Raw genomic sequence first — 144,179 nt, forward strand, 5'->3', positions numbered from 1 at the left:
GCACATATTAGGTAGGGAGCATTATATTACGTCCAGTATTGCCTTAGGACTGAATCCGGTATAACACATCTGTTGGATTGTTCTGGGACAGTCACAGAGGGGTGTTTTTAACCTGTTATTGTGATGTTTAATGTTAATATGTATTTTCCTAATTAAGCCCTTATCTTTTTAGCACCTTAGTGTGTCTGTTTTCATATATGACATGTCTTTTCTTTTTGGATGGTATATCCACTTCTGAGCCTGTCTCTGGAGTGAAAGGCTGCTTTAGCCAAATACTGGCAGCTACATTTTTCTTTTCGCTCAGTGATAGGCTTATAGGCTCATCCCTGCAGAGACGGGTTCAGAAGTGTCAGTGACGGCTGTGGTTAGCAGGGAACACATGGAAAAGCTAGGAGGACCATGGCAAGATGTGGAGAGGTAAATATAAAACATCTTTATTATTTTACCTTATTAGAGTAAGCGCTGCATGGACATCGCTTAAGATGTACGTGTAGCACAGCCCACAATATCATGGAGCTTATAAGAGAGAGTCAGGCCATCTGATACAGCCTTAAGGCTCATATAAGGCATAGCTAAAAGACCACAGTAAAACTGGTGTTTAACAACAAACAAAAGTAAAACAACTTAAAAAAACAAACAGGATAACAGCAGTTGAAGAAGTCTTTGCACGTCAAATCTCATCACCACAGAGTAAACTACGGCATTCATCTTCCATCACTCCTCGATATACTTTGAAACTGTGGTTGAGCCCAGGGCTGCAGTGGAGGCGGTAGTACGTTCCTAAAGCACCACCAGTGGAACTGCATCCATAGTAAACACAAGATACACGGGAGTGGAGAAGAGACATGGAACACATAATGCAAGGCTCGTGAGTAACATACACCTCATACCCTGTGCATAAATATGAGATCTCATCCTTTTCCTTTAAACGTTTTCGGTTTTCCCTTTTATCTTCTTTTGGTTCCACCCATTTTTTAGCTTCTACTTGTAGTTTTTTGCTATCTACTTCTTCCATACTAGAAAGTTTACTATATGACCCTCCACCTTGTTGCTGAGCAACTAAATCTATCACTACCATGCAAGCATGAAGCAATGGACCGCTCTTCACTCCAGTTTGATCAGTTCCTATTGCCAAAACGTTCCCATTTTCTTGGTCCACCACAACGGCTCCAACACCTTTTCCCCCTCTAGACTGATTCTGCTGAGCTGCTTCTATTGCCATATACATGTTTCTGCCAATTTTTAACCTTTCTTGCTCGGATACACTTTCATCACTAATACCTTTTTCCATATTTGGAGTCTTGGGCTTAGCATGGTAGGTGCAGGGCCATATTTTTGCCCAGATTTGCTGTTCCTTTTGGTTCCTTGCTGCCCGTGATGGAACGGATACAATAAATGGTTCCCCTAAGCCATTTAAATCAATGCAACCACCTTGAAGAATGTCCATAATATGTAAATCAATTTCTGGTTTGGAATCCGCAGCCTTTTCAGAAACATCATTACTCTGTTTAAAAACACCTACATTGTTTTTTAGCAAGTTCACCCGATCCTCAGCTGTTACAGGACGAAGCAAAATCTCTACACGAGACTGAGAGGCACGCACCCTCTTTAAATGCCGCAAGACAACAGGAAGTGGGTACTGCAAGCACAGAGCCTGAGACAATCTGGAAATTTGTTTTTTGTCAGTGATTGTAGCAGCAAAGAAGGTAGACAACGGTGCAATGATGTGTCCTGACTTGTACTCATTGAGCTCTTGTTCATCCTTGAAGGACAATACAGGGATGAGTGACCAAGTAGAGAAGAACTTCTGGTCATCTGAAGATGGAGCCATTGTAAAAGCTAATAAGTGAAAGAAAAAAAAAAAAGGTATAAGTGTAAAAACAATATTCACGATTCCATTCTACTAAAAATAAAGGGCTCTATTACACTAACAGATATCTGACAGATTTTTTTTTGAGCCATGACCAGGAATGGACTATAAACAAAGAACCAGTCATAAAGGAAAGACTAGGACAGGGGTCCTCAACTGGCAGCGTTGTCTGGACCCCAGGGCTCGGGCAAGTGTCGAGGGCCCCCTCGGCACTTGTCCGCCCCAGCACAGAACACAGGTGCAGCGTTCAGGCACCCGGCCACTAATATCGGGCTGCCGTTAGCATCCCGCCCCCTCGGAGACTCACATCCACTACACCCACCCCCCAGGAGACTCACTCTAGGCTCCAGATCCTCTCCCCTGGCTGGTCGCGTAGGTGACGCCGCGCTCCTGCGTGGCATCACTGGCTCCCTCCACAGCGGCGCACAGTTGTCACTCAAGCCTCCAGCTGGTGAGTATTCTTGAGGGGGGAGAGGAGGGGGGGTATGTAATTGTCTGCTGTTAGTATTAGGAGGCCTCAGTACAGGCTGGGAAGGGCAAGAGCCTCTGCTGAGACCCCTTAATACTAACAGTAAGTGAAAGTGTCATTATTTATTTATCTACTTTACATGGTTACAGAAGAAGACGGGACTGCTTCGGAAAGAAGATTATTGCTTTTTATATATAATAAAAAGGTTAACAAGGGTTCTCTGGGGAGTTTTATTTCAATAAAGAGCTTTTTAAAGTTGTGTTTTTTTTCTTACTTATTTTTGGCTTAGTAGTGAAAGCTATCTAATAGATGGCGTCCATTACTAAGCTGGGGCTTAGCGTTAGCCAGTAGAATGGCTAATATTAACCCCCCACTTATTACCCTGGTACCCGCCGCCACCAGGGGTATCAGGAAGAACCAGATACAATCAGGCCTGGAGTGTCAGGAACTGACAATCCAGGACTGTGCGGCAGCAGGCTGGTATTATTAGGCTGGCAACAGCCAAAATAAATGGCCCTTGCTACCCTGATAGTGTCAGGCTGCTGCTGCCGCCCCCACATATTTTAAATTATTTATTAAACTAATGCATGGGGTCCCCCTTTTTTCCATAACCAGCCACATACAAAACCAAGCAGCAGCCGCTTTTGTTTTGTATCTGGCTGGTTATAGAAAATAGGGGGTACCCCATAAATTTTTTTAAAATTATTATTTATTTATTAAACTAATGCATGAGGTCCCCCCTTTTTCCATAACCAGCCAGATACAAAACCAAGCAGCAGCAGTCTGACATTATCAGGGTGGCAAGGGCCATTTATTTTGATCATTGCCAGCCTAACAATACCAGCCTGCTGACGTCTATTCCTGGATCGTCAGTTTCTGACACTCCAGGGTTGACGGTATCTGGTTCTTCCCAGTACCCCTTGTGGCAGTGCGTACCAGGGTAATAAGTGGGGGTTAGTGTTAGCCATTCTACTGGCTAACGCTAAGCCCAATCTTAGTAATGAATCACTACTAATCCAAAAATAAGTAAGAAAAAATAACACAACAACTTTTAAAAGCTTTTTATTGAAATAAAACTTCCCAGAGAACCCTTGTTAACCTTATTATATTTAAAAAAAAAAGCAAAAACCTTCTCTCCATAGTAGTCCCATCTTCTTTATTTCAAACTGTAAAGTCAAATGAATTAAATAACTAAATAAAGACACTTTCACTAAGTAACAAGCAGGTGTCTACTGTCATTATTAGGAGATCTTAGGGTCCATATACACAGAAAGATTATGACAGATTATCTGCCAAAGATTTGAAGCCAAAGCCATAAACAGACTATAAACAGAGATCCGGTTACAAAGGAAAGCCTGAGATTTCTCCTCTTTTCAAATCCATTCCTGGCTTTGGCTTAAATCTTTGTCAGATAATCTTTCTGTGTAAATGGACCCTTATAGTGCATTTACACAGACAGATTTATCCGACAGATCTTTGAAGCCAAAACCAGGAACAGACTATAAACAGAGATCAGGTCATAAAGGAAAGACTGGGATTTCTCCTCTTTTCAAATCCATTCCTGGCTGTGGTCCAAACTCTGTCAGATAAATCTTTGCGTAAACGCACCCTCAGAAGAGGCTCTTGCCCTCCCCAGTCTGTACTGAGTCCCCCTAATAATGACAGTAGACTTAAAGGGGTACTCCGGGCCAGGGTTATTTTTCGTGTATGGCAAGCAGAGGAGGATATAGAGGCCACCGGCCCTAACCTCCCCGATTCCAGCGCCGGGTCCAGGATTGCACCGCCCCATTCCCCTGTCCCGCTGCCTGGTCTGAGCTGGAGTGGTGTTAGCATTTGTTAGATACTAAAAATGTATACTGATGTCATAGGTAACATTGGTCTCAGTATACAGTTATTTGAACAATAACAGGGGTGGACTGGTAATATGCATGGTGATGATATTCCCTCTTGTTCACTGGTATTATTGGCAATATATAGGTTTTGGTATGCTGGATTTGGTCAGTTTCAGTTGATGGCGATTTGTATAGAAATATTACTCTTTTCATACTTTTATAACTAATATTGGTCATAGTATCTGGCATTTCGTCACTAATGGTATGATGGGAATAATATTTGCATGAGGAGCTAAATAAAATATTGGGGTCTCTGTGGTACCTGCTGTTTTACTGTCGCCACATGATTTGCTCCACAAGGGGGCCCACTGAGGCTCTGTTGCCCGAGGGCCCATAAAAACCTGGTGCCAGCCCTGGCTACAGCCATTGGAGCTAATGCAGCAGAGGAGGAGGAGGAGGGATGTTGTACTTTCTTGCCTCCTGCACCAATCAGACAGGAGAAAGGGGCGGGGCTCAGTACAGGAGAAGGCAATGGCTGGGAGAGCTACACAGGCATGACGGGAAGGCGCCATTTTATACTGGGATTGATGAGTATGAAGTGTCAGTGAAGCAAGCCGGGGATGAGATTGGTTGTGTGAGAGAAACTAAAGTTAGAAATAATAAATAATCATTTTTTTTTAGGCCATATCTATCAGCAGCGCAGCAGAATAGCACAGTGTGGTCAGAAGAAACTGCAGCATAGCACAGTGTGGTCAGAAGAAACTGCAGCATAGCACAGTGTGGTCAGAAGAAACTGTAGCATAGCACAGTGTGGTCAGACAGACAATTTTGCTCAGTCACCCCTAGTTGTGGCTTGCTTGGCTAGAGGTCCATAATAGGCTAGCATAGTCAAGCCCCTGCAACGTGTAATAAGCCATGGCTAGTGCTATAAAAAAAGAAAAGAAAAGTAGATTCAGAAAATTGAGATTTTAAATCTGAATGGACAGATAAATACTGTTTTATTCTCACGCATGCAGCTCAGCCAAAGCCACTGTGTTTAATATGCAATGAAACAGTGGCCCTGATAAAGAGTAGTAATGTAAAAAGACATTATGAAACAAAACATAAAAGTTTTGAACAGAATTACCCTCTGAATTCGGAGATACGGGCAAAAAAAAAATAGTTCCTTGACTGCTTCATATGAAGCATCTACAAAGCGGCTTGTAAGCTCTCTATCCCAACAGGAAAAAACAACAGAAGCATCACTGAGGGTTGCTTGGATTTTAGGTAAACACAAGAAACCATCTTCGGATGCAGAGGTAGTTAAGGAAAGTATGGTCGAAGTTGTAGGTACCATGTTTGAAGGCAGAGAGAAGAATTTCAGGGGAAAATAAAGCAAATCCCCTTATTTGATTCTACGGCAGCACGCCGAACTGAAATAATTTCGGAAGATCTGCTCTCGCAGCTTCAGCTTAAAGTTAAAATGGCAGATTGTATTTCCTTAGCTGTGGATGAATCCTGTGATGCCACTGATAATGCCCAGCTCATGGTGTTTGTAAGGTTTTATGATAAGACACAAAATGTTTTTTTTTTTGTGAGGATCTGCTTGGCATGACTGCACTTCATACCCATACAAAAGGGCAAGATATCTTTCAAGCAATAACAAAAATCCTGAAGGACAGGGACATCAACTTGGATTCTGTGATTTCAGTTGCAACAGATGGAGCTCCTGCTATGATAAAAAAAGAGAAAGGGCTGGTGGCCCGCCTCAAAGTACTCAATCCTAGCTTGATCTCCTATCACTGTATTATACACCAGTCTATCTTGTGTGCCAATTTGGGGGAAACATATGCAAATATTATGGAAAATGTTATGAAGTTGAAAAGTTTTAGAACACTTCTGGAGCATTCGGAATGAGCTGGGAGGCATTTTTAGCTAAACAGAAGACGAAAAAAGCAAGAGAATATTTGACATTTCTCCGTAACAAAGACAGCATGGAAATTGTTGCTTTTCTAGCTGATATTACAGGCCATTTAAATGATTTAAATGTAAAACTGCAGGCCAAAAATCAAACTATATTCGACCTGATGGAAGCAGTGAGGGCTTTTCAGAGGAAATTACAGCTTTTCTATTATGATATGCAAGAGACCCTGCTTAATTTTCCAAAGCTTAAGGAACATATCCAAGAAGCAAACACCATTTCACAATTGGACAGGAAATTTTGCTGTGCATTAAAAATCTTTATCTGGTTAAAAATGTTAGCCAGTTTGCTGCTGAGGCCCATAATTCTTTTACATTGGCAAGTTTAGCTACTCTACAGATTGAAATAATTGATCTGCAAGAAGATGCAGCTCTGAAAGCTCAGTTTAATGACTGTGACTCAATTACATTCTGGACAAAACTTGTTATCCCAGCTAAATATCCCCTGCTACAAAAAATTGCAGTCAGTGTTCTTACTATGTTTGGTTCTACATATACATGCGAATCTGCATTCTCCACAATGAATCTGGTGAACAACAAGTACCGCACTCGGATCACAGATGAGCATTTGCATCAGTCTGTTCGAATGGCAGTCACCCCATTTGTGCCTAATTTCAAAGGGCTGGTGAGAAAAAAAAATGCCAGTTCTCCCACTAAGAAGCATCAACTCTGTTTGTAAATAGTTCAACAACGTTTGTGAAAATAGTATTAGTCTTACCGGTAAGACGTTTTCTACGAAACCTTCACGACGGCACCACAGGAGTTAACTCATGCCCTAGGGACAGGAAAAGCACAAACACGAGAGGTTAAAAGCCCCTCCCCTTCCTGCTAGCACCAGTGCATTATAACAATTTCTGAGCACCACGTGAGGTATTGTTGAATATAATACTCACGTGGTGCTCAGAAATTGTTATAATGCACTGGTGCTAGCAGGAAGGGGAGGGGCTTTTAACCTCTCGGGTTTGTGTTTTTCCTGTCCCTAGGGCATGAGTTAACTCCTGTGGTGCCGTCGTGAAGGTTTCATAGAAAACGTCTTACCGGTAAGACTAATACTATTTTCTCTCCTCACCTTCACGACGGCACCACAGGAGAAATACCAACAATTTCCCCTAGGGCGGGGCCACAGCCTGGAGACCTTTCTTACCAACCAGGTCTTCACTGAGCTGAAACTGCCAACCACAATGCATGGCAATAGTAGTAGACCAGGTGATAGCTCTGCAATCTGATCTAAAGATGTGTAAGCCTTCTCCGCCCAAGAAGTGAACGCAGCCCTGAATGAAAGGGCCTTGATCAATAAAGGTAAAGGTAAGTCCTATACCTACGCTTCCATACAGCATTCCGGATTCCACCAGCTACAAATTGCTGGAAATCTCTTCAGTATATTCTTCCTCTGGAATTGAATGAAGATCAATCCAGGTGTTACAGGATTCCAGGAACTATATTACAGTTTCTCTACGGTCCAGGAATAAAACTTCCATCCTTAATCATCTTTGGAGTTGATACAGAATGATCATAAGACCAAGAAAGATGAAACTACCACGGAAACAAATCGGGATCAGTGTGACACTATTCTGTCCCTCTGGAAAAGACAGTAAGAGTCACGGATAATCAGTGTGCGGGTCTCTGATTCGTCTTATCTAAGATTATGGTCACAGGATGGCTGTCTTGTAGAACAGGAACTTGAGACTGTACTCCAAATAGGTTTGGAAGGAAGACGACTAAGGTCTTCAAGTACAAAGTTAAAATCCCAAGGGAAATGTCGATTAAAAGTAGGATTCCTGTTTAAAAGCGTTCCTCATAAGTTCTAAAGACATCTATGATTCATGATAAATATAATGATAAATAGCAGATATATGGATACAATGATTAATTGCAAATGATATATGATAATGATACATAGCAGATGATGTATCATATAATGATTAATAGCAGATATATGATATAATGATAAATAACAGATGATATATGATATAATGAGTAATAGCAGAAGATATATGATAAATAGCAGATGATATATCATATAACAATAAATAGCGGATAAGGTTGCAACATGCACCTAAGTGGCCGACTTGAGACCTTCTGATATATCCTAGAAGAGAATGGCCTTATTTTCCTAGACTGTAGGAATTACAGCCTCAGAGAGGCCTCTGCTCCTAAACATAGACTCAGGATTCAGGTCGACATCTTGAGTCTTGACAGATCCGGACGGAACTGGTCCCTGAAGAAGTAGAAGGCGAAGGCTCAAATCCAAAAGTTGAAGAGCCCAGAGGCTCCAGGACCAGTCTTCGTACAAGGCCTGACTACCTTCTTACAGCCATTTCCACTGTTAGGATTTCCTGTAGTGTCCCAGGAAAGAGCCAAAAGATAAAGGATTGTATACAAGACTGAAAATCAAGGCTGTTCAAGTACATCCACCACCACTGGAACATCGCTTGGAAAGAACTTCTATACCTCCTTGTTCTGATAAATCTGCGAACAAATCAGAGGCAGACCCAATTGAGGGATAAAATCTGGACCTTCCTCCTTGAGACACCCTTCACTCATGAAAATGGATTGACTGCTAAGATAAACCATGTGAATTGTAAGATATGTGGCTGTTGGGGATAAATATGTCGCTCCCCTAGGTGAAGATCCAATCTGAATGGATTGAAGTGGATTCTGCTTTGCACTATCCTGGTGTCTCAGATGTGCCACAGTGGTACTGTTGTCCAATAAGATGTGAATTGTTAGATTCCAGATATTATTCGCCTGCTGTAAGGCACCCGACTGCCTGCAGCTCTTTAAGGCCTGAAGACCTTGCTGCTGTCCTTGGAGATAGCAGAAACTGGCCAACGTCTGTGACTAATCTTATCTTAGGAAGAGGGATACAAAGATAACCCCATCTTCAAGTAAGCCATGTAGGCCAACATATAGAAACCACAAGACCTGTGGAGAAAAGGATACCTGTGCCTGAATGACAGAATGACAAGTCTATTGGTTTATTACAGTAAGAATCTAGAATGAGTCTGATTCTAAGGTGTTACTGGAGAATAAGTAGTCATGGATTCCAAATGGACATAGTCCTCAAGTGTAACCAGGCCTCCTACATTGGGAACAGTCTAGTCTTCTCCACCAGAGATACCCAATCTGAGGGGAGAGAGGACATTATTACCTAGGAATCCGGAGGATCCCCAAATATATTTTGGGTGTCTGGGTTGAGATCCGATTACTGATTGTTTATCGGACACCCCCAGGAATAAAGATCACCACTGGCTGTCGTTATTTTCTGAACAGCTTCTATGTGGAATCTGTCAAAGAAGAAAACTCAACCAGACAGGCGGAATATTTATCCCAAACCGATGAAGGTAGGGAATCAACTTCCCCATAAACTAAAGAAGATGCAAAAGGGCTGATGAATCCCGAAGGAGAGAGCACTGCATTGATAATGCTGGACACAACTGCCCATGCAAACTTCTACTAAAGACAAGAGTTGAAACATAGTAGAAACATCTTCAGGCTGGGTTCACACTACGTATATTTGAGGCTGTATGTTTGAGGCTGTATAGCAACCAAAACCAGGAGTGGATTAAAAACACAGAAAGGCTATGTTCACATAATGTTGTAATTGAGTAGATGGCAGTCATTTAATTGCAAATATTTGCTGTTATTTTAAAACAACGGCTGTTATATTGAAATAATGGAAGTTATTTACCGTTATATGGCGGCCATCCACTCAATTTCAACATTGTGTGAACATATCCTTTCTGGGTTTTCAATCCACTCCTGGTTTTGGTTGCTATGAGGACCTGACATGAGGACCAAATACAGCCTGAAATATACATAGTGTGAACCCAGCTTTAAGTCGATTAACGCCCTCATAGCATCCTATAGATTAAGTTGAGTAGTAGACTACATGGATTCCATCTTGAATCCTCTGTATCAGATAAATTATGATGGGTTCCAGGTTTATACTAAGCCTGTATGTTCCGTTCAGTTACTAAATAAGGAATAGCTGAAAAGTGCCCCTTCTCTAACTCTGGCACTAGGACAGAGGTCACAACACAGGGCTTTATCAGCTTCTAGACACTGTAGAAGAGTCCTGATTAAAGGAGCTGAGAAGGTAGGTGGACTAGGAAACATTTGGGGGGAGAAGATGACTATATTGAAGTCCTGGAGAATAACGTCCAGGATCCAGATGACTTGGGTGACACACATCCAAGCCTCCTGAACTCCAGAATCTCCCCCCACCTCCAGGATAGTGACCTGGTGTAGTCCTGGGAGGCCTTGGGAGAGGTCAATAGACATCCCTCCTATAATGCTCCTGAATTCTATGGTCTATTAGAACAGAAGAATTTCCCAGATACTATAAAGGGCAAACTGAAGACCTTGCATAGAATGGGATTGTCAGATTTTTATTTTTTTTTTTGGTGTGACTAATGGCAGAAAAGGTAGAACCCAATTCCTGGCAACCATATGGACCATCACTGCTGAGGAATCAGCCAAGAAGGCTAAGGAATTGCTACAAAGAAAAGACACATCAATAATGTGTTCCCGAGGGAACCTTTATAAATATTTATTTATTTTGATGGTCGTCTCTGATTGATTCCCATATGTACTGCACAAGAACACATGTAGCAGCAACATCTCTCACAAGAGAAAAGTAACAGTCTATAAGACTTGTACAAATCCTCCTGGCCTCAGTTGAAGAGTCTACAAATGGCAAGGTGATTGCTAGTAACTCTAACCACCTGGGTGTCTAAATCCCATTCTTCCCAGGTTTTGTTAATCATCAGTGATGAGGCCTGAAAGGTCTGCTGAATAGGAACTAGCTTCCACATGCTAACCCCAGCAAACAACTCATCCCCAATAGATCACACCTCTTGTGTATCCTCCATCCCAGTGGAAGTCTGACAGAGAGAAGGTAAGATCAAATGGCAAAATATGTTCCCTAGACTCTGTGTATCAATGTGATAGAGCAGAGAAGCCTAGAGATAAATTACTGGATTCAGATAGTTGAATCAGATAATGTACAAGACTCAAGCCTAGAAGCAAAAGGACAGGCCCTGTGACTCCTAGATTTTAACAGGTACCTCTGGTACGCTGAAAGCTGCTAAAGCCATAAGAAGGTATAGCAATAGGTGTAGCAGCTGCCATATCATCCTTCATCATCTGACCGAACAGATAGGAAGGAAGATGAGGAGAGAAAACAGTGCAGAGGATGACAGTTACATTAGGTTATGCCAGTGTTTAACAGGTGAAATGCAACATCTGATTGGCCAGATCTTCCATCCATTTAACCCCTTAAGGACAGAGCCTGAAATGGCCTTAATGACAGAGACAAATTTTATGAATATGACCAGTGTCACTTTAGTCATTAATACCTTCGGGATGCTTTTACCTATCCGGCTGATTCTGAGATTGTTTTCTCGTGACATATTGTACTTTACATTTCTGGTAAATTGGAGTCGATACTCATAACAAATCTTTATGAAAAAAACCCAAATAATGTGAAAAAATGTGAAAAAATGCATTTTTCCAACTTTGAAACTTTTTTGCGTATACAGAAAGTGGTTATACCACATAAATTATATATTAAATAGCATTAGCAACATGTCTACTTTATGTTGGCGGCATTTATTAAACTATTTTTCATTTTTTTTACACAATAGGGAGCTTAAAACATTAGCAGCAAATTTCCAAATTTTCAGTAAAATTTCAAAATCAGATATTTTTAGGGACCTGTTCAGGTTTAAAGTGTATTTGAGGGGCCTGTATGTTAGAAAGCCCCACAAAGCACCCCATTTCAGAAACTGCACCCCCCAAACTCTGCAAAAGCACATCCAGAAAGTGTTTTAACCCTTTAGGGGAGTCACAGAAATAAAAGCTAAGTGTGTAAGGAATTTGAAAATTTTAATTTTCTGTGCAGAGATTTTATTGTAATCCAATATTTTTCATAATTATAAACCTATTACCAGAGAAATGCACCCCAATAATTATTGCCCCGTTTCTGCAGTTTATAGAAATACCCCATATGTGACCCTATTGCGCTATTTGACGCAACCACAAGCCTCAGATATAAGGGAGCGCCTAGTGAATTTCAACGCCTCCGTTATTTGGTCATTTTTGACTGTACCACTTCAGGTTGGCAGAGGCTCTGGGGTGTCAAAACCTAAAAAACACCCCTAAAAGGGACACCATTTAGAAAACTACACCCCTCAAGGAATGTAACAAGGGGTGCGGTGAGCATCTGGACCCCACAGGTGCTTCACAGATTTTCCGAACAATATGGCGTGAAAAAAGAAAAATTTATTTTTTACACTAAAACGTTGTTCTAGCCTTCAATTTTTCATTTTCTTAAAGGGATAAGAGGCAAAAAAAGACAAAAAATGTGTAGCGCAGTTTCTCCCGAGTACAGAAATACCCCACATGTGGCGATAAAGTGCCAAGAGGGCGCAGGACGAGCCTCCAAAGGGAAGGAGCGCCAATTGGCTTTTGGAAGCTGAATTTCACTGAAAAGGATTTCAAGGGCCATGTCGCATTTACAGAGCCCTCGTGCTGCCAAGACACTGGAAACCCCCCACAAGTGATTCCATTCTGGAAACTACACCCCTCAAGGAATCTAACAAGGGGGGCAGTGAGCATATGGACCCCACTGGTGACGGGCACAAATGTGGAACAATGTGACGTGAAAGGGAAAAATTTCATTTTTTCACTTTCATGGCACAAATGTGCCCGTCATCAAGGGGTCCATATCCTCTTTTCCCCCCCTGTTAGATTCCTTGAGGGGTGCAGTTTCCAGAATGGGGTCACTTGTGGGGGGTTTCCAGTGTTTTGGCAGCACGAGGGCTCTGTAAATGCGACATGGCGTTCATCATCCATTCTAGCCAAATCCAACCTCCAAAATCCAAATGGCGCTCCTTCCCTTCGGAGGCTTGCCCTGTGCCCACATGGCGCTTTATGTCCACATGTGGGGTATTTACGGACTCGGGGGAAATTGCTCTACACATATTGCGTGTTTTTTTCTCTTTTAACCCCTTGTGAAAATGATAAATTCAAGGCTAAACCAACATTATAGTGTAAAAAATGTAATATTTCATTTTCACGCCACATTGTTCCACATTTGTGCCCGTCACCAGTGGAGTCCATATGCTCACTACACCCCTTGTTACATTCCTTGAGGGGTGTAGTTTCCATAATGGGGTCACTTGTGGGGGGTTTCAACTGTCTTGGCAACACAGAGGCCTTTTGAATGCAACATGGCCCCACAAAATCCATTCCATCCAAATCCAGCCTTCAAAAACGAAATGGTGCTCCTTCCCTTCGGAGGCTTACCCTGCACCCGCATGGCGCTTTATGTCCACATGTGGGGTATTTACGGACTCGGGGGAAATTGCGCTACACATTTTGTTTTTTTTCTCCTCTTTTAACCCCTTGTGAAAATGATATATTCAAGGCTAAACCAACATTATAGTGTAAAAAATGTAATATTTCATTTTCACGCCACATTGTTCCACATTTGTGTCCGTCACCAGTGGGGTCCATATGCTCACTACACCCCTTGTTACATTCCTTGAGGGGTGCAGTTTCCATAATGGGGTCACTTGTGGGGGGTTTCAACTGTCTTGGCAACACAGGGGCCTTTTGAATGCAACATGGCCCCTCGAAATCCATTCCATCCAAATCCAGCCTTCAAAAACCAAATGGCGCTTCTTCCCTTCGGAGGCTTACCCTGCACCCGCATGGCGCTTTATGTCCACATGTGGGGTATTTCCGTACTCAGGGGAAATTGCTCTACACATTAAATGTTTTTTTTTATCTTTTAACCCCTTGTGAAAATGAAAAAACATGACAAGATTAATAATTTAGAGTAAAAATTTTACAAAAATTACACTAAATGTTGGTCTAGCCTTGATTTTTTTCCATTTCCACAATGGGTTAAAAAAGAAAATGAACACAAAACGTGTAGGGTAGTGTCCCCTGAGTACGAAAATACCCCACATGTGGGCATAATGTGCCATATGGGCACAGGGCAAGTCACCAAAAGGGACAGAGCGCCATTTAGAGGCTGGAATGGAGGATGGAGGCCATGTCGCAATTACAAAGCTCCTGTGCTGCCAGGACAGTAGAAACCCCCGACAAGTGACCCCATTCTGGAAACTACACCCCATAAGGAATCTAACAAGGGGTGCAGTGAGCATATGGACCCCACTGGTGACGGGCACTTACGTAGAACATGTGCCGAGAAAATAAAAAATACAATTTTTTTCATTTTCACGTCCCAAATGTGGCCGTCACCAGGGGGCCATATCCCAGCTGCCCCCCTTCTTAGATTCCTTATGGGGTGTAGTTTCCAGAATGGGGTCACTTGTGGGGGGTTTCTACTGTCCTGGCCGCACAGAGGCTTTGTAATTGCATCATGGCATCCTCTAATGGGAATGGCGGCCATACCTACTTAGCTGGGGAAAAGGGACAATTCTAATTTATTTGGGGGTATTAGGCCAATTATTAGTTTATAAGGTTGGAAATGACAGGTGTCCATCAAATTCAACCTGTGTTGATCCAGAGGAAGGCAAAAACCCCTCGTGAGGCAGACGACAGTAGCCTCATCACAGGGGAAAAATTCCTTTCTGACTCCATAATGGCAATCAGAATAATCCCTGGACCAAGGTGACCCCTGAAATAGGAATAAGGGACAGAATTTAGATAATGTAGAACCCCAGTGACGTGTGGTGCGCCTTGGAGCGATCCAGTATGCAGAGGCCGGGGCGATCAGGACAGGTGTCACACTGGTAAATGGTGTCCTTCCTGATCCCCCTGTTACCCCACACTCTGCACTTCTTCTGGGGTCTCCCGTTCTCCTGTGTGGGGGACGTCACCTGGAAAATGTTGCCCTGGTGCGATACGGGGTCCTTCATATCCAGAAGCGCTGGGTCCGCTCCATGGCTGCTAAATATTAGGGCGCTATTACTACTTCTGATATTTACGGATCGTGCCACAAGCTACAGGGCAACGAGGGACCGGAAGAGGGGGTGCTGGTATAAAAGTTATCCCCGTACAGGTGGTGGTAACCTTTATCCAGCAGTGGGAAGATCAGTTCCCGGACGACCTTCCCACTAACTCCAAGGATGGGGGGGGGGGGGAGGGGGCATCTGGGGGCTGGATTCGGGTGTCCCTTTCTACATACACTCTAAGGGTACATGCACACTGCGGAATCGCGACATAACCCTTCGTGCATTCCACAGCTGGCACCCGCCGGCGGACTGATGCAGGCGCACGTCTCCACACGTGTCATAGACTCCATTCTATGCACGGGCGGATTCCGCTCTCCGTCCAACGTGTTCATTCTTTGGATGGACGACGGATTCCGCCCGTGCATAGAATGGAGTCTATGACACGGGTAGAGAAATGCGCCCGCATCAGTCCTCCGGTGGGTGCCAGCTGCGGAATGCACAAAGGGTTATCCTTCGCCATTCCGCAGTGTGCACGTACCCTAAATCTGTAAGAGTACCCTGAGGTACTCACAGTGTTTGTAGAATTTCACTCCATACCGTCATCTCTTATTGGGACGGTACTGGCGGAAAAGACGTGTCTGGGGGGCAGCGTACGCTACGCTACCCCCAGACACGTCACTGGATGATGAGGATGAATGGAGGAAAGAAGGATCCCCCCATTCATCCTCACTGGCTGTTTCGGTGTCGAAGGCAATAATAACGTATACCTCTGACGCCGAAAACACCCTGGGGGCCATCTTTATACGGGGATTGGTATATGGGGTATGTAGTGGTGTAGTGTCAAACTTTATTCAGTGTAGTGTGGTGTAATGTAGTGTTTTTTACGTGTTTTTTTTACAGTAAGTATAAAAAAAAAACCTACGCCAACAAAGGAGTTGCTGATAAATGCCGCACTTATAAGCAGACCGTGGCAGTAGGATATAGAAAAAAAAACACCCTACGCCAAAAAGGAGGAGTTGCTGATTAGCAGCGCACTTTCGTGCGATGCTGATCAACACTCAGTGGCGATAGGGTGCGGAAAATAGAAAAAAAAAAAATTTGGAAAAAAAAAAAAACCTTTTTCTACATTCTGAATATCCCTGTAGCTGCTGATAAGTGTATTACACATATCAGCCGCTAGGGGGCAGCAGAGCGCAAAATCCGGAAAATGACGAGGCTGGAGCCGAAAATAGCCGAAAGAAGACGACGGGGACCGCCGGAAAGACCCGAAGACCGAACGGAATGACGGAGGACGCCGCGAACCCGGAAGACGCCGATCAGGAGCCCGGGACAGGTGAGTAATGTACAAATACCCGCTCTGGACCCCTCGGCTACCTAGCTGAGGGGTCCAGGGCAGGTATTTACTATATTGTGGGACTCTGATCGCCGTGCCACCGGCCTGATCGCCGTGAACGGCCGGCCGGCCGTTCACGGCGATCGGGCCGGTGGCACGGCGATCACCATTACTTTTTACAGTAATGGCGGTCGGTGCCGTCCTCGGACAGCACCGACCGCCATTTTTTTCCAGGTCATCGGGTCACCGATGACCCGGAAAGGTTCCGATCGCCACTATTGGCTGATCTGAATTGATTAGCCTATAGCGGCGATCGTAAGCACGGGGGGTGTTAACCACCCCCCGTGCCGTGAAGCTAAGATGGCCTGCTATGATTTATAGCAGGCCATCTTCCCCGATCGCTGTGTGTGAACACGCAGCGATCGGGGAAACATCGGGCGTACCCATACGCCCGTTTGCGTTAAAGCCCAGGCAACGGGGGCGTATGGGTACGCCCGATGTCGTTAAGGGGTTAAAAATCCTCTATAATGATGACATTAAACACAGGATGTTTTATGTTCTTGTTAATAAAGGAGAGAGGCCCGCATAGTAACAGGTAAATCTCCTAAGAGGAAAAGCTCCTTCTCGCAAAATAAAGCTAGGAGCAAAACCTTATCCATACATACATAAGTATATATATCACAGTCCTAAGCACCAAGGTGAATACAGCACGCTGGTGCCCACACAGAGTAATTATATATCACCCTGAAAGGTATAGGGAAGAAGAGAGGGAGATAGAAAACTGAGAGTCAGAACTATACAAGCTGACCGCTAGCACTCTCCCCCAAGTGTAGCAGACTTTAGTTGGCACACTTACCACCGGCAGCGGCAGAGGAGGCTAGTCTGCAGCAGGATTCCTCATAGGTGATGCAGTGGATCAGACCTCAGAAGACTGATGACACACAACTCTGCAGATTTTCCAAACTTGCCGCCCGGCGTCCTCGGAAGACCAGGAGTTCTGACTCTTCCGGCACATGGCGTCAGCGTGCTCCCCCCACTGAAGGCACTGCTGAAAGACTAGGCCTCAGGCCTGACCTCCGCCGAACGCCCGTACATTGCGGCCGGAAGTAGGCCGCAAACGCGGACCACTAGGCCACAGCACGACCAGTCCCGGGACGCGCGTATACAAAGGAGAGGTCCGGAGGTTGCAGCAACGGAAACTCTCTGCGCGCCCCCGCCACGTCAGGGATGGCGCGAGGAGAACCAGCGGGCCATCCCTTACCCCAGATCCGAAGATCAGCCAGCCGCCTCCATGGGAAGGAAGGAGGTTAAACCCCGATCGATCCCTGCTGGTAAGGGGAAATAAAATCTTCAAACAGGGGGATCTTCTCATCTTCACCATGGATCCCCCACCTCTCGTGCCTGCCCTACAGGGACAGGAAAAGCACTGGTGCTAGCAGGAAGGGGAGGGGCTTTTAACCTCTCGTGTTTGTGCTTTTCCTGTCCCTAGGGCATGAGTTAACTCCTGTGGTGCCGTCGTGAAGGTGAGGAGAGAAAAGTTATTAAAACACGTTTCCTACTGATGTTCAGCTCGGACCTTCACCTGACAATAGACTCCAGTAAGTGGACCTTCACTAAAAGTTGTTGAGTACCCCTGGACTAGGATCTTTCCTCTTTGCAAATGCATTCCTGGCTTTGGCTGAAAAAATCTGTCAGATAAACTGCTAGTTTAATAGGGCCCTTCGCAATTTCTGTGCATCAGATTAGAAATGTGTTAAAGGAAATCTATCGGATGTTTTACAGTAGCAGCCCTAATCAGACTTATAAAAGGTTAGTGCAAACATACCTATGTTCTAATCTAAGAATATTGCATGACTGAGAAAATTCTGTTCTAATGTTATGTCCAGTCAGAAAACCGCTAAAGCTGTTAATAATTTATGAGGGCCAGGGTCAAGGACACTGCCAATACGGGGAGCTTGGAGGAATAAAGATCCTGCCTCATCTGACTCAAGCAGCTGTGGCTGGGACATTAAAACAACCTTTTCTTTTGGTCATTTAAAGTGCATTACCGAGAAAACAGGTATGTATGCACTATCCTTCCCTGTAGCTATTTAGGGTTGCAGCCATAGCAAACAAATACACACAGCCTGCTGCAGCCAAAGGGCACACACACACACACACACAGCCTGCTGCAGCCATAGCACATTGAAGAAAAACACAATCTTCTCCCAGAGATAAAACACCACACTAGGACAGAGGTTACCGCTACACTACTTATAGCTTCTCCATTTTCTCTATTTTACACAGGATCAGTGATGAGCGAACAGTGAAATATTCAAATATTCGATATTCGTACGAATATCTCCCGAATATTCGATTCCCATTAAAGTCAATGAGAACAAGTATTCGATTATTGAAAAAAATCTATTCGACCACTTGGAGGTAAAAACTGGAAGCTAGGGGATTTGAACGCTTATCAAATATTTATCGAATACTCTGCAAACTATTCGATAGATCAAATACCTTACTATTCGATCAAATATCTATTCGATCGAACAGTATTCGCTTTCACTACACAGGATATCTTCATATTACACTGCTGCTCATATACAATCATCCAGCATCCAGGAAGAGAACAGCACAGATCTCCCCACACACAATGGACTCTTCCAGCTCAGAAACAAACTGCCAAAAAGAGACCAACTTCTCCCTGACCACCCTTATCTAATAGGGCCAGTGCTTTATTACTGATATATGGAGGAAACTAAATGTATCCAAGTTTTTAAAAAAATATAAATAAGAGGCTTAGACTGATAGAACAGAAAACATATTGATGAGGAACGTTTATAAAATTCAAATTAAAACTCAATTCTAAAATTTTGAAAGATTTTTTTAAAACTGGAGTCGGAGTTGGTACCTTTTTTCTGGCTTCAACCAAAACTAGCTCCGACTCCACAACTCCGACTCTACAGCACTGGTAATGACACAGCCACACAGCATGTACAGTACCTGAAATAAGATAATACATTCTCAATAATAGAAGATATAAAAGATTAAGATAAAGTTTATTAAACATTAAACATGTAAACAGACCAAACATTTAACCCCCTAGACAACCAAGGACGTACCTGTATGTCCTCGAAGTCTGTCCCCAGACGACCTAGGGCGTACAGGTACGTCCTGAGCTATGAAGCACGCTCTGGAGCGGAGCGCGCTTAATAGCAGGTGGAGCCGGCTGCAGTGAGCAGCTGGGCCCTCCCCCGTTACTGACACACTGCAGCCTGTGTGACAGGAGCAGTCCCCTCTCACTTACCGATCGGGACCCTGCAGTGTGACTGCGGGAGTCCTGATCTTTGTAACGGACCGCCGGAGGTCTCTCCCCTTCCTCCATGTGGTCCGATCGTCGATCTGCTCACCGAGTCTGCCACAGGCCGGCTCAACTAGCAGAACGCCTATCACACAGATCAATGCTATGCGTATAACAATGGTCATCACTAACAGCAAACGACGTAGACGAAAAAAGAGGAAAAAAAAGCCAGGATTACAGATTTCTGTACATTATAAATATAAATTTTTTTTATAAAATATAAAAATCTCCACAAATATGGTAAGGTAAACATTAGAAAATGTGTAAACCTGCATGTAATTGTGTTCAGACTGACCTATAGAATAATGGTATCATGTCGATTTTACCGCTTAGTGTATTTTTACGATTACACCAATTTATATTTTCATAAATAATATTTTTGGGGTTCTGTCATAAATGTTATGGTAGAATGAAAGACGCCATTACAAAGTCCAACTATTCCTGAAAAAAACAAGCCATTACATGGCTCTGTAGATAAAAAAAAATGAAAGTGCTAGAGCTCTTAGAAGGGGAGGAGGAAAAAACAAAAATGCAAAAATGAAAATTTGCGCAGTCCACTGGGTCATTTTGCGGTTGGTGCTTAAAGGGTTAAAACCAATTGAAAAGCATAGAAACCACTAGGGATGAGCGAATATACAGTAGGGACGAAGCAAAGTGCTTAGTTTTTATCTGTATTCAGCTTATCGGGCTGCGGCGCTTTGAAGTGTGCTCCGCTCCATGCTGCTCCTTACCAGGTGCTGGGAAAAGATGGCTGCCGTCCTGGGAATCCTTTTCTAGTTTCCCAGGACTGGATCCACCTTTTTTCCAGCACCCACAGAGGAGCGGCACATAGCGAAGCACACTTCAAAGCACCGCAGCCAGATGAGCTTCGCTTCGTCCCTACTGTATATTCACTCATCCCTAGAAACCACCAATGGGAGGGGATGACCCCCTACACAGAGACATCAGCAAGTACTGCAGCACATAAAGAAAATACACCTACTGTGTATAAAGTGCAACTCCGAATGTAACAACAAATGGTAATGATACAGATAAAAAAAAAAATGCAGATATTGCAATGTTGCAATGTGCAACGTGACATCACCATTTTATCCAGGAAGTGAAGCCTTGATGCAGTAGTAAGTGCAGGGAAAAAAAGCACTTTATGTGAATTTCCCGTAATACTGTACGTGTATATTGGTGTTTGTATAACTTTTGGGGGGCGATACAATACTTTATTAAAAATTCGCCGGACTTCTTCTTTAACAAACGGGAGGCTGACTTGGGAGTTTCCATTGATCAGAAGTCAATTCAGAAAACATGCAAACTGACTCATGGTTTCTCTGCCTTCTAAGGGCCCAATCACTTTAGTAAACGAGTGTCGATCTGCTAGAGTAGCGCTTGTTTACTGAGCCTATTACATAGCTCAATTATGCAAGGTCTGCACGTATATCATTAGCGATGTCTGTGCAGCCCCTGCCCCAGCACTACCTTCCATGCTTGGTGAGGACAAAAAAAAAAAAAAAAAAAAGTTTAAAAGTTTCCAATTCCACCAGAGCGTAAACAATTCTTCAAAAGGTAGTGATCGCTTGGAGTGTAGTGATGTCTGAAGCACATAACGTAACCTGCAAAGTGTTTGCAGTCCTAACTTTCTTGCATTCTACGTCTGTGTGCAGCTATCGTTTGCAGGTCATGGGGTCAATGCAGTCAGTGGTGTAAGGGCCCTATTACACCAACAGATTATCTGACAGATTTTTTGAGCCAAAGCCAGGAACAGACTATAAACAGAGAACATGTAATAAAGGAAAGACTGAGATTTCTCCTATTTTCAAATTCATTCCTGGCTTTGGCTTAAAAAAAATCTGTCAGATAATCTGTTGGTGTAATAGGACCCTAAAGCAGACAATATAATTTATGGCCACTCCATAAAATTTGCTGCCCTTGCAAACGACTACAAAGCTGTCTCCCTGAGCAATAAACTCATCTTGCCTCATGGCAGAAGCAGCCGTGTATATAGTAAATAACTGTATACATTACCTTTCCACGGTCCCAGGTGTCTTCCTTGCTTCTACACACTCCCCACAGCAGTCAGTACAGAGACAGTTTCTGAAGTAACAGACTGCTCAGCCAATCACTAGCTGTGGCGCTCCTGTCCTGACTCTGAAGTTGTGCTGATGATTTTAAGTCCAGACCAAAAGACACCATCAGCTGACGACCATTGTCAACAGCTGATCATTGTCTTTATTACACTCAGCAATAATATGCAGAAACGGCCTGATTCGGCAGATTATCGCTCTGTGTAATAGAGCCCTAAGGCCAAGGAAAAGAACTAAGATCATCTCTTGGTGGTACTATTACCTTACAAGACATGATTCTCCAGTCCTCTGTTGATGCAGGAGATGCATGTCTGGACTAAGCGACAATGCAACACATATGGTGGTCCTGTCTGAACCCAAACACCGATCGATCTTTGCTGGAGGGTAAGAAAATTCTTCTTGCAGGGGATCTCCTCACCTTCAGTGCGGATCCCCCACCTCTCGTGCCTGCCCTTACAGGGACAGGAAAAGCACTGGTGTTGGAGGAAAGGCTTTTAACCTCTCGTGTTGTGCTTTTCCTGTGCCTAGGGCATGAGTTAACTCCTGTGGTGCAGTCGTAAAGGTGAGCAGGGGGAAAAAAAAAAAAAGGAGGAATTTTACACCACCTCCTGATAGCAACATGTGCCGTAATATATATGCTACTGGAAAAGTCATGCCCCACCTTCCCTTAGTTAAAGGGGTAGTGCGGTGGTAAAGAATTATTCACAGAATAACACATTTCTTGTCATATTTTGTTTGTGTTTGTTTTTCCTTCCCAATATCATATCATGTCTGTCCTTTTTGTCCACTCTCACCTTGGCCCTGCGTAGCATCCATTCAGGATAGCCCCGTTGACGAAGCCTATCCCGACTGATGCTGCATTCCCTGTCATATGCCTCATATGTGCTGCAATTACGTCTCATGCGTATCATTTCACCCACTGGGATGGATTTGATCGTATGAGGCGGATGACTGCTGTGAGCATGTAAAGTAATATTACCCGATATGGGCTTCCTATGAGTTCTGGTAATTACAATCTCATGCGGAATTGCTTCCAGAATGAGATCAAGAAATACAATTTGTTTGTCATGGTATACATGAGTGAATTGAAGGGACCAGGGATTGGAGTTGGCATACTCCAGAAATTGTGGTATGGCAGGTACAGGACCACTTCAGACCAGCAGCAAGTCATCTATGTACCTGCCATACCACATTATGAACTCTGCAAACGGATCATCATGAGTGTATATGTACCTTTCTTCCCAGTAAGCCATGGCTAGGTTTGCCATGGAGGGTGAATGTCTGGCCCCCATGGAAACTCCAGCCAGCTGCAAATAGTACACATCATAACACTGGAAATAATTATGTGTCATCAGATACCATGCCACCGATTTAATGAATATTTGTAAAATTTCTTCATAGGGACTATGTCTCTTAAGGTGGTGGTCTAGTGCCTCCATTGCAAGGTCATGTGGGATGCTGGTGTACAATGGCACCACATCCATGCCCAGCCAATGGAGGTCACTATCCCACTTGAAATGTACAAAGGCCTGCAATACAGCCCCCGTGTCCTTAAGATAGCCAGGGATACGCATGAAACGTAATTGCAGCACATATGAGGCATATGACAGGGAATGCAGCATCAGTCGGGATAGGCTTCGTCAACGGGGCTATCCTGAATGGATGCTACGCAGGGCCAAGGTGAGAGTGGACAAAAAGGACAGACATGATATGATATTGGGAAGGAAAAACGAACACAAACAAAATATGACAAGAAACATACCAACATTAGTAACAAGATACAGCCCGCAATTCAGGAGTGTAAAAAGCATCATTCAGAGAAATTTACATATCTTACAGGGAGATCCGGTGCTAGATGAAATTCTAAAAGATGGGTGTAACAGTCTCTAGACGTGCAAGAACACTGGGTGATGTTTTGTCCCCTTCAGTTCCAAGGACCAACATTCCCCCACAAACATGGCTCTCATGTAAAGGGTTCTACAGGTGTGGGAGATGCAGTGTATGCCGCCATGCCACACAAACCAAATATTACAGTGACAGTGAAAATAAGCAAAGGTTTGCTATTAAACATTTTTTGAACTGTGATAGTGATTTTGTGGTTTATGCTATACACTGCACAGATTGCAGTCTCATGTATATAGGATTCACAACTAGGCGTCTCCGCACACGTATATTGGAGCATTTGTATGACGTAAACCATAGCACCACTAGGAACCTATCAGGGGCATCCAGACATTTCGTGGAGAAACATGCGGTTCCATGCTATAGAAAAGGTCATACCACTACAGAGAGGAGGTGATAGGAGGAGTAAGTTACAACAGAGGGAAGCCTTTAGGATTTTCCAGCTTGGAACTTGCTCCCCGAAGGGGTTAAATCTCAGACGTGAGTTGCTACTACATTACTAGATTTATGAATGGATGGCCTCATACTACTCCTTTATCAAAAGCATTGTATAATGTCTGTGACTTGCAGCTCAACCATATGTATATAGTGTAAATAATGGCATATGAATACTGTTATATCCCAGTAGTATTGTTTTTAAACTGTTTGTGTTGGTCTTAATTCACTTTACCCATATAACATGTGCAGTTAATCAAGTGCTGACATCAGCAAGGGGTGGAGCATAGGGTTTAAAAACCAGCTCCATAGAGGGATACAACTGTCACGATTAAGGATGCGATAGCATCAGAAACGCGTTGACATCTGTGTGTGAATACTAACTGATGTATCTGTGGTCTTATGGGTCCGAATAAAAATCGCACTGATTGGCCGGGCGGAACGTGCCGGGAGCCGCTGAAGCAAGCAGGAGCCAGGATCAGGTAATGTATATCCTGCCCGCCCCCTGCAGCCCCGATCGCCCCCAGCCCCGCAGCCCCCAAGCGCACGATCGCCCGCAGCCCCGCAGCCCCCGGCCGCACGATCGCCCCCAGCCCCCGGCCGCACGATCGCCCCCAGCCCCGCAGCCCACGGCCGCATGATCGCCCCCAGCCCCCAGCCCTGCAGCACGATCACCCGCTGGGGGCGATCGTGCGGTCGGGGGCTGCAGGCGATCGTGCGGCCGGGGGCGATCGTGCGGCCGGGGGCTGCGGGCGATCGTGCGGCCAGGGGCTGGGGGCGATCGTGCGGCCGGGGGCGATCGTGCGGCCGGGGGCTGCGGGCGATCGTGCGGCCGGGGGCTGCGGGCGATCGTGCGGCCGGGGGCTGCGGGCGATCGTGAGGCCGGGGGCTGCGGGCGATCGTGCGGCCGGGGGCTGCGGGCGATCGTGCGGCCGGGGGCTGCGGGGCTGGGGGCGATCATGCGGCCGGGGGCTGCGGGCGATCATGCGGTCGGGGGCTGCAGGGCTGGGGGCGATCGTGCGGCCGGGGGCTGGGGGCGATATACATTACCTGATCCCGGCTCCTGCTTGCTTCAGCGGCTCCCGGCACGTTCCGCCTGGCCAATCAGTGTGCTGCCCCGCCGCAGCGCACTGATTGGCCGTGCGGGCCGTGAAGACACCGGGAGCCCCGAAGCAAGCAGGAACGGGGACCGTATAATGTCCGGCGGCCGGGGGGGTTAATGGGGCGGGCTGCAGACAAAATCGCAGCAGGGATGTACATCCCTGCTGCGAGTTTCTCTGCTATTGAAAGTATAGGGGCCGGGATCTGCAGCGAGTCTCCCTGCAAAAACGCAGCAAGGAGACTCGCTGCAGATCCGGCAAGTGGGTTTGTAACCTCAAACTCCGTTTCATTGAAGTAAATTGAGCTTAATTGCAAACTGCACCTGAACTGGAGACAACAGTAGGGGGAGAAGTGGCCATGTTTTTGTAGCGCTGGATAACCCCTTTAAGCTCCATTCACTACAATGAAACTGAGTGTCAAAAACCCATCCAAACTGGAGACAAGAAATGGGCTGTCTCTAGAAGAAAGTGGCCATGTTTTTGTAGCGTTTGATATCCCCTTTAACCCTTTGAGAACCAGGCCCAAAATGACCCAGTGGACTGCGCAAATTTTGATCTTAGTGTTTTCGTTTTTCCCTCCTCCCCTTCTAAGAGCTCTAGCACTTTCAGTTTTCTATCTACAACCCATGTAAGTGCTTGTTTTTTACATGAATAGTTGTATTTTGTAATGGCGTCTTTCATTTTACCATAACATGTATGACGGAATTCCAAAATTAATATTTATGAAGATATAAATGGGTAAAATCGTAAAAAAGAATGCAATATGGTAACGTTTGGGGGGTTCCTATATGGTAAAAGCGACATTATACAATTATTCTATAGGTCAGTCCGAACACAACCATATGCAGGTTTACACAGATTCTCTAATGTTATTTCATTTAAAAAAAATATATCCTTTTTTCTGGCAATTAATTATAAATAAAATAGCCCTATTGTGACGCTTATAAGTTTTATTTTTTCGCCTATGAGGCCGTATGGGGTGTCATTTTTTTCCGCCATGATCTCTAGTTTTAATTAATACCATATTTGTGAAGATCGGACGTTTTGATCACTTTTTATTAATTTTTTTTTATATATAATGTAACAAAATCGGTAATCCGCGCACGTTTTTCCCCTCTTTTCGTCTACGCCGTTTACCGTTCGCAATGATGCTTGTTATATTTTAATAGATCGGACAATTACGCACGCTATGGTATATTATATGTTTATTTATATAATGGTAAAGGGGGGTGAATTTTACTTTTATTGGGGGAGGGGTTTTGGGGTAGTGTAATAGTGTTTTTAACTTTTTTTTTTTTTTTTTACACATTTGAAGTCCCTTTGGGGGACTTTTACATACAGTACCTTGATTTTTACACTGATCATTGCTATGCCATAGGCATAGCATTGATCAGTGTTATCGGCGCTCTGCTCATTGAGCCTGCCTGTGCAGGCTCAGTGTAGCAGATCGCCGATCGGACCGCACGGAGCCAGGTGAGAGACCTCCGGCTCCGTTTTACTTATCGGGACCCCTGCAGTCGCATTGCGGGGGTCCCGATCGGTAAGTGACAGGGGACTCCTCCTGTCACTTACACTTAAACGCCGCGGTCGCGCCGCGGCATTTAAGGAGTTAATGGCACGCGGCAGCGTGATTGCAGCTGGCCCCCAGCTGCTATGAAGCGCGCTCCGCTCCGGAGTGCGCTTCATAGCCGGAGAAACACCTAGGACGTATAGTTACGCCCTAGGTCGTCTGGGGACAGACTTCTATGGCGTAACTATACGCCCTGGGTCGTCTAAGGGTTAAAGGGGTTATCCAGTGCTACAAAAACATGGCCACTTTTCCCCCCTACTGTTATCTCCAGTTCAGGTGCGGTTTGCAATTAAGCTCCATTTACTTCAATGGAACCGAGTTTCAAAACCCCACCCAAACTGGAGACAATGGTAGAGGGAAAGTGGCCATGTTTTAGAAGCGCTGGATACCCCTTTAATGAACCACAGAGGTTAGGGAAATTGGCAGAATGGAGAAGATTGTAGCAGAGGAACATGGCCGGTCTGAAAAACGTGATGCCGTTTTGCCCCCATGGCATCAGTTTGTGGATTCACTTATGGCTGATCAACTGAACTCCTTAGGGCTCTATATCTTTTGGCCCTAACCCTGCTAGCCACAAGATCTTTATGGTGAAATGCTGAAAACTTTATATTATTATTTTAATCATAGATGATTAAGCAATCACCCCGGGTTTCTGAGGCACAGCCCCCTTCCTTCGGTTCCTGTATAGAGTACATGGTGCCATTTGGGGGATAGAACTGGGTATCCACATGCCCTCTGTGGCCATACATCTGTTTTCTTGCTGGTAGTGAACATTACCCTGTTGCTGCAGTATTTCTTTTTGTCTATTACTAGAGAGCTCTGCTGTATTACAATCTCCATACAAAAGAACTTTAGTGGTTTTCTTTTCGTTAAACTTGCATTTTGCCTGTCTTACCAATGGAGATTGCTAGCACCTAACTTAGTTGTACCCAATCATGTAAATGTATTAAAGTAACTGCCACTATATCTTGCTCCATAACCCAATTGCAATCGTAACTCTCGCCACTTTATATATAAAAAGCAGTTGTTTTTTTTTGTCACACTTGCTTTAACCTAACACTGCCTTTCTATCAGAGATTGCAGTTGTACTGTACTGACCTATGCTATGCCATAGCATAGATCAGTGTTATCAGTGATCTGTGCATAGAGCCTGCCTGCGAGCAGACTCTATTCACAGATCACCCATTCGACAGGACAGTGGTAAGTGGCTTAACCCTGCCCATTGGTACCAGTAGCATGGCTGTGGGGGTCCCAATCAGTTAGTGACAGGTGCTTAGCCTGTCACTTACTTCCTTAAAGGACAACTCTGCTGGCCGTGTCCCGGGCAGAGCGTCACACATGGCTGCTTCCAGCACTGACAAAAGATAACTGGGCGCCGCAGATTCCTGTGCAGGACAGAGTGCGGTGGCCAGTGGAGCGAGGAGGTGCCGACCCATACCTGACCCCCTGCAGCCACTGTATGTGCGGTAGAGGGGGGGCCAGGGCACACCGTGCAGCTTCCAGAGAAGTTAGAAGTGAGCCGCCCGGTAGCAGCGCCGAGCACCCAGCACACCCGTGTGCAGCCTGTCAGTTCTCCAGCCCCCCGCAGCAGGATCTTCTATACCTTGCACCAGTATATGTGCGTCCTGGCTGGGATCGGAATAGTTTTACACAGGCCAGTCAGGGTAGGAACAGGGACGCGAGGGAGATTAACTGAAGGCAGCAGTACATGCGGCCACCGGGTGAGGGGAGGAAAAATACCGCAGATACCGTCATGGCAGAGTTGATGTCAGTTAACCGACGCCAGTGACGGTATCGGTGTTTTTACGGTATACCTCCCAGCCCTACCACAGACCCATGGATGGCAGGGACCATTGAAGTGCATATATTTATGTTCTGTCTCTCCTCATTATAGACACCTCTTTATACCTATGACCCTCTCCCCTTTTCACACTGGACACTGTGGTGTATATAACCCTGCCTCTTCTTATTACACACACCTCTATGTGTCTAGGACAGATATTTTGTCCCTAAAAGGTAAATCACATTGTACATGCCGTGCACCCCCTGAATGTGAAGTCAGGCCTCACAACCACGTTCCAAAAACATAGATGATGTACTACAAAAGTTCCAAGTATCATATATGTTGATCTTCTGATCAGCAGCCTATGCAGTACTGTGTCATGCGTCACCCTGACTGGTGTGATGGGATGACGTCATCACGTTAGCCAGCTTGGCCAGGAAGTAGAGGAAGCCCTGAAGTCTGCATCGGCATCACACAGAGAAAGCAACAATACTAGAAATGGATATGCACACAAAACACAAGCCCAAAGATGGGTTACAAACGATAAAAAAATAGATTTAACATAGCCTACACCTCTCTTGTGCATCCCCACAATACTTGGGAAGACTACATACACCAGACCACATGTAAAGGCAGCTCCAATACATTGTGTGCAGACAATAAATACTGCAATAGACATAATACTGCACAAAGACATATGAAAGTATGTCTCCATTGCTTCCTCAGGAGTAGGTAAGCATAACACTAAGAGTTGTCCTTCATATACCTTAAAGAACATGGATGTGAAGTACCAAGTCATATGTGTGGCGTCCGCATGGCCACGGTAGATACTAGAATGTGTGCTGCACGAAACAGGAAGTAAATGCAGTATTGAGAAGACCATGTGATCCCACACACTATGGTAAGCCAGAGGAATCAAAAAGGCCAGGACAACACGTTGCACTATTGCCATTTTGTTACAAATCTTACAGAGTGATTACTGTAACAACTAATATGTTCAAAAGTTGCTATAAACAGATGATCCAATGATGATCAATAATTTAAAACAATATGAAAGTTCCCGTTCGGGTGAATACATACACATTGGTGCCACCTAGTGGACATAACAAGTAACAACCTGTGATTATAACTATTTTTTTTTTTTTCAATCATAAAGTCAAGGCCACTGAATGTAATTACGTACATGTTTGCCACCTAGTGGACAATAGAAGTCACAGCAGTTGTAAGATATATGATAGCAGCTGACAATAAGAGGGATAGGTCTATTATTGTACCGATGTAATGTATATTATAATTAACAGCGCATTCATGCTAGTTGTAAATTTTCTACATTCTAAATACAAAACTAGTCGGCGTATATAGAAAAGGTCAGATGACTTGAAGTAAACAATGTATATAAATATATATGGGCATATATATTGCATAGCATAAAAGCAAACAAGTAAATAAACCCTTAAATTGTGAGTAGCAGGAAAAAGAAGGTTAAGTTTTGATTAAAAAAGAAAATAGTAGCGGCCGCACATTACATTGAAGCACACCCAACGGTCAATAGTAAAAAATACTAATCAATAGTTAAAAAAAAAAGAAGAAACGTCCTAAATGCAGCCGCACAGCCAGCAGTTTAACCCTTTGAGGACCAGGCCCAAAATGACCCAGTGGACCGCGCAAATTTTGATCTTTGCGCTTTCGTTTTTCCCTCCTCCCCTTCTAAGAGCACTAGCACTTTCAGTTTTCTATCTACAAGGCCATGTAAGGGCTTATTTGTTACAGGAATAGTTGTACTTTGTAATGGCGTCTTTCATTTTACCATAACATGTATGAGGGAATCACAAATATATTATTTATGAAGATATAAATAGGTAAAATCGTAAAAAAGAATGCAATATGGTAACGTTTGGGGGGTTCCTGTGTCTATGTAATGCACTATATGGTAAAAGCGACATTATACTATTATTCTATAGGTCAGTCTGAACACAACCATATGCAGGTTTACACAGATTTTCTAATGTTAGATTTTTTTTTTTATGAAATCCTTTTTTTTTGGCAATTAAATATTAATAAAATAGGCCTATTGTGACGCTTATAACGGTTTTAGTTTTTTACCTATGGGTCTGTTTGGGGTGTAATTTTTTCCGCCATGATCTCTAGTTTTTATTAATACCATATTTGTGAAGATCGGACGTTTTGATCACTTTTTATTATTTTTTTTATATATAATGTAACATAAAATCGGTAATCCGCGCAAATTTTTCCTTCTTTTCGCGTACACCGTTCACCGATCACAATGACGCTTGTTATATTTTAATAGATCGGACAATTACTCACGCTACGGTATATTATATGTTTATTTATTTATTTTTATATGTTTTATTTATATAATGGGAAATGGGGGGTGATTTAAACTTTTATTGGGGGAGGGGTTTTGTGGTTGTGTGTTGGTGTTTTTAACTTTTTTTTATACATTTTAAGTCCCTTTGGGGGACTTCTACATACACTACTTTTATTTTAGACACTGATGATTGCTATGCCATAGGCATAGCATTGATCAGTGTTATCGGCGATCTGCTCATTGAGCCTGCCTGTGCAGGCTTAGTGCAGCAGATCGCCGATCTGCTGCACGGAGGCAGGCGGTCCGTTTTACCGATCGGGACCCCCGCAGTCACACTGCGGGGGTCCCGATCGGTAAGTGACAGGGGACTCCCCCTGTCACTTACACTTAAACGCTGCAGCGTTTAAGGGGTTAATGACATGTGGCAGCGCGATCGCTGCAGCGTGTCATTACCGGTGAGGTCCCGGCTGCTATGAAGCGCGCTCCGCTCCGGAGCACGCTTCATAGCTCAGGACGTACCGGTGCTTCCAGGATTTCTTTCAAATCAACTGCTGCCATGAAGTGCCAGAGATTTGTAATTTACTTTTATTAAAAAATCTCAAGCCTTCCAGTACTTATCAGCTGCTGTATGCCCACTAGGAAGTTGTATTATTTCCAGTCTGGAGAGCAGGAGAGGTTTTCTATGGGGATTTGCTACTGCTCTGGACAGTTCCTGACATGGAAAGAGGAGGCAACAGAGAGCTCTTTGTCAGACAGGAAAGAAAACACCACTTCCTGCTGGACACACAGCAGCTGATAAGTACTGGAAGACTTAAGGTTTTTTAATAGAAGTAAATTACAAATCTCTGGCACTTCAAGGCACCAGTTGATTTGAAAGAAAATTTTTTTGGGTGGACTACCCCTTTAACTACTGCTATGCAACAGACACTGTTTAAGGTAGTGTGAACATAGCCTTAGGCTGTTCACACGGAGGGTGGTATACTGCGAGACAGTGTTCATCATGTTTCGGAAGCCGATACTGTCGTATCAGCTGCAGGAACATTATCTTTTTACAATTGAATTGTGGGCACTGTTGGGTGTGCTTACAATTCAATTAATCAGCCGACGGTCGTACTTTTCATTAAGTGAACAGTTATGGTTTCTGAACGCTGTTCGGCAGACAGCGTTTAGAAACAATAGGTATGTTCATTATTTTAGCAATTGTTCTAAAGAACAGATGTTAAAATAAAGAAGTCGGAACACAGCGGGTGGCATTGCATTGAATTCAATGCTATGCCACTGCTGCAGAAAATAATTAACGCTAATTTCATTGCAATCAATGTTCACTTTAAAAAAAAGAAAAAAAAAAGAAAACAACGATGTGGGAGCATAAATCTGGTGCACATACAATGTAATCCTGCACATGTATGGTGCATATACATGTAATCCTTTGTTCTCTGCTGCTGACTAATCTCTCTTCTCCCCCCTCCCCTGTCCATAGCACAGACAGGGTCCGACTGATGTAAAACAGTCGAGATTTCCTGATTCTGAGCAGTGGATGACAGAAAGGAGAGGAGGGGGGACCTGGGAAAAGTCTTTTTAAATGCAGATAATGGCATATTTGAATGCAATGGCAAGATACAGACCCACTACAGACATGAAAATAGTTAAAAGCAGCCCCCCCAACTGCTAAAAAAAACTTTTTTTTTAGCAGTTGGTGTGTGTGTGTGTGGGGGGGGGCTTCTGCTTTTAACTATTTTTTTATGTCTGTAGTGGGTCTGTATATTGCCATTGCATTTAAATATGCCATTATCTGCATTATCTGCATAGCAACGTGCTCCTGCCTAGTGTGAATTGGGTTCTAGAAGAGCTGACCAAATTTGTCTTTTTTTTTCTGTGTTCCAGATGGGGGGGGGGGGGGTGGCTGCCTCTACATGGTCGTGCACTCCACCTATCCCACCCTGGTGGTGTAATTACTTTTGCCAGTATAAGTAGCATCTTGAATGCCCAGAGCATAGGAGTATTTCATGCCATGGAGAGGCCATAGTACAGTGTAGGACTGCCCCGGTATGAGGCCACCGTAATGTGATGGGGTAGTTTACACCATGTTTTTGCGGAAATTTTTTTTAGCAGGTGGGGTGGGGGCTGCTTTTAACTATTTTCATGCCTGTAGTGGGTCTGTATCTTGCCATGGCGGTGAGCTGTTGCATTTTTCTGTGTTTTTGTGTGTTTGCAATTTCAGCCATAACAACAGTGACTCTTTAACTTATAATACTTACAGAATCAATATGCATTAAAAAAAAACACTTCATAAATTAGGCTAACTAAATATTAACCTAAATATGTGGGATCAGACATACAGGACTCAAATATGTATGTGTGACCCATCAATCAACCAAGAAAGCATGCAAGTATAGCTGTTTGTACAGCATGTATGTGTGCCCTGCTGTGTGAGGCACAGGCCGTATGTAGCAGGTATTTTAGAGGAATATATGGTATGTAGTGGGTATGTTAGATGCACATGTGGTATGTAGCAGGTATGTTAGTGGAACATGCAGTATGTAGCTGGTATGTAGTGAGTATGGTAGTGTCACATGTGGTACGGTATGTAGTGTGTATGTTAGTTGCACATGTGGTATGTAGCAGGTATGTTAGTGGAACATGCAGTATGTAGCTGGTATGTAGTGAGTATGGTAGTGTCACATGTGGTACGGTATGTAGTGTGTATGTTAGTTGCACATGTGGTATGTAGCAGGTATGTTAGTGGCACATGCAGGATATGTAGTTTAAGTGTAGAGGCACATATGGTATGTGTGGGTATGTTAGAGGCACACATGGTATGTAGTGGGTATTAGAGATGAGCGAACCGGGTTCGGGTTCGAGTCTATCCGAATCCGAACGATCGGCATTTGATTAGTGGTGGCTGCTGAACTTGGATAAAGCTCTAAGGTTGTCTGGAAAACATGGATACAGCCAATGACTATATCCATGTTTTCCATATAGCCTTAGGGCTTTTTCCAAGTTCAGCAGCCACCGCTAATCAAATGACGATCGTTCGGGTTCAGCCAAACCCAGTTCGCTCATCTCTAGTGGGTATGTTTGTGGTACATGTGGTATGTAGTGGGTATATTGGAGACATATGGTATGTAGTGGGTATGTTGGTGGCACAGGCGGTATGTAGCAGATATGTTAGAGGCATATATTGTATGTAGTGGGTATGTTAGTGGTTATGTTAGAGGCAGGGCCGGATTAAAGGGAGGGCACCCGGGGCACGTGCCCTAGGGCCCCCACCACATAGGGGCCCCCACCAGCCCGAACCCGGAAGCAGGGTTCCGGGTTCAGGCTGGTGCATCAATGGCAGGGTGATACTCCATCCCGCTCCGCTCTGCCTCACAGGAGCTGTCAGGCAACGCGCACAGCGCTCTCTTGTGTCTGTATGTGCCTGCTGGAGAAAACCTGCCCTGCAGGAGATGGCAAAGGACCTGGCTAGTGCTGGAGCGAGGAAACGTGAGTGGAGTGTTTTTTTTTTTTTTTCTTACCAGCATCACTGGGTCACCACTGGGGGGAAACTTGGAAAAAGGGGGGAGTGAGCTACAGCTACCAAGACACTACTGGGAGGGGAGGTGGGGGTGATGAACAACAGCTAGGACACCACCACCATTGAGGGGGGGGGACTACAGCTACCAAGACACCACTGGGAGGGGGGAACTACAGCTACCAGGACACCACATGGAGGGGGGTGGACTAAAGCTACCAGGACACCACGTGGAGGGGGGGGGGGGGTGTGTACTACAGCTACTAGGAAACCACTGGGATGGGGGAACTACAGCTACCAGGACACCACTGGGAGGGGGGTGGACTACAGCTACCAGGACACCACTGGGAGGGGGGACTACAGCTACCAGGACACCACTGGGGGGGACTACAGCTACCAGGACACCACTGGGGGGGGGGAACTACAGCTACCAGGACACCACTGGGAGGGGGGGAACTACAGCTACCAGGACACCAGTGGGAGGGGGGGGGGACTACAGCTACCAGGACACCACTGGGAGGGGGGTACTACAACTATCAGGACACCACTGGGGGGAGGAGCTGCAGCTACCAGGACACAACTGGGGATGGGGGGGGTTAACTACAGCTACCGGAATATCACTGGGGGTTAACTACAGCTACCAGGACTGAGGAGGGGGGGAGGGTACTTTCAGCTACCAGGACACCACTAGGGGTTGACTACAGCCACCAGGGGCATCACTAGGGGTTAATGCCAGCTACAAGAGCATCACTAAAGGGTTAGAGGGGTACTCCGGCCCGGGGGTATTTTTAAGCTATGGCTGGGGAGGGGGTGGATGGCGGAGGTCACTTACCTCCCCTGTTCCAGTGCTGGGTCCCAGATTGTGACGCCCGGTACACCTGTCCTGCGGCCGCTTCCTGGTGTGAGCTGCCACATGAGACGTGACATCTCAAGGCAGCTCAGCCATCAGCGGGCCGTAGTAAAGTCCTGCCTCGGCTGCTCAATGGCTGAGCTGCCTTGAGACGTCACGTTTCATGCAGCAGCTCACACCAGGAAGTGTACTGGGCGGTGCGATCCAGGACCTGGAACTGGAACAGGGTAGGTAAATGACCTCCACCATCCATAACCACCACCTCCCCGGCTATAGCTTAAAAATACCCCCTGGCCGGAGTACCCCCTTAACAATAATGCTAGGGTCATATGGAGGCACAGCAGGGACATTATTACTATATGGGGGCACAGCAGGAGACATTATTACTATATGGCGGTACAGCAGGGGGTATTATTACTATATGGAGGGGCACCTCAGGGGGCATTATTACTATATGGGGACATAAGGACTTTTTACCTACAGGGGGCAGCAGATCCTACATACAGGGGGCAACCCACATACCTACTCACTTGACGATCGTTCGGGTTCAGCCAACCCAGTTCGCTCATCTCTAGTGGGTATGTTTGTGGTACATGTGGTATGTAGTGGGTATATTGGAGACATATGGTATGTAGTGGGTATGTTGGTGGCACAGGCGGTATGTAGCAGATATGTTAGAGGCATATATTGTATGTAGTGGGTATGTTAGTGGTTATGTTAGAGGCAGGGCCGGATTAAAGGGAGGGCACCCGGGGCACGTGCCCTAGGGCCCCCACCACATAGGGGCCCCCCACCAGCCCGAAACCCGGAAGCAGGGTTCCGGGTTCAGGCTGGTGCATCAATGGCAGGGTGATACTCCATCCCGCTCCGCTCTGCCTCACAGGAGCTGTCAGGCAACGCGCACAGCGCTCTCTTGTGTCTGTATGTGCCTGCTGGAGAAAACCTGCCCTGCAGGAGATGGCAAAGGACCTGGCTAGTGCTGGAGCGAGGAAACGTGAGTGGAGTGTTTTTTTTTTTTTTCTTACCAGCATCACTGGGTCACCACTGGGGGGAAACTTGGAAAAAGGGGGGAGTGAGCTACAGCTACCAAGACACTACTGGGAGGGGAGGTGGGGGTGATGAACAACAGCTAGGACACCACCACCATTGAGGGGGGGGGACTACAGCTACCAAGACACCACTGGGAGGGGGGAACTACAGCTACCAGGACACCACATGGAGGGGGGTGGACTAAAGCTACCAGGACACCACGTGGAGGGGGGGGGGGTTGGTACTACAGCTACTAGGAAACCACTGGGATGGGGGAACTACAGCTACCAGGACACCACTGGGAGGGGGGTGGACTACAGCTACCAGGACACCACTGGGAGGGGGGACTACAGCTACCAGGACACCACTGGGGGGGGACTACAGCTACCAGGACACCACTGGGGGGGGGAACTACAGCTACCAGGACACCACTGGGAGGGGGGGAACTACAGCTACCAGGACACCAGTGGGAGGGGGGGGGGACTACAGCTACCAGGACACCACTGGGAGGGGGGTACTACAACTATCAGGACACCACTGGGGGGAGGAGCTGCAGCTACCAGGACACAACTGGGGATGGGGGGGGGTTAACTACAGCTACCGGAATATCACTGGGGGTTAACTACAGCTACCAGGACTGAGGAGGGGGGGAGGGTACTTTCAGCTACCAGGACACCACTAGGGGTTGACTACAGCCACCAGGGGCATCACTAGGGGTTAATGCCAGCTACAAGAGCATCACTAAAGGGTTAGAGGGGTACTCCGGCCCGGGGGTATTTTTAAGCTATGGCTGGGGAGGGGGTGGATGGCGGAGGTCACTTACCTCCCCTGTTCCAGTGCTGGGTCCCAGATTGTGACGCCCGGTACACCTGTCCTGCGGCCGCTTCCTGGTGTGAGCTGCCACATGAGACGTGACATCTCAAGGCAGCTCAGCCATTCAGCGGCCGTAGTAAAGTCCTGCCTCGGCTGCTCAATGGCTGAGCTGCCTTGAGACGTCACGTTTCATGCAGCAGCTCACACCAGGAAGTGTACTGGGCGGTGCGATCCAGGACCTGGAACTGGAACAGGGTAGGTAAATGACCTCCACCATCCATAACCACCACCTCCCCGGCTATAGCTTAAAAATACCCCCTGGCCGGAGTACCCCCTTAACAATAATGCTAGGGTCATATGGAGGCACAGCAGGGACATTATTACTATATGGGGGCACAGCAGGAGACATTATTACTATATGGCGGTACAGCAGGGGGTATTATTACTATATGGAGGGGCACCTCAGGGGGCATTATTACTATATGGGGACATAAGGACTTTTTACCTACAGGGGGCAGCAGATCCTACATACAGGGGGCAACCCACATACCTACTCACTTTACTGGAAATCACACCAAAAAGTGGAATTACTACTGTTTGGGACCTTATGGGTAGGATAAAGGGAAGGAAGTTGCTGAAAAAGTGCGGAGCCTTTTGTAGGTTAGGCTATATTGCTCTAAGCCATAATACCCACACTGCATCTCCGTAGCAAATTCCACCCCATTAACTGATCGATGTCTTTCCACATGTTCAAAAATGATTGGCCACCAGCCGTGCATCGCTACGTTTAATATTGATGTGCGACCGATGGCTGATCCAGCCTTATAATAGGCTCTGTAAGCGAGCGCCAATCTAGCAGAATGGCGCTACTTACCCAGGATATCAGACCGTGTAATACAGCCCTAACACAGTGGATAAGAGCACACAGAAAGTGCTGGGTTCTCACACAGCGTTATTAACACAAACACAATGTGAGAACACATTGTGAGTTGGGGATGTCACTGTCCATGAACACCTGGGTAATAGTGACTTTTAGCTTAAAGTGTAGAAAAGAAAAACATGTTGGGAGGGCAAAAACTCTTAATTTTAAAAGGGCCAATTTTCCTGGGTTAAGGGCTGAACTTTAGGGCATAGACTGGGAGCGGCTGCTGTCACATACTGATACAGCTAATAAATGGGAAATCTTCAAATCCACATTAAATAACTGTACTGCCAAATATATTCCTATGGGTAACAAATATAAACGGTTAAAATCCAATCCCACATGGCTTACAACCGAGGTTAGAAGGGCTATAAATGAGAAAAAAAGAGGGGTCAGCTTTAGCCTTTAAACATTACAAAGAAGTCAACAAAACCTGTAAAAAATTAATAAAAGCAGCAAAAATTCACAATGAAAGGCAGGTAGCTATAGATAGCAAAAGAAACCCCCAAAAATTCTTCAAATATATTAATGCAAAAAACCCAAGGTCAGAGCATGTAGGACCCCTAAATAATGGTGACGGGGAGTTAATAACTGCGGATCAGGAGAAAGCTGAGATACCTAATGGCTTCTTCAGTTCTGTATATACAAAAGAAGAGGATGGAGCTGTGGTGGGTGGGGCCAGTGCTGCTAACACATGTAATGTACTGAACTGGTTTACTATAGATTTGGTCCAAGATAAATTAAATAAACTCAATGTAACCAAAGCTCCAGGGCCTGATGGATTACACCCCAGAGTTCTTAGGGAACTCAGTTCTGTAATTTCTCTACCCTTGTATGAAATATTCAGTGATTCTTTGCTTACTGGTATTGTGCCGAGGGACTAGCGTAAGGCAAATGTAATGCCGATTTTCAAAAAGGGCTCTCGAACTTCCCCAGGTAACTATAGACCTGTAAGCTTAACGTCCATTGTGGGGAAACTATTTGAGGGGCTTATAAGGGACTACATCCAGGAATATGTAGTGGCTAATAGTATTATAAGTGATAACCAGCATGGTTTTACTAACGACAGAAACTGTCAAACCAACCTGATATGTTTCTATGAAGAGGTGAGTAGAAGCCTGGATGGAGGCGCAGCTGTGGATATCGTGTACCTGGATTTTGCTAAAGCGTTTGACACAGTTCCTCATGGATGTCTGATGGGTAAGTTAAAGTCTATCGGTTTGGAAAGTTGAATATGTAACTGGATTAAGAACTGGCTTAATTATCATACCCAGAGAGTGGTGGTCAATGATTCCTACTCCGAATGGTTCCCGGTAATAAGTGGTGTACCCCAAGGGTCAGTACTGGGCCCTCTTCTGTTTAACTTGTTTATTAATGATATTGAGAATGGAATTAACAGCAATGTTTCTATCTTTGCAGATGACACCAAGCTTTGTAGTGAAGTACAGTCTATGGAGGATGTGCAGATCTTACAGGCTGACTTAGACACACTGAATGTTTGGGCGTCCACTTGGCAAATGAGGTTCAATGTGGATAAATCAGTCAGCTGCTTCTAAAGCCAGCAGGATATTGTCATGCATTAAAACAGGCATGGACTCACGGGACAGGGATATAATATTACCGCTTTATAAAGCTTTGGTGCGGCCTCATCTGGAGTATGCCGTCCAGTTTTGGAATCTGATTCATAAAAAGGATGTTCTAGAGCTGGAGAGGGTACAAAGACGGGCAACTAAACTAATAAGGGGAATGGAGCATCTTAGTTATGAGGAGAGATTAAAAGAATTACATTTGTTTAGTCTGGAGAAGAGACGTTTAAGGGGAGATATGATTAACTTAATTAAATATATAAATGGCCCCTACAAGAAATATGGGGAAAACATGTTCCAGGTAAAATCCCCTCAAAGGACAAGGACTGCCTCCTCCTGGAGAAAAAAAGGTTCAGTCTCCGGAGGCGATAAGCCTTCTTTACAATGAGAACTGTGAATCTGTGGAACAGTCTACCACAGGATCTGGTCACAGCAAAAAAAGTAGAGGGCTTCAAAACAAGGCTAGACAAGTTCTTAGACCAAAATAATATAAATGCATATGTATAGAACCCATCACCCCTCCCCCTTCCCTGTATCCATCCCCTCCTTGGTTGAACTTGATGGACATTTTCAACCATATTAACTATGTAACACACCCTGATGCTCAGCCCTTCCCACTCCTGTCTATGTATGTAGCAGGTATGTAAGTGGCACATGCGGAATATGTAGTGGGTATGTTTGAGGCACATATGGTATGTAATGGGTATGTTAGAGGCACTTGTGGTCTGTAGTGGGTATGTGAGAGGCACATGTGGTAGGTAATGGGCGTGTTAGTGGCTCACCCCGCTGGGGGACTGCTTCATACTGCGCTCAGACGCCGTGCTCGACTTTAGCACCGTGTCCAAGATCCTGCGCAGCGGCTACACTGTGGACATACTGTTCGTGAAGGACCTGGCCTTCGTGGACCTGGATCACTGCATTTCCCTGCAGACTGTCACCCGCTTCTACCACCGCCCGCTGCACTGCGTCTTCAATGACACCCAGTGGTGGAGTGGTGGTGGACGGACACAGATGACATACAATGAGTGCGCAGGGGCTGGGCGATGTTGGGTGCCGCTGGGCGACCCGTAGCTGTGGGCACTCCGTGCGGTCGCCCAGCCTGCCCGGTACTAGAAAGGCCCTGCATTAAATCACTTTGTGATTGGTGCATAAAAGTTTGATTATTATTATATTTATTTAATTTACATTTGTTTATTCTCTGTGATCATGGTCATTACATGAAGATATTGTATCACTGGCTTTGGTTTCACATGGCCATATTTGGGCCAGTGGTCGGTCTGTCTGTCTGACTGCTATTGATTTGAGTTATCTGTGAGGTGCAGTCCATTTTTTCAGTCTTTTTCTTTCTTTTTGCATAAAAGTGTCCATCATGGTAAGTGACCTGCAGTCCATTAGTAGTGAGACCTGCATCACGGGAACTCCGGTGGTAGGAGTTTCCGCCGATCCTTCTCCCATAGGATAAAAGATCAACATGCCAGGAACCTAGACTCATCTATCCGCACGGAAACCGCCTGGACGTGTGAACTGGCCCCAACTTCCCCTCTGATGTTCCGGGTGTGGTCCGATCTCGTGCAGGGCAGCTACGATGTATGATTGTTCCGAGTGAAAGGTAATATGTGGCGTTATTCCTAGTTCGGTGAGTCCTCTCTCCATCATAGGCAAAAATCTGTAATATTAATAGATAAATATTAGTAACTAATTTTACAATATATTTTATACATTATGTGAATACATGATAAAGTAAATAAAGAATTTTACATTATTCCAATTCATGACCGCACTGGGTGAGTACGTATTGACATAGAGAGACCCTTATCTCAACATAGACTTTTTGACAATGTATTATTTTTTTTTTTTTTTGGGGTGTGTTCACATTATATGCGGTTTTTATGCGTTTTATATGCGTTTTCATGATTTTTGCTTGTAATTGTGTCACAAACACATGATAGTAACATTTTTATATTGTTCACATACTTTTATAACTGTATTACGGTTTATGTATTTTTTTCACTTATAGATATAATTGCACGTATGTGCTGTGGTTATAATTCCATATGCACCCTACTTGATGTATTTGCACTTGCACTTTCTAAGAAGGGGTTTAGTTATTTACCTGAAACAATAGATTTAGCTTTTTTGTTTATAAATATTGGTAATTTTGAGTATGGCCCTTCTCCCTTTAGACACAATGTAGTTGGTATCCATTGGGCACCCGAGATATGGGCGCTGGAGTAGCGTCGGTTGTGGCCTCAATATGCCTCCTGCACATGTCCGGGAATTCCGGGTCCCGCGCATGCGCTGGGTGGCTGAGTGGTCGCGGCTGATGTGATGCCGGCGTCCTATTTCCGGTGGTGCGTATGATGACGGAGATGTCGCGGCGGAAGTGACGCGAGCGCCATACTTCCGGTTGCACGCACGGCGGATCCACCGGGGTTAGATTTCCTCATTTGGGGAACAGCATAAAAGGAATTAGAGCAGTGGTGAGGGTATGCCCCCTGGAGGAAGCATTATACACGAAACGTGTGTCGGGGTGATCGCCATCTTCACAGTCTAACATGGGTAAGACCATGCTACAACTCTACTATTTGCACATATGTTAATATTTGGATGTAGTCATTACGATGATGGGAGAGGAGTTCTAGTATAGGTTATATAATATAATGTTTTGGGTGTGAAGGACCGGATAGTGTTTAGGTTTACTTCTGTCACACTTTACTTACCATACATATAATCTTTAGCACATAGTCGGACATAGTGCAATTATTACATGCTGTGTCGCATTCCCATGTATACTGTGCAGGTGGTTGTTATTTATTGAGTCCTTTGTCTTTGAGCACAATTTATATTCTTATTTTGTTACGTTTTTAATGGTATTAAATAAAGATATTAATATTTTATAAAAGGAATGTATTGCCCATGTGTTTTGTTCTGGTGGATAATGTTTTGATGGGTTTCCAATAATTGTATAATAGTGACGGATTTATAGGATGCTGACTTTAGTGAGACCGAAACTATTACGGTGTTGCCGTCACACAGAGCTATTTTGTATAATTAGTATGTATAACTGTATACTAGCAGTATACGGTATTTAGCCATATAGCCGTCAACTGTGCCTGTCGGCATAAATAAAATTTGAGATATAGTGTATACAGCTGTATACGGCTAGTATACAGCTGTGTACAATATATGGCTAGAATATATAGAGTATATAAAGAAAAATTTAGTTATAGTGCACTCCACTCCACAGCCATCAGGAAAACACTCGAGAGTGGGACACCTACATGGCTCCCCCTCGGGAAACTTCCACCACTGTGGGGCCAATTGGGAGCAGGAGGGAGAAGGGACAAGTGTTGAGTGAGTACTTGGCCAACGTAACCCTGTCCTCCCCGATCCCTCTTCGCCCTACCATGAAAGGGAGTCCATGTAGATGGAACTGTACCTCTACACCTAGGAGGTGCTGGCCTGCCCTGCCGCCAGTGTGCTCTGAGAGGGTATTCAACGTGGCCAGGGGCATTATCACGGATAAGCTCAGCCGCCTGTCAACTGACAGTGCTGACGTTTATCAAAATGAACAGCCACTGTTAAGCCAGACTTTGTATCTGTATGGGTGAAAAGCAGAAAAACGTGAACTTCCATGTGTGTTTTCAAGCTGAGGGGTGGGGGCAGTGTGTGGGGTCCGTCCCAGCCGCCCCCCGCACCAGTGATGTTAACGTTATAGCGGTGGCCGTTGGTACTGGGCATTGCCGGCGCCGCTGCATGCTTTAATCTACCCTTACCGTGAATCCATGGCGAGGGGAGATAAAAAATGTTTCCCGCCACCCCCCAGATTAATCCCCTAGTGGCCCGGTCACTAACCCTCCCCTCCCCAGGCGTCCAACGCATCCAAGATGGCCGCCCCCATCACTGTGAACAGACTACGTCTGTGCACAGTGATGGAAATGAAAAAGTAATTTAAACCCCATTCTCTCTGCCACCTCCGGTGGCAGAGGGCATGGAGCTGTGACCGGGGACCACCCTGTGTGGCCCCTGTACAAGGGATCAGCGGTACATACTATATACTGCTGATCGCTTGTACCCAGTACAGTAATGCACTTTTTATCCCCTGTCACCATTAATAATTGGTGACAGTGGATAAAAAGTGAAGTGTGCCTCCCCCAAGTCACCTCCCCTACCCCCTATACTCACCTGATCCAGGGAGGCCTAGACTGGGTCTAGACTGCTTCTGAAGTGCGCATGTGCTTCAGAAGCAGTAAACTAAGAAAATTTAAAGTGACAGGGACCAATTTGAAATACAAATGTGAACAGCGCTCCATCGTGTGATGTCTGCAACAGGTAGGGCAGTAGCAAGAGAGTAAAAGGAGACTCTCACCTGATGTGGTTGTGCAAATGCAAGGCACAACACTCAGTGATGGTATGTGTATGAAACGCAGCCTCTCCCAGGAACCAAACAGGTAACTGAAAGCAATAAAATCCTCCACTCCAAACCTTGGATAACATTGAGTGCAGGTCCAAGATAGGCAATTAATGTATTAAATATTTATTTAAATACACACAATGCGTTTCGAAGTCATGCCGACTTCTTTCTCAAGTGTCTAATACAAAATACATTCTAAGCTCCATAAAAAGAGAACAAGCTCACAACAAGCATATTACATGTGATGTCTAATTACATGAATAATAGACCTCCCATCAGGGGTGGATCATAACACAGGTAAACACAATTATGATTAGCATATACGCAAATCACTATGTAAGAACACAAAAAACATACAAAAAACATGCACAATAAAAAAATATTAAGACTTTAATATATTATCTTTTAGGATTTTTTCAGTTTTTTTTATTTTTATTGTTTGCCTGTCTGATATTTTCAATGGTTTTGTTTAGTCCCTGTGGGGTAAGGGTGGATAATTTAAAAATCCAGTAGGGCTTGCGGTTTATCAATTGTCTATATCTACTGGGATGATCCTCTGGAATCTGTTCTAGTAAAATAAGTACTAAATCTGTGGGATCACTCTTATGACAGGTAAAAAAATATCTGGATACACCGTATCCAGATTTATTCATACGAGACCGCACTGTCTGAACGGTGCGGCCCACGTATTGCAGCCCACAACTACATTCAAGTAGATATCCCACAAACTGAGTAGCACAGGTAAGTTGGTTACATATTGTATATGATTCTCCCATGGTTTTAGATCTGAATGTGGTAGCAGGGTCCGGTGCCATCCACTCACAGCATAAACACCGATTATACTGACATCTCATAGAGCCTGTCTCACCTATACCTGATCGCACAAGATCAGGATTCGTATCTTGTATTCTGCGAAGTCTACTGGGGGCTACGTTTTTGTTCTATGAAAAATGATGTTTGGTCTCTTGGGTATTACTGACTTTAACCCCTTAACGACCGCGGGCGTAAGTGTACGCCCCCAAAACCCGTGCCTTAACGCAAACGGGCGTACATTTATGCCCGCGGTTTCCCCGATCGCTGCGTGTACACACGCAGCGATTGGGGAAGATGGCCTGCTATAATGTATAGCAGGCCATCCCTGCTTGTTGGCACGGGGGGTGATTAACCCCTCCCGTGCTGACGATCGCCGCTATTGGCTGATCAATTCAGATCAGCATATGGCGGTGATCTGCAGCTTTCCGGGTCACCGGTGACCCGATGGCCCGGAAAGCAATGGCGGTCGGTGCTGTCCGAGGACGACACCGACCGCCATTACTGTTAAAAGTAACGGTGGCCACGGTGCCACGTCCCGATCGCCGGCGATCACGGCGATATAAGTACCCCATGAAAGGGTTAAATACCTGCTGTGGACACCTCAGCTAGGTAGCTGAGGTGTCCAGAGCAGGTATTGACCCATACTCACCGGATCCAGCGTCTTCCGGGTTCTGAATGCGTCATCGCCTTCGTCGGCGTCTTCGTCTTTTTCCGGCGGTCCCCATCGGTAATCATCGGCTCCAGCGTCGTCAAACTTCGGCTTTTTCCGGAATTTGCGTTCTACTGCCCCAGCGGCTGATAAGTGTATATAATACACATATCAGTAGCTATAGGGTTGAAGAAAGATTTTTTTTTTTTTTTTTTCTATTTTCCGCACCCTATCGCCGCTGAGTGCTGATCAGCATCGCACGTAAGTGCGCCGCTGATCAGCAACTCCTCCTTTTTGGCTTAGAGTGTTTTTTTCCTATATCCTACAGCCACGGTCTGCTTATAAGTGCCGCACATAAGTGCGGCATTTATCAGCAACTCCTTTCTTGGCGTAGTTTTTTTTTTTATACTTAATGTTAAAAAAACATGTAAAAAACACCATTACACTACACGGAATAAAGTTTTACACTACACCACTACATACCCCATATACCAATCCCCGTATAAAGATGGCCCCCAGGGTGTTTTCGGTGTCGGACGCATACGCTATTATTGCCTCCGACACCGAAACAGCCAGTAAGGATGAATGGGGGGTCCTTTGTTCCTCCATTCATCCTCATCCTCATCATCCAATGACGTATCTGGGGGTAGCGTAGCGTACGCTGCCCCCCAGACACGTCTTTTCCGCCAGTACCGTCCCAATAAGAGATCACGGTATGGCGTGAAATTCTACAAACTCTGTGAGAGTACCTCAGGGTACACTTACAGATTTAGGGTACGTGCACACTGCGGAATGGCGAAGGATAACCCTTTGTGCATTCCGCAGCTGGCACCCGCCGGCGGACTGATGCAGGCGCGCGTCTCCACCCGTGTCATAGACTCCATGTTATGCTTGGGCGGATTCCATCGTCCGTCCAAAGAATGAACACATTTGACGGAGAGCGGAATCCGCCCGTGCATAGAATGGAGTCTAAAACGTATAGATTGCCAGCTGCTGCGGGCTTTGGGACCATGTCAAGTCCCGGCTTGTGTAGGGCGCAGGTGTCCAAGATACCACAGGATGAAGAGATTACTTCATAGGAAGGATATTTATTTAAAAAACGACGCGTTTCGGCCTCCAAATACAGGGTGGCCTTTCTCAAGTTTATACAGAGTGATAGTAAGCATGGGTTTAAATGGTGTATGGCCCGGTTAAGTGAATCATCACTTCCGGGTCAATTGTATAAATATGGGAAGTGCCCTGAGTATGGACAGATCCATCTATATATCAAGAAAAGTACAGATCACATTCTGAATAACATATATAAAAAGCAAAGTCCATAACTTACATTTCCCGGAGGATCCGGAGGACAGCGTCTGCGTCCGGCTAGGTCACGTGAGCGGCCGAGCGTCATGACGTCAGTAGGGACGCACGCAGCGGCATCACGTGATTCCGGAATTCCAAAGACGTGGCCTACGGAAACTGCGCAAGACAGATACAGAATAGTAAAACGGCGTAAATGCCGGGATTCAGGCACTATTAGTGTAAGAGATACAAAGGGTGCAATAAATATAGTAAGTACAAATAAATATACATGTAGCTAATAAATAAGTAAATAAATAATCTATTATAGAACAAATACCTGAAGAATATTAAGAAAAATATAAAGATTAGCTAAAAAGTGTGAGGAATGAAATGATGGCTAGGATATTCTCATCGCCATCTAGTGGTTGAAAACCAGTAGGCAGGAAAGTTTGGGAAATCCAATTGATATGTATACATGTGAGTATGAGTGTATATAAATATGTAAATAGAAGGGTAATGTGTATAAAAAATACATAAATACGGTGTATGAAGAATATATATATAAATAATGTATATAATCTACAACATATATAACATCTGTAAATGATAAATAATATATAAAGGTATATAATGGATCTTTTTTGGGGGGATTATTAATAGATATATCTCAGACTCAATCTGTGAGTTCTATACATTCGTTTAGGCCGTCGGGTGTTAGGGATTGTATCCGATAGATCCAGAAGGATTCACGTTTACATAGGGATGACCACCGATCGACATTAGTGACGGGGATCTGTTCGATCGGGTATATCTTTATGTGAGAAAAATTACCATTATGATGCTCCGTGAGGTGTTTGGATACGCTTTGTTTTAGGAAGCCTTTAGCAGTGTTGTGACGATGGCCATTGATTCTTTTATGTAAAGGCTGCTTAGTGCGTCCGATATATTGGAGGCCACAGACACATGTGAGTAGGTATATAACATAATTACTGGAGCAATCAAGTCTTTGTTTAATCGGATATGAAGCTCCAGTAACATTTGAATTAAATGTCTTTTCACCATCGGCTATGTTGTGACAACACAGACATAGGGGTTTTCTACATTTAAAAATCCCTTTTTCATTTTTATTTGTATCGTTACTTCTCTCTATGGGTTGTATTGGGCGCATTCTACTCGGGGCAATGATGTTTCGTACTGTCTGGCCTCTACGATAAACCAACTTCGGTTTTTTAGAGATTATGTCACGAAGGTAGGTATCGGAGGTAAGGACATGCCAGTGTTTTTTTAGAATATTTTCAATCACTCGGTGGTCGTCATTGAAAGTAGTAATAAAATTATGTACTTTATTTTCTGGACGGTTAGCCACCTTTTTCTTCTTTTCTAAAAGTGTACTCTGTTTAAGTTTTCGATTCTTTTGGTAGGCATCATTGATTAATTTTTTTGGGTATCCCTTCTCTAGGAATCTGTTTTGTAAAATTTTGCTTTGGGACTTAAAATCAGAGTCAATAGTGCAATTTTTACGAATACGCAAAAATTGGCTATAAGGGATATTTTTAAGCCATTTTCGATGGTGTCGACTTTCAAAGTTTAAAAAGCTATTGGAATCCACAGATTTAAAATGAGTCTGGGTAATAATTTTTCGGTTAAAATGACTAATAGTTAAATCTAAAAACACAATATTATTATTATTCTGACATGGTGTAAAATTGAGACCCCAATTATTAAAATTGAGGTAAGACACAAAGTTGTTGACTGAAATCTGATCCCCCTTCCATATAAAAAATAGATCATCTATGTATCTTCTATAAAATATAATGTGATCCAAGGCCCAAGGGGAGCCTGCGATGTAAAGGGACTCGAACCGCCCCATGAAAATATTAGCATAACTGGGTGCGGCCCGAGTCCCCATCGCGGTCTACATCTACAGTTTTCGACACATGTCGTAAAAATTTCACTAGTTTTGACACTCCTACTCTCACTCTTCCTTCCTCCCATACACCCCCTGTAGATCACATCTACAATATAGACATTGAGACTATGGACACCTCTCTTTTCACACTTCACCCTGGAACACAAGATCACATTCTCACTCCAAATGAGCAGTGTGAAGCCATTGTTGCCAATAATTCTCATGAAGAACTCTCTTTTTTAGAATTTCCTCCTCCAAGAAAATCTCTGGAGCCTCCTGTCATAGCACATTCCCAAACACATCCACCTATACAGAAAAACACCATTCTGAGATATCTGAGAAAAGAAAAATCAACACAAATAAAAAGAAAAAATCCAAGAGAGGATACAGAGGAGGGAGGGGAAAATCAAATAAAAAAACCGAATATAGAACACCACCCCAACCCTCAAGCATAAAAATTTTTAACCTCTCTACTTACATCCCAGATAATAGCGAATATTCTATTCTCAGCAAGGGCCTATCTTTCTGCCCCTCACAAACAGCAGATGATTTTAGTCTATTTATAGATCTTAATTCTTTTACCCGCAAACTAACATTGACAAGACACTTTGAGATTGAGAATAATCTAAAAAAGACCCCGATCAGTTTGTCAGACTCCCAAGGCCCAAAACCTACAGATGACGAAGTAATCCACCAAAAAGTAAGAGGGAAATCAAATTTTAATCCTTTACATCATAGGGGCCCACACATCCAAACTTTTTATGATCTTGTCCAAAAAGACTTTAGAGACATCTCTCACCAACATTTACCCAAAAACATCTCAGCTAAAGAAAAAAGAGCCCTCCTCACCCTAAAAAACAACCAAGAGATTATAATAAGGGAAGCTGACAAAGGGGGTGGGACCGTTATACAAGATAGAACTTCTTATATTAAAGAAGCCCTCCATATATTAAATGACAAAAATTACTATGAGATATTAGAGAAAGACCCTACGTATGAATACCATATCCAATATAAACTTTTTATTGACAGAGGTTTCTCTGATGGCATTCTTAATAAACACGAAAAACATTTCCTAACCGTCCTTAACCCAAAAACCCCATTTTTTTACCATCTGCCAAAAATTCATAAAGACCCGCAGAATCCCCCTGGTCGCCCGATCATTTCAGGAATTGGCAGTTTAACAGCTAACTTATCTAATTATATCGATCTCTGCCTCCAACCAGTAGTCACCAACCTCCCTTCTTATCTGAAAGACTCCGGGACCCTGATTAACGACATCTTACCTATACCCTGGGAAAGCGACTATTTATTCCTAACCTTAGATGTCTCTGCACTTTATTCAAACATAGCCCACGAAAAAGGATTGGATGCCATGAATCTAACACTTGAGGAGTGTGGACTATACAAAAAATGTTTTTAGTTTCCAGGACACTTTTTATCGGCAAACGAGGGGGACCGCGATGGGGACTCGGGCCGCACCCAGTTATGCTAATATTTTCATGGGGCGGTTCGAGTCCCTTTACATCGCAGGCTCCCCTTGGGCCTTGGATCACATTATATTTTATAGAAGATACATAGATGATCTATTTTTTATATGGAAGGGGGATCAGATTTCAGTCAACAACTTTGTGTCTTACCTCAATTTTAATAATTGGGGTCTCAATTTTACACCATGTCAGAATAATAATAATATTGTGTTTTTAGATTTAACTATTAGTCATTTTAACCGAAAAATTATTACCCAGACTCATTTTAAATCTGTGGATTCCAATAGCTTTTTAAACTTTGAAAGTCGACACCATCGAAAATGGCTTAAAAATATCCCTTATAGCCAATTTTTGCGTATTCGTAAAAATTGCACTATTGACTCTGATTTTAAGTCCCAAAGCAAAATTTTACAAAACAGATTCCTAGAGAAGGGATACCCAAAAAAATTAATCAATGATGCCTACCAAAAGAATCGAAAACTTAAACAGAGTACACTTTTAGAAAAGAAGAAAAAGGTGGCTAACCGTCCAGAAAATAAAGTACATAATTTTATTACTACTTTCAATGACGACCACCGAGTGATTGAAAATATTCTAAAAAAACACTGGCATGTCCTTACCTCCGATACCTACCTTCGTGACATAATCTCTAAAAAACCGAAGTTGGTTTATCGTAGAGGCCAGACAGTACGAAACATCATTGCCCCGAGTAGAATGCGCCCAATACAACCCATAGAGAGAAGTAACGATACAAATAAAAATGAAAAAGGGATTTTTAAATGTAGAAAACCCCTATGTCTGTGTTGTCACAACATAGCCGATGGTGAAAAGACATTTAATTCAAATGTTACTGGAGCTTCATATCCGATTAAACAAAGACTTGATTGCTCCAGTAATTATGTTATATACCTACTCACATGTGTCTGTGGCCTCCAATATATCGGACGCACTAAGCAGCCTTTACATAAAAGAATCAATGGCCATCGTCACAACACTGCTAAAGGCTTCCTAAAACAAAGCGTATCCAAACACCTCACGGAGCATCATAATGGTAATTTTTCTCACATAAAGATATACCCGATCGAACAGATCCCCGTCACTAATGTCGATCGGTGGTCATCCCTATGTAAACGTGAATCCTTCTGGATCTATCGGATACAATCCCTAACACCCGACGGCCTAAACGAATGTATAGAACTCACAGATTGAGTCTGAGATATATCTATTAATAATCCCCCCAAAAAAGATCCATTATATACCTTTATATATTATTTATCATTTACAGATGTTATATATGTTGTAGATTATATACATTATTTATATATATATTCTTCATACACCGTATTTATGTATTTTTTATACACATTACCCTTCTATTTACATATTTATATACACTCATACTCACATGTATACATATCAATTGGATTTCCCAAACTTTCCTGCCTACTGGTTTTCAACCACTAGATGGCGATGAGAATATCCTAGCCATCATTTCATTCCTCACACTTTTTAGCTAATCTTTATATTTTTCTTAATATTCTTCAGGTATTTGTTCTATAATAGATTATTTATTTACTTATTTATTAGCTACATGTATATTTATTTGTACTTACTATATTTATTGCACCCTTTGTATCTCTTACACTAATAGTGCCTGAATCCCGGCATTTACGCCGTTTTACTATTCTGTATCTGTCTTGCGCAGTTTCCGTAGGCCACGTCTTTGGAATTCCGGAATCACGTGATGCCGCTGCGTGCGTCCCTACTGACGTCATGACGCTCGGCCGCTCACGTGACCTAGCCGGACGCAGACGCTGTCCTCCGGATCCTCCGGGAAATGTAAGTTATGGACTTTGCTTTTTATATATGTTATTCAGAATGTGATCTGTACTTTTCTTGATATATAGATGGATCTGTCCATACTCAGGGCACTTCCCATATTTATACAATTGACCCGGAAGTGATGATTCACTTAACCGGGCCATACACCATTTAAACCCATCCTTACTATCACTCTGTATAAACTTGAGAAAGGCCACCCTGTATTTGGAGGCCGAAACGCGTCGTTTTTTAAATAAATATCCTTCCTATGAAGTAATCTCTTCATCCTGTGGTATCTTGGACACCTGCGCCCTACACAAGCCGGGACTTGACATGGTCCCAAAGCCCGCAGCAGCTGGCAATCTATACGTTTTACTGTACGACTCCCTTGGACGTACCCCGGCAGGAGCTGCGGTGTCCTACCTTCCATGCCTGCTATAGAGTTGTGCCTATAATCTAGCACAACTCTCTTAGGTGAGTGCAACACCCCCTTTGTGTTTGACACTTTCTACCATCATTTATTGCACCAGGAGGCGCCCCCGTTTCTCCTTTTCTTTTCTCCTTATATTAGCACTTGTTCACACGATTGGACCCTCGTTGTGTCTTGGACCTGTTTGGTCGTTTGGGAGGCTGCACCTGGATCTCTACTACCTTTAATATGGAACATTTCAGTCATAGACACATTAAAAGACAAGAACTGTTGGAGACGTATACCAGCAATGTATCCTTCTCTCCACCGTTACGAACAACAAAAAGAGAAGTAAATATGAACCCCGATACTGATGAACTAACTATTATGAAAGATCTCTGGTTCAAACTAGAGAAACTTCTTAAGACAGAAACCTTACATGCTCTAGATGCGCTGTTCCTACAGGCATATTTAAATGAAAAAATTACCCCGAGAGGGCTTCGCATACCACATAAGTCCTCGTTTCCTGATGACCTTGAATATACACAGGAATGGGACTCCCTTCTGCAGAATTGTTGTCATAAAATGATTAACCATATAATGACTAAAAGAAATAAGTTGTGTGATTCTCTAGCTGAAGAGATCGAAGACCTCGGCTCCCAGCTGGAGAATTACTGTGATCTATCTGAATACGATCTATATCACAGTCTGCTGAATAAACGTATGGCTGTATACGAAAAAGAGATAGCTAGTAAGAAAGCATTTAAACTAAAGAGAGACAGACTAGACCACTCTAATGGCCTAATCTATCCTGAAGACAGGAGGAAAAAGGCCACCGATACCTACAACACTAGAGATATGGGAAATATAAAAACTAATACTAATGTCAGGAACCGGTGACACCAGACACACAGAGACAGTGAGCCCTAAGCTCAGCCCCGCCCACTGACTCTACCTATTTGCCCCCCTAGGCTAAACCCTAGGGCAGCAACTGGGCGGCGGTCCCTGCACTGGCTTGGTGGGACAAAAAGACAAGACAGACAGACAAAACACAATAAAGAATGGTCGACAGTCCGGGTCACAACAATCTGGCAGCAAAAGTACAAAATCGGATCCAAAAGCGTAGTCAGAAAACAGGCAATGAGGTCAGGGGCAGGCGGCAAACAAGGGAGGTCAAAAATACTAAGCAGGAGTCAGGAGAAACCAGAAAACAGAACACACAAGCAGGCAGAGACTAAGTCAATAACCGGCAAGGCACAGGCAGAAGCTGAAATCTTAAATAGGAGACCAGGAACCAAGTCCAGAAAGTGATAGGAGGGACCAGCTGTCAATCACTGAGGCAAAGGCAGGTTAACTGTTACAAGACCAGAAGAAACTAGCAGCACAGACACGGGTGGGGCAGGGAAAACAATTAGCAGACCAGAAGGAATAAGACACAGTTCAGACAGGGCAAAAACAAGGCAAACTAAACACAGAATAAATGGAAGATTATGGCCAAAATCGCAGTCTTTGGCGCAGAGGTCTAATCTTCGCAGCAGAGGGTGGCACTGATGCCTTTTCAGGCGCGATCATGACATTACCCCCCCTTTTATGAGGGGCCTCCGGACCCTCACAAGATGAACCAGACCTAGGAGGGAAAGGACCTCTTACAATGCATGTCTCAACATCGCTAGAAATATCGTCGTCCGTCTCCCACTCATCGGAATCAGACTCCAAGAGATAGGTAACCGGTCTGACAGATCTCCCATAACTGCTCAATTCAATACCAGACACAGATCCAAATTCTGCCTTACATGAGGACACAGACCTAGTACCATCACCAGGACATACAGAGCCAATTTCCACCTTACACAGATTAGCAGACATGGTATCCTCGGCGGGACACACAGAGCCAACTTCCACAATACATGAAGTCACAGACATAGCATTGGTAGGTTCATCAACAGGATAATGCACATCAAGACCACCCACAAGTACCTGGGCGCCCAGATGACTATCCTGGTTGTCATCTGGATGCTGATGATCTGGCTTCGGGGGACGCTTGGTACAATAGCTGATGAAATGTCCACTTTCTCCGCAGTAAAAACAGAGTCCATTCCTTCTTCTGAGTTCCTTACGGGCCAGAGATCTTTTAATTTTGCCCAGTTCCGGAGGTTCCCCCATGGTGACCAGAGGACGAGACATAGTAGGCAGAGGTTTGGAGGGGACAGAAGTAGGAACATTAATGACACAGGGGTGGTCTAGGCGTGGACTTAGCGTGCGATCAATGGTAATCGCCAGGGAAATGGCCTCTTCAAGGGAGCTAGGGGTGGGGTGACTGACCCAAGCATCTCTGAACGTCACATATGTGTTCAGGTCCCCAGAACACTTGTCAGGCTCCTTGAGTGTGACCCCTGGGGTGGCAGGAGTGGTAGCTGGTAGCTGCTGGACCAATAGCTGGACCTGTTTGGCCAGCTCAAAAATGAGGTTAGCAAGACCCTCAAAGCGGACAGATAACTCCTGTGCTGAGTCCATTACTGGCCACAGGTAAGGAGTTAAAAAAAAATATTGTATGGCCGGTTATTATGTCAGGAACCGGTGACACCAGACACACAGAGACAGTGAGCCCTAAGCTCAGCCCCGCCCACTGACTCTACCTATTTGCCCCCCTAGGCTAAACCCTAGGGCAGCAACTGGGCGGCGGTCCCTGCACTGGCTTGGTGGGACAAAAAGACAAGACAGACAGACAAAACACAATAAAGAATGGTCGACAGTCCGGGTCACAACAATCTGGCAGCAAAAGTACAAAATCGGATCCAAAAGCGTAGTCAGAAAACAGGCAATGAGGTCAGGGGCAGGCGGCAAACAAGGGAGGTCAAAAATACTAAGCAGGAGTCAGGAGAAACCAGAAAACAGAACACACAAGCAGGCAGAGACTAAGTCAATAACCGGCAAGGCACAGGCAGAAGCTGAAATCTTAAATAGGAGACCAGGAACCAAGTCCAGAAAGTGATAGGAGGGACCAGCTGTCAATCACTGAGGCAAAGGCAGGTTAACTGTTACAAGACCAGAAGAAACTAGCAGCACAGACACGGGTGGGGCAGGGAAAACAATTAGCAGACCAGAAGGAATAAGACACAGTTCAGACAGGGCAAAAACAAGGCAAACTAAACACAGAATAAATGGAAGATTATGGCCAAAATCGCAGTCTTTGGCGCAGAGGTCTAATCTTCGCAGCAGAGGGTGGCACTGATGCCTTTTCAGGCGCGATCATGACAACTAATACTGATACCTCTAACACTACCAAAAAAACGGTCCCTGGCAACCGCCTGTACTCCCAGGTGGTCAAAGATAATGTAGTTAAAAACCACCATAACCATAATGCCAAACCAAATATGTCTAAAAAGGACTCTAAAAGCTCTACAAAACCCAAACCCAAACAAGTGGGGAAAATTACCAGATGGGGCCCTGTGCTATCAGAAGCACCGGTCTCCTTTTTTCCAGACTCACATATACCAGCCAATTCCAATTTACCTTCTCTTACTCTCACTAATATTTCATCTTTCCCACCAAGAATTTCCTCACCACACGGTACAACACTACATACTGATACACCATCTACAGTTTTCGACACATGTCGTAAAAATTTCACTAGTTTTGACACTCCTACTCTCACTCTTCCTTCCTCCCATACACCCCCTGTAGATCACATCTACAATATAGACATTGAGACTATGGACACCTCTCTTTTCACACTTCACCCTGGAACACAAGATCACATTCTCACTCCAAATGAGCAGTGTGAAGCCATTGTTGCCAATAATTCTCATGAAGAACTCTCTTTTTTAGAATTTCCTCCTCCAAGAAAATCTCTGGAGCCTCCTGTCATAGCACATTCCCAAACACATCCACCTATACAGAAAAACACCATTCTGAGATATCTGAGAAAAGAAAAATCAACACAAATAAATAGAAAAAATCCAAGAGAGGATACAGAGGAGGGAGGGGAAAATCAAATAAAAAAACCGAATATAGAACACCACCCCAACCCTCAAGCATAAAAATTTTTAACCTCTCTACTTACATCCCAGATAATAGCGAATATTCTATTCTCAGCAAGGGCCTATCTTTCTGCCCCTCACAAACAGCAGATGATTTTAGTCTATTTATAGATCTTAATTCTTTTACCCGCAAACTAACATTGACAAGACACTTTGAGATTGAGAATAATCTAAAAAAGACCCCGATCAGTTTGTCAGACTCCCAAGGCCCAAAACCTACAGATGACGAAGTAATCCACCAAAAAGTAAGAGGGAAATCAAATTTTAATCCTTTACATCATAGGGGCCCACACATCCAAACTTTTTATGATCTTGTCCAAAAAGACTTTAGAGACATCTCTCACCAACATTTACCCAAAAACATCTCAGCTAAAGAAAAAAGAGCCCTCCTCACCCTAAAAAACAACCAAGAGATTATAATAAGGGAAGCTGACAAAGGGGGTGGGACCGTTATACAAGATAGAACTTCTTATATTAAAGAAGCCCTCCATATATTAAATGACAAAAATTACTATGAGATATTAGAGAAAGACCCTACGTATGAATACCATATCCAATATAAACTTTTTATTGACAGAGGTTTCTCTGATGGCATTCTTAATAAACACGAAAAACATTTCCTAACCGTCCTTAACCCAAAACCCCCATTTTTTTACCATCTGCCAAAAATTCATAAAGACCCGCAGAATCCCCCTGGTCGCCCGATCATTTCAGGAATTGGCAGTTTAACAGCTAACTTATCTAATTATATCGATCTCTGCCTCCAACCAGTAGTCACCAACCTCCCTTCTTATCTGAAAGACTCCGGGACCCTGATTAACGACATCTTACCTATACCCTGGGAAAGCGACTATTTATTCCTAACCTTAGATGTCTCTGCACTTTATTCAAACATAGCCCACGAAAAAGGATTGGATGCCATGAATCTAACACTTGAGGAGTGTGGACTATACAAAAAACCACAGATCGATTTTTTTAGTCTCAGGAATGGATTTTATACTTACTCATAATGTTTTTAGTTTCCAGGACACTTTTTATCGGCAAACGAGGGGGACCGCGATGGGGACTCGGGCCGCACCCAGTTATGCTAATATTTTCATGGGGCGGTTCGAGTCCCTTTACATCGCAGGCTCCCCTTGGGCCTTGGATCACATTATATTTTATAGAAGATACATAGATGATCTATTTTTTATATGGAAGGGGGATCAGATTTCAGTCAACAACTTTGTGTCTTACCTCAATTTTAATAATTGGGGTCTCAATTTTACACCATGTCAGAATAATAATAATATTGTGTTTTTAGATTTAACTATTAGTCATTTTAACCGAAAAATTATTACCCAGACTCATTTTAAATCTGTGGATTCCAATAGCTTTTTAAACTTTGAAAGTCGACACCATCGAAAATGGCTTAAAAATATCCCTTATAGCCAATTTTTGCGTATTCGTAAAAATTGCACTATTGACTCTGATTTTAAGTCCCAAAGCAAAATTTTACAAAACAGATTCCTAGAGAAGGGATACCCAAAAAAATTAATCAATGATGCCTACCAAAAGAATCGAAAACTTAAACAGAGTACACTTTTAGAAAAGAAGAAAAAGGTGGCTAACCGTCCAGAAAATAAAGTACATAATTTTATTACTACTTTCAATGACGACCACCGAGTGATTGAAAATATTCTAAAAAAACACTGGCATGTCCTTACCTCCGATACCTACCTTCGTGACATAATCTCTAAAAAACCGAAGTTGGTTTATCGTAGAGGCCAGACAGTACGAAACATCATTGCCCCGAGTAGAATGCGCCCAATACAACCCATAGAGAGAAGTAACGATACAAATAAAAATGAAAAAGGGATTTTTAAATGTAGAAAACCCCTATGTCTGTGTTGTCACAACATAGCCGATGGTGAAAAGACATTTAATTCAAATGTTACTGGAGCTTCATATCCGATTAAATAAAGACTTGATTGCTCCAGTAATTATGTTATATACCTACTCACATGTGTCTGTGGCCTCCAATATATCGGACGCACTAAGCAGCCTTTACATAAAAGAATCAATGGCCATCGTCACAACACTGCTAAAGGCTTCCTAAAACAAAGCGTATCCAAACACCTCACGGAGCATCATAATGGTAATTTTTCTCACATAAAGATATACCCGATCGAACAGATCCCCGTCACTAATGTCGATCGGTGGTCATCCCTATGTAAACGTGAATCCTTCTGGATCTATCGGATACAATCCCTAACACCCGACGGCCTAAACGAATGTATAGAACTCACAGATTGAGTCTGAGATATATCTATTAATAATCCCCCCAAAAAAGATCCATTATATACCTTTATATATTATTTATCATTTACAGATGTTATATATGTTGTAGATTATATACATTATTTATATATATATTCTTCATACACCGTATTTATGTATTTTTTATACACATTACCCTTCTATTTACATATTTATATACACTCATACTCACATGTATACATATCAATTGGATTTCCCAAACTTTCCTGCCTACTGGTTTTCAACCACTAGATGGCGATGAGAATATCCTAGCCATCATTTCATTCCTCACACTTTTTAGCTAATCTTTATATTTTTCTTAATATTCTTCAGGTATTTGTTCTATAATAGATTATTTATTTACTTATTTATTAGCTACATGTATATTTATTTGTACTTACTATATTTATTGCACCCTTTGTATCTCTTACACTAATAGTGCCTGAATCCCGGCATTTACGCCGTTTTACTATTCTGTATCTGTCTTGCGCAGTTTCCGTAGGCCACGTCTTTGGAATTCCGGAATCACGTGATGCCGCTGCGTGCGTCCCTACTGACGTCATGACGCTCGGCCGCTCACGTGACCTAGCCGGACGCAGACGCTGTCCTCCGGATCCTCCGGGAAATGTAAGTTATGGACTTTGCTTTTTATATATGTTATTCAGAATGTGATCTGTACTTTTCTTGATATATAGATGGATCTGTCCATACTCAGGGCACTTCCCATATTTATACAATTGACCCGGAAGTGATGATTCACTTAACCGGGCCATACACCATTTAAACCCATGCTTACTATCACTCTGTATAAACTTGAGAAAGGCCACCCTGTATTTGGAGGCCGAAACGCGTCGTTTTTTAAATAAATATCCTTCCTATGAAGTAATCTCTTCATCCTGTGGTATCTTGGACACCTGCGCCCTACACAAGCCGGGACTTGACATGGTCCCAAAGCCCGTAGCAGCTGGCAATCTATACGTTTTACTGTACGACTCCCTTGGACGTACCCCGGCAGGAGCTGCGGTGTCCTACCTTCCATGCCTGCTATAGAGTTGTGCCTATAATCTAGCACAACTCTCTTAGGTGAGTGCAACACCCCCTTTGTGTTTGACACTTTCTACCATCATTTATTGCACCAGGAGGCGCCCCTGTTTCTCCTTTTCTTTTCTCCTTATAGAATGGAGTCTATGACACGGACGGAGACGCGCGCCCGCATCAGTCTGCCGGTGGGTGCCAGCTGCGGAATGCACAAAGGGTTATCCTTCGCCATTCCGCAGTGTGCACGTGCACTTAGAGTGTATGAAGGAAGGGACACCCAAATCCAGCCCCCAGATGCCCCCCCCCCATCCTCGGAGTTAGTGGGGAGATCGTTCGGGAACTGATCTTCCAACTGCTGGATAAAGGTTACCACCACCTGTACGGGGATAACTTTTATACCAGCACCCCCTCTTCCGGTCCCTCGCTGACCTGTAGCTTGCGGCACGATCCGAACATATCAGAAGCAGTAATAGAGCCCTAATATTTAGCAGCCATGGAGCGGACCCAGCGCTTCTGGATATGTGGGACCCCGTATCGCACCAGGACAACATTTTCCAGGTGACGTCCCCCACACTGGAAAACAGGAGACCCCAGAAGAAGTGCAGAGTGTGGCGTAACAGGGGGATCAGGAAGGACGCCATTTTCCATTTCCAGTGGACACCTGTCCTGATCACCCCGGCCTCTGCATACTGGATCGCTTCAAGGCGCACCACACGTCACTGGGGGGCCTACCACACGTCACTGGGGTTCTACATTATCTAAATTCTGTCCCTTATTCCTATTTCAGGGGTCACGTTGATCCAGGGATTATTCTGATCGCCATTATGGAGTCGGGAAGGAATTTTTTCCCTGTGATGAGGCTACTGTCGTCTGCCTTACGAGGGTTTTTTGCCTTCCTCTAGATCAACACAGGTTGAATTTGATGGACACCTGTCATTTTCAACCTTATAAACTAATAATTGGCCTAATACCCCCAAATAAATTAGAATTGTCCCTTTTCCCCAGCTAAATAGGTATGGCCGCCATTCCCATTAGAGGATGCCATGATGCAATTACAAAGCCTCTGTGCGGCCAGGACAGTACAAACCCCCCACAAGTGACCCCATTCTGGAAACTACACCCCATAAGGAATCTAACAAGGGGGGCAGCGGGGATATGGCCCCCTGGTGACGGCCACATTTGGGACGTGAAAATGAAAAAAATTGTATTTTTTATTTTCACGGCACATGTTCTACATATGTGCCTGTTACCAGTGGGGTCCATATGCTCACTGCACCCCTTGTTAGATTCCTTATGGGGTGTAGTTTCCAGAATGGGGTCACTTGTGGGGAGTTTCTACTGTCCTGGCAGCACAGGAGCTTTGTAATTGCGACATGGCCTCCATCCTCCATTCCAGCCTCTAAATGGCGCTCTGTCCCTTTGGTGGCTTGCCCTGTGCCCATATGGCACATTATGTCCACATGTGGGGTATTTTCGTACTCAGGGGAAATTACCCTACACGCTTTGCGTTTATTTTCTTTTTTAACCCCTTGTGGAAATGGAAAAAAATCAAGGCTAGACCAACATTTGGTGTAATTTGTTTTAAATTTTTACTCTAAGTCATTAATCTTGTCTTGATTTTTTCATTTTCACAAGGGGCTAAAAAATAAAAAAAACACAAAATTTGTAGAGCAATTTCCCCTGAGTACGGAAATACCCCACATGTGGACATAAAGCGCCATGCGGGTGCAGGGTAAGCCTCCAAAGCGAAGGAGCGCCATTTGGTTTTTTGAGGCTGGATTTGGCTGGAATGAATTTCGAGGGGCCATGTTGCATTTAAAAGGCCCCTGTGTTGCCAAGACAGTTGAAACCCCCCACAAGTGACCCCATTATGGAAACTACACCCCTCAGGGAATGTAACAAGGGGTGTAGTGAGCATATGGACCCCACTGGTGACGGGCACAAATATGGAACAATGTGGCGTGAAAATGAAATATTACATTTTTTACACTATAATGTTGGTCTAGCCTTGAATTTATCATTTTCACAAGGGGTTAAAAGAGAAAAAAACACACAAAATGTTTAGAGCAATTTCCCCCGAGTCCGTAAATACCCCACATGTGGACATAAAGCGCCATGTGGGTGCAGGGGAAGCCTCCGAAGGGAAGGAGCGCCATTTGGATTTTGGAGGTTGGATTTGGCTAGAATGGATGATGAACGCCATGTCGCATTTATAGAGCCCTTGTGCTGCCAAGACAGTGGAAACCCCCCCACAAGTGACCCCATTCTGGAAACTACACCCCTCAAGGAATCTAACAAGGGGTGCAATGAGGATATGGACCCCTTGATGACGGGCACATTTGTGCCGTGAAAGTGAAAAAAATGAAATTTTTCACTTTCACGTCACATTGTTCCACATTTGTGCCCGTCACCAGTGGGGTCCATATGCTCACTGCACCCCTTGTTAGATTCCTTGTGGGGTGTAGTTTCCAGAATGGGGTCACTTGTGGGGGGTTTCCAGTGTTTTGGCAGCACAAGGGCTCTGTAAATGCGACGTGGCCCTTGAAATCCATTCCAGTGAAATCTAGCTTCCAAAAGCCAATTGGCGCACCTTCCCTTTGGAGGGTCGTCCTGCGCCCGCTTGGCACTTTATGTCCACATGTGGGGTATTTCCGTACTCGGGAGAAACTGCGCTACATGTTTTGTGTTTTTTTTCCTTTTATCCCTTTGTGAAAATGAAAAATTGAAGTCTAGAACAACGTTTTAGTGTAAAAAATACTTTTGTCTTTTTTCACGCCATATTGTTGGGAAAATCTGTGAAGCACCTGTGTGGTCCAGATGCTCACCGCACCCCTAGTTACATTCCTTGAGGGGTGTAGTTTTCTGAATGGTGTCCCTTTAGTGGTGTTTTTTAGATTTTGGCACCCCAGAGCCTCTGCCAAGCTGAAGTGATACAGTCAGAAATGACCAAATATAACGGAGCCATTGAAATGCACTAGGCGCTCCCTTATATCTGAGGCTTGTGGTTGTGTCAAATAGCGCAATAGGGTCACATATGGGGTATTTCTATAAAGTGCAGAAACGGGGCAATAAATATTGGGGTGCATTTCTCTGGTAATAAGTTTATAATTATGAAAAATATTGGATTACAATAAAATCTCTGCACAGAAAATTAAAATTTTCAAATTTCTTACACACTTAGCTTTTATTTCTGTGACTCCCCTAAAGGGTTAAAAAACTTTCTGGATCTGCTTTTGCAGAGTTTGGGGGGTGCAGTTTCTGAAATGGGGTGCTTTGTGGGGCTTTCTAACATACAGGCCCCTCAAATACACTTTAAACCTGAACAGGTCCCTAAAAATATCTGATTTTGAAATTTTACTGAAAATTTGGAAATTTGCTGCTAATGTTTTACGCTTACTATTGTCTAAAAAAAATGAAATATAGTTTAATAAATGCTGCCAACATAAAGTAGACATGTTGCTAATGCTATTTAATATATAATTTATGTGGCATAACCATTTTCTGTATAAGCAGAAAAGGTTTAAAGTTGGAAAAATGCATTTTTTTACAATTTTTCACGTTATTTTGGTTTTTTTCATAAAGATTCGTTATAAGTATCGACTCCAATTTACAAGAAATGTGAAGTACAATATGTCACGAGAAAACAGTTTTAGAATCAGCCGGATAGGTAAAAGCATCCCGAAATTATTAATGAATAAAGTGACACAGGTCATATTCATAAAATTTGCTCCGGTCCTTAAGGCCATTTTAGGCCCGGTCCTTAACCTCTTAAGGACCCATGACGTAGCGGTACGTCATGGATCACTGTCACTTAAGGACCCATGACGTACCGGTACGCCGGCCCTCTAAACGGGCGCCGCGCGAAATCGGGCGGCGCTCCGGTGAAGGTGGCTGCTGATTCTATCAGCAGGCATCTTCCTGTGTCACGCAGGGGGCAGTTTCCCTGCCCCCCGTGACGACTATCGCTGTGATTGGCCGATGACTTCTCATCGGCCAATCTCAGCAATCTCCTCTATTTCCGGGACCGGGACCCGGCAATGAGCTGTGATTGCTGCTGTCCGAGACAGCACCAATCACAGCTGTGCCTGGGCATCATCTGCCCGTGGGTGCCGGCCCCCGATCGCCCGTGATTGGCCGGTAATCACCAGCCGGCCAATTACGGGCGATCTATACGACTACTCTCATCATCACCTTCTCTGCTAGCTGAGAATCAGCGGCAGAGACGGTGATGATGGGAGTGATGACCCCGGCGCCCGGTGCCGTCCTGGAGTTTGCCGGGCGCCGGATGCCTCCTCCCGCTGTGCTGCCTGTGCGGTCCCCCTTCTCCTCCGATCTCTGGTGTGCTCTCTCCTCTTCCCCCCTGCCCGATCGCCTCTCCCTCCCCAGTACCTGCTCCTCCTTGCCGCTGCTTCCTCCTCCTCTCCGCCGCCGCTTCCTCCTCCTCCCCAACGCCGCTCCATGCTGCCGCCGCCGCTTACTTTTCCTCCCCACCGCCGCTCCATGCTGCAGCCGCTGCCGCCGCCGCTCCGTGCTCCCATCCACCCTCCAGGCACCCTAATCAGGCACCCTCCCACCCATCAGGCACCCATCCCTCCCTCCCACCCATCAAGCACCCATCCCTCCCTCCCACCCATCAAGCACCCATCCCTCCCTCCCACCCATCAAGCACCCATCCCTCAAGCACCCATCCCTCGCACCCTCCCACCCATCCATCCGGCATCCATCCGGCATCCATCTGGCATCCATCCGGCACCCATCCCTCGCACCCTCCCACCCACCTATCAGGCACCCATCCGGCACCCATCCCCCCCTCCCTCCCACCCATCAGGCACCCATCCCCCCCTCCCTTCCACCCATCAGGCACCCATCCCCCCCTCCCTTCCACCCATCAGGCACCCCTCCCTTCCACCCATCAGGCACCCCTCCCTTCCACCCATCAGGCACCCCTCCCTTTTTTCCCCACCCATCAGGCACCCCTCCCTCCCTCCCACCCATCAGGCACCCCTCCCACCCTCCAGGCACCCATCCTTCCCTCCCACCCTCCAGGCACCCACCCCTCCCACCCTCCAGGCACCCACCCCTCCCACCCTCCAGGCACCCATTCCTCCCTCCCGGCACCCATTCCATCCCTCCCACCCTCCCTCCAGGCAGGCACCCATCCGGCACCCTCCCTCCAGGCAGGCACCCACCCGGCACCCTCCCTCCTTCCAGGCACCCTCCCTCCGGGCACCCTCCCTCCAAGTTTCCCCCTTTCGGGCACCCTCCCTCCAGGCTCCCTTCCTTCGGGCACCCTCCCTCCCTTCCTTCGGGCACCCTCCCTCCCTTCCTTCGGGCACCCACCCTCCCTTCCTTCTGGCGCCCTCCCTCCCTCCCTTCCTCCCTCCAGGCACCCACCCATCCTCCCGGCATCCATCCTCCCCTCTCTGCTGCCGCCCTCTCCTCTTACCCTCTCCCCTCTCTGCTGCCACCCTCTCCCCTCTGTCTTGCTACCCCTCTCCTGACACCCTCTCCCCTCCGTCCTGCTTCCCCTCTCCTGCCACCCTCTCCCCTCCGTTCTGCCACCCTCTCTCCTCTTCTGCCACCCTCTCCTCTGCCCTCTGTCCTTTCACCCTCTACCCTCTGCTGTTTTTCTTTTTTTTCTGCCCCCCAAGTAAAAAAAAAAAAAAAGTCAAAAACACAAATAAAATGTAAAAACAGTACATAAAACACACACACTAACACTTTCACGTGTAAAAGCATAACACTTACACACCCCTCTAAGGGTGCCTTCACACACCGGATCCGCCGCGGATTTCACGCTGTGGATTCGCAGTGGATCCAGTGTCAGTGCATCCATATGAGAATACATACACGCAGCGGGAATGACATCCCGCTGTGTGTATGTAAATTAACCCCCCGGCGGCCGGAGCATACATCACCTGCTCCCTACTCCGGTTTGCTTCAGGGGTTCTCGGCAGGATGTCCCGCTCAGCCAATCAGTGGCTGCGTGGAATGAGCAGACGCTGGGAACCCCCGAAGCAAGCTGGAACGGGGATGTATGCTCCGGCTGGTCACTTGTGAGGGCTTTCCGCTGTTTTGGCAGCACGGGGGCTCTGAGAGCCCTTCGTCCTCCATTCTGGCCAAATCCAGCTTCCAAAATCCAAATTGCGCTCCTTCCCTTTGGAGGCTTTCCGGCTTTGCAATTTGTGTCCACATGTGGGGTACTCTTGTAATCGGGGGAAATTGCTCTACATGACTAGGGGTTCATTTTTTCTTTTAACCCCTTGTGAACATGAAAAATTCAAAGTTACACCAACGTTTTAGTGTAAAAAATAAAATTTTTCATTTTCACAGCACATTGTGCCCGTCACCAGTGGGGTCCATATGCCCACTATACCCCTTGTTACATTCCTTGAAGGGTGTAGTTTCCATAATGGGGTCACTTGTGGGAGGTTTCCAATGTTTTGGCAGCACGGGGGCTCTGCGAACCCGACATGGCCTTCGTCCTCCATTCTGGCCAAATCCAGCTTCCAAAATCCAAATTGTGCTCCTTCCCTTTGGAGGCTTTCCGTGCGCGGGCTTTGCCTTTTGTGTCCACATGTGGGGTACTCTTGTAATCGGGGTAAATTGCGCTACATGATTAGTGGTTTATTTTTTCTTTTAACCCCTTGTGAACATGAAAAAATCAAGGTTACACCAACGTTTTAGTGTAAAAAATTAATTTTTTCATTTTCACGGCACATTGTTCCACATTTGTGTCTGTCACCAGTGGGGTCCATATGCCCAATATACTTCTTGTTACATTCCTTGAGGGGTGTAGTTTCCATAATGGGGTCACTTGTGGGGGGTTTCCACTGTTTTGACAGCACAAGGGCTCTGCAAACCCGACATGGCCTTCGTCCTCCATTCTGGCCAAATTCAGCTTCCAAAAGCCAAATGGGGCTCCTTCCTTTTTGAGGCGTGTCCTGCGCCCGCATGATACACTATGTCCCCATATGGGGTATTTTTGTACTCGGGGGAAATTTCTCTACAAGTTGTATGGTTTTTTTTCCTTTTAACCCCTTATCAACATGAAAAATTTAAGGCTAGACCAAGTTTTAGTGTAAAAATTTTTTTTTTTTCAATTTCCCGGCACATTGTGTCTGTCACACGTGGGGTCCATATGCTCACTATACCCCTTTTTACATTCCTTAAGGGGTGTAGTTTCCTAAATGGTATCCCTTTAGGGGTGTTTGTTAGGTTTTGGCACCCCAGAGCCTCTGCCAACCAGAAGTGGTACTTTGAAAATTGGCCAATTGTAAGGAGGCTTCAAAATTCACTAGGCGCTCCTTTACATCTGAGGCTTGTGGTTGCGTCAAATAGCGCAATAGGGCCACATATTGTATATTTCTATAAACTGCAGAAACGGGGCAATAAAAATTGGGGAGCATTTCTCTAGAAATAGGGTTTCTATTATGAGACAGATTGGATCACAGTATCATTTCTACAAAGAAAATTGAAATTTTCAATTTTCTCACACTCTTAGCTTTGATTTCTGTGACTCACCTAAAGGGTTAAAAAACTTTCTGGAATTGATTTTGAACAGTTTGGGGGGTGCAGTTTCTGAAGTGGAGTGCTTTCTGGGGCTTCATAATATGCAGCCCCCTCAAATACACTTCAAACGTGAACTGGTCCCTTGAAAAATCAGATTTTGTAATTCTTATGAAAATTTGAAAAAATGCTGCTAAACTTTGAAGCTTTCTACTGTCTTAAACAGTTGAACGAAAGTTTAATAAATGCTGTCAGCATAAAGTAGACATATTGCTAATGCTATTTCATATCTAATTTATGTGGCATAACCATTTTCCTTACAAGCACAAAATTTCAAAGTTAGAAAAATGCTATTTTTCTCAATTTTTCACGTTATTTTGGGGGTTTTCATAAAGAGAGGCTGCAAGTATCGACTCAATTTTTCCAGAAATATAAAGTATAACATGTCACGAGAAAACAATCTCAGAATCAGCCGGATAGGAAAAAGGCATCCCAAAGTTATTAATGGATAAAGTGACACAGGTCATATTGCTGAAATTTGCTCTGGTCCTTAAGGCCATTTTGGGCTCCGTCCTTAAGGGGTTAAGGAGTTAATATTGGATCATCACATAAAATAGACCCATTTTTTCTGTAAATAATTTCTAATTATTGGAGTTCCACAATTGTACTCCGTAATAAAGGCATAGTTGAATGAATTATTTGCAATGAGTTTATTTTTACTTTTTTCCTGCATATTATTTAAAATATCCCTTTTCCGGATAACCTTTATTTAAAGGGGTATTCCCGCCAAGAGCTAAAAAATGAAATGCTCCCAAACCTAGTTGGTATTACTCACCAAGTCCTCCTGAGTATTTTGAGCCGTCTCCCGTCTTTCTAGCAGCTGCAGTTCCTGAGAAAAAGTTTTTCTAAAAGCCGATATATACATGCAAGAAGGTGCTGGCCAGGAAACTACATTTCCCATCATGCATTGCTTCCTGCTGAGTACTGCTTGCTGGGACCTGTAGTTCTACAGAAACACTGTGACCTGATATATTGTGATGTGGATGGATAGCAGCTTACTGGGACCTGTTGTTCTACACAATATATCAGGTCACAGAACTGTAGAACTACAGGTCCCAGCAAGCTGATATCAGTCTAAATCAGAAACTGTGTGACCTGATTAGTGAAGGTAGGGATAGAGGTAGATGGGAGGGAGGATACAGAGCTAGACAGAGGAGAGAGAAGAATCATCCAGCTTACGCTGCAAGGATAGGCTGAGGAGGGAGGACGCACATGGCCAGACAGAGGTCACAGGTCACCACACTGCCCGGAAGTGGCCAAACTCCGCAGCTGACACACACACACACACACTGATTTATGACCTGATTTATGACCTGATTTATGACCTGATGACACACAGGTCGTCCGGCTGCAGTGTCATCTTCACACACGCTGCTTCTCTGTCACAGAGCTAGCTGAGGGAGCAGGCGTGTCATCCCATTGAAGAGAGAGGAGTACACGTGATCCCAACTCCAAAGGTGGGGGCCAGGAGGAAAAAGCGTGTCAGCCTAGACTCCACTTAGCTCATTTTGTGAATACTGAGGGGGTGAATAGGCAGGAATAGCTCCAAAATGGCTCAAAACAGGTAATTACTTGCTTTGAGCAATATATTGAGCTAGGCGTGGGCTATTTAACACTGCAAAAAAGATTTTGGGGGGAATACCCCTTTATGAATCTATTTTTTAATATATTAGCCTGTTGTACATAGTCTTCTTCATTGCTACAATTCTCCCTCATCCGTTGATATTGCCCGAAGGGCACATATTTTAACCATTGAGGTGGATGACAGCTACTATATTCGAGAAAGCTGTTAACATCGACACTTTTAAAGTGGGTTTTCGTAATAATTCTATCCTCTTTTTTTCATTAATGTGACATCCAAAAAAATCTATATTCTCGGAACTAAAATTTTATGTAAATTTAATTCCTCAACTTTTGCAGTTTAATTCATCCACAAAGGTCTGCGCTTTCTCTTCTGTCCCTGTCCAGGCAAAGAATAAATTGTCTATAAATAAGCCACAGATTTCATAAAATGCTGGGACTGTGCGATGACACTCGCCTCAAAATTTGTCCGTAACCACCCCAGATTGTCCATAACCACCCCATGTTGCCCATAACCACCACAGGTTTCCCGTAACCATCGCACTTTGCCCGTGACCACCCCAGGTTGTTTGTAACCACCCCAGATTGTTCATAACCAACCCTGATTTTTCGTAACCACCGCAGGTTGTCCGTAACCACCCCAGATACCTGTAATCTCATTTTTTTTATTTTATTTTAGTAACTGCGCTATTCTAATAACTGTTACTAGCTGCAGTTTTGCTCCAGCAAATTGACGCTTCTTCCCTTCTGAGCCCCGCTGTGTATCCATACAGTGGTTTATGCCCAAATATGGGGTACCGTTTTACTCAGAAGAACCTGCGTTACAGATTTTGGGTTGCATTTTCTCTCTGGTTCCTTGGGAAATTGAGAAATTCTAATTAAAAAAACATATTATTGGAAAAAGTGTAGTTTTTCATTTTTACTGGCCAATTTTGAATACTTTCCTTGGGTCCACTCTGCTGGCACTACAGGGGCACTGCAAGTGCTCCTGGTGCTCAGAAACATCTTCAGAAAAATCTGCACTGAAAATGCTAATTGGCGCTCCTTCCCTTCTGAGCCCGGCTGTGTTCCCATACAGTGGTTTATGCCCACATATGGGGTACCGTTGTACTCAGGAGAACCTGCGTTACAGATTTTGGGGTGCGTTTTCTCTCCTGTTCCTTGTGAAATTGAGAAATTTCAAACCAACATATTATTGGAAAAATTCTAGTTTTTCATTTTTACTGTCTAATTTTGAACACTTTCCTCTAATACCTGTGGGGTCAAAATGCTCACCAAACCCCCAGATGAATTCTTTGAGGGGTTTACTTTCCAAAATGGGTTGACTTATGGGGGGGATTTTACTCCGCTGGCACTATAGGGGCTCTGCAAACACACCTGGCGCTCAGAAACTTCTTCAGCAAAATCTCCACTGAAAATGCTAATTGGCGCTCCTTTCCTTCTGAGCCCGGCTGTGTCCCCATACAGTGGTTTATGCCCACATATGTGGTACTGTTGTATTCAGAAGAACCTGCGTTACAAATTTTGGGGTGCGTTTTTTCTCCTGTTCCTCGTATAATTGAGAAATTTTAAACTGAACAAACATATTATTGGAAAAATGAGTGTTTTTCATTTTTACTGTTTAATTTTGAATACTTTTCTCTAATACCTGTGGGGTCAAAATGCTCACCAAACCCCCAGATGAATTCTGGGGTTGTACTTTCCAAAATTGGGTGACTTATGTGGGGATTTCACTCCGCTGGCACTATAGGGGCATTGCAAACGCACCTGGCGCTCAGAAACTTCTTCAGCAAAATCTCAGAATCGCTAGCATACGTAAAAGCATCACTGAGCTATAAACGCATAAAATGAGACAGGTCAGATTTTGAAAAATGAGCCTGGTCATTAAGGACCAAACTAGCTGCAGTACTAAGGGGTTAAAGTGTCATGTCCAGAAATCCAGGTCCAGTCCATACCTTATCCGTAGCGGATTTCAATGCGAAGTATGTAAATGCCGCCCCCCTTAACCACCCCTACCACCCGCAGCAAACTCCGGCTGCATCTGAGGCTCCCGGAAGTCCCACTCAGCCAATCAGTGCACAGCCCCACCACAGTCACTGATTGGCTGGGCAGGACCTCCAGGAGCCTCAGATGCAGCCGGAGCATGGATCAGGTAAAGTATGCGCAGGCGGCGAGGGGGTTAAAAAGGCCGGCACCAACATACTCCCAGTGGGATGCCTCAGGGCAAACAGGACTATTATAAAATGTTGATGAAATTACCAAAATGTCAGTAAAGGGAGACATAGTTATAGTAGAAACAGATCGCTGATCTCAGGGAGACCAGCCAAATGATAACACTGCTGGCTGTTAGTGAAAGCGCTCAATGCAGTGAAATCGTAGGTGCATTGCCCTCTGGGAAACATAGATATGCAAAAGAAGAGCCAGTGGAGCCTCATTAAAGAGTCTTGAAACACAGGACTAGCCAGATATCCTTCCTGTAGGGAAACCACCATATTAAGTGGCCCTATAAGTCAATGTAATGACAAGGGAAAACCAAGAACAGGTATCCATCCACATACAGCTATTTCAGGTTATTGCCACTCATCAGTGTGAAGCAGGAATCTGGCTAGGTGGGAGCAATGCCTAGTAGAGCCATAAGAGAAACAGATCGCTGATCTCAGGGAGACCAGCCAAATGATAACACTGCCGACTGCTAGTGAAGGCGCTTAATGCAGTGAACTCTTAGGTGCATTGCCCCCTGGTAAACATGAATATGCAATAGGCGTTTCCCAGATATCAGGAGGCTGGCAAGTGTGTCCCCTGCATGGCTGTTTGAAGGCTGTGATGGGAGGGCCAGAAGCTGTGCAGCGGCGGCCTGGAGTAATGTCCCCCACAATGGGGAGCCTTAGCTATTTGACGGTGACACCAGTGGATGAGTGGGACGGCGAGCAGCATGTTCCTTGCTGCGCCTCAGATCCAGCGCACCATGAGCGCGGAAGAGCAACCTGCAAAATTGAGCACAGAATTTTTTTTGAATTTTGCAAATTTTCAAATGAAATCCAATTGTGAGCTGCCCTCAGGGCGAATTATTTAAATTAATATGATCAATTGCCCAGCCGTAGTGTAAAGCATAAAATATATCAAGAAGGACTTAAGCCCCTATTGCACGGGGTGACGTGGAGAGCAAGTGCAAGCTGTCAGGTCAGCGCTCGCTTGCTCCTCCTTTCCTCACCCGCTACTGGTGCTATTACACGCGCTGACAGTGAGAGAGGAGAGGCAGGGGAAGCTGCGGGGGGGGGGGGGGGGGGGGGGGGGGGGCTGCCTGGGAGGCCCATAGGTCTGCTGCCACCGCTCCTATTACACTGGGCGACGGCAGCAGATGAAGGATGTTGAAGGACAACGATCAGCCGACATCGTGCATGTTGTCTTCTATTAGACTAAACGAATATCGGCCGATAATCGCTTCGTGTAATAGGGCCTTTAGGGATTTGAATCTGTATAGTCTAGAGGAAATAAGGGAAAGTGGGGACATGATCAAAACCTTTCAATATGTTAAACCACCAAAGAGGGATATGGGTTTTTTTTTTTTTAAACTGAATTCAAGAACAAGGGGACACAAGGGAATTTTACTTTACTAAAAGAATAGTAGATGCTTGGAATAAACTTTCAGCAGATGTGGTAGGTAAATCTACAATGCACAGCTTTGTAAGTTCAGTAGTGTAGAGCTCTGACCATTTAGGAGCTCACTGCATTATAATGAATTATGTTGGAGAGTTCTGGTACACATAAGTGTTCAATCTATGATATTCAGCCAGTACATGGGCAGTATATCATGGGCTGCACAAAGCTGTGTGTTTTAAGCTTTAGAGTACATTTACATGTACCGTATCCACTAAAGATTTTAAACAGTCTTTAAAGGGGCATCCCAAGTAAAAATTAACATGTCTCATATCCACAGGATAGGGGACAAATAAGAGATCGCAAAGGAGTTAGAACTCTGTACCCCCAGCAATCTCCATATCGGCCTCTGACTCCTTTGTTTTCAATGACCCTCTGCTCTATTTGTTATCTATGGAGCCGCCGTAAAAAGCAGAGTGCTGTACTCGGCTCTCTCCAGCAGCTTCATAGGGAATGAATGGAGCCACTGAAGAGAGCAGAGTATAGCACTCGGCTCTTTTCAGCAGCTCCAGAGAGAATGAATACAGCCAAAGGTCACATGCTATACCCGCGGCTCTGTTTAAAACAAAGTAGCTGGGAACCAATATGGAGATCGACGGGGGTAGAGAGTGCTCGAAGTCTAAAAAAAAAAACACGGCATGCACAGAGAATCCAACCTCTGATGGAGTGTGGACCTAGCCTTACATGCAGCAGTAAAAGCCTGTGGCCAGTGGCCACCACATACGTTTATCATTTCAGGTGGGCTTTCAGCAGTGTAAAGTCCAGGTGCGAGCCACAATTGTAAGGGAATTTCGAGTGCTAGTGGCTAACTGCTTGAGATTCTTCAATACCTGCAACCACCTTTACACTGATTAAAGCGGCAGGGCCAGGTGCCCTTATCACAGATGCTGCCCAGGCAGGGGAAAGTCTGTTACAGGCATTCCATGTCCGTGTTCCGTGCGGTACACGGAACGTGTGAATGCAGCCTGAGGCTGGGTTCACACTATGTATATTTGAGGCTGTATTTGTGAGGCTGTATAGCAACCAAAACCAGGAGTGGATTAAAAACACAGAAAGGCTATGTTCACATAATGTTGTAATTGAGTGGATGGCCGTCATTTAATGGCAAATATTTGCTGTTATTTTAAAACAACGGCTGTTATATTGAAATAATGGAAGTTATTTACCGTTATATGGCGGCCATCCACTCAATTTCAACATTGTGTGAACAGATCCTTTCTGGGTTTTCAATCCACTCCTGGTTTTGGTTGCTATGAGGACCTGACATGAGGACCAAATACAGCCTGAAATATACATAGTGTGAACCCAGCCTAAGGGTACAAACACACACGGCATATACGCTGCGTATTTACTGCTGCGATACACAGCAGATTAGATCTAAATAACTGAACACAGCATCAAATCTGCAGCGTATCTGCTGCGTATAAGCTGTGTGTGTTTGTACCCTAAGAGCGAAAAAATTAAATGCTATCTGGTCTTACTCACTAAGTTCCCCTGAGTATTTTGTCTTTCTAGCTGATATTATTCCTGCCGACCTATAATCAAGATGGCACCGGCCAGGAAACTACATTTCCCCTCATGCATCTCCCTGATTGGTCTATTTGCGTACTCGCCCCCCTTAGCTTTCTTTCCTGCCCACTACTGACATTACTATTACACAGTAAACACAGGACTGTTTATTTTACTGATTTTGCATCACATCACCCCAATATGCATTTCATACAAGCTGATGATGTAGCAAAGCTGGCGCACGCATGGTGTGGCTATGCGCTGCATAACGGCATCTGTTTAACGGTGGTGTAGGTTAGGTTTTTAGATCCTCACTGACAGCAAGCAGAGATAGAACTATAACTTCTACAGAAACCTAGGCTCAGGGACACATGTAATGCTGGGTTTACATGGAACGATTAACGTTCGAATTTTCGCTATAACGATCGCATTTGAGCGATAATCATTCCGTGTAAACACAGCAAACGATCAGGCAATGAGCGATAAATTGTTCATTTTGATCTTTCAACATGTTCTCAAATCGTCGTCTGTCATTCGCTAAATATTCGCAGATCGCTTCGTGTAAACAGTCTTTCAAAGATTCACCCTGTGTGAAAGATGGGCTTAAACGATCTTAAAAACGATCGCAATAACGATTTTTCTTATGAAATCTTTTAACGATTTTTGTTTTTAAAGTTTTATTTGGTTTTTCATTTTCACACCATTCCAAAATACAACAGGGCGAATTATTCTCATTCGCCTAACAGAAAGTATCAGCAGATAATATAGTTACCATACGTACGGAAATAAAGCAAACAGAAAGGCCCTTCGGGCCAGAACAGTAAAGCAAACCATGTAACAATCCCGGAACACCCTTCCTCCCCCCCCCAATGCTCACGTCCGATTGTGTCTCTACTATCTAATCAATGTTCGTAGTTACCAGGGTCGTCAGCCACTAGGCCTACACCTTCAGTTTGGCAAGGGTGCCCGCAATGTCTTTACGCATATACCAGGTTGTGTTTTTAAACCCCGTCATAATGTGGACAATTTCGTCTCTCTGCAAGAAGGAGCGAATAAAAGTAGACCATTTTTTAAAGAACCCTTTAGTTAGTTTGTCTTTGGCTCTAGCAATTTCCATCTGGTCCATACGTAAGTAACACTTAACCTGATCCACCACATCTTCTCGGGTGGGCATCTGTGGTATCAGCCACCTCGCCAGTAGACAACGTTTAGCTATCAGGACAAATAGATGAATAAGTAAAGTTATCTTACCCTCTTCCGGAGGGATATGCAACAGGAGAAAGGAGGGGTCTAAGGGAATAGATATGCGAAGTCTGTTCAGGATAAGATCTCTCAGTTTGACCCAGAAATGTCTGGTTAGTGGGCATGATACTAATCCATGAAGTAAGTCTGTCCCTTTTTCATTACAATTTGGGCAGGCCTCAATCCGGTCAGGATGTTCAGGCGTCTTACGAAAAGTGAAGCCATATGTAGCATGGTGAATAATCTTGAATTGGGTCTCCCTCCATGTTTCACTTACCACCGCCTTGCGGACAGAGGCCCACCCATCAAGAATAGCTTTAGTAAGGTCATCTTTCTGCAGTTTAGATTCCCAATATTTAAAAATTCCTTGGGCAAAATTTTGTGAAATCCCCTTTCGGAGAGCCCAGTAAGTGTAGGATAGTGAATGTATGGGGTTCTCTGACCGTGATAAGTCCTCTATAACATCTGTCTGTCTGAGGATTGTCACATCTCGTAGGCGTGGGCGTAGAAAGGCCATAAGTTGGTTGTATAAAATAAAGTGGCCTTTCGCATATCTATGCTCTGTAGGGTGTAGTAACTGTTGCACTGTAACTATGCCTTTATCCCTCCAGAAGGGAAAGAATTTATTCAAAGCCCCTCCCTGGAGTTCAGGGTGCGTCCACAGCGGCATTCGCCTCCCAATCAGGAAGGGTAGCTTCATCCCTTTCAGGACCCCTTTCCAGGCCATTATGCTATCTCTTAGGAGGATACTATGCTTGATCTGCCTCGGAAGTACCGAGAATTTGGTATAAAGGAGTGCTTGCAGCGACCACGGAGCAGCCATGGCAGCTTCCAGCTGTACATTAGAGTATGTCCCTGTCCCCCTCATCCAGTCAACACCATGCCGCAAAAGGCACGCTAAATTGTACCTACGAATATCCGGGAAGTTAAGGCCTCCCTGATCCCGGAAAAGTGACAGCTTCTGTAAGGAGATACGAGGTTGCTTTCCGTTCCATATGAATTTAATAAAAGCAGAATTCATCCTGTTGATATCAATATGGCGTAGCAAAACTGGAATCGTCTGCATGCGATATAGCATCCTGGAAAACGCAAGCATTTTAAGTAAGTGGCATCGAGCCATAAGGGGCAGAGGTAGGTTTTTCCATTTATCTAAGTCTGTAAGAATCGACTGGATGAGGGGGGGGGGTAGTTTAGGGAATATATCTGCCCTGGTTGAGGACCAATATTAACTCCCAGGTACCTGATAGACGCCCGGGTAACCTTAACTGTAGTATCAGGGGTCAAGCGTGGTCTGCTATGAGTATCTTTGGATAGGTCAAGCATGGTGCTCTTTGCTACATTAACCCGAAACCCTGAGCATATGCCGAAGTCCGTCAAGCAATGGAAAACTTCCTTGAGATCTCTTTGGGGATGTTCCAGGAACAGTAAGAGGTCATCCGCAAAGAGCGCAAGTTTTACAGGGATGCCCCCCACCTTTATGCCCTCTATCAGGTTGTGAGCGGTCAAGGCCCGTGAGAGGGGTTCAATAGCTAAATTGAATAAGAGGGGAGATAGGGGGCACCCCTGTCTAGTGCCTTTCTCCAACTGGAATGTTTGGGAAAGAAATCCCGGAGTGCTAATTCTTGCTAAGGGGGACGTATAGAGCACCTTAAGATATGTCATGAAGGAGCCATTAAAACCCATTTTATCCATCACCGCCCACACCCACTCCCACCGCACATTATCAAAAGCTTTTTCAGCATCGATCGAGAGAATGGCGGGGGAGAGGTGTGAACCAGGACGGAGGTGAACCTCATCTAATACTCCAATGACCTTTCTAAGGTTGGTCACAGCCGATCGCCCCTGAATAAACCCAACTTGGTCCTCGGAAATCAGATTGGGAAGCAATGAAGCCAGCCTATCAGCCATAATTTTGGAACATATCTTTAGATCCACATTGATCAGGGATATCGGTCTGTATCCCCCCGGGGATGTGAGATCTTTCCCGGGCTTAGGGAGGACTTTAATATAGGCAGTATTCATGGCTTGGGAAACCTGACCACCTTGGAGGAAAGCATTATACAGGGATTGTAAGGTTGGGCTGACCTCTTCCATCAATAATTTAAAGAAATCTCCGGTATACCCATCCGGGCCCGGGGCTTTCTGCGGTTTAAGGGCCTTAATCACTTTGCACACCTCTTCCAGGGAGACATCAGAATTAAGCATCGCTCTATGTTCCTCAGATAGTGCCGGTAACCTCGACATTGTCAGCCAATCCCTTTTTGGACTATTTGGGTCAGGCACCTCAGAGTAGAGAGTTTGGTAGAATTCTTTCAAAATTTCGTTTATCCTGGTCGGATGCTGTTGCAAGTTCCCTTTCCTGTCTTTCAAGGCCTGAATATGGTGTTGTGGGAATCGCCCTTTGGCCAGTCTGGCTAGGAGCCTCCCTGGCTTGTTCCCATGACGGAAAAGTGTGGCTTCAAAATGAGAGCGGGTGACATTCTCTCTACGTTCTAGCCATTCCTCATATTCAGCCCTCACTGATTGCCATTTAGATTTTGAAGCTGGAGAGGGAGAGTCTAGAAAGGCTGTGTAAGCCGACCTAAGGTGGGAACTGAGTTTGGCTATTTGTTCTGCACTTTTCCTCTTAATGCTATGTACATATGCCATTATACGACCTCTGAGGACGGCCTTGGCAGTATCCCAAAATAATTGGGGGGAGTCAGTGTGCTCCAAGTTATCCCTTTTATACTCCAACCACCACCCTTTTAAGAGGTCTCTAAAATTTTCATCACGAGCCAAACCCATGGGGAACCGCCATAAGTAATCAGTACCTCTAGGGACCCTATCATGGATGTGTAGAACCACCGGAGCGTGGTCAGATATAATAAGCTCATCTATCTTCACTGTGTCTATTCGGGGCAGAAGTGAGTTGGATATGAATAAGTAGTCAATCCGAGACCACGAGTTGTGGGGAAAAGAGAAGTGGGTAAATTCGCGGTTGTCAGGATTGACTAGTCTACATACATTCGTGACCTCCACCGACGATGCCCATTTTGGAAGGGCGGAATCACTATGTCTGGGTAGAGTCGGTGTAGGTCCACTAGATTTCCTATCCTCTGCGTGTGACATCACCGCATTGCAATCCCCTCCTATAATTTTGTGAATCATCGTCTCCTGCAATAGCAGATCTGATAATGAGGAGAAGAAGCGTGTATTGGAATCAGAGGGAGCATAAACATTGACCAGAAGTAGCTCTTCCAGTGGCGTTACAAGGTGTACTTTGCAAATGCGACCATTAGAATCCGACCAGGATTTACATACCTCATGTCCAAATGATCTATGAATAAGAATCAGTACCCCAGCTTTGCGGTCAACCGCAGGAGATCCATATACTTCTCCCACCCAGTTCCTCTTCATTCTGAAGAAATCCTCTGCTGCCAGATGCGTCTCTTGAAGGAACACGATGTCAGGAGAGAATTTCTTCAGATGACACAGCACCATATGACGTTTGTGTGGGGATCTGAGACCCTTGACGTTCCACGTGATTATTCTAACCATAATCAAGCAGAGAGAAAATATTAATCAGAGACACAATTGCATTACCCCCCCTGGACGTGAGCATCCCCCCCTCCCCCACCCAAACAACCCCCCCACCCCCAAACAATAAAGGAAAAGCATGTAGGAATAAGGACATCCTAATCCATATCAAATAGACCATCAAGGCGATGTTGAGACTAACCACCGCCCAGCAAGTGACTGGTCTCAGGACCTCACTTTTTTCCATGAGTGAGAGCGCTAATAGTAGGCAGTTGAACATAATCCACCCAGCTCCTGCCCCGGATCCCGTGCATGAGAGACAATATGTTAAACATCCCTAAGAGAGAGGGAAGGGTACCAAGAAGGAGGATGTAAAAGAAGAAAAGGGGAAGAGAGAGAGGCATTGTTAGACACAGAAAGAGAGCAAGAGAGTGAAAATGGCAGCACGTTAGCAACACAATGTAGTCTACCAGGCCCAGTCGAGAGAGTGCAGCATCACAGTTCTTAGAGACTGGCACGACGTATCTAGTAGGGACGGAATAAAGTCCGTAGAATCAGTGGTCAAACCCCTTCGTCCTGGAGTTGGGTAGTACGGCGAGATCTTTTCTCCTTGGGCGCCTCTGACCACACGGAAAGTCCTGGTGATGGGAGCAGGCACGGGCTCCGTGCCCTGTTCTGGGAGATGGGGATCCTAGAATCGTTCCTGTCGGACGTCCGTGGCGAGCCAGCAGAGGGTCCAGGTGACCGTTCTTCCAGAATGTCTCTCAAGCCTTCAGCCGCCTCCATGGGGTCAGTGAATGAAGAAACTGAGCCATCCGTGTGAAATACACGCAAGGTAGCAGGGTACATTAGGGCAAAGCGGACCTGTCTGCGGAACAGGGCAGAGCATATAGGAGACAGGAGCTTCCTGCGCCGAGAAACTTCCACTGAATAGTCCCCGAATATTAGCAGTCGCTGACCTTCAAATTCCAGGTTATTCTTCCTGTTTTTAAAAGCCCGCTGTATAGCCACTTTGTCAGTAAAGTCCAGGTACTTTACTATGACTTGCCTTGGTCGAGCCTTTTGCTGTAAGCCTGTTGGAATACCTTCATCTATCATTAATTTAGGGTCTGGGCCCAGTCTGTGTGCCCTCTCTACCTTGCACGGCCGTGGCAATTCCAGCATAGAGGGTATGATCTTTTCACACAAATGCAGCAAGTCTCTTTGCCTCACAGATTCAGAAACACCGACTATGCGAAGGTTGTTCCTCCTGGAACGGTTTTCCAGGTCTTCTACCTTCTCCCCTAGTCGTTTATTGTCAGCTTCCACAGAGGATAAGCGTGCCTGCATGCTGTCCCCTACCTCCTCCAGACGCAGGATCCTGTCTTCAGCTGCAGTGAGTCTCCCTCCCTGTGCTTTGACCTCTGCCTGGACCTGGCTCAGTGTGCTGGTCACCGCTGCTATGATAGATTCCTGCAGCCCAGGGGTTATTCTTTTGGCCACTTCTGCTGCAAGGGAGACATAATCAATGGGGAAGGTCTCACCCTCGTCCTCCTCTCCAGAATAATCTTTCTCAGAGCGGTCTGATGAGGCGACCCTGGGGGAGGCAGGAGAGGGCGCCATGTTGGTGTCTCCGCCGTCCACCCTGCGGGACTTGCCGCGGCCTTTTGGTTTGTGCCCCACCGTTCCCTTCTTCAGGTACCGGTCCATCCCTATGCCCAGACGTAGGGGTATGCTGTCGGGGGTCCCCCGGTGAAGTTTGCGGGTGTGCGGGATTGCGGTAGCGGGATCACGCGCCGGAGCCGAGGTGAAGTGCGGCTCTACCTCATGGTGCCGGAACCGGAAGTCCCCCTTTTAACGATTTTAAAAAACCAAATCGTTAATCGTTCGATTGGGCGAATTATCGTTCCGTGTAAACCCAGCATAAGTCTATGGAAGCAGCACAGGTGCATGGAGATGATGCAGATGATGTCTCCTGGGGGTCGGGTTACCAAGTCAATAAACAGCTAACCCGGCCCCCAGAGAGGAGATCACATGTCCTATGACTACAAAGGCAGAGGGTTCTGCGCATGGTCAGAGTGGACCCAGAATAGAGGATTTGAGACATCTAGAGTGGATAAGAATGAGGAAAAAAAAACAGGGAAAGGGTGCAAGATTGTGCAAGGTTATACATGTACAGTATATTAGACATAGGGTGCTATTGGGAATGGGCATTGTTTAGAATATTGTTTTTGTTACCCCACGTCACCGCAAGCTGTTAAAAGTGTCACTGTCGTTATATTTTTCAAAATCTAAAATCAACAGTAGATGTCATATAAAGCAAGTTTGCAATTTACATTATTATTATTTTTTTTTTTTTGCTGTAAAACAAAGCTACACTTAACAGAAATTGAGGTCCAGTCTCCTGAAGGCAGATTTTAGTCTTCTGCTGTTTAAAAAAAAAAAAAAAACTAAACACATGGGGAGAGATTTATGAAAGAGTGTAAATATACACCTAGTGTAAACTGCCCACAGCAACCAATCACATCTCAGCTTTCAGCTCTGGTAGAATAAAAAAGGAGCTGTGATTGGTTGCTGTGGGCAGTTTACACCAGGTGTATATTTACACCCTTTCAAAAATCTCCCCCACGAAGTCCTGACCAGTCACGACTCAATGTGTCTGTCAATGAAATGACTGCCCTCTCTGTGAGTGCACAAATGACCTGGAAAACATGGAAAGTGTTTTTTCCCCCCCCAAAGAGTCTAAAGACAGGAAGTCCCATATTTTCCATGATAACTAAAAAAAAAAAGTTAATGAGTGTAAATTGAAAATATGCTTTTTTTCATATTTACTGTTGATGTAGAAAATTATGACGACAGGTACACTTTAAGACTGTGTGTAAGGGTCCTTTAAGACACCCAGATCTCTCAGCCATGGGGGCCGTACATGAGCGCCAATCAGCGAGATTGGTGGCTCATTTGCTGTGCCTCTACTTGACATGAGAAATCAAGCAGGTGGGCTGCATGAAAGATTCTTGTATGGTTCATGCAGCCTTAGAAACAGACAGCACAGATGTGTATATCTGTGCTGTCAGTTTCCAGACCACGAGCAGTTTATACATACCAGCCGCGCTGCTTGTGATACTGTATCTGGCTCTTCTGTCCTCGCGCTGACTGTATCTTTAGGCCCCGCCTCCTCTGGCTGTCAATCATTTCTGAGGAGGCAACAACCTGAAGTCACAGCAACAGTCCGAGGTCTAGAGAACCAGATGCCGAATTACATGCAGTGTGGCTGGTAAGTATACACTGCTAGTGATCTGGAAACTGGCAACAGGGATATATACATACCTGTTCTATCAGTTTCCTTTATCTTGCTCAGCTGCACAAACCCATTCACACAGGACAATGGGATGATTATTTGCCACAGGAGCGTTTCTAGCAATGTGTGTAACAGTCCCTAGACACACAGATTTCTAAACTGGGGGGGGGGGGGGGGGGGAGTGAGCGCACACTAGCGCCGATCAGCTAGACTGACGGCTCATTTGCGGTGCCTCTACACAACACGAGAATTCAAACAGATGAGCTGCACGAACAATCCTTGTAATATTCATGCAGCCTTGGAAACTGACAGCTCATATGTATATATCCTTGCTGTCAGGTTCCAGATCACTATCAGTCTATACTTACTGGCTGGCTGTGATCTGTTATCTGGCTCTCCGTTTGTCAGTCAGTAATTATCCCGTGGAATAGGAGGCAACGAACAGCCGACATTGTTCATGTTGGCTGAACGTTGAAGTTGTTTGTCTTTCAACATGTTGAAAGACAAACTACTTATATAGCAGCGATCTGCTGCCGGCACTCCGTGGAATAGGGGCAGCAGAAGCAGACTGCCGCTATATCCTATGGGCTGCCTGCAGGGCCGGCGTTAGGGGGGGGCAAAGAGGGCAGTTGCCCAGGGCCCCCATCCCCCAGGGGCCCCCTGCCCCAGTTACAGTGAGTGTTAGGTGCAGGAGCGCACAGACAGCGTCCTGCAGCCTCTGTCAGTGATCCCTGGCTGCAGCTTATGGCTGCTATCAGGGGTCACACAGAGGCCAGGGCCGTCTTACCCATTGGGCATGGTAGGCGGCTGCCCGGGGGCCCTTGCGTCCTAGGGGGCCCCTGCCCGCTGTCACAGCGGGCAGGGGCCCCCTAGGACGCAAGGGTCCCCGGGCAGCCGCCTCCCATGCCCAATGGGTAAGACGGCCCTGCGCGCCCCCCCCTTCCCCTTCTCTTGCGACCGCAAGCACTTTCTTGCTTGCGGTCGCAAGAGGAAATCCGGCCCCAGCTGATGCGTCGCTCCCTGGGGGATTCTCCGGGAGCGCACGCATCAGGAACCTCAGTGCGCGTCGCTGGGGCTTCCTGTACCGGAAGTCCCGGCCTGGGCGCACACTGAGCTTCCGGATGTGTGCGCTCCCGGAGAATCCCCCAGGAAGCGACGCATCAGCCGGGGGCAGAAGAGGAGAGGAAGCAGCGACGGGGAGCGCTGGTAGGTGAGTTGGGTGTTTGTTTGTTTTTTATCTGCTTTGCAGGGGGGAGCCATCTATAAGGGGGGAATACGGGGGAGCCATCTATAGGGGGGGAATACGGGGGAGCCATCTATAAGGGGGGAATACGGGGGAGCCATCTATAGGGGGGGATACAGGGGGGAGCCATCTATAGGGGGGATACAGGGGGGAGCCATCTATAGGGGGGGATACAGGGGAGCCATCTATAAGGGGGGAATACGGGGGAGCCATCTATAAGGGGGGAATACGGGGGAGCCATCTATAGGGGGGGATACAGGGGGGAGCCATCTATAGGGGGGATAAAGGGGGGAGCCATCGATAGGGGGGATACGGGGGAGCCATCTATAGGGGGTGATACAGGGGGGAGCCATCTATAGGGGGGGATACAGGGGGGAGCCATCTATAGGGGGGATACAGGGGGGAGCCATCTATAGGGGGGGATACAGGGGGGAGCCATCTATACGAGGGGGTGATACAGGGGGGAGCTATCTATAGGGGGGGATACAGGGGGGAGCCATCTATACGAGGGGGGGGATACAGGGGGGAGCCATCTATAAGGGGGGAATACGGGGGAGCCATCTATAGGGGGGGATACAGGGGGGAGCCATCTATAGGGGGGATACAGGGGGGAGCCATCTATACGGGGGGATACAGAGGGGAGCCATCTATAAGGGGGATACAGGGGGGAGCCATCTATAAGGGGGTAATACAGGGGGGAGCCATCTATAAGGGGGTAATACAGGGGGAGCCATCTATAAGGGGGTAATACAGGGGGAGCCATCTATAGGGGGGATACAGGGGGAGCCATCTATAGGGGGGGATACAGGGGGGAGCCATCTATACGAGGGGGTGATACAGGGGGGAGCCATCTATAGGGGGGGATACAGGGGGGAGCCATCTATACGAAGGGGGGGGATACAGGGGGGAGCCATCTATAAGGGGGGAAAACGGGGGAGCCATCTATAGGGGGGGATACAGGGGGGAGCCATCTATACGGGAGGATACAGGGGGGAGCAATCTATAAGGGGGATACGGGGGGAGCCATCTATAAGGGGGTAATACAGGGGGAGCCATCTATAAGGGGGTAATACAGGGGGAGCCATCTATAGGGGGGATACAGGGGGAGCCATCTATAGGGGGGGATACAGGGGGGAGCCATCTATACGAGGGGGTGATACAGGGGGGAGCCATCTATACGAGGGGGGGGGGATACAGGGGGGAGCCATCTATAAGGGGGGAATACGGGGGAGCCATCTATAGGGGGGGATACAGGGGGGAGCCATCTATAAGGGGGTAATACAGGGGGGAGCCATCTATAAGGGGGTAATACAGGGGGAGCCATCTATAAGGGGGTAATACAGGGGGGAGCCATCTATAAGGGGGTAATACAGGGGGAGCCATCTATAAGGGGGTAATACAGGGGGAGCCATCTATACGGGGGGGATACAGGGGGAGCCATCTATAAGGGGGGAGGATACAGGGGGGAGCCATCTATAAGGGGGGGATACAAGGGGAAGCCATCTATAAGGGGGTAATACAGGGGGAGCTATCTATAAGGGGGTAATACAGGGGGAGCCATCTATAAGGGGGTAATACAGGGGGAGCCATCTATACGGGGGGGGATACAGGGGGAGCCATCTATAAGGGGGTAATACAGGGGGAGCCATCTATACGGGGGGGATACAGGGGGAGCCATCTATAAGGGGGGGGGATACAGGGGGGAGCCATCTATAAGGGGGGGGATACAGGGGGAAGCCATCTATAAGGGGCCAATACAGATGTGCAGTGTGTAGAGAGATGAGGATGGTGACAGAGTGAGGAGCCTAATATGTCTGTCTGGCAGATTCTGTGGATTCGTGGCTCAGAGAAGTTCTCATAACGGCACAGGGCAAATGGAAAAGAAGATGAAAAGGGAAGAACTCTGATCAGAGAAGACGTCCCATGTGAGTCACTTGATGTATCTGCACTGTAATGTATATGGTGTACAGAACCTGTGTAGAGCTGGGTACCTCTATATGACTGGATGAGGTGATAGTGATCTGTGTACAGTGGATTAGTCAGTAGCAGCGGTGGTGTTAGTCAGTATGCGGTGGTAATATTTGTTGCTTGTTATCTGGCATATATATAGAGAAGGGCAAAACAACATGTCTCATATAGACAGAGGGGCAACAACATGACTATTATATTATATATGAACCATGTTGTTTCCCTGTATTCTGTATAATAGTCATGTTGTTGCCCCTCTGTATATATGAGACATGTTGTTTTGCCCTTCTCTATATATAAGCCATCTTGTTTCCCTGTATATTGTATTATACAGTATACATACAGGGAGACAACATGGTTCTCATATATAATAGTCATGTTGTTGCCCCTCTCTATATATGAGACATGTTACCCTGCAGATTGCTGTTGGAAGTGCTGTCTCCATTGCGTTTTTTGGATACTTTGAAGCCAACCCGGCCTGGTTTGGTGCGGCACGCACGGTTATTTTTTGTTTTTGCGCTGCTGAGAGACTGTGTTGTGAATTAAAGTTTATGTTAACAATAATTTGTATTTTTTATTGTACGTAATTGTACTGGCTAGGGGCGGGGTTGTAAAGATGGGGGGTTTTGATGGCGGCGGCCGCAGGGGGTGGGGCCCAATTCGCACCTCTGCCCAGGGGCCCATAATGCTGTTAAGACGGCCCTGACAGAGGCGCTCTGCTCCGGAGAGTGTAGCTTCCCCCTCCCTTCTGTACCATGTGATTTCCTCTCTCTTCCTGGTGTGGAGCGGTCGGGACGATAGAGGAGAGGGCTGCAGTGTAAGGAGCAGAACCTCCTGCTGCTGCTGCCATGGACAAGGACAACTACACCCAGCATGCTGTTAGAGGGGGTAAGTATACTGTACATGCAGTGTGTGTATGAATGCTATGTGTATAATGGATGAATGTAGTGTGTGTTACATGTCATGTGTGTAGTGTGTGGGCTGGATGGTTTGGATTTGTATAATGTGTTTTTATGGATGTGTTAGTGTGTGTGTGTGTGTGTGTGTGTGTGTGTGTGTGTATATATATATATATATATATATATTATTAGTGTGTGTGTGTATAAGAAGCACTGCTGACTCCAAGTGTTGAGGTGAATAGACTGTGTATAGGAGCTGCAGCCATTCTCTGGTGACCACTGAGGCCGGTGATTGGCTGCAGCTCCTATGTATAGTGTATGATGATGTCACTAGGGCAACACGGTGTATTTTATTGAGAAAAAAATAAGGTGGCGGTAACTGTATGGTGGTAATATTGGTCCGTATATAGTGTATATAGAGTCATTATGCAGTGGTCAGTCTATGGCGGTAATATTGGTCCGTATATAGTGTATATAGAGAGTTATTACCGCCATAGAGTGACCGCCACATAATGACTCTATATATACACTATATACAGACCAATATTACTGCCATAGACTGACCGCCACATGATGCATAATGACTCTATATACACACTATATACAAACCATTATTACCACCATAGAGTGACCGCCACATAATGACTCTATATACACTATATACAGAGCAATATTACAGCCATAGACTGACCGCCACATAATGCATAATGACTCTATATACAGTATACAAACCATTATTACCGCCATAGAGTGACCGCCACATGATATTGGTCTGTATATAGTGTATATAGAGTCATTATGTGGTGATCACTCTATGGCAGTAATATTGGTCTGTATATAGTGTATATATAGTGTCATTATGCAGTGGTTTAGTCTATGGCGGTAATATTGGTCTGTATATAGTGTGTATAGTGTCATTATGCAGTGGTCAGTCTATGGTGGTAAAATTGGTCTGTATATAGTGTATATAGAGTTATTTCCGCCATAGAGTGACCTCCACATAATGACTCTTTATATACACTATATACAGACCAATATTACCGCCATACAGTGACCGCCACATGATATTGGTCTGTATATAGTGTGTATATAGAGTCATTATGTGGTGATCACACTATGGTGGTAATATTGGTCTGTATATGGTGTATATATGGAGTCATTATGTGGTGGTCATGGTGTGTGCTGGTCTGTATATAGAGTCATTATGTGGCGGTCAGTCTATAGCAGTAATATTGGTCTGTATATAGTGTGTATATAGAGTCATTATGCAGTGGTCACTCTATGGCAGTAATATTAGTCTGTATATAGGATCATTATGTGGTGGTCACTCTATGGCAGTAATATTGATCTGTATATAGTGTATACAGAGTCATTATGCGCTGGTCAGTCTATGGCGGTAATATTGGTCTGTATATAAAGTTATTAAGCGGTGGTCACTCTATGGCGGTAATATTGGTCTGTATATAGTGTATATAGAGTTATTATGTGGTGGTCACTTTATGGCAGTAATATTGGTCTGTATATAGTGTATACAGAGTCATTATGTGATGGTCAGTCTATAGTAGTAATATTGGTCTGTATATAGTGTATATAGAATCATTATGTTGCGGTCATGGTGTGGTGCTAATATTGGCGTGTATATAGTGTCATTATGGGGCGGTCACTTTATGGTGGTAATATTGGCCTATACATATTATGTTTTCATCAATAACGGTATGGAGGTAATAGTTGGTCCTGATATAGTGATTTTTTTATTTTATTTTTTAAAACCATGCATATAGATAGTTTTTGTGTTTACACCACTAGCGGCGGTCCTGACATGTAGCGGCGGTCCTGACATGTAGCGGCGGTCCTGGCATGTAGCGGCAGTCCCGGCATGTAGCGGCAGTCCCGGCATGTAACCTTCTGAATTGACTCAATGTGACTAAGGGCCATAATACACAGAGCGAAAATTGTCCTAACCTGGCTGATATCGCTCTGTGTATATAGAGACAACAGTAATCAAATGATCATTGTCTTTTGGCAAGTGTAAAAATCATTGTCTGCTGATTGTGCGTATAACATAATAAAGCTGGTACTTACCTGATCACGTTCCCCGGTGTCCTCAGGCCTTGTCTGTTTGTTACGGCCAGTGATTGGCTGAATGGCCGATCACTTCAGAGAGAGGACCAGAAGTGAAAGCTGGGACTGGGGGATCCCACAGACAAGGCCTGAGGACACCAGGGAATGTGGTCAGGTAGTATATATCTTCATTGTTCACTATATACAGCAAGGGCTGCACACACATCACTAATGAGATATATATATATATATATATATATATATATATATAAAATCTCATCTGGCCCCATCCTCCCCATACACAGTAATGTTCGGCACAGCTGAGCGTTTCTGTGTTCTCTATAGGAGGGGTAAGCCATAGCCAGACAGATCTGATGACGGCTTGTCTCTCTGAGAACAAAGAGGTTGGATGTTGATTTTCCATCAAGCCCAACCCCATATGTCCACTGATATCATGTCAGAGGACTGTACAAAGAGCCCCATTCACCTTACACTGATGGCCGAACCCACCAGGAGCAGCAGGTACCACCAAAAAGTGTATGGGAACCTTAAATTGCTGCTACAATATTTCAGCATTTGGGGCCCCACCTTCAACTTTGCCCAGGGCCACATTTAGTCTAAAACCGGCCCTGGCTGCCTGGACGATCAGCGATCACCCGGGTGTAATAGCGGCAGCAGTGAGCGGGGAACGAGGAGCAAACTAGCGCTAACAGCGCTCATTTGCTCCTCCGAGTCGGGCCGTGTAATATGGCCTTGACAGCCAGAGAGCTGTGGCTAGTCATGTCTGGCTCCCCACCCAGATTGCTAGTTGCAGCCTCACACAGCATAGTAAACTCTTTTTTTCCCCTTTGTAAATATTATATATAAAAAAAAAAAACGGATCAAAAAGGATCCGTTTATTTAACGAACACAAAAATGAGGTTGGGACTACTAGCTGAGTGAGCTGACCACTACCTGTTTAATCACAAAAATGAGGTCGACCACGTTTGTGTGTACCCTTTTTTCTAATGGAAGTCAATGGAAAAATGGATCAAAACGGATGCACACAATTGCAGTCGTTTTTCATTTGCAAAAAAACGGATGAAACTGATTGCAAAAAACGTAGTGTGAATCCAGCCTTACACCTCTAAGTGTGGCCGTCATTTTGGACCACAATATAGATGTGCATCCATAGTTGACTGCACTGCATGGACCTCTGCATAGTGACCTTTATTGCAGCACAGACCACAGGCCGGTCACACATACGGACATGTGAACAGGGCCATTAAAGGGGTATTCCCCCCAAAATCATTTTTGCATTAATATGTTGCCCACCCGTAGCTTTCCATCTTTCCAATATACAGTTATTACGGATTCTGCACAGTTTTGCTGTTATCTAGCTGCATTCACCCCCACGGATTGCATTGAATCATCAGATCTCAGTCCAACCCGACACGCTCTCTGCTCCTGGCCCGCACCCTCCGAGACGGCATCACGTGTCCTCACTCTCTTTATTGGGCCGGCTTCTAACCCTGCCTATTGAAGTGAGGGAGGACACTGACAACTGCTGTGCTGTCTCCCGACTGCCTCCCCCAAGGTCACCTGTGTGCCCCCCGCCCCTGAGCACACCTGTGGCCCTCACACTGTGCCCCCTGACGTTGCTGCCCGCCCCCCTGGCACCACAACCCCAGTTCTCACCCGCGGCACCACCACCCCCGTCTCAACCCCAGCACCTCGGCCCACGAACCCCCCCCCCCTTCCCCCGGTCTCACCTATGGCACAACTGGCAGGGAGTGGCGGTACCAACACCCCCGGACCCCACACAGCTCAGTACAGCACCCCCCTCCGCCGGCTACTCTGCTTGGTTGCCGGGATGCAGGGGGTGCTATGAGGCGCTCAGTAATCGATCCAATCCCCCCCCCCCCCGATACCAAATACATCACCCCCTCATCAGATCTGCAGCGCCGGGCCGTCTCTCAGCTTCCCTCGTCAGCAGGAGCTCACAGCCTTCTGTGCGGGACGGAGCATGGTGAGCTGCTGCTGCTGCTGTGATGGAAGCTGAGAGACAGCCTGGCGCTGCAGATCTGATGAGGGGGTGATGTATTATTTGGGGGGGGGTTTGATGTATTTGGTATCGGAGGGGGGGTTTGATGTATTTAGTATCGGGGGGGGGGGGACAGGGTAATGTATTTGGTATCGGATCGATTACTGAGCGCCGCATAGCACCCCCCGCATCCCGGCAACCAAGCAGAGTAGCCGGCAGCGGGGGTGGTGTACTGAGCTGTGTGGGGTCCGGGGGTGTTGGTACCGCCGCTCCCTGCCAGCTGTGCCACAGGTGAGACGGGGGGGTTTGTGGGCCGAGATCCTGCGCGTGGGAACGGGGGTGGTGGTGCCGCGGGTGAGACGGGGGCGGGGTTCTTGGGCCGTGGTGCTGCGGGTGAGACGGGGTGGGGGGGCGGAGTTTGTACTGTGTCTCACCCCCCAAGTCTTCACCTACCCCCCCCTTCACATCCCTCTTCCCCCTTCACATCTCTCTCCCCCCTTCACATCTCTCTCCCCCCCTTCACATCCCTCCCCCCCTTCACATCTCTCTCCCCCCCTTCACATCCTCTCTCCCTCCCACCTCCATCTCCCCCATCACCTCCTCTCCTCCATCTTGACCTCCTCTATCCCTCCCTCCTCTATATAGTTATATAGGATCATTGTACTTCGCAACTCAACCCACAGCACCCATCCCCCCCCCCCCCACGCACGGCTCACCAGCTGACCTGCGGCCCCCCTCACTCAAATAACTCAACTCTGCTATGCAACGCTCTCAACTCTGCTATGCAACGCTCTAAACTCTTATATCTTGTGGATATCAGCTCTGCTACATCATGGACCAATCAGACGTAAGCATTGCATGATGGGAGATGTAGTTTTCTGGCTGGAGCCATGTTGGATATAGTTTGGCTTGCTAAAAAACTTGTAACTCAGGGGACACGGCTCAAAATTCTCAGGGGGACTTGGTGAGTAAGACCAGCTAGGTTTGGGAGCATTTTATTTTTTTAAGCTCTTGGGGGGGAATACCCCTTTAAAATATATGGGTCCAGAGTGTAGTCTAATTATGAGTTATGGACGCTTGCCTAACCCTTCAAAGGGAATGTGTCGCAAAGTTTAAAAAAAAATTGAAAGTGTTAAAACTGAATTCGTAATTTTTTGTGTTAATTTATAAGTGTTTTTCATTTTATTTTTCATGTAAGGAAATATGAAAAATTAACAATCTAATTTTCCATATTTCCCAGTGATGGCCATCAGGGGGAGCTCCAGGAGGAAACTGCTGGTAAAAGCAGCCTGAAAGAGGGATGCTGAAAAAAAGAGGCAGTCCCTGCTCAACTGCTGTGACATCAGCACCTCCCTCCTCTTTTCACAGGGAAACAAAGAGGGGAAAGGTGCTATTATCTGTACTGCTGGGCAGCGCCATTTTGTTGTTGTCTGCACAGCAGTACAGATATAAGCGTGTCCCTAGCCTTTCTTAACCCCTTCGTGCTGCAGCTAGTTTGGGCCTTAATGACCAAGCTAATTTTTCAAAATCTGACCTGTCTCACTTTATGCTCTTATAGCTCAGTGATGCTTTAACGTATTCTAGCGATTCTGAGATTGTTTTTTCGTCACATATGGCACTTTATGTTAGTGGCAAAATTTGGTCACTACTTTGTGTGTTTTTTGTGAAAAACATCAAAATATCATGAAAAATTAAAAAATTGAATTTTATGAACTTTGAAATTCTCTGCTTCTAAAAAAAGAACATCGTAGCACATAAATTAGTTACTAAGTCACATTACCAATATGTCTTCTTTATTCTGGCATAATTTGGTAAACATATTTTACTTTTTTAGGGTGTTATGGGGCTTAGAAATTTATCAGCAAATTATCACATTTTCGTGAAAGTTTCCAAAACGGATTTTTTTAGGGACCAGTTCTTTTTTTAAATGGATTTAGAAGTCTGGTATCCTGAAAACCCCCATAAGTGACCCCATTTTGGAAACTACACACCTTAAAGAATTAATCTAGGGGTATAATGAGCATTTTAACCCTACAGGGGCTGGAGGAAAGTATTCACAATTAGGCAGTAAAAAAATGGAAAATTAAAGTTTTCCAATAATATATACGTTTAGATTAAAGTTTCTCATTTTCAAAAGGAACATGAGAGAAAAAGCACGCCAAAATTTGTAACGCAGGTTCTCTTGAGTACAACGGTACCCCATATGTGGGCGTAAACCACTGTATGGGCACACAGCGGGGCTCAGAAGGGAAGGAGCGCCAATTAGCTTTTCCAATGCAGATTTTGCTGAAGAAGTTTCTGAGCGCCAGGTGCGTTTGCAGAGCCCCTGTAGTGTCAGCAGAGAGAAAACCCCCCATAAGTCACCCCATTTTGGAAAGTGCACTCCTCAAAGAATTTATCTTGGTGTTTGGTGACCATTTTGACCCCACAGGTATTAGAGGAAAGTATTCAAAAGAAGACAGTAAAAATGAAAAACTCGAATTCTTCCAATAATATGTTCGTTTAGTTTGAAATTTCTCAATTTCACGAGGAACAAGAGGAAAAATGTACCCCACAATTTGTAACGCAGGTTCTCCTGAGTGAAAAGGTACCTCATATGTCGGTATAAACCACTGTATGGGCACACAGGAGGGCTCAGAAGGGAAGGAGCGCCAATTAGCTTTTTCAATGCAGATTTTGCTGAAGAAGTTTCCGAGCGCCAGGTGCGTTTGCAGTGCCCCTGTAGTGTCCGCAGAGTAAAATCTCCCAATAATTCACTCCATTTTGGAAAGTGCACCCCTCAAAGAATTCATTTTGGGGTGTGGTGAGCATTTTGACCCCACAGGTATTAGAGGAAAGTACTCAAAAGTAGACAGTAAAAATGAAAAACTCGAATTTTTCCAATAATATGTTCCTTTAGTTTGAAATTTCTCAATTTCACGAGGAACAGGAGAGAAATGTCACCCCAATATATGTAACGCAGGTTCTCCTGAGTAGAACGGTACCCCATATGTGGGCATAAACCACTGCATGGGCACACAGCCGGGCTCAGAAGGAGCGCCAATTAGCATTTTCAGTGCAGATTTTTCTGAAGAAGTTTATGAGCGCCAAGTGCGTTTGCAGAGCCCCTGTAGTGTCAGCAGAATAAATTCCCCCCAAAAGTCACCCCATTTTGGAAAGTGCACCCCTCAAAGAATTCATCTTGGGGTGTGGTGACCATTTTTACCCCACAAGTATTAGAGGAAAGTATTCAAAATTGGCCAGTAAAAATGAAAAACTCGAATTTTTCCAATAATATGTTGGTTTAGTTTGAAATTTCTCAATTTGACGAGGAACAGGAGAGAAAATGTACCCAAAAATCTGTAACGCAGGTTCTCCTGAGTAAAACGGTACCTCATATGTGAGCATAAACCACTGTATGGGCACACAGCAGGGCTCAGAAGGGAAGGAGCGCCAATTTACTGGAGCAAAACCGCAGCTAGTAATGGTTATTAGAATAGCGCAGTTACTAAAATAAAATAAAAAAAAGAGATTACAGGTAATGTGGGGTGGTCATGGGCAACCTGGGGTGTGTATGGGCAACCTGAGGTAGTTACAGGTAATCTGGGGTGGTTACGGACAACATGGGGTGGTCACAGGCAACCTGCTGTGGTTACGGCAACCTGGGGTGGTTACAGGCAACGTGGGGTGGTTACAGGCAACGTGGGGTGGTTACAGGCAACGTGGGGTGGTTACGGACAACGTGTGGTGGTTATGGGCAACGTGTGGTGGTCACGGGCAACCTGCTGTGGTCACGGGCAACCTGCTGTGGTTACAGGCAACGTGGGGTGGTTACGGGCAACGTGGGGTGGTTACGGGCAACCTGCTGTGCTTACAGACAATCTGGGGTGGTTACGGGCAACGTGGGGTGGTTACGGGCAACCTGCAGTGCTTACAGACAATCTGGGGTGGTTACGGGCAACATGGGGTGGTTACGGGCAACCTGCAGTGCGAACAGACAATCTGGGGTGGTTACGGGCAACCTGCAGTGCTTACAGACAATCTGGGGTGGATAACGGCAGCGTGGGGTGGTTACGGGCAACCTGCAGTGCTTACAGACAATCTGGGCTGGTTACGGGCAACGTGGGGTGGTTACGGGCAATATGGGGTGGTTACGGATATACTGAAGTTCTTATAGGCAATCTGGGGTGGGTACCTGTAATCGGGTATTGTGCGGTGGTTACGGGCAATGTGCGGTGGTTACGGGCAACGTGCGGTGGTTACGGGCAACGTGCAGTGGTTACGGGCAACGTGCAGTGGTTACAGGTAATCTGGGGGGGGTTAGGGGTAATTTGGGAGTAAACTGCAATTATTACTATAATAAAAAGTGTGTGTTTTATTTTTTTGTATGTTTGTCACTTTTTGTACTTTACACATTCATTTTCACTGTATTACTATGATTACTGTGATATTTTCTATCACAGTAATCATAGTTCAGTGACAGAGACCAAATTGGTCTCTGTCACTTTAAAATTTCAGAGTTGGCTGGTTGTGGAGCGCATGCGCACTTCACAACCAGCCAGGACGCCGAAGAGGACGGAGCTCCTGGATCAGGTAACGTATAAGAGGTAGGGGGGGTGACTGGGGGACGGGGGTGACAGGGGGGGTGGGGGGCGACTGGGGGGGTGGGGGGACATCACTTTGTCTCCCCTGTCACCAATCATTCATGGTGACAGGGGATAAAAAGTGCCGGGATGCACGTGGCACAAGCGATCAGCGGTATATAGTATATACCGCTGATCGCTTGTACCGGGACCCCACAGGGGGGGGTCCTGATGACTGCCCCATGCTCTCCTCTACCTCTGGTGGCGGAGAGCATGGGGCTTTCATTCATTTTAACTTTTCCATCGCTGTGAACAGACATTAGTCGGTTCACAGCGATGGCGGCGGCCATCTTGGAAATGATGGCCGCCGGGGGAGGGGGGTTAGTGATCGGAGGGGGGGGCTGATCTGAGGTCTGGGGGACACTTATTTTATCTCCCCCCGCCGTGAATCCCCTTTACCAACGGCCGCCGCTATAACGTTAATAGCGGCGATCGTCGGTAAGGGGGGGGGGGGCGGGACGGACCCCACACACTGCCCCAACCCCTCAGCTACCTCCGGTAGCTGGGGGGATGGGGTGGGGGCCGGGTGGGGGCCGTCCCGGCCCCGCAGCCTTATTCTCTGCCATCGCCGTAAAAAGCTGATGGCAGCAGAATAAGGACCCTTAGCGACCGCCGTAAAAAGCCGTATCGGCGGTCACTAAGGGGTTAATAAACCTCAGCTGCTGCAGAACCTCCTAATACACCTTAACCTGCTGCAGAACCACCTACAGCTCGCCTGCCCACATTCACCTCCCGCACTTCTCACCGCCCATCCCCCGAATGCACATAGTATTGTTATTACACTCACAGCTCATTCCTGTACACTTGGGATCAGCAAATGTGCAGCAGTAGCGAAACCCTTTGCTATTGCTCAGCCATCAGCCGGTTGTATTTGAGCTCCGCTCCAGGTATCTAGAAAATCTGGGTACAGCTCTGGGGAGCTTCTCCCAGGACTGTATCCAGCTTTTCCTAACACCCGAAGTGGAGCTCAAATGCAGCCGGCTGACGGCTCATACAGGCAGCTGGTACAAGCATCTCATACAGGCAGCTCGTTCATGCACTCTCATACAGGCTGGGGTGACAGGAGGGAAGAGGCTGGGGTGACAGGAGGTGAAGAGGCTGGGGTGACAGGAGGTGAAGAGGCTGGGGTGACAGGAGGTGAAGAGGCTGGGGTGACAGGAGGTGAAGAGGCTGGGGTGACAGGAGGGAAGAGGCTGGGGTGACAGGAGGGAAGAGGCTGGGGTGACAGGAGGGAAGAGGCTGGGGTGACAGGAGGGAAGAGGCTGGGGTGACAGGAGGGAAGAGGCTGGGGTGACAGGAGGGAAGAGGCTGGGGTGACAGGAGGGAAGAGGCTGGGGTGACAGGAGGGAAGAGGCTGGGGTGACAGGAGGGAAGAGGCTGGCGTGACAGGAGGGAAGAGGCTGGCGTGACAGGAGGGAAGAGGCTGGAGTGACAGGAGGGAAGAGGCTGGAGTGACAGGAGGGAAGAGGCTGGAGTGACAGGAGGGAGAGACTGGTGGAGGCTGGAGTGACAGGAGGCTGGAGTGACAGGAGGGAGAGACTGGTGGAGGCTGGAGTGACAGGAGGGAGAGACTGGTGGAGGCTGGGGTGACAGGAGGGAGAGACTGGTGGAGGCTGGGGTGACAGGAGGGAGAGACTGGTGGAGGCTGGGGTGACAGGAGGGAGAGGCTGGGGTGACAGGAGGGAGAGGCTGGGGTGACAGGAGGGAGAGGCTGGAGGAGGCTGAGGTTGGAGGAGGCTGAGGTGACAGGAAGGAGAGGCTGGGTGACAGGGAGGAGAGGCTGGGGTGACAGGAGGGAGAGGCTGTAGGAGCTGAGGTGACAGGAGGGAGAGACTGGAGTGACAGGGGGAGAATATTAGGGTGTAGGGCGAGCAACTGGTGGTGGTGGGGGCATGGATAGCAACCGGGGGGCTCGAGGAGAAGGCAGGGCAGAGACTCCCTGGTACAGTTACAGGGCCACGGTGAGCTACCCCCCACTAACCGTTCAGCACCCCCCCCCCCCCCCCCGACGGTGTGCCAAACGGTTAGTGGGGGGAAGCTCACCGCGGCCCTGTAACTGTACGGGGGTGGGGGGAACCGTCCTACCCAGCCCACTCCTGCCTGGCCTGCGGCAACACCGGCGGTGTGCCCAACGGTTAGTGGGGCGGATGGAGCCAGTCCAACACTGTGTGTGTGGGGAGGGGAGAGAGCAGCTGCACAGTGTTCTGCAGCCCACTCACTGGTGACGGGCACAAATGTGGAACAATGTGACGTGAAAGGGAAAAATTTCATTTTTTCACTTTCATGGCACAAATGTGCCCGTCATCAAGGGGTCCATATCCTCACTGCACCCCTTGTTAGATTCCTTGAGGGGTGCAGTTTCCAGAATGGGGTCACTTGTGGGGGGTTTCCAGTGTTTTGGCAGCACGAGGGCTCTGTAAATGCGACATGGCGTTCATCATCCATTCTAGCCAAATCCAACCTCCAAAATCCAAATGGCGCTCCTTCCCTTCGGAGGCTTGCCCTGCGCCCACATGTGGGGTATTTACGGACTCGGGGGAAATTGCTCTACACATATTGTGTGTTTTTTTCTCTTTTAACCCCTTGTGAAAATGATAAATTCAAGGCTAAACCAACATTATAGTGTAAAAAATGTAATATTTCATTTTCACGCCACATTGTTCCACATTTGTGCCCGTCACCAGTGGGGTCCATATGCTCACTACACCCCTTGTTACATTCCCTGAGGGGTGTAGTTTCCATAATGGGGTCACTTGTGGGGGGTTTCAACTGTCTTGGCAACACAGAGGCCTTTTGAATGCAACATGGCCCCTCAAAATCCATTCCATCCAAATCCAGCCTTCAAAAACGAAATGGTGCTCCTTCCCTTCGGAGGCTTACCCTGCACCCGCATGGTGCTTTATGTCCACATGTGGGGTATTTACGGACTCGGGGGAAATTGCGCTACACATTTTGTTTTTTTTCTCCTCTTTTAACCCCTTGTGAAAATGATATATTCAAGGCTAAACCAACATTATAGTGTAAAAAATGTAATATTTCATTTTCACGCCACATTGTTCCACATTTGTGTCCGTCACCAGTGGGGTCCATATGCTCACTACACCCCTTGTTACATTCCTTGAGGGGTGCAGTTTCCATAATGGGGTCACTTGTGGGGGGTTTCAACTGTCTTGGCAACACAGGGGCCTTTTGAATGCAACATGGCCCCTCGAAATCCATTCCATCCAAATCCAGCCTTCAAAAACCAAATGGCGCTTCTTCCCTTCGGAGGCTTTCCCTGCACCCGCATGGCGCTTTATGTCCACATGTGGGGTATTTCCGTACTCAGGGGAAATTGCTCTACACATTAAATGTTTTTTTTATCTTTTAACCCCTTGTGAAAATGAAAAAACATGACAAGATTAATGATTTAGAGTAAAAATTTTACAAAAATTACACTAAATGTTGGTCTAGCCTTGATTTTTTTCCATTTCCACAAGGGGTTAAAAAAGAAAATGAACACAAAACGTGTAGGGTAGTGTCCCCTGAGTACGAAAATACCCCACATGTGGGCATAATGTGCCATATGGGCACAGGGCAAAGGGACAGAGCGCCATTTAGAGGCTGGAATGGAGGATGGAGGCCATGTCGCAATTACAAAGCTCCTGTGCTGCCAGGACAGTAGAAACCCCCGACAAGTGACCCCATTCTGGAAACTACACCCCATAAGGAATCTAACAAGGGGTGCAGTGAGCATATGGACCCCACTGGTGACAGGCACTTACGTAGAACATGTGCCGAGAAAATAAAAAATACAATTTTTTTCATTTTCACGTCCCAAATGTGGCCGTCACCAGGGGGCCATATCCCCGCTGCCCCCCTTCTTAGATTCCTTATGGGGTGTAGTTTCCAGAATGGGGTCACTTGTGGGGGGTTTCTACTGTCCTGGCCGCACAGAGGCTTTGTAATTGCATCATGGCATCCTCTAATTGGAATGGCGGCCATACCTTAGCTGGGGAAAAGGGACAATTCTAATTTATTTGGGGGTATTAGGCCAATTATTAGTTTATAAGGTTGAAAATGACAGGTGTCCATCAAATTCAATCTGTGTTGATCCAGAGGAAGGCAAAAAACCCCTCGTGAGGCAGACGACAGTAGCCTCATCACAGGGGAAAAATTCCTTCCCGACTCCATAATGGCGATCAGAATAATCCCCGGATCAAAGTGACCCCTAAAATAGGAATAAGGGACAGAATATAGATAATGTAGAACCCCAATGACGTGTGGTGCGCCTTGAAGCGATCCAGTATGCAGAGGCCGGGGTGATCAGGACAGGTGTCACACAGGAAAATGGCGTCCTTCCTGATCCCCCTGTTACCCCACACTCTGCACTTCTTCTGGGGTCTCCTGTTTTCCACTGTGGGGGACGTCACCTGGAAAATGTTGTCCTGGTGCGATACGGGGTCCCTCATATCCAGAAGCGCTGGGTCCTCTCCATGGCTGCTAAATATTAGGGCGCTATTACTGCTTCTGACATGTTCGGGTCGTGCCGCAAGCTACAGGGCAGCGAGGGACCGGAAGAGGGGGTGCTGGTATAAAAGTTATCCCCGTACAGGTGGTAACCTTTATCCAGCAGTAGGAAGATCAGTTCCCAAACGATCTCCCCACTAACTCCGAGGATGGGGGGGGAGGGGGCATCTGGGGGCTGCATTCGGGTGTCCCTTCCTACATACACTCTAAGGGTACATGCACACTGCGGAATCGCGACAGATAACCCTTCGTGCATTCCACAGCTGGCACCCACCGGCGGACTGATGCAGGCGCACGTCTCCACCCGTGTCATAGACTCTATTCTATGCACGGGCGGATTCCGCTCTCCGTCCAACGTATTCATTCTTTGGATGGATGATGGAATCCGCCCGTGCATAACATGGAGTCTATGACACAGGGGGAGACGCGCGCCTCCATCAGTCCGCCGGTGGGTGCCAGCTGCGGAATACACAAAGGGTTATCCTTTGCCATTCCGCAGTGTGCACGTACCCTAAATCTGTAAGTGTACCCTGAGGTACTGTCACAGAGTGTGTAGAATTTCACACCATACCGTGATCTCTTATTGGGACGGTACTGGCGGAAAAGACGTGTCTGGGGGGCAGCGTACGCTACGCTACCCCCAGATACGTCATTGGATGATGAGGATGAATGGAGGAAAGAAGGATCCCCCCCATTCATCCTCACTGGCTGTTTCGGTGTCGGAGGTAATAATAACGTATCCCTCTGACGCCGAAAACACCCTGGGGGCCATTTGTATACGGGGATTGGTATATGGGGTATGTAGTGGTGTAGTGTCAAACTTTATTCAATGTAGTGTGGTGTAATGTAGTGTTTTTTACGTGTTTTTTTACAGTAAGTATAAAAAAAAAAACCTACGCCAACAAAGGAGTTGCTGATAAATGCCGCACTTATGTGGGGCACTTATTAGCAGACTGTGGCAGTAGAATATAGAAAAAAAAACACCCTACGCCAAAAAGGAGGAGTGGCTGATTAGCAGCGCACTTTCGTGCGATGCTGATCAACACTCAGCGGCGATAGGGTGCGGAAAATAGAAAAAAAAAAATTTGAAAAAAAAAAAAAAAAAATTTCTACATTCTGAACATCCCTGTAGCTGCTGATAAGTGTATTACACATATCAGCCGCTAGAGGGCAGCAGAGCGCAAAAGTGTATTACACATATCAGCCGCTAGAGGGCAGCAGAGCGCAAAATACGGAAAGAGCCGACGCTGGAGCCGAAAATAGCCGAGAGAAGCCGAACGTGACGTCACGGAAGAAGCCGAAGACCCGAACGAAGACGAGGATGCCGCGAACCCGGAAGACGCCGATCAGGAGCCCGGGACAGGTGAGTAATGTACAAATACCTGCTCTGGACCCCTCGGCTACCTAGCTGAGGGGTCCAGGGCAGGTATTTACTATTTTGTGGGACTCTGATCGCCGTGCCACCGGCCCGATCGCCGTGAACGGCCGGCCGTTCACGGCGATCGGGCCGGTGGCACGGCGATCACCATTACTTTTTACAGTAATGGCGGTCGGTGCCGTCCTCGGACAGCACCGACCGCCATTTTTTTTCCGGGTCATCGATGACCCGGAAAGGTTCCGATTGCCGCTATTGGCTGATCTGAATTGATCAGCCTATAGCGGCGATCGTAAGCACGGGGGGTGTTAACCACCCCCCGTGCCGTGAAGCTAAGATGGCCTGCTATGATTTATAGCAGGCCATCTTCCCCGACCGCTGTGTGTGAACACGCAGCGATCGGGGAAACATCGGGCGTAAATTTACGCCCTGATGCGCCAAGTACCAGGGCGCGAGGGCGTAAGTTTACGCCCGATGTCGTTAAGGGGTTAAAACACTTAAGCCCCATGTATAAAAAAAAAAAAAAATTAGAACACTTATTTTCTCTAAACACCTATTAAAAAATTTTTAAAAAAATATGAGTCCCTTTAAAGCTATGATTGCTAACACTCCAGAGTAAGTTATAGCACAATGTAATGAGGGTGCCCGCTGTATGTGGTATGACCAACACACAACTGGCCCAAGTCAGTTCCCCAATTTAAAGCTACCCTTTAGAATTAATAACTAAGTTGTTGAGGATCTGTATCCCCTTTACCACAAAGCACTAGGAGCCTCAGACACAAATCCCTTTAGAGCAGAGGAAATCATAGATGCCTGCAGCACAATGTCTGTCAGGAGTCTAGGAACGAATGTGCGGCTGTAGAGACAAGTGTGAACGGTTTCTAAGTCCCCGAGTCTCCTTGTCCCATTATAATGGTCACAGAACCAGAAGGATGGCCGTCTCATTCCACCGACGACTCAGGCAGAGCGGAGCAATGTGAAAAAAAGAAAAACCGCAACAGGAATCCTCACGGTGGGAGAACGAGATCGCACTTTTCCTATTACATTAACCACGCCCACCTTCGGAGACTGTATCCGGGTTGTCACCCCTCCCCCCCACACACGTTACTCTGGTACTTCTAGTGCTCCTGTGCCGATTATAAAGTATCCCTGAGACGCGAGTCTCGCTCGGCTAATACCTGGAAACTCACCTCACTAATGAGGACTAGTACGGCTGAAGTGAACCCGGCAATTAGCCGCCGCGCATGTTCTGTACATGCACAGCGCCATGTCCCCAAATCCGCCTCATATCCCCGCTATAGCAGGATTACAGCTCGGTTACACATGTTGGTGGCCCTTAAAAGGGCCGTTGGGTTCTATACAGGATCAGTGATTGGGCTCAGAATTCCTGGGACTGTTGGGAGCTCTTCTTACCGCTCTTCCCGGAGGCAGGAGCGGCGCTCTTCTTGGGCAGCAATACTGCCTGGATATTGGGCAAGACGCCACCTTGAGCAATGGTCACACCACCCAGTAGTTTGTTTAACTCCTCGTCGTTGCGCACTGCCAGCTGCAGGTGGCGTGGAATAATGCGAGTCTTCTTGTTGTCTCGGGCAGCATTACCAGCGAGCTCGAGAATCTCAGCAGTCAGATACTCCAGCACGGCAGCCAAGTACACCGGAGCACCAGCGCCGACCCGCTCAGCATAATGTCCCTTCCGCAGGAGCCTGTGCACACGACCAACAGGGAACTGCAGCCCAGCTCTGGAGGAGCGAGTCTTCGCCTTGGCGCGAGTCTTGCCGCCTTGTTTGCCACGTCCCGACATCTTCCTCTTATCTCAGCTTTAACTGACTACAAGCGCACCACCTCCCTTTTATACACGCAAAGAAAAACAGAAGACGCCAGTGATTGGTTGTTTTTCGAGTCATCCAATAAGAATCCAAGACATGTAAGACGTCACTGTCACATGATATAAAACCCACGCGCTGCCCCTACCTGATTGGGCGTACGGATTCAGCTAGGCCCGCCTCCAGAAAGGCCTCGTGATGTCCAAAGGCGTCTTCTATTGGTGCATAGAAATAAATCTGAAATAACAAGTGGGGAACTATCCCGCCAGTATTTACTAACTGAGGATCGATTATTGTGAGATTTGTACCAGTTTCTTATCCAGAATAAAACTAGAGACCTGAAGGCAAGAACGGCGATAAGTGATGGATTTGATAGTCATCGCTATCTCACGCTAAGAGCTGACAAGATTTAGCAGTGAGGGCGGCGTTTCAGTTTTAATCGCGAGACTTTCTACCCATTGTTGCACGTGTAATATTATCGTTCGCCAAGCAATTTACGCGGGCGAAGTGTGAAGAGAAAAAAAAAAGCGGGAATTTCAAAATGCCCGGCATCTTTGGGATCAGCCAATGATCGATTCCTAAGACACAGTGTGTGTGCCCCGCCCCCAAATCTACTGTCTGCTTTCATTCAGGTCCGCAGTTGTGTATAGCGAGGCACTGTAGCCTCTGGCGCCAAGTTTGTGAAACGCCACAATGTGGAGAAATTATTTCGGTATTTTTGTCATTGCTTTGAAAAATTCTTCCAAGCATAATGCCATATTTACTTTATAGCGCCCCCTGAATGGGTGAGTAGATGGTGTGCTATAAGATTTAAGTCTGCAGCATCAAATCCACATTGTGACATACCCACCAGATTAAGTAGGTGTACACATACCCTAAAGAATGAACACACAATTTGCCTCATATATGGTGGAACCACAATTCTCTGCCCTAAAATATAAAAAAAAACAGTAGTTTACCATATTACATTTAAGAGACCAAAAATCTGCATATAAAAGATGTAATTGTAAGTGACACAACATGCCCTGTTACCAACAAGAAGCTGGAGCTCTTGATATTATCCCACCCCCTAAATGCTTTATTCACACGTCCCGTAAAATTGTCCATGGTTGCCGATCACTGACATTTTTAGACAATTCCGGTGGGTGGAGGTGGGGTAACGCTGCTGGAGTTGTCCTTTAGGGTATAAACCCACACACCGTATAAGCAGCGTATTTACTGCTGCGATACGCAGCAAATACGCAGCAAACACGCAGCAAAAACGCAGCAGATTATATCTAAATAACTGAACACAGCATCAAATCTGTACCAACAAATCTGCTGCGTATTTGCTGCGTATTTGTTGCGTATCTGCTGTGTATACGGTGTGTGGGTTTGTACCCTTAAATCCTATTAGTCTATCCAGACAAGCTGTGCAGCAATCCGCACCGCAAAAAAAGGACGTGCATCAGTGCCTTCCAACCCTCAGCCCCTGTCACCTGTAGCAGTGCATCCCCCTGGCTGGCATACATAGCATCAGTGCCTTCCAACCCTCAGCCTGTCACCTGTAGCAGCGCATCCACTGGAGCTGGCATACACAGCACTAGCACCACCCCACCCCCACCCACAAATATTGAACTTCACCGACGTAGTCCCCTGGTGATCGTTGTCCAGGCTTTCAACGCTGGACTACGCTGATGCAGTTCAATATGAGTGTGGGGGATGCACTGCTACAGGTGACAGGGGGTGGGGGTCAGGAGGCGCTGGTACTGCAGGGGATGAACGGGGGTTGGGAGGCGCTGGTACTGTGCATGTCGGCTTCAGAGGATGCGCTGCTACAGGTGACAGAGGTTGAAGGTCGGGAGGCGCTAGTGCTGTCCTAGGGTGGGGCTGGATGGTTGCCAGCTGTTGTCTGGAGGGGAGGTTTGGGCCGGCGGGATGTGCTGCCAGCGGCTTGTGGGGGTGCTGTAGGGATGCCCTGTCAGTGTGGTGTCCCACCACGGGTGTTGCTACTTTAAACACCTCGCAAAAGCCTGTACTCAAAGTCAAGTGGTAATGAACAGGGCTGGGGAGTCGGAGTCAGCTTTGGCTGGAGTCGGAAAAAAATGTACTGATTCCGACTCCAGCTTTAAAAAAATTCTTTAAAAAATGTAGAATTGAATTTTGATATGAATTTTACAAGTTTTGCTCATGAATATTTATATCATGAGCAACATTCTAATAGCACACTGGCTCTATTAGATAAGGGGGGTGGGGGAAAAGTTGTCGGTCACTATTTGGCAGTTTTTCCTGAGCTGGAAGAGTCCATTGTGTGGGGGGAGATCTGTGCTGTTCTCTTCCTGGATGCTGGATGACTGTATATGAGCAGCAGTGTAATATGAAGATATCCTGTGTAATATAGAGGAGGAGGAGAAGGCATAAGTAGTGTAGCAGAAACCTCTGTCCTCAATGTGGTGTTTTATCTCTGGGATTGTGTGTTTTTCGTCAGTGTTTTATGGCTGCAGCTGTGTGTGTATGTGTGCTATGCCTGCAGCAGGCTGTGTGTGTGTGCTATGGCTGCAACAGGCTGTGTGTGTTTGTGTGTGTGCTATGGCTGCAGCAGGCTGTGTGTATGTGTGCTATGGCCGCAGCAAGCCGAGTGTGGGTGTGTGGTGTGCGCTATGGCTGCAGCAAGCTGTGTGTGTGCTATGGCTGCAGCAGGCTGTGTGTGTGTGTGTGCGTTCTATTCCGTGCCCCCACAGTGACCTTCTATATCACTGTGTGACCTCTATATCCCTATGTGTAACCCCCACTATGTGTGACCTCTCTATATCACTATGTGTGACCCCTCTCTATACCACTATGTGTGACCCCCTCTATATCACTATGGCTGACCTCTATATTACAGGTATCTGGCATTGTTAGCAGTGTTTCTTTAAGTATGGTGAATATTTAGTTAGAAACACAGAAGACTGTCAGCAGGAAAAGACCACCTGTTCCATCTAGTCTAGTTTTGAGTAGTTCAGGACATGGAGGTTGGAGACTGGCTGCATCCACTGCACATACAGGAGAAGCTGCTTTATATAAAGTATTTCTTTATTCACTCAGAAGTCACCCCGGGATCATGTAGGACATTAGGGAGAAGCTGCTGAGCCAGTGTGATAAATAACTCCCCTGGTAAATGACTGGCCATTTATGAAGGAGCAGGAGTCGCAGTCGGTCCTGATAAAATTTAGGAGTTGGAGTCTGTCCTGATAAAATTCAGGAGTTGGAGTCGGAGCTGCGGCTTACCGACTCCACAGCCCTGGTAATGAAGTCATGTATAAGTTTTGCCACTAGATGTCAGTGTTATGTGTATTCGTATATGTATATTGCACAGCTGTAGTGAAAAAAGGGTTACTGTTCGTTTGTGATTTGTGTACCAATGGGAGCTATTCTTCCCTTTCAACTATCTCTATCCTTTTCTCTCTTTGCACTCTCTTCTCCACCACTCACAGGAGCTGTTACACACCCTGTAGGAAGTTGTCACATGGGGAGAGGAAGTGTAGGCCCACACTTAGGGAGTTCTCTTATGGATTTTGTAGAGGCAAGACACACAGACCAGAGTCTCCTGCAGAGTTTATATAGGAGCCTGGCTCTGCCAGGTTCCCCCTCCGGGACAGACCAGCTGTAGTGCACAGGCGCTCATGGGAAACACAGAGTTTCTTTTCTTTAAAGCAACACTTATTCTTACCATGCAGTGCTAAACCACTAAAGAGAGGACAAGTCAGAGACCACCCCAACCCACGCCCTGAACATCTCTAAAGGTGCACGACAGTATCCTATAAGCAGAGGAACTGATCCTAGTAGAGCAAAGTTGCTACAAGCCTACGTACTCTATCTTGCAACGCAGGTGACACCTGGACACCCTCAGACACTTCGCTCAACCCAGGTAACTAGGACTGGGGCTTGTGTTACCTTGTCAGGACGGGTCCTCCGACACTGCAGGGCTAAAGGTGGTATAGTGTCAAAAGGTCGAAACATGGGCACAAGTGTTCTTCTTCTCTCAGGTATTCTCTGGTAGAGCACAGTACTACTTTGTGTTGGGACTCTCGGGACAAACTCTCCACTTCTCTGAACTCACCCTACCTTCTCAGCATGCAACCAAGTCAGCACTGCTATTTTACAATTCTCAGCACAGATCTAGTCAAGTCCAAGGTCTATTGTCTGCTTGTATGCTAAAGTATTCCTTCAGTAAAGAAGAGTTTATTTATTCTATGAGGATTCAGTAGTTATTGCACAAGCACATACACAGCAGTTACACCGTCCTTGGGTCCAAACCACCACTCCGGACCACCGTGATAAGCAGCCAAGGGACCCATTACAACCCGGCAGGTCGCTGACCATTGTTGAAAGGTTAGAGCCTGCCTCAAAAATTAAAAGCAGGTGTGCCTCCATATCTGTGTGCTGAGTCAGCACTGGCGTCACAACAACATACCATCTGGCTGAGCTATATCCCACTGACCAACCACCATATAAGTGGCGTCATCCAGAGCAACCCAACAGGTGACCGGTCGAGCAACCACCACATCAGCACGAGACAGGAGGGGACAACAAGGCTCAGCATGTTATAGAGGGGGCCTACAGGGCTTAGCATGATGCCTACACATAGTGGAATAATACTGCAGAAGGCAAAGAGGTCCATGTTGTTTTTTACTGCTTCTACTCAACTGAAGTGAATATGTAAATAAAAATTATACATTTAATTTAATAAAATTATATTACAGAATAATGTAAACCCAGAGCCCACACCATTCCAGCTGTTTAGGGCCCTGGCTACACATTGAACAGAGTTTGTCTTCGTTCACTGTGTTGAGGTGGCAACCTGTAACTGCAGCTCAGCTCCTGTTCGCTTGAACAGAAGCTGAGCTGCAGTTACAGGTAACCAATGCTACACAGTGAACTGAGACGACTGCTTCCAGCCCTATTCACTGTGTAGTGCAGGAAGTGAACAGAAGCACTCCCACAATTTTTCCCCCACATTATGCACACTCATCAACACTGCTGTGTCATGTGTTTCATCACGGCTCTGCTTCATCAATATGTTACACTAGAAAATGTACCCGGCGCTGCCCGGGTATAAAGTTTCAGTGTGTTAATTAGATTTATTCTAAGGTGCCCAGGAGACCAATCTATGTCCTTGTTTTTTTTGTTTAAGGGGAAATCACCAGTAGCCCTATATGCTCCTATATCCCGACAATTCTGCACTGTTTATGTAAATTGTAGCTTATGCACATTAGAAATAAACTAAAAACTTCAAACATCTATCCTCTATACTTGTAGTGTATAGTTGGGGGTGGGGGGGCTGTATATCTGTAGTGTATAGTTGAGGGGGTCCTGTATACCTGTAGTGTGTAATGGGGGGGTTGTATACCTGTAATGTGTAGTTGAGGGATGTCCTGTTTACCAGTAGTGTATAATTGGGGGGGCTGTGTACCTGTACTGTATAGTTTGGGAAGTACTGTATACCTGCACTGTATAGCTGGTAGAGGTCCTGTATACCTGTAATGTATAGTTGGGGGTCCTGCATACCTGTACTATACAGTTGGTGAAGGTGTTGTATACCTGTAATGTATAGTTGGTGGAGGTCTTCTATACCTGTAGTTTATAGTTTGAGTGTCCTGGATACCTGTAGTGTATAGTTGGTGGAGGTCTTGTATACCTGTAGTATGTAGTTCGGGGTCCTGTATACCTGTAGTGTATAGTTTGGGGGTCCTGTGTACCTGTAGTTTATGGTTGGTAGAGGTCCTGTATATCTGTAGTGTAAAGTTTGGGGGTCCTGTATACCTGTAGTGTATAGTTTTGGGGTCTTGTATACCTGTAGTATATAGTTGATGGAGGTCCTGTATACCTGTAGTGTATAGTTTGGGAACCTTTAAACCTGTAGTATAGAGTTGGTGGGGGTCCTGTATACCTGTAGTATAGAGTTGGTGGAGGTGCTGTATACCTGTAGTATAGAGTTGGTGGAGATCTTATATACCTGAAGTATATAGTTCGAGGATCTGTCTGTATACCTGTTGTTTATAGTTTGAGGGTCCTGTATACCTGTAGTATATAGTTGGTGGGGGTGCTGTATACCTGTAGTGTATAGTTTTGGGGTCCTGTATACCTGTAGTATATAGTTGATGGAGGTCCTGTATATCTGTAGTGTATACTTTTGGGGTCCTGTATACCTGCAGTGTATAGTTGGTGGAGGTCCTGTATACCTGTAGTGTATAGTTTTGGGGTCCTGTATACCTGTAGTGTTCTGCAGTATATAGTTCGGGGGTCCTGTATACCTGTACTGTAAAGTTTGAGGGTCCTGTATACCTGTAGTATAGAGTTGGTGGAGGTGCTGTTTACCTGTAGTGTACAGTTTGGAGTCCTGTATACCTGTTGTATATAGTTGGTGAAGTTCCTGTATACCTGTAGTGTATAGTTTTGGGTCCTGTATACCTGTAGTATAGAGTTGGTGGGGGTGCTGTACACCTGTAGTATATAGTTGGTGGAGGTTCTGTATACCTGTAGTGTATAGTTTGGGGTCCTGTAAACCTGTAGTATATAGTCGGTGGAGGTCCTATATGCAGTACCTGTAGTATAGAGTTGGTGGACGTCCTGTATACCTGTAGTGTATAGTTAGGGATCCTTTAAACCTGTAGTATAGAGTTGGTGGGGGTCCTGTATACCTGTAGTATAGATTTGGTGGAGGTGCTGTATACCTGTAGTAGGGATGGTCCGAACCGAGTTCGTACGGAGTTCGTACGAACCCGAACCATCCTCAATTATTACCGCTGTCTGCCCGCTCCGTGCAGCGGGCGGATCCAGCGGAGGAACGCCTGGAAAACTGGGATACAGCCATAGCCATAGGCTGTATCCCAGTTTTCCAGGCGGTCCTCCCGCTGTATCCGCCCGCTGCATGGAGTGGGCAGACAGCGGTAATTCGATGCCGAGCGTTCGGGTTCAGCCGAACCCGAACCTCGGCGGGTTCAGACCATCCCTAACCTGTAGTATAGAGTTGGTGAAGATCTTATATACCTGAAGTATATAATTCGGGGGTCCTGTATACCTGTTGTGTATAGTTTGAGGGTCCTGAATACCTGTAGTATATAGTTGGTGGAGTTCCTGTATACCTGTAGTGTATAGTTTTGGGGTCCTGTATACCTGTAGTGTATAGTTTGGGGTCCTGTATACCTGTAGTATAGAGCGGGTGGGGGTGCTGTATACCTGTAAGATATAGTTTTGGGTTCCTGTATACCTGTAGTGTATAGTTTGGGGTCCTGTATACCTGTAGTATATAGTTGATGGAGGTCCTGTATACCTGTAGTGTATACTTTTGGGGTTCAGTATACCTGTAGTGTATAGTTGGTGGAGGTCCTGTATACCTGTAGTGTATAGTTTTGGGGTCCTGTATACCTGTAGTGTTCTGTACTATATAGTTCGGGGGTCCTGTATACCTGTACTGTATAGTTTGAGGGTCCTGTATACCTGTAGTATAAAGTTGGTAGAGGTGCTGTATACCTGTAGTGTATAGTTTGGGGTCCCGTGTACCTGTCTTATATAGTTGGTGAAGTTCCTGTATACCTGTAGTGTATAGTTTGGGTCCTGTATACCTGTAGTATAGAGTTAGTGGGGGTACCTGTAGTATATAGCTGGTGGAGGTTCTGTATACCTGTAGTGTATAGTTTGGTGTCCTGTATACCTGTAGTATATAGTTGGTGGAGGTCCTGTATACCTGTAGTATAGAGTTGGTGGAGGTCCTGTATACCTATAGTGTATAGTTTGGGGTCCTGTATACCTGTCGTATATAGTTGGTGGAGGTCCCGTGCACCTGTAGTGTATAGTTTTGGGGTCCTGTATACCTGTAGTGTCCTGTATATCTGCAGGGTCACATTTACCATTAGGCACTCGTGGTCTGCTTAGGGCAGCACCTTGCATGGGGGCACCACCAGGGAGCAGGGGGAAGGAAACAACTTTTAATTTTTTATTATTTTTCTAGTCTTCCACCTCCTGTTCCGACTTGCCAGAAAATCTAGTCTTTTCCAAGAGGGGTATGGTAGTATTGGTCAGGTCTGGTGTGGCAGTGTTATCCAGTCACGGTATTGTGGTATTGGTCAGGTGTGGTATGGCGGTGTTATCCAGTCACAGTATGGCGGTATTGGTCAGGTCTGGTATGGCAGTGTTATCCAGTCACAGTGTGGCCGTATTGGTCAGGTCTGGTATAGCGGTGTTATCCAGTCACAGTGTAGCGGTATTGGTCAGGTCTGGTATGGCAGTGTTATCCAGTCACAGTGTGGCGGTATTGGTCAGGTCTGGTATGGCAGTGTTATCCAGTCACAGTATGGCGGTATTGGTCAGTTCTGGTGTGTCAGTGTTATCCAGTCACAGTATGGCGGTATTGGTCAGGCCTGATATGGTGGTGGTAAATGTGACCTCTGGAGCTGTTATCTACCAATCTATCATGATGCTAATTGGTGAGTGAGGATGGGGCGTCCTCAGGTTTAGCGCTCAGGGCAGCAGCAGCTGGTAATACTGCCCTGTATACATGTACTGTATACATGGAGTAGGAGGTCCTGTATACATGTACTGTATAGATGGAGTAGGGAGTCCTGTATACATGTACTGTATAGATGGAGTAGAGGGCCCTGTATATATGTACTGTATAGATGGAGTAGGGGGCCCTGTATACATGTACTGTATAGATGGAGTAGGGGGTACGGTATAGATGGAGTAGGGGGCCCTGTATACATGTACTGTATAGATGGAGTAGCGGGTCTACCAGTTATTACTGTGGATGTTGTGAGGCAGCTGCCCTAGCAACCACAACTCCCTGTGAAAATGAAAGTAGTAATCCTATTGGTTGCTAAGGCTTTACTGCTTTATATCACCTGTGCATGGGCGTAGCTACCATAGAGGCAGGGTAGGCAGTTGCTATGGGGCCTGTGCAGGAGGGGGGCCTGGAGGAGAAAGTAAGATCGTGTGTCCTTCTGCTTAACCATTTATGTATTGCAGCGTGTAAGTGACCCAATGTTTACTTAAATGCTACAAAACAAAAAAAGGGTTAACAAGCAGAAGACTGAGATCTCTGTTTCACTGCTCTGATAACCCCTGACCTCTGTTCTCCAGCTAGCAATCAAGTAGGAAAGGAAAATAGTCAGAGCTCCTTGCAGAGTTCAGGGGTTATCAGTACACCAGCAGTAAAGTGTGTGTATATATATATATATATATATATATATATACACACACACACAGTGCTTTGTGTTGCGCTTAGGGGAGGGGAGCCCCTTAAAAATTTTTACTATGGGGCCCCGTGAATCCTAGCTACGCCCCTGCACCTGTGTGTGCAGTGTGGAGATTTTCCTATTCATCTCTATGGGGCGCTCTTCTGCATCCCCCTTATCTCCAGTACATATGGCGGGGACAGGACCTTCGCTATAACCTTCCCGCTATAACGTTCCCGGGCACCCAATGTATCTGCCTTGTTCTAAGGTGCCCAGGAGGCCAAGCTAAAGGTATTGTTTCATCTGAGTTAATCAGTGGAATTAGTGTATACCTGTAGTGCATAGTTGGAGCGGTTCTGTATACCCACAATGTATAGTTTTTAGGGGTCTCGCATATCTGTAGTGCATAGTTGGGGGGGCTGTATACCTATAGTGTATAGTTGGGGGGGTCCTGTATACCTGTAGTGTGTAGTTGGGGGGGCTGTATACCTGTAGTGTATAGTTGAGGGAGGTCCTGTATACCTGCAGTGTACAGTTGGTGAAGGTCCTGTATACCTGTACTGTATAGTTCGGGGGTCCTGTTTACCTGTAGTATATAGTTGGTCCTGTATACCTGTAATGTATAGTTGGTGGAGGTCTTGTATACCTGTAGTTTATAGTTTGAGGGTCCTGGATACCTGTAGTGTATAATTGGTGGAGGTCTTGTATACCTGTAGTATATAGTTCGGGGGTCCTGTATACCTGTAGTGCATAGTTTGAGGGTCCTGTATAACTGTAGTATAGAGTTGGTGGAGGTCCTGTATACCTGTAGTGTATAGTTTGGGGTCCTATATACCTGTAGTATATAGTTGGTGGAGTTCCTGTATACCTGCAGTATATAGCTTTGGGGTCCTGTATACCTGTAGTGTATAGTTTTGGGTCCTGTATACCTGTAGTATATAGTTGGTGAAGGTGCTGTATACCTGTAGTATAGAGTTGGTGTAGGTCCTGTATACCTGTAGTGTATAGTTTTGAGGTCCTGTATACCTGTAGTGTATAGTTTGGGGTCCTATATACCTGTAGTATATAGTTGGTGGAGTTCCTGTATACCTGTAGTGTATAGTTTTGGGGTCCTGTATACCTGTAGTGTATAGTTTGGGGTCCTGTATACCTGTAGTATATAGTTGGTGGAGGTCCTGTATACCTGAAGTATATAGTTGGTGGAGGTCCTGTATACCTGTAGTGCATAGTTTTGGGGTCCTGTATACCTGTAGTGTAAAGTTTGGGGTCCTGTATACCTGTAGTATATAGTTGGTGGAGGTCCCGTGCACTTGTAGTGTATAGTTTTGGGGTTCTGTATACCTGTAGTGTCCTGTATACCTGCAGGGTCGTATTTACCATTAGGCACCCATGGTCTGGTGCGTAGGGTAGCACCTTGCAGAGGGGCAATACCCTCCCGTTCAGACCTGTTTGGTCAGGTCTTGTATAGCGGTGTTATCCAGTCACAGTATGGCGGTATTGGTCAGGTCTGGTATGGCAGTGTTATTCAGTCACAGTGTGTCGTATTGGTCATGTCTGGTATGGCGGTGTTATCCAGTCACAGTATGGCGATATTGGTCAGGTCTGGTATGGCAGTGTTATTCAGTCACAGTGTGTCGTATTGGTCATGTCTGGTATGGCAGTGTTATCCAGTCACAGTATGGCGGTATTGGTCAGGTCTGGTGTGGCGGTGTTCTCCAGTCACAGTGTGGTGGTATTGGTCAGGTCTGGTATAGTGGTGTTATCCAGTCCCAGCATGGCGGTATTGGTCAGGTGTGGTATGGCAGTGTTATCCAGTCACAGTATGGCGGTATTGGTCAGGTCTGGTATGGCAGTGTTATCCAGTCACAGTATGGCGGTATTGGTCAGGTGTGGTATGACAGTGTTATCCAGTTATAGTATGGCGGTATTGGTCAGGTCTGGTATAGCAGTTTTTTCCAGTCATAGTATGGTGGTATTGGTCAGGTGTGTTATGACAGTGTTATCCTGTCACAGTATGGTGGTATTGGTCAGGTCTGGTATAGCGGTGTTATCCAGTCACAGTATGGCGGTATTGGTCAGGTCTGATATGATGGTGTTATCCAGTCACAGTATGGCGGTATTGGTCAGGTCTGGTGTGGCGGTGTTACCCAGTCACAGTTTGGTGGTATTGGTCAGGTCTGGTATGGCAGTGTTATCCAGTCACAGTATAGCGGTATTGGTCAGGTCTGGTATGGCAGTGTTATCCAGTCACAGTATGGTGGTATTGGTCAGGTCTGGTATGACAGTGTTATCCAGCACAGTATGGCGGTATTGGTCAGGTCTGGTGTGGCAGTGTTATCCAGTCACAGTATATGGCAGTATTGATCAGGTCTGGTATGGTAGTGTTATCCAGTCACAGTATGGCGGTATTGGTCAGGTCTGGTGTGGCAGTGTTATCCAGTCACAGCATATGGCAGTATTGATCAGGTCTGGTATGGCAGTGTTATCCTGTCACAGTATGGCGGTATTGGTCAGGTCTGGTATGGCAGTGTTATCCAGTCACAGTATGGTGGTATTGGTCACGTCTGGTATTGCAGTGTTATCCAGTCACAGTATGGCGGTATTGGTCAGGTCTGGTGTGGCAGTGTTATCCAGTCACAGTTTGGTATACCTGTAGTGCCCTGTATATACATGTACATGTATAGATGGAGTAGGGGGCCCTGTATATACATGTACTGTATAGATGGAGTAGGGGGCCCTGTATATACATGTACTGTATAGATGGAGTTGGGGGCCCTGTATATATATATGTACTGTATAGATGGAGTAGGGGGTCCTGTATATACATGTACTGTATAGATGGAGTAGGGGGTCCTGTATATACATGTACTGTATAGATGGAGTAGGGGGTCCTGTATAAACATGTACTGTATAGATGGAGTAGGGGGTCCTGTATATACATGTACTGTATAGATGGAGTAGGGGGTCTACCAGTTATTACTGTGGATGTTGTGAGGCAGCTTCTCTAGCAACCATTGCTCCCTGTGAAAATGAAAGCAGTAATCCTATTGGTTGCTAAGGCTCCAACTGCCGTGTCTGCTGCAGCTAATTATATCACCTGTGTTTGCAGTGAGGCGATTTTCCCATTCATCTCTATGGGGCGCCGCTCTTCCCCCTCCCCTCCTATACATCTGGCGGGGACGGGACCTTCGCTTAAACCTTCCCGGGCACCCAATGTATCTGTGTGCCAAATTTGGGGTCAAACGGTTCAGGCGTTTGGAAGTCTATTTGGGACAGACAGACAGACAGACTTTGATTTTTATTATATAGACTAGAAAATGTACCCGGCGCTGCCCGGGTATAAAGTGTCAGTGTGTTAATTAGATTTGTTCTAAGGTGCCCAGGAGGCCAAGCTAAAGGTATTGTTTCATCAGTCAATCAGTGGAATTAGTGTATACCTGTAGTGCATAGTTGGAGAGGTTCTGTATACCCACAATGTATAGTTTTTAGGGGTCTCGCATATCTGTAGTGCATAGTTGGGGGGGGCTGTATACCTATAGTGTATAGTTGGGGGGGTCCTGTATACCTGTAGTGTGTAGTTGGGGGGGGGCTGTATACCTGTAGTGTATAGTTGAGGGAGGTCCTGTATACCTGCAGTGTACAGTTGGTGAAGGTCCTGTATACCTGTACTGTATAGTTCGGGGGTCCTGTTTACCTGTAGTATATAGTTGGTCCTGTATACCTGTAATGTATAGTTGGTGGAGGTCTTGTATACCTGTAGTTTATAGTTTGAGGGTCCTGGATACCTGTAGTGTATAATTAATGGAGGTCTTGTATACCTGTAGTATATAGTTCGGGGGTCCTGTATACCTGTAGTGCATAGTTTGAGGGTCCTGTATAACTGTAGTATAGAGTTGATGGAGGTCCTGTATACCTGTAGTGTATAGTTTGGGGTCCTATATACCTGTAGTATATAGTTGGTGGAGTTCCTGTATACCTGCAGTATATAGCTTTGGGGTCCTGTATACCTGTAGTGGATAGTTTGGGGTTCTGTATACAGGGGCTGGCTGGCAAGTTTTAGCCTGGGGGGCAAGCACACAGCACTGGCCCTTGAGTGACAGGCTAGCGGCCCATCTTTCAAGGACCACTTTGGCCCTTATCTACTATTATCCTCCCCAAATCGGTGCAGGGAAAGTAGATGCCACACGCGCCACAGAATCATAGTATTGGGGTCAGTGTTCCCAGCCACGAACATTCCTTGTGATGTGAATTGGGGCTGTGAAGGCCAGCCCCAATACTCTAATCAAGATGTGAGTCCCATCGCGCACCTTCAACCTCGTATCAGAGCCATGTCTCACCTCTGGTTGAGATGTCTCAAGCCCCTGAGTACTTCTTTAAACCTAGTGCTCTCTCACATGCTATATAGTATGTAATGAGAGCTATACCAAGATATACATCTATTGGATTAAAGGGAACCCAGCTCCAGGTGCGCAGCATAGTACCTTGGGGTTGCCTTTACACAGAGAGATTTATCTGACAGATTTTTGAAGCCAAAGTCAGGAACAGACCATAAACAGAGAAACGGAGGTCATAAAGGAAAGACTGAGATTACTCCTCTTTTCAACTCCATTCCTGACTTTGGCTTCAAAAATGAGTCAGATAATCTGTCTGTGTGAATGCACCCTTAAAGTGTCACTGTCGTTAGAATTTTTTGGCAGAAATCAATAGTCCAGGCAATTTTAAGAAACTTTGTAATTGGGTTTATTAGCCAAAAAATTAATTTTTATCATGAAAAAGCAGTTTGAAGCTCTTCCCCTGTCTTCATTGTTTTCCTATGGAGAGAGAGATAAAAGACAACAAAACAGGGTAACAAAGAGTTAAATGTACTGCCACATCAGGGCTATCTCCTCTGATGTCACCACTGACCTCTCTGACCTCTGAATATCCTCTGAATAGCTCCGCCGCTGTGCAATCCGTTCTCTGCTGCCAGCTAATCTCACTCCTTCCACCTCCCCTCTTCATAGACCAGACAGGATCCGACTGATAAAAGAGATGAAAACAGTCGAGATTTCCTGATTCTGAGGAGTGGACGGCAGAAAGGAGAGGAGGGGGGGGGGGGCCTGGGAAAAGGCTTTTTACATGCAGATAATGGCAGATTTGCCTAATAAATCCAATTACATTCTTAAAATTGCCGGGACTATTGATTTCTGCAAAAAAATATAAATATATATATATTTAACGACAGTGACTCTTTAACCCTTTGAGGACCAGGCCCAAAATGACCCAGTGGACCGCGCAAATTTTGATCTTAGTGTTTTGGTTTTTCCCTCCTCCCCTTCTAAGAGCTCTAGCACTTTCAGTTTTCTATCTACAAGGCCATGTAAGGGCTTATTTGTTACAGGAATAGTTGTACTTTGTAATGGCGTCTTTCATTTTACCATAACATGTATGAGGGAATCCCAAATATATTATTTATGAAGATATAAATTGGTGAAATTGTAAAAAAGAATGCAATATGGTAACGTTTGGGGGGTTCCTGTGTCTACGTAATGCACTATATGGTAACAGCGACATGATACTATTATTCTATAGGTCAGCCCGAACACAACCATATGCAGGTTTACGCAGATTCTCTAATGTTATATATTTTTTTTAAATGAAATCCTTTTTTTTGCCAATTAATTATAAATAAAATGGGACTATTGTGACGCTTATAACAGTTTTATTTTTTCATCTACGGGGCTGTATGGGGTGTCATTTTTTCCGCCATGATCTCTAGTTTCTATTACTACCATATTTGTGAAGATCGGATGTTTTGATCACTTTTTATTAATTTTTTTTATATATAATGTAACATTAAATCGGTAATCCGCGCACTTTTTCCCCTAATTTCGTGTACGCCGTTCTCCGTTTGCAATGACGCTTGTTATATTTTAATAGATTGGACAATTACGCACGCTACGGTATATTATATGTTTATTTGTTTATTTATTTTTATATGTTTTATTTATAAAATGGGAAAGGGGGGGTGATTTCAACTTTTATTGGGGGAGGGGTTTTGGGGTAGTGTGTTAGTGTTTTTTTAACTTTTTTTTTTTTACACATTTGAAGTCCCTTTGGGGGACTTGTACATACACTAGTGTGACTACACACACTGATCATTGCTATGCCATAGGCATAGCATTGATCAGTGTTATCGGCGATCTGCTCATTGAGCCTGCCCGTACAGGCTTAGTGCAGCAGATCGGCGATCGGACCGCAGGGAGGCAGGTGAGAGACCTCCGGCGGTCTGTTTTACCGATCAGGACCCCCGCAGTCAAACTGCGGGGGTCCCGATCGGTATTTGACAGGGGACTCCCCCTGTTACTTACACTTAGGGTGCGTTCACATCTACAGGATCTGCAGCAGATTTGATGCTGTGTTCAGTTATTTAAATGAAATCTGCTGCAGAAAATCAGCTGCAGATCCTGTAGGTGTGAACGCAACATTAAACGCCGCGGTCGCTGCAGCGTGTCATTACCGGTGAGGTCCCGGCTGCTGATTGCAGCCGGCCCCCACCTGCTGTGAAGCGCGCTCCACTCCGGAGCACGCTTCATAGCGGGAGAACCACCCAGGACGTACAGTTACGCCCTAGGTCGTCTGGGGACAGACTTCCATGGCGTAACTATACGCCCTGGGTCGTCTAAGGGTTAAGGTACCATGCTGTGAAAGGGGACCATCTATGAGGGCGGCGAGAAAGAGGACCATCTATGGGGGGGGGGGGGGAGAAAGAAGACCATCTATGAGGAGGGGGGAGAAAGGGGACCATCTATGAGGGGGGGGAGAAAGGGGACCATCTATGAGGGGCGGGGAGAAAGGGGACCATCTATGAGGGGGGGGGAAGGGGACCATCTATGAGGGGGGGGGGAGAAAGGGGACCATCTATGAGGGGGGGGGAGAAAGGGGACCATCTATGAGGGGGGGGCGAAGGGGACCATCTATTGGGGGGGGGGGGAGAAAGGGGACCATCTATTGGGGGGGAGGGGACCATCTATTGGGGGGGGAGAAAGGGGACCATCTATTGGGGGGGGAGAAAGGGGACCATCTATTGGGGGGGGGGGAAGGGGACCATCTATTGGGGGGGGAAGGGGACCATCTATGAGGGGGGGGAGGGGACCATCTATGAGGGGGGGGAGAAAGGGGACCATCTATGAGGGGGGGGGGAGGAAAGGGGACCATCTATGAGGGGGGGGGAGGAAAGGGGACCATCTATGGGGGGAGGGAGAAAGGGGACCAGCTATTGGGGGGGGGAGAAAGGGGACCATCTATTCGGGGGGGGGGGAGAAAGGGGACCATCTATTGGGGGGGGGGGAGATTGGGGACCATCTATTGGGGGGGGAAGGGGACCATCTATGAGGGGGGGGGGGGAAGGGGACCATCAATGAGGGGGGGGGAGAAAGGGGACCATCTATGAGGGGGGGGAGAAAGGGGACCATCTATTGGGGGGGGGGGAGAAAGGGGACCATCTATTGGGGGGGGAGAAAGGGGACCATCTATTGGGGGGAGAAAGGGGACCATCTATTGGGGGGAGAAAGGGGACCATCTATTGGGGGAGAGAAAGGGGACTATCTATTGGGGGGGAGAAAGGGGACCATCTATTGGGGGGAGAAAGGGGACCATCTATTGGGGGGGGGAAGGGACCATCTATTGGGGGGGGGAGAAAGGGGACCATCTGTGGGGGGGGAGGGGACCATTTATTGGGGGGGAGAAAGGGGACCATCTATTGGGGGGGGGGAAAGGGGACCATCTGTTGGGGGGGGAGAAAGGGGACCATCTATTTGGGGGGGGGGGAGAAAGTGGACCATCTATTGGGGGGGGAAGGGGACCATCTATAAGGGAGGGGGGGGAAAGGGGGCCATCTATTGGGGGGGGGGGAAAGTGGACCATCTATTGGGGGGGGAAGGGGACCATCTATAAGGGAGGGGGGGAAAGGGGGCCATCTATAAGGGAGGGGGGGGGGAAGGGGACCATCCATAAAGGAGGGTGAGGAGAGAGGGGGCCATCTATAAGGGAGGGGGTAGAGGGGGCCATCTATAAGGGAGGGGGTAGAGGGGGCCATCTATAAGGGAGGGGGTAGAGGGGGCCATCTATTTGGGGGGGGTAACATAGGGAGAGAGGGAATACACAGAGGGGGGCATATATTATTAGGGGGTCACATAGAGTCAGGGCTACCCACTAAATGAGGGTGTAAAGGGGACAGTACAGATGTGCAGTGTGTAGAGAGATGAGGATGGTGTCAGTGTGAGGAGCCTAATATGTCTGTCTGGCAGATTCTGTGGATTCGTGGCTCGGAGAAGTTCTCATAATGGCACAGGACAGACGGAGAAGATGAAAAGGAAAGAACTCCGATCAGAGAAGACATCTCCTGTGAGTCACCTGATATAACTGCACTGTAATGTATATGGTGTATAGAGCCTGTGTAGAGCTGGGGCCACCTCTATATGACTGGATGAGGTGATTTAGTATACTGGATTTGGTCAGTAACAATATGGTGGTGATGGTAGTGGTTGTGGTGTGGCGGTAATGTTTCCTTCCTATATACTGGTATTACTGGTAATATTGGTCTCAGTATACAGGATTTGGTCGGTAACAGTATGGCGGTAATAGGTAATATCTGTCTTGGTGTGTGTGTGTGTGTGTGTGTATATATATATATATATATATATATATATATATATATATATATACACACACACCAATAGCATCACTTGGTCGTGAAAGGAGGTGGGGGGGCCCAAGTTAGCCTCTCGCACCAGGGCCCAGGAGACATTAGCTACGCCCCTGCCACACACATATATATATACACACCACACACACACATATATATATATATATACACCACACACACACGTATATATATACAGTATATATATATACACCACACACATATATATACACACCACACACACATATATACACCACACACGCACATATATACACACACCACACACACGTATATATATATATACACCACACACATATATATATACACACCACACACACATATATACACCACACACACACACACACATATATATATATATATATATATATATATAAATACACCACACACACACGTATATATACAGTATATATATACACCACACACATATATATACACACCACACACACACATATATACACCACACACACACATATATACACACACCACACACACGTATATATATACACCACACACATATATATATACACCACACACACATATATACACCACACACACACACATATATACACCACACACACGTGTATATATATATATATACACACCACACACACACACATATATATACACACCACACACACATATATAAACCACACACACACACACACATATATATACACACACACACATATATACACACCACACACACGTATATATACACACCACACACACATATATATACACACACATACACACACACACACACACACACATATATAAACCACACACACACACACACGTGTATATATATATATATATATATATACACACCTACATATACACAACACATGTATATAGAGACACACACACATTACACAGCTATACACTAACCTCTTGTGTCTGTCTCTCTGATAGATGTTACAGGCCGGCAGCAGTGAAGGGGACAGGAGATCAGGCTGTACAGGAGGGCACACAGCTTCCTGCCATGCTGCTCTGGCACATAGCTCTGCTGTACTGGGCCTCCCTCCCTCTTCCTCTCTGCCCCGACACAGACATGGAGCAGCTTTAGGAATCGTAGGGACAAATTCTTCTTGTTTTATCCCCCTGCAGCCTCCAGACAGACCTCTGCCACCATATTGTCCCTGCAGCTAGAGGGTGCACAGGGACAGGGCTCCGGTCACTGAGCTGGGGAGAGGGGCCTGAGGAGGCTGCCTGGAGCTGTGCCTGAGGAGACCAGATGCAAGTGGGAAGATAACCAGACATCTTACCACTTACAGAGCTGGAGTCTTCTACAGAGAGACAGGGAGTGATTGTCACTCACTGTTTCTCTGTCACAACCTTGTGTAGCCTGCCGGGAGTGTGTGTGGGGGAGGGTGCGTTGTGCCCCGGCGTCCTAGTGCTGGCTGGGCTCCTGCTGCTAATATAGCAGTCACAGCAGGGGTCGGCAACAGAGGCAGAAATCATCCTCCTCCGGCCTGATGCTCCGTAAGCTCCCCCTGCGCGGCCCTCATGCATTTAACCAGTGGCCACATTGCGGCCCTGTGATGTGGTGGGAAAGACCGGCCCGGGGGGCACATGCCCCCCTGCCCCCCGGCCCAGCCCGCCCCTGCCTGTATACCTGTAGTATATAGTTGGTGAAGTTCCTGTATACCTGTAGTATATAGCTTTGGGGTCCTGTATACCTGTAGTGTATAGTTTGGGGTCCTGTATACCTGTAGTATATAGTTGGTGAAGGTGCTGTATAACTGTAGTATAGAGTTGGTGTAAGTCCTGTATACCTGTAGTGTATAGTTTTGAGGTCCTGTATACCTGTAGTGTATAGTTTGGGGTCCTATATACCTGTAGTATATAGTTGGTGGAGTTTCTGTATACCTGTAGTGTATAGTTTTGGGGTCCTGTATACCTGTAGTGTATAGTTTGGGGTCCTGTATACCTGTAGTATATAGTTGGTGGAGGTCCTGTATACCTGAAGTATATAGTTGGTGGAGGTCCTGTATACCTGTAGTGTATAGTTTTGGGGTCCTGTATACCTGTAGTGTAAAGTTTGGGGTCCTGTATATCTGTAGTATATAGTTGGTGGAGGTCCCGTGCACTTGTAGTGTATAGTTTTGACGTTCTGTATACCTGTAGTGTCCTGTATACCTGCAGGGTCGTATTTACCATTAGGCACCCATGGTCTGGTGCGTAGGGTAGCACCTTGCAGAGGGGCAGTACCCTCCCGTTCAGACTTGCCAGAAAATCTTTGGTCAGGTCTTGTATAGCGGTGTTATCCAGTCACAGTATGGCGGTATTGGTCAGATCTGGTATGGCAGTATTATTTAGTCACAGTGTGTCGTATTGGTCATGTCTGGTATAGCGGTGTTATCCAGTCACAGTATGGCGGTATTGGTCAGGTCTGGTATGGCAGTGTTATTCAGTCACAGTGTGTCGGTATTGGTCATGTCTGGTATGGCAGTGTTATCCAGTCACAGTATGGCGGTATTGGTCAGGTCTGGTGTGGCGGTGTTCTCCAGTCACAGTGTGGTGGTATTGGTCAGGTCTGGTATAGTGGTGTTATCCAGTCACAGCATGGCGGTATTGGTCAGGTGTGGTATGGCTGTGTTATCCAGTCACAGTATGGCGGTATTGGTCAGGTCTGGTATGGCAGTGTTATCCAGTCACAGTATGGCGGTATTGGTCAGGTGTGGTATGACAGTGTTATCCAGTTATAGTATGGCGGTATTGGTCAGGTCTGGTATAGCAGTTTTTTCCAGTCATAGTATGGTGGTATTGGTCAGGTGTGTTATGACAGTGTTATCCCGTCACAGTATGGTGGTATTGGTCAGGTCTGGTATAGCGGTGTTATCCAGTCACAATATGGCGGTATTGGTCAGGTCTGATATGATGGTGTTATCCAGTCACAGTATGGCGGTATTGGTCAGGTCTGGTGTGGCGGTGTTACCCAGTCACAGTTTGGTGGTATTGGTCAGGTCTGGTATGGCAGTGTTATCCAGTCACAGTATAGCGGTATTGGTCAGGTCTGGTATGGCAGTGTTATCCAGTCACAGTATGGTGGTATTGGTCAGGTCTGGTATGACAGTGTTATCCAGCACAGTATGGCGGTATTGGTCAGGTCTGGCAGTGTTATCCAGTCACAGTATATGGCAGTATTGATCAGGTCTGGTATGGCAGTGTTATCCAGTCACAGTATGGCGGTATTGGTCAGGTCTGGTGTGGCAGTGTTATCCAGTCACAGCATATGGCAGTATTGATCAGGTCTGGTATGGCAGTGTTATCCAGTCACAGTATGGCGGTATTGGTCAGGTCTGGTATGGCAGTGTTATCCAGTCACAGTATGGTGGTATTGGTCACGTCTGGTATTGCAGTGTTATCCAGTCACAGTATGGCGGTATTGGTCAGGTCTGGTGTGGCAGTGTTATCCAGTCACAGTTTGGTATACCTGTAGTGCCCTGTATATACATGTACATGTATAGATGGAGTAGGGGGCCCTGTATATACATGTACTGTATAGATGGAGTAGGGGGCCCTGTATATACATGTACTGTATAGATGGAGTAGGGGCCCTGTATATATACACTCACTGGCCACTTTATTAGGTACAACTGTCCAACTGCACGTTACCACTTAATTTCTAATCAGCCAATCACATGGCGGCAACTCAGTGCATTTAGGCATGTAGACATGGTCAAGACAATCTCCTGCAGTTCAAACCGAGCATCAGTATGGGGAAGAAAGGTGATTTGAGTGCCTTTGAATGTGGCATGGTTGTTGGTGCCAGAAGGGCTGGTCTGAGTATTTCAGAAACTGCTGATCTACTGGGATTTTCACGCACAACCATCTCTAGGGTTTACAGAGAATGGTCCGAAAAAGAAAAAACATCCAGTGAGCGGCAGTTCTGTGGGCGGAAATGCCTTGTTGATGCCAGAGGTCAGAGGAGAATGGGCAGACTGGTTCGAGCTGATAGAAAGGCAACAGTGACTCAAATAGCCAACCTTTACAACCAAGGTAGGCAGAAGAGCATCTCTGAACGCACAGTACGTCCAACTTTGAGGCAGATGGGCTACAGCAGCAGAAGACCACACCGGGTGCCACTCCTTTCAGCTAAGAACAGGAAAAAAACTGAGGCTACAATTTGCACAAGCTCATCGAAATTGGACAGTAGAGGATTGGAAAAACGTTGACTGGTCTGATGTGTCTCGATTTCCGCTGCGACATTCGGATGGTAGGGTCAGAATTTGGTGTCAACAACATGAAAGCATGGATCCATCCTGCCTTGTATCAATGGTTCAGGCTGGTGGTGGTGGTGTCATGGTGTGGGGAATATTTTCTTGGCACTCTTTGGGCCCCTTGGTACCAATTGAGCATCGTTGCAACGCCACAGCCTACCTGAGTATTGTTGCTGACCATGTCCATCCCTTTATGACCACAATGTACCCAACATCTGATGGCTACTTTCAGCAGGATAATGCTCCATATCATAAAGCTAGAATCATCTCAGACTGGTTTCTTGAACATGACAATGAGTTCACTGTACTCCAATGGCCTCCACAGTCACCAGATCTCAATCCAATAGAGCATCTTTGGGATGTGGTGGAACGGGAGATTCGCATCATGGATGTGCAGCCGACAAATCTGCGGCAACTGTGTGATGCCATCATGTCAATATGGACCAAAACCTCTGAGGAATGCTTCCAGCACCTTGTTGTATCTATGCCACGAAGAATTGAGGCAGTTCTGAAGGCAAAAGGGGGTCCAACCCGTTACTAGCATGGTGTACCTAATAAAGTGGCCGGTGAGTGTATGTACTGTATAGATGGAGTAGGGGGTCCTGTATATACATGTACTGTATAGATGGAGTAGGGGGTCCTGTATATACATGTACTGTATAGATGGAGTAGGGGGTCCTGTATAAACATGTACTGTTTAGATGGAGTAGGGGGTCCTGTATATACATGTACTGTATAGATGGAGTAGGGGGTCCTGTATATACATGTACTGTATAGATAGAGTAGGGGGTCTACCAGTTATTACTGTGGATGTTGTGAGGCAGCCTCTCTAGCAACCATTGCTCCCTGTGAAAATGAAAGCAGTAATCCTATTGGTTGCTAAGGCTCCAACTGCCGTGTCTGCTGCAGCTAATTATATCACCTGTGTTTGCAGTGAGGAGATTTTCCCATTCATCTCTATGGGGCGCCGCTCTTCCCCCTTCCCCTCCCCTCCTATACATCTGGCGGGGACGGGATCTTCGCTTAAACCTTCCCGGGCACCCAATGTATCTGTGTGCCAAATTTGGGGTCAAACGGTTCAGGCGTTTGGAAGTCTATTTGGGACAGACAGACAGACAGACAGACTTTGATTTTTATTATATATATTACTGCATCTAGGTCATGTGACCTCTGGTCAGCCACCATCTTGACTTTCAGATTGCAAACTGCATCTTTTCACTTTCAAATTTGCTATCAATCCCAAGATGCATTAGCACAATATCACATGGACAGCTAGAGCCAGTACTACCTCGACCTGCTGGGAGGACAGTGTAATAATCCTGATCTCTATATATCTCTAAATAAACTAAAAGTGTATAGTCAGGGAAACAGAATTAAAGGGATTATCCAGAGAAAATCCTTTTCTTTCAAATGAAATGATTTTAAAAAATTATATAGATTTGTAATTTACTTCTTACTTAAAAATCTCTAGTCTTTTTATACTTATCATACTTATTATACTGTATGTCCTGCAGGAAATAGTGTTTTATTTCCAGTCTGACACAGTGCTCTCTGCTGCCACCTCTGTACTAGACAGGAACTGTCCAGAGCAGGAGAGTTTTCTATAGGGATTTGCTACTGCTCTGGACAGTTCCTGTCTCAGACAGAGATGTCAACAGAGAGCACTGTGTCAGACTGAAAGGAAAACATTTCCTGCAGGACATACAGCAGTTGATAAGTATGGGAAGAGTTGAGATTTTTAAGTAGAAGTAAATTACAAATCTATATAACTTTCTAAAAACAGTTGATTTGAAAGAAAAATATTTTCGCTGGATAATCCCTTTAACCTCTTGGGGACCCATGACGTACAGGTACGTCATGGATCACTGTCACTTAATGACCTATGACGTACCTGTATGCCGGTCCTTTAAGCGGCCGCCATCAGCCATCTCCCTGTGTCACGTAGGGGGCATCATTACGCCCCCCCCCCCCTCCCCCGGGTGATGTGAGTGGCCGTTGAATTCTCCGCAATTCTCAGCAATATTCTCTCCTGCCATCCATCCTCTCCCTCTCTCCTGCCACCCATCCTCTCCCTCTCCTGCCACCCACCCTCTCCCTCTCTCCATCCACCCACCCTCTCTCTGCCACTCCCTCCTGCCACCCACCCTTTCTTTTCCACTGTCTCCTGCCACCCTATCTGCTGCCACCCTCCCTCCCGCCACCCTATCTGCTGCCACCCACTCTCCTTCCTGCCACCCTATCTCCTTGCACCCACCCTCCCTGCTGCCACTCTCTCCACTACCACCCTCGCTTCTCTTACCCTCTCCCCTCCGTCCTGCCACCCTCTTCGCTGCCACTCTCTCCTCTTACCCTCTTCCCCCTCTGCTGCTACCCTCTCCTCTTACCATCTCCCCTCTGTTCTGCCACCCTCTCCGCTCTCCTCTTACCCTCTGTCCTGCCACCTTCTCCCCTCTCTGCTGCCACCCTGTCCTCTTACCTTTTCCTGTCACCCTCTCCCCTCCCTCCTGTTTCCCCTATCCTGCCACCCTCTCCACTGCTACCCTCTCCCATCTCTGCTGCCACCCTTTCTTGTCACCCTCTCCCCTCCCTCATGCTGCCCCTCTCCTGCCACCCTTTCCCATCTCTGCTGCCACCCTTTCCTCTTACCCTCTCCCCTCTCTCCTGCTGCCCCTCTCCTGCCACCCATCCTCTCTCTCTCTCCTGCCACCCATCCTCTTACTCTCTCCTGCCACCCATGCTCTCTCTCTCCTGCCACCCATGCTCTCTCTCTCCTGCCACCCATGCTCTCTCTCTCCTGCCACCCATGCTCTCTCTCTCCTGCCACCCATGCTCTCTCTCTCTCCTGCCACCCATGCTCTCTCTCTCTCCTGCCACCCATGCTCTCTCTCTCTCCTGCCACCCATGCTCTCTATCTCCTGCCACCCATCCTCTCACTCTCTCCTGCCACCCATGCTCTCACTCTCTCCTGCCACCCATGCTCTCTCTCTCCTGCAACCCATGCTCTCTCTATCTCCTGCCACCCATGCTCTCACTCTCTCCTGCCACCCATGCTCTCTCTCCTGCCACCCATCCTCTCACTCTCTCCTGCCACCCATCCTCTCACTCTCTCCTGCCACCCATCCTCTCACTCTCTCCTGCCACCCATCCTCTCACTCTCTCCTGCCACCCATGCTCTCCCTCTCTCCTGCCACTCATCCTCTCCTTCTCTCCTGCCACCCATCCTCTCCCTCTCTCCTGCCACCCATCCTTTCCCTCTCTCCTGCAACCCACCCTCTTCATCTCTCTCTCCTGCTACCCACCCTCTATCTGCCACTTTCTCCTGCCAGCCTATCTCCCACCACCCTATCTGCTGCCACCCTCCCTCCCACCACCCTATCTGCTGCCACCCACCCTCCTTCCTGCCACTTTATCTCCTTGCACCCACCCTCCCTGCTGCCACTCTGTCTGCTACCACCCTCGCTTCTCTTACCCTCTCCCCTCCGTCCTGCCACCCTCTTCGCTGCCACCCTCTTTTCTCTCCTCTTACCCTCTCCTCTTACCCTCTCCTTTTACCCTCTCCCCTCTGTCCTGCCACCCTCTCCGCTCTCCTCTTACCCTCTGTCCTGCCACCCTCTCCCATCTCTGCTGCCACCCTTTTCTGTCACCCTCTCCCCTCCCTCCTGCTGCCCCTCTCCTGCCACCCTCTCCCATCTTTGCTGCCACCCTTTTCTCTTACCCTCTCCTCTCTCCTCTTACCCTTTCTTCTTACCCTCTCCCCTCTCTCCTGCTGCCCCTCTCCCCTCTATTGCCACCCTCTCCTGCCACCCTTTCCTTTTTCCTGCCAAGCTCTCCCCTCCGTCCTGACACCCTCTCCCCTGGATTGGTGGTGATATAGTGTCCCCTGCCTCTGCTTGTTTTTTTTTAACTTGTGCTCCCCAAGTAAAAAAAAAAAAAACACAAATAAAATGTAAAAACAGTACATAAAACACACACTAACACACGTGTAAAAGCATAACACTTACACCCCCCCTCTAAGGATGCCTTCACACACACCGGATCCGCAGCGGATCCAGTGTCAGTGCATCCCTATTAGAATACATACACGCAGCGGGATTGACATCCCGCTGCGTGTATGTAAGTTAACCCCCCCTGGAGCATACATCACCTGTTTCCCACTACGGCCTGCTTCGTGAGTTCTAGGCAGGACGTCCCGCTCAGCCAATCAGTGGCCGCGGCGGGGCAGCACACTGATTGGCTGCGCAGGATGAGCAGACGCCGGGAGCCCTGAAGCAAGCCGGAGCAGGGACGAGGTGATGTTTGATCCGGCCAGCGGGGGGGGGGGGTTAACTTACATATATGCAGCAGGATGTCATTCCTGCTGCGAGTATGCACTGACACTGTTCTCGGCTGAGGAGGCATACCCCTGGATTGCCTCTGATACTGAGACAACCAGTGAGGGAGAAGAAGAAGATTCGTCGTTCCTCTTTCCTTCCTCTTCTTCCTCATTGTCATCATCATTTAGTAATGATAAGCCCCCAAGGTGCCGCCCCAGGAAGCCCCACAAGCCCACTCAAGTGACCCCACCCCGTACAAACCACAGATTCCTGAGTTCATCGGGGTCACTTGTGGGGGGTTCCAATGTTTTGGAAGCACGGGGGCTCTGTGAAGGTGACATTCATCCTCCATTCTGGCCAAATCCAGCTTCCAAAATCCAAATTGCGCTCCTTCCCTTTGGAGACTTTCCGTGCACCGGATTTGCACTTTATGTCCACATGTGGGGTACTGCTGTAATCGGGGGAAATTGCTCTGCATGATTAGTGGTTTATTTTTTTCTTTTAACCCCTTGTGAACATGAAAAATTCAAAGTTACACCGTTTTAGTGTAAAAAATTACATTTTTCATTTTCACGGCACATTGTGCCTGTCACCAGTGTTGTCAATATGCCCACTATACTAGGGCTGGGCGGTATACGGTGAAAATACCGATACCGTCCCTGGCCTCGGTTAACCGACCTCAAGTTCGCCAGGACGGTATCTGCGGTATTTTCACCCGCCCGCCCCAGGACACTGACAGGTTATACTCCCCTTCCGGCCGCTCTCACACTGAGCTTCCCGGTCTCACAGCATCTTCTATATACAGCATGCAGTGCTGGGGGTCCGGGGCCGCGTTCCCTTGCCTTGAGGCGTGATGCGGGGACCGGCGGTGAGCCGAGCACTGACACCAACAGGTGCCGTGCTGATGCTGGAGAGGGGGCTGGCACAGTTATAGGGAGAGGTCCCTGAGTGCCGCTGCGGGGGTACCAGAGGCTGGAGATAGAGGGGTGTGAAGTAGGGCTGGGCGATTAATCGAAGCTGCTCTAGCTGCTGAAGCCGGCACTGACCTGCTCCTTCCTATAGCGGAACGAGCTCTACGGTCTCTGGAGGAGGATGAGGCCGCAGGGACAGCTGAGTTCCTGTGATTGGGGCAGTGGTGACAATGCATAGAGCGGAGGAGCAGATGTGCCTGTGAGGATCAGCGCGGCTGTGAGGTGGGGGAGGCCGGGACTCAGGAGTCTGCCTGTGCAGAGATCAGTGATAATGCGGTGGGAATCAATTTATCACACTGACAGGGAAGCAGGGTCTGTGAGGAGCACGCTGCAGCCCCCCCCCCCCCCCCCCCCCCCCCCCCCGACATTGCAGCCTGCTGATCTGTTTAACGGACAGGTCATCAGGACAGAAATCAGTCAGCTGCGGCGTTCTGTGTGGTGACCTGCAGCGTCCAGTATTCTTTGCCTATGCTGTAAGTCTTCTCTCTCCTGTCTAGCTACTACTCCCATCATACCCCAACAGCTGAAACAGTCCATAACTACTGCCCCAGCATACCCAACAGCTGAAACAGTGCATAACTACTGCCCCCAGCATACCCCAACAGCTGAAACAGTGCATACCTACTGCCCCAGCATACCCAAAAGCTGAAACAGTGCATAACTACTGCCCCAGCATACCCAACAGCTGAAACAGTGCATAACTACTGCCCCCAGCATCCATCATAGCTGAAACGGTGCATAACTACTGCCCTCAGCATACCCAACAGCTGAAACTGTGCATAACTACTGCCCCCAGCATACCCAACAGCTGCATAACTCTGCCTGTTTTCTGGATGCATTGCACCGCTCTGGAGAGGCAGAGGAAAGCTGGCCGCTATAATGAGGGACAACAGGTGTAAAGTTTTATTATACAGCACAGAGGCAGTAAATCCAATATTTTTAACAATGCTATTTTATTTAAGAACAGCTATAAGATAGCCAACCCCTTTTAAGGCCACATTCCCACATGCATGCAAAGACATGTGTACCTGTACTACTACTACACCCCTCCTCTGTACCTGTACTACTACTACACCCCTCATCTATACCTGTACTATTACAACCCTTATCCACTATACCTCCACTACTACACCCCTCATCTATACCTGTACTACTACTACACCCCTCATCTATACCTGTACTACTACTACACCCCTCATCAATACCTGTACTACTATTACACCCCTCATCTATACCTGTACTACTATTACACCCCTCATCTATACCTGTACTACTATTATACCCCTCATCTGTACCTGTACTACTACTACTACACCCCTCATCTGTACCTGTACTACTACTACACCCCTCATCTATACCTGTACTATTACAACCCTTATCCACTATACCTCCACTACTACACCCTACCTAGATGGAAGCACAAAGATCTCCTATACTATATGGGGGCACAGAGTGGCACATATTTGGCAAACCTACTTATGAAGGAGGCACAAAGGAGGCTTGTCTACTACATCGGGGCACAGGGGGAGCACTGGTACACTGGGAAGCAATATAGTTGTCTCAAATGTCATCTGACGCTGCAGGCAGAAAAATGTTCTGTTTATTTAGCACAAAGGGGGAAAAAATTGAGATTTAAATGGAGAATCTATCCTAGTGTGAAGCTATCACATGGCCTACTTGCTATATAGCACTGACAATTAGCAGGAGCTGGAGCTTTGTTTATATGGGATTGGACCCCTTGTGATCTGGTCACTTTATTGTACTGTCACTTTATTGCTCTTTTCACACTTCTGTCCATGTTTTCGTTGAGAACAGTGCAGGATCCAGCCACACATGACCACCACCTGCACTTGGTGAACCCCAATAACAGACAGGGGGGCTGTTGGGTTCCATATTTTATTTCTGTAAGTGATAATGGAATGTGACATCAATGTGAAAATAGCCTCAGTGTTTGTGTGTGTGTGTGTGTGTGTGTATATATATATATATATATATATATGGGAAGTTCTGTCTTATAGCAGTACCTGATCATAATAGATTTTAATGCAGTACATACGCTTCAATATGGCGCAGCTTGTGGGACATACCAACCTGGGACTTTCCGGTATAAAAACAGATGACACATCTGAGGGGGAATATTTTCCTCAGTCAGATCCAGAGGACTGCACCTACAGGGGTTGTCACCCAACTATCCTAGTCTGCACTGCTCCTACAGCTGTAGTGTGTACATGGCTGTATACCTGTAAATCCACATCTTGTCGTATGTACATACTATGTACACACTACAGGACGTGTGTATACAGCCATGTACATACTACGGGACGTGTACATAAAGGTATACAGCTAGGTACACTTTACAGGGCGTGTACATACAGGTATACAGCTAGGTACACAATACAGGATGTGTATATACAGGTATGGCTGTATACCTGGTTATACACGTCCAGGTCTCTTCTGAGACCCCCTAATAATGACAAATAATAATAATGACTATAGAGTAAATGGCCCTGCCTTGTGTTGCTGCTCAGTGAGTTCCTTTTTTTAAAAAAAAATTATTGAAACAAAATTGTCAGTTTGCCATGGCCAAATGGGCATGGCTTGCAAAAGGGGTGTGGCTTACAAACAGGGCGTGTCATAATTATCGTTCAATTATCATTACCGCGGCTACATCTACGATAAACCACGATATTAATTTAGGCCAATATCGCCCAGCCCTACACTATACCCCTTGTTACATTTCTTGAGGGGTGTAGTTTCCATAATGGGGTCACTTGTGGGGGGTTTCCAATGTTTTGGCAGCACAGAGGCTCTTTGAAGGCGACATGGCGTTCATGTTCCATTCTGGCCAAATCTAGCTTCCAAAATCCAAATTGCGCTCCTTCCATTTTGAGGCTTTCCGTGCTCCGGCTTTGCTTTTTGTGTCCACATGTGGGGTACTCCTGTAATCGGGGGAAATCGCTCTACATGATTAGTGGTTTATTTTTTTCTTTTAACCCCTTGTGAACATGAAAAATTCAAAGTTACACAAACGTTTTAGTGTAAAAAACTAAATTTTTCATTTTCACAGCACACTGTGCCTGTCACCAGTGGGGTCCATATGCCCACTATACACCTTGTTACATTCCTTGAGGGGTGTAGTTTCCATAAATGGGTCACTTGTGGGGGGTTTACAATGTTTTGGCAGCACGGGGGCTCTGTGAACCCGACATGGCCTTCATCCTCCATACTGGCCAAATCTAGCTTCCAAAATCCAAATTGCGCTCCTTCCCTTTAAAGGCTTTCCGTGCACCGGCTTTGCACTTTGTGTACACATGTGGGGTACTCCTGTAATAAAGGGAATTGCTCTACATGATTAGTGGTTTATTTTTTCTTTTAACCCCTTGTGAACATGAAAAATTCAGACTTACACCAACATTTTTGTGTAAAAAATTTAATTTTTCATTTTCACAGCACATTGTGCCTGTCACCAGTGGGGTCCAGATGCCAACTATACTCCTTGTTACATTCCTTGAGGGTGTAGTTTCCATAATGGGGTCACTTGTGGGGGGTTTACAATGTTTTGGCAGCACAGGGGCTCTGCAAACCTCCATTCTGGCCAAATCCAGCTTATGTCCCCATGTGGAGTATTTTTGTACTTGGGGGAAATTTCTCTACAACTTTTATGGTTTTTTTTCCTTTTAACCCCTTCTCAACATGAAAAATTTAAGGCTAGACCAAGTTTTAGTGTAAAAAAAATTAAACTTTTCAATTTCACGGCACATTGTGCCTGTCACCAGTGGGGTCCATGTGCTCACTATACCCCTTGTTACATTCCTCGAGGGGTGTAGTTTCCTAAATGGTGTCCCTTTAGGGGTGTTTGTTAGGTTTTGGCACCCCAGAGCCTCTGCCAACCAGAAAAGGTACTTTGAAAATAGGTCAATTGTAAGGAGGCTATCTGAGGCTTGTGGTTGTGTCAAATAGCGCAATATGGCCACATATCATATATTTCTATAAACTGCAGAAACGGGGCAATAAATATTGGGGTGCATTTCTTTGGAAATAGCTTTTCTATTATGAGAGATATTGGATCACAATATAATTTCTGCAAAAAAAATTTAAATTTTCAATTTTCTCACACAGCTTTTATTTCTGTGACTCACCTAAAGGGTTAAAAAAAATTCTGGAATTGATTTTGAACAGTTTGGGGGCTGCAGTTTCTGAAATGGGGTGCTTTGTGGGGCTTCATAACATACAGTCCCCTCAAAAACACTTCAAACGTCAACTGGTCCCTTGCAAATCTGATTTTGAAATTCTTGTGAAAATTTGGAAAAATGCCGCTAAACTTTGACGCTTTCTATTGTCTTAAACAATTGAAGGCAAGTTTAATAAATGCTACCATCATAAAGAAGACATGCTGCTAATGCTATTTAATATCTAATTTATGTGGCATAACCATTTTCCTTACGAGCACAAAATTTCAGTTAGAAAAATGCAATTTTTCTACATTTTTCATGTTATTTTGGGGTTTTTCATAAAGATAGGCTGTAAGTATCAACTCAATTTTACCAGAAATATAAAGTATAACATGTCACGGGAAAAACAATCTCAGAATCAGCCAGATAGGTAAAAGCATCCCGAAGTTATTAATGGATAAGTGACACAGGTCATATTCCTGAAATTTGGTGCGGTCCTTAAAGCGTACCTATAAAATATTTTGACCATTCAGTTTTAGTTAGGTCGTGATAAGACTTTTTGCAATATACATTAATAACCTAAAATGAACAGTTTTTTAAATACATAAAGCCAAAAATCCCCTCAGAGCTCTCTTTGCTGGACACGCCCCTCCCTGGAGATCTGTACCTAGAGTACAGACTCTGACAGGAGCATCAGATAACAGCCCTGACAGAAACATAAACAAAACCTCTTCCCCCCCCCCCTCCCCTCACCTCCTAGCAGCACGTTCTCCCCCCTCCCCTCACAGAGCCACCTCCATGGCTGACATTACCCTACAGTAATGAGAGCAGATGACTGTATCTAATCCCACTGTGTGTGATACCATGGGCTGGTGCTCTGTATCTAATCTTACATTATGATACTGTATGCTGGGGCTCTATCTGATCCCACTGTGTGTGATACATCTGCTAAGGTGCTGCTCAGTGAATGGAGGGACGCAGCCAGGGAGATGAGGGATAGGCCACGGCCACTTTCTCTCAGCCAGGAGAAAAATTCATTTATTCTTCTGAGCCAAACAACTGGGGATATCTCAGCGAGCGTACACGCTATCAACACAGTTTAGGGCTCTTTTTAAAGGGTAACACGTGGGCTTTTTATTTGAGGAATTTCATTTTTTGGCTACTGAAATTATAGTTAAGCTTTAAGGCCATTTTGGGCTCTGTCCTTAAGAGGTTAATATAATTATTAGTCATCAGATCCATTATAACTGAGTAACGAGCTGCATAATTATCATCAGTAGCTCCAATGGGAGTTTGTCTCCACCCATGTGGAGAGCTTTTGTGGAATTGGCCTCGTAGTTTTTTTAAGAGAGAGATGATAACCCTTGTGAGAGTACAGAAAGACATGTATTCCCCATGAGATCACATGACCCAACAGCAGGAAATGATTCCAGGAATTTTCAGATACAATGGAATAACTAAATGAAGTACCACTCGATTATGAACTATATACATTGGCCTAGATTTGTCAATCTTTTTTGCCTCAGACAAATAGCAACCAATAATTGATTGGTTGGTTCCTGTCTATAATTTGTCCCTGAGCCAGACTGATCTTGGTCATTAGCTGACTAGATGCATAATGAGACAAGAAAATTGTGAGGCTGCTTGATAGATATCAATATAACAGCATCATAAGTTTTAATTAAAGCTGAAAGGGGGGGGGGGGGCAACAAAAACATTTATCTTCAGAAAGGCCAATTTTTCACCAAATAAGAGAAGGCCATAGTTATATAAATTGAGAATGTGTTCTCAAAAATAAAAATACATAAGAGAAATTGGACATTTTGAAAGGAGAATTCCCACAAAATAAAAAAAGGGAAAATAGTAAGGTAAACTTACCTGTCCTCGCACCTCCATAGCCCCACTCCTGGTTCCTGTTGCTGGCTGTTGGATATGTAAGTTACTTTTGTTCTCAAGTAGGTTGAATTTAAGATGCTTTCCATTTAGGTTGTCTGTACATGTTTCCTTTGTAAAACAGATTGTGATCCAGACTGTACATACTTTACCCATACTACCAGCCCATCTGATGACGTCTATAAATAGGAAAAATTCTGAAAATTTCCATAATTAATTTTTTGAATGCTCAAGTGCTCGACTCAAGTAACAAACCCCATGCTCAGCAGAAGGAAGGGTTTTAGGTTCACCTAAAAACCTCAGAAAGTGATGAAAACAACACAGAAATGGAAAGGGAACCGCAGGGGGAACATGCAAAGATGCATCAAAGACTCCCAGGTCGCTGTATTATGCCGCTTTTACAGACTCACAATAATGCACACCCAACCCATAATAAAGTCCAAATTTAAAGTGGAAACAATGTTATGAAACACTCTTTCCTGTATATTTACTCACAGAAAAACCAAAAATGAAAAGATGAAAAACTCCTCATACACCCCTTAAAAGCTGGCAAATCTCTCATCTTAATTTCTGTCATTTATGACAACCATAGAGATGGTAGACAGATCCATCCTGTTTAAATTTTAATGGATGGACTCATAGATCCATCTAGCCTATGCACCAAATGCAAGGACTGCCATAAATCTGAAGGAAAAAAGTACTCCTATACACCCTTCATTACGCACAAAGGAGGGTCTCATGCACATCCTGTAAAAAGTATGTATTTGGGCCTGGTGGTGACCCTCTTTATAATTCTAGGTGAGAGCCTGATGGTGATGCCCTAGAAAATTGTGGACAAGAGCCTAGTGTGACCCTCCTTATAATTGTAGGTGGAAGCCTGGTGTTGACCCCTCTGAAAAATTGTGGCTGAGACCCTAGTGGTGACTCTTTTGTGGGTGAGAGCCTGGTGGTGACGCCTTGAAAAATTAGGGGTGAGCCCCTAGTGGCGACCCTCCTCATAAATGTGGGCTTTACTTGGTAGTGACCCTCTGCAAAATTGTGGGCAAGGGCCTGGTGGTGGCCCTTTTTATAATTGTGTGGTGTGACCCTCTAAAAAAATTGTGGGCAAGAGCCTTCTGTGACCCTTTTGAAAAAATTGTGGGTGGGTGCCTGGTGGTGACCCTTTAATGTTATGCTGCTTTCTACTGGTGGAAATCAGGGCCTTGAGATTTTGCATCATTCGAGTACTCCTCTCCTCTTCGGAAATTAAAGAAATTCTCCTTATACGTGGAATAGAGAAGGGTGAACAGCCAATAATCGGTGTTGGCCAAAATGCGTGTAATCCGAGGGTAAGCGGAATATGAAGTCAGCCATGTGTACCAGACTTTGAAGAGGCAAGACTTCATTCTCTTCACCACCATCTCCTCCTCATTGAGCCATCGGCACTGAACAGATGCAGCGTACAGTACAGTACCTCTGCAGTGTAGGCAAAAGTCTTCTGCTCCTGCTCCTCCTCCTCATCCAATGCAAGTTGAGAAATGGAAAAAATTATGGTGGTCTGGCTATCAACGGGTGTACTGTTTTCCTCCATCTCCTCTTCTAAGTGCAAAGTGTTGGCCTTAATGGTCAGCAGCAAGCGTTTTAGTAAATACAGCAGTGATATGGTTACGCTGATAATAGTGGCAAAGCCCCTCACCATCTGTGTTCACTCCTCAAAGTTGCATAACACCTCAAAGATGTCAGCCATCCATGTCCACTGACTCATTTGTTAGGTGTGGAAGCTGACTGCTAATCCTAGGGGCATGATGTAGCACACATGCCAACCTAGAGTCCAACTCTGCCCCAATCTCCACAATGTTCAACCAGTGTGCAATAGTGTCCCTGGCCATGTAGCGGTGGTTAAGTAAACTTTACCAGTAACTGCATTGGTCAGGGCATGGGTGATATTACGAGTCACGTTCTGGTGTAAGGACATGATACAAACAAAAAAAGATGTGACAGGAGAAGCAGAACCAGGTGGATACAACCACTAGACCAAAAAGCTAAGGGCCAAAAGCCCAAAACACACACTGATCTGCTCTCTATCTAAAACGTAACTTTTACTGACTTATAAATAAAAGTAAATTAGTGCTCATAAAATCACTCAGTCACCATAGTCTGTTCAGATACACATATGGCCCATGTGGGTCAAAGAAGTCACATGTAGCTGCAGACTACTGACTATACTTCTAATATCTAATATAGAGACTACTGGTGATCTGATATATTAACCCCTTAGTGACCGCGGATACGGCTTTTTACGGCGGTCACTAAAGGACCTTATTCTGCTACCATCAGCTTTTTACGGCGATGGCAGAGAATAAGATAGCGGGGCCAGGACGGCCCCCACCCCATCCCCCCAGCTAGCGGAGGTAGCTGAGGGGTTGGGGCAGTGTGTGGGGTCCGTCCCGCCCCCCCCCCTTACCGACGATTGGCGCTATTAACGTTATATCGGCGGCCATCGGTAAATGGGATTACTGATGCCGCCGCCTTTCATCTCCCCCCCGTCGTGAATCCACGGTGGGGGGAGATGAAATAAGTGTCCATCAGACCCCCCCTAGTGCCCCGATAACTAACCCCCCTCTCCCAGCGGCCATCATTTCCAAGATGGCCGCCGCCATTGTTGTGAACAGACTAATGTCTGTTCACAGCGATGGAAAAGTTAAAATGAATGAAAACCCCATGCTCTCCGCCACCGGAGGTAGCGGAAAGCATGGGGCAGTGATCGGGGACCCCCCTGTGGGGTCCCGGTACAAGCGATTAGCGGTATATACTATATACTGCTGATCGCTTGTGCCATGTGGAGCCCGGCACTTTTTATCCCCTGTCACCATGAATGATTGGTGACAGGGGATAAAAAGTGATGTGTCCTGTCCCCCATGTCGCCTCCCACCCCCCCAGTCACCCCCCCTTCCCCATATACGTTACCTGATCCTGGAGCTCCTTCCTCCTCGACGTCCTGGCTTGTTATGAAGTGCGCATGCGCTCCACAACCAGCCAACTCTGAAAATTTAAAGTGACAGAGACCAATTTGGTCTCTGTCACTGAACTATGAATACTGTGATAGAAAATATCACAGTAATCATAGTAATACAGTGAAAATTAATGTATAAAGTACAAAAAGTGACAAACATACAAAAAAATAAAACACACACTTTTTATTATAGTAATAATTGCAGTTTACTCCCAAATTACCCCTAAACCCCCCAGATTACCCGTAACCACTGCACGTTGCCCATAACAACCGCATGTTGCCCGTAACCACTGCACATTGCCCGTAACCACCGCACATTGCCCGTAACCACCTCAAATTACATGTACCCACCCCAGATTACCTATAAGCACTTCAGTTTATCAGTAACAATACCAGATTGTCTGTAACCCTTCCAGGTTGCACATAACCCCCCCAGGTTCCCCGTAATCACGCCAGATTACATGTAACCCCCCAGATTGCACGTAACCACCGCACGTTGCCTCTGACCACCACACCTTGCCTCTGACCACCGCACGTCGCCTCTGACCACGCCACGTCGCCTCTGACCACCCCACGTCGCCTCTGACCACCACACGTCGCCTCTGACCACGCCACGGCACCTCTGACCACCTCAAATGTCAATGCCAATGACCCCCTCCAGATTGCGGTGCCCATGCCAGATTACAGGTACCCACCCCAGATTGCCTATAAGAACTTCAGTTTATCCATAACGACCCCACATTGCCCGTAACCACCCCACGTTGCCCGTAACCACCCCAGATTGTCTGTAAGCTCTGCCGGTTGCCCGTAACCACCCCATGTTGCCCGTATCCACACCAGATTGTCTGTAAGCACTGCAGGTTGCCCGTAACCACCCCACGTTGCCCGTATCCACCCCAGATTGTCTGTAAGCACTGCAGGTTGCCCGTAACCACCCCACGTTGCCCGTATCCACCCCAGATTGTCTGTAAGCACTGCAAGTTGCCAGTAACCACCCCACGTTGCCCGTAACCACCCCAGATTGTCTGTAAGCACAGCAGGTTGCCTGTAACCAGCCCACGTTGCCCGTAACCACCCCACGTTGCCTGTAACCACCCCACGTTGCCTGTAGCCACCCCACGTTGCCTGTAACCACAGCAGCTTGCCCGTGACCACCGCACATCGCCTCTGACCACGCCACGTCGCCTCTGACCACACCACATCGCCTCTGACCACCGCAGGTTGCCTCTGACCACTGCAGGTTGCCTCTGACCACTGCAGGTTGCCTCTGACCACCGCAGGTTGCCTCTGACCACCCCAAATTTATTTTATTTTAGTAACTGCGCTATTCTAATAACCATTACTAGCTGCGGTTTTGCTCCAGTAAATTGGCGCTCCTTCCCTTCTGAGCCCTGCTGTGTGCCCATACAGTGGTTTATGCCCACATATGAGGTACCGTTTTACTCAAAAGAACCTGCGTTACAGATTTTGGGGTACGTTTTCTCTCCTGTTCCTCGTCAAATTGAGAAATTTCAAACTAAACCAACATATTATTGGAAAAATTCGAGTTTTGCATTTTTAATGGCCAATTTTGAATACTTTCCTCTAATACCCGTGGGGTACAAATGGTCACCACACCCCAAGATTAATTCTTTGAGGGGAGCACTTTCCAAAATGGGGTGACTTTTGGGGGGAATCTATTCTGCTGACACTACAGGGGCTCTGCAAACGCACCTGGCGCTCAGAAACTTCTTCAGAAAAATCTGCACTGAAAATGCTAATTGGCGCTCCTTCCTTTCTGAGCCTGGCTGTGTGCCCATGCAGTGGTTTATGCCCACATATGGGGTACCGTTCTACTCAGGAGAACCTGCGTTACATATATTGGGGTGACATTTCTCTCCTGTTCCTCGTGAAATTGAGATATTTCAAACTAAAGGAACATATTATTGGAAAAATTCGAGTTTTTCATTTTTACTGTCTACTTTTGAATACTTTCCTCTAATACCTGTGGGGTCAAAATACTCACCACACCCCAAAATGAATTCTTTGAGGGGTGTACTTTCCAAAATGGAGTGACTTATTGGGAGATTTTACTCTGCGGACACTACAGGGGCACTGCAAACGCACCTGGCGCTCAGAAACTTCTTCAGCAAAATCTGCATTGAAAAAGCTAATTGGCGCTCCTTCCCTTCTGAGCCTGGCTGTGTGCCCATACAGTGGTTTATGCCCACATATGAGGTACCTTTTCACTCAGGAGAACCTGCGTTACAAATTGTGGGGTACTTTTTTTCTCTTGTTCCTCATAAAATTTAGAAATTTCAAACTAAAAGAACATAATATTGGAAAAATTTGAGTTTTTCATTTTTACTGTCTAATTTTGAATACTTTCCTCTAATACCTGTGGGGTCAAAATGGTCACCACACACCAAGATGAATTCTTTGAGGGGTGCACTTTCCAAAATGGGGTGACTTATGGCGAGATTTTACTCTGATGGCACTACAGGGGCACTGCAAACGCACCTGGCGCTCGGAAACTTCTGCAGCAAAATCTGCATTGAAAAAGCTAATTGGCGCTCCTTCCCTTCTGAGCCCTCCTGTGTGCCCATACAGTGGTTTACGCCCACATATGGGGTACCATTGTACTCAGGAGAACCTGCGTTACTTTTTTCCTCTTGTTCCTCGTGAAATTGAGAAATTTCAAACTAAACGAACATATTATTGGAAGAATTCGAGTTTTTGATTTTTACTGTCTTCTTTTGAATACTTTCCTGTAATACCTGTGGGGTCAAAATGGTCACCACACACCAAGATGAATTCTTTAAGGGGTGCACTTTCCAAAATGGGGTGACTTATGGGGGGTTTTCTCTCTGCTGACACTACAGGGGCTCTGCAGATGCACCTGGCGCTCAGAAACTTCTTCAGCAAAATCTGCATTGGAAAAGCTAATTGGCGCTCCCTTCCTTCTGAGCCCGGCTGTGTGCCCATACAGTGGTTTACGCCCACATATGGGGTACCGTTTTACTCAAGAGAACCTGCGTTACAAATTTTGGGGTGCTTTTTCTCTCATGTTCCTTTTGAAAATGAGAAACTTTAATCTAAACGTATATATTATTGCTAAATTTTAATTTTCCATTTTTTACTGCCTAATTGTGAATACTTTTCTCCAGCTCCTGTAGGGTTAAAATGCTCATTATACCCCTAGATTAATTCTTTAAGGTGTGTAGTTTCCAAAATGGGGTCACTTATGGGGGTTTTCAGGGTACCAGACTTCTAAATCCATTTAAAAAAAGAACTGGTCCCTAAAAAAATCAGTTTTGGAAACTTTCACGAAAATGTGATAATTTGCTGATAAATTTCTAAGCCCCATAACACCCTAAAAGAGTAAAATATGTTTACCAAATTATGCCAGAATAAAGAAGACATATTGGTAATGTGACTTAGTAACTAATTTATGTGCTATGACGTTCTTTTTTTAGAAGCAGAGAATTTCAAAGTTCATAAAATGCAAATTTTTTTTATTTTTCATGATATTTTGATGTTTTTCACAAAAAACACACAAAGTAGTGACCAAATTTTGCCAATAACATAAAGTGCCATATGTGACGAAAAAACAATCTCAGAATCGCTAGCATACGTTACAGCATCACTGAGCTATAAGAGCATAAAGTGAGACAGGTCTGATTTTTAAAAATTAGCCTGGTCATTAAGGCCCAAACTAGCTGCAGCACGAAGGGGTTAAAATCACAAACACAGCCCCTCAACTAGTTTTGTCCAAACATGGACGCCGTCAGGAGGTGGCCAATAGTGACATTTAACTTCTTTGTTTCCCTTGGCTTTATCTGACCCTGGCTTTCTTTATTTGACTATCCTGGTTATCTGGCTTCCCTGAACATTTGGCTTTCATGACTTGACTTCTCATTGGATTGCGTTTCTGTACCTTTGCTGCCCTCTTATTGTGACCTCAGCCTGTTTGACTACCCCACTTGTTTGTCTGTCTGTCTGTGTTCAGGAGGAAAGAGGATCAGGAGAAAGGGTTCACAGGTTTAGTCCCTTGGCTAGCTAGACTGGAAATAGTGGAAGACTTTGTATTATATAACTGTTATCCGATAAAGCATAAACCAAATACATGTGGAGTTGTGTTAATGTGTTATGTATTAGCCCACCCATAGCTTCACATAATGTTCAAACAACTAATTATGCTTTCTGCGCCATTTTGGGGCTTTTTGCTGCCGACTCTACCCCCTCTGGATGCAATAAACTAGCTAAACGGGGTCCTCTCCATCTTGCTCCTTCCTCCTCGCCCCCACCTTCTGAGACATGGATCATATGTCCTCCATCTCTTCAGTAAACAATTATGAACATCTACCCAGACAGTTTCCAAGTTGAAATGATCAATCATTTCAACATACAAATCATGTATAGAAATGATATTATACCAGTGGATGCAAAGTGAATAGGAATAGGATCTTTTTCCCATACCTCCAACATATAGGTGAGGAAATAATTTAGATAATCTATATGGGGTGTAGTACCAACAATAAAATAGCTTGCAAGAAGACTCAAGGTGATTTACACATTTGGACACTATGGAAGGGAGTTAACAAAGTTCCACTGTGAAAGATTCATTCAAATTGATTTCACATTTGCTTCTAAGCGATAGTGAACTAGGGTTCCACAAAGATACTATATCATTATAAGTCACAAATATACCCTTATTTAGTTTAGTGCCAGTATAGAAGTAATGTTCATATATGTTAGGTGCTACATCCCATTTTTCATTGGTAGAAGCAAAAAGATGTCTTAGCTGCAAGTATTTGAAGATCTAACCCCAAGAAACCCACAAAGAGAAGTCTTCTTTGGAGAGGGCCAGTTGTACTACTACCTGAAGTAAAACATTTTTGAGACGGAATGGACAGAGCATCTTGGTAGGATTAAGGAGGGATCAGGCTTTCCCTCCAGCCTTAACTGTAGGTAGGGAAGGTATCTGAGAGGGAGGCAAAAGGTCAGAAGCCTAGAGATATAGCCGCATCAAAGGGAAATTTAATAATT

General features: G+C 46.0%; 2 protein-coding genes across 4 annotated transcripts; both read right to left on the minus strand.

Annotated features, from left to right (window-relative positions):
- Positions 1-410: 410 nt before the first annotated feature.
- ADAT3 (adenosine deaminase tRNA specific 3) lies at positions 411-29,452 on the minus strand. 2 transcript variants are annotated; one of them, XM_069979237.1, is made up of 3 exons: positions 29,371-29,452; positions 19,290-19,381; positions 411-1,839 (listed from the first exon to the last, which is right to left on the minus strand). In XM_069979237.1, the coding sequence occupies exon 3, from the start codon at positions 1,829-1,831 to the stop codon at positions 671-673; it is 1,161 nt and encodes a 386-aa protein (XP_069835338.1). In that variant the 5' UTR covers positions 1,832-1,839; positions 19,290-19,381; positions 29,371-29,452; the 3' UTR covers positions 411-670. The 2 variants fall into 2 exon arrangements, with proteins under 2 accessions (XP_069835338.1, XP_069835339.1); XM_069979238.1 differs by lacking the exon at positions 19,290-19,381 and having other exon boundaries at positions 29,371-29,446.
- An 11,399-nt stretch (positions 29,453-40,851) lies between these two features.
- On the minus strand, positions 40,852-102,673 carry LOC138798693 (histone H2A type 1-like). 2 transcript variants are annotated; one of them, XR_011364139.1, is made up of 2 exons: positions 102,057-102,673; positions 40,852-41,313 (listed from the first exon to the last, which is right to left on the minus strand). XR_011364139.1 is itself a non-coding variant. In XM_069979239.1 (2 exons), exons 1-2 carry the CDS (start codon positions 102,665-102,667, stop codon positions 41,300-41,302), a joined length of 402 nt encoding a protein of 133 aa, XP_069835340.1. In that variant the 5' UTR covers positions 102,668-102,673; the 3' UTR covers positions 40,852-41,299. The 2 variants fall into 2 exon arrangements, 1 of the variants encoding a protein (XP_069835340.1); XM_069979239.1 differs by having other exon boundaries at positions 102,280-102,673.
- Between the last annotated feature and the right edge of the window lie 41,506 nt (positions 102,674-144,179).

The sequence above is a fragment of the Dendropsophus ebraccatus genome, chromosome 8, assembly GCF_027789765.1.
Source record: "Dendropsophus ebraccatus isolate aDenEbr1 chromosome 8, aDenEbr1.pat, whole genome shotgun sequence".
Taxonomy (NCBI): Eukaryota; Metazoa; Chordata; class Amphibia; order Anura; family Hylidae; genus Dendropsophus; species Dendropsophus ebraccatus.

What these genes read in the sequence shown, in the direction of transcription:
- ADAT3 (XM_069979237.1), bottom strand. Translation starts at nt 1,831, where the DNA reads ATGGCTCCATCTTCAGATGACCAGAAGTTCTTCTCTACTTGGTCACTC.
- LOC138798693 (XM_069979239.1), bottom strand. Translation starts at nt 102,667, where the DNA reads ATGTCGGGACGTGGCAAACAAGGCGGCAAGACTCGCGCCAAGGCGAAG.